This window comes from Brassica rapa, chromosome A09, assembly GCF_000309985.2.
Source record: "Brassica rapa cultivar Chiifu-401-42 chromosome A09, CAAS_Brap_v3.01, whole genome shotgun sequence".
In the NCBI taxonomy this organism is placed as follows: domain Eukaryota; kingdom Viridiplantae; phylum Streptophyta; class Magnoliopsida; order Brassicales; family Brassicaceae; genus Brassica; species Brassica rapa.
Window position 1 is genome coordinate 9,635,191 of NC_024803.2, and position 120,652 is coordinate 9,755,842.

The following is a 120,652-nucleotide window of genomic DNA, read 5'->3' on the forward strand; positions in this document are numbered from 1 at the left end:
AAATGTTACTGATAAAAATTATATCCTATTTTATCAATTTTATAATAATATCTATCATTTTAAAATAAAAACGTTATATTGAACAAAATATGATAAAATTATTTTAAATTGATAAGTTAACATATTTTATTTTCATAAATATAAAATATTTATTCTAAAAATATAATATGTTGGTAGAACGGGTTAATATTAGTAAACTATATAATACATGTATAAAAATTTAACTTATCTTAAACTTTTTTAATATACAGTAATTTATTATATAAAATTAATAAACATTAAAAAATTACTAAAAAAAACTAGCGATTTGAATTACGGATCATGATTATAATAAATTAAATACAAAATTGTTTTCATATATGTTGTTTCATGCATTAAAAAATTTAGTTTAGTAATCAAACGCAAATTCAATAGGACAAATATATATTAAGCAACATATATATGTGATGATTTTAATTTACACCATGAAAACTATAAAATTATTATATTTGGCATAATTATACAAACATTTTAATATGTGAGTAACATTAAAAATATATAATAATTATGTAAAACAAATATCTATATATATAAATGTGAAAATATATACCCGCACGATTGTGCGGGTGGAAATCTAGTTTATAGATTAAATTTTATTATGAAGTGAGATATGAAGTTGGGTTAGAACATTTCTTATTTATATTCAGTTTTAAACCATTTTAGAGGAAAAATACGGAGTATGGACGGAGATGCCCTAAGACCATCTGAAATGGTGCTTCATTTTCTACTTTTTACTTTATTTTTAAGAAAATTATGTTTTTCAATGATACTTCATTTTTTGCTTCAAAATGAAGCCATGAACAAGGTTACTTCAAATTTGAAAATATACTATTCACATCTTCATTTTTTGAAGATAAACTTTTAAAATTATAAATTAGTCATCAACTTTTACTTGTTCATACTTTTTGATAAAATAAACTATGTCTGTTAATATGACCCAATTAATTTTTAATATTCATTTATTATTTTGATTAAATTAATTACAATATTAGATATACAAAAATATATGGTAAAAGAAAGATAGTATTATATAACTAATATAGTAAATTGAAATACATGATTATAACACCAAATTAAACATTAAAATCTTAATACAACATAAGTAACATTTAGTAATCTGGTAAATCATTTCCAGATGCATTAAGATCATTAAAAAACTGCCCAAATGGAGTTGATGTTTGATGAGGTTGCTGAGCTTGTTCTTCACTCCTTTCCAATAAAATCCGATTTTGTTCAGATTGAATGTATACTCGAACTTTAGGATTTTGTATGGAGTTCACATCACAAAATAAATAGTTATGTGTGCTAATTTTATTTTATGATAATATTTGATTAAAATAATTAGTTATTGTGTTGGATTAATATTAAAACAAATAGTTGGACAACATTACCAAATATGAAAAAATATAAGGTATTTTTAATAATTAATGATAAACTAGAAAAAACATATAATTGGAATATTTCTTTTGGAAGAAAGAAATGAAAGTAAACTGTTGGAAGAAATGTTGTTTCATTTTTTTTTCATTTTGAAAATAAAAAAATATTTAAAGATAAAAATGAAGCCAACAATTGTAGATGCTCTTAGGTCGGAATGAATAAATGAATCAAGCATTGCAGTCTTTTATAACTCGATTGCTCATATAGTTTTTAACCTGTAACAAGAATAAAACACACAAAATACTCACACATTTTTGGATGAACTTGTGGATGTAGTAGGTTAAAGACTAAAAATTTGCAGAATTGAAAACAGTAAAAAAGAACACCGAAAGAATTAGAAGACATGTACAAACAATTTCTAAGAAAAAGTTTATCTAAAGTGGTTATGTTTCCGGGGCCTATCAAAAAAATAATCCACTATACATTTACAATATTATCTATTAAAGTAGAAGTCACAACTTATATTCATGTTATTTATGTGTGATTTTTTAAGTTGGACTATTCATTAGAAAATTTATTTAATAATTTTTGTTTTTTGATATCTTTGTAATCTTTCATTTGTAAATTATAAGATTCTCCATATATTTAGAAAATATTAAAGGTTAAAATATATCTTTTACTAAGTAATATCTTAACAAATCTAATATAATAGGTATTATTTGTTTCCTATTTTGAAGTTCTTACATATCCATTGATCAACTTATATTCAACATATTTTCCATTTCAATCACACTTTATTTAATATGTTTATTATATATTTACTTTATTAACTAATCTTTTCAAAACATTATTTTTCCAAAAATGTTTGTATACGTGTTAATTGTTATTTTATCATGCATGTTTACCAATGTTATGACATGTTTTTCAATGTCATGTTTGAGAAATCTATATTATTAAATCTGAATTATCTTTTGAAAAAAACTCATTTATTTCATCTTATAAATTACAATTTCTACCACTGTATTTAAGCCATTTTTAATAATATCAATCTAAGGTAAATCAAATCGTTTGTATCTAAACATATATTTTTTAGAAAATATGCTATCAATTTACTGGCAGTAATTAACATTATTCACTCTTCCAATCTAAACATACTCGCGGACTGAATACTATATATATATATATATATATATATCAATATGCTTACGATTTTGTTTATTTTAAAAAAATAAAATATGATCTTATATTTATTATGGTATTGCAAGAATATCTACAATTTTAATCTATTTTTAACGACTCATCTATATTTTTCATCCGTTCAGTTATTCATGATTTATCTGTAATTCATATAAAATGTGTCTAATCCAAAAAGTATATATCTTTTTAATTAACCACGAATTCTTCATTTTGCTAGAATGTTCTCTAACCAAACTTACAATTATTCTCTAACTGGATTATTTTCTAACCAATTTTTACGATAACCATTAATTTATCATAAATGTTATATATTACAAATAGAACAAACATCAATGTACGTGTTTACAATCATTACATGATTGTATTGTAAAAAATTTCATACATTTATTCTATAAAAATAACATCTGGATGTACAGATCAAGCTCTCGTAAAAATTAAAACACTTGTTTACTCAAAATTATAATTTGGCATACTTATATAAGAGAGAAGAGAATATATACGAGTTCCTATCTCCTAGACTATATTTGCGAAGTGATTTGCCACATATCCTTCCTACAATCAATTTCACAAAAAAATATGAATAGTTACTAAAATTGATGACATGTCTTATAGCTTAATATGACATGGATAATTGTATTTAATGTTAATTTATATTTTTGGTAAACTTTTTAAAATATGGTAATAACTCATATATTACATTTAATGTCAAATTATATTTTTGGAATTTGTTTTTAGAATATGAGAATAACTCATCATTAAAATAAATATATTCAAATATGGTATTATAAATTGCGAAATGTAATTTAATTATATATTTTTCAATTATACAATTTTATTACTAAAATTTTCAAAGTTGTTTAATCGTAAATCAGTATTTTCTTATATATCTACAAAGTTTATAAATAATGTGTAATTTTAATTTTTGGTAATTATGCAAATTTTACAAATTTATTTAATATATTTAATTAAAATAAATAGATAGAAAAATCTATATAAGATTATAATTTCAAATATATACATGCATATTCTTAAATATAACTCTTATGTTAATTAAATCAAATTTATATTAAAATATTGATACGAAAAAGAAAATTTACAATATTAATAAAATTTTATTTTAAAATATAATTTATATTTATCTGTTAAAAAATATCTTAAATTTTTTTATTGCACATGATGCAGAAAGACACCTAGTTATATATATATATATATAGAGAGAGAGAGTCAATTACATTAACTTACTTGCACTAGAGTTTCTCACACATTTCCATAAAAAAATGAAGAATATGTTCAAAATACATTCAAAACTTCCATAACCGATGAAAGTAATATTTGTTTTTCCTAATATAACTTTTGTATCTTAATTTAAGCTATTTGGTATTTTTTATCTCTATCACCAAATCATGACGAAATCTTTAAATAATCCTAACAAACTCCACTTTGATAATTAATATGAAACACTATATCTCGACCCGTGCAACCGCACGGATGTTTATTTTCATTTATTTTTATAGAAATATTTTATTTTTAATGCTACATTTGTATATATTAGTATAATATATATGAGTATATCTCTTTTTAAAACATAATAATTTTATTGTATATTTTTTTTTATTGAATTGGTTGTTTTCAGATCACGTTTTTGGCTTAGAAAAGATTGATAATTATTTATTTCCTATAATGTAGTAGAAATATTATTTAGTTCCTATAATCTAGAAAGTGAGTTATTTAAATCTATAATAATGATAAGATTATAAATTAAATGTAACATGATTTTTTAGTAATAGGTCCTTTATGTCAATTTTTTAAAAAAATCACACATAAGTTAAGGTTGTGACTTATCTTTTAATATATAAGATATATTAATACTTAGGTCATGAAAACCCACACTTTATTAGACGACACCAATGCTACTTAGTTATCGGCCATACCGAAGAAATCCACTGCTTCTTCAAACTTCTTGGCTCCGAATGGTGACTACGGGTTGAGCGGTGCGGGACAAGCGGTTTAATTATGGTGCGGTTTTAACAGTTATAAAATATATATAGATATAGTATATATATAGAGATTTTTGTTACTGTTAACTGCGGGGCAAAACAGGAAGTTGGTTACCATTCAAAGCTTTAATATGATTCTTTCAAACATATATCTTCTTCACACTTACGTCGGTGGATTTCTTATTAATATTGATAGCTATTAATAAAGGCAATTCCTACTGACGTGGTTAGTCCACTCTTGATAAACATTGGGGGTGATTGGTTGGGTTGTAACTGTAGAAAATTTACTTTAGCATTTTGTCTGTAGGATTTTTGATTTAGCTTTATGTGATGTAGCTTTAAAATTTCCTACAGCTAAAAAAATAGAGCTTTAGAAAATAATATATTTACAGCCATTTTTTGTGTGTTTTTGCTGTAACTTTAATTTTTTGGTTGTAGATTTAAAAACCAAGATAAAGCATAATTGGTAGTATTTAAGGTTGTAGATGAAAATTAAAGCTAAAGTCAGTTCTTACAGCCCAACCAATCACCCCCATTGAGTATCAAACAATATATTAATTGTGTCTTACTTGAATGCAAACTCTTCCCCTTGATCACATTCTTTATTTTACAGCTTCATCCAATACCATATACTCTACTATAGACATTGACGGATCCACTACACTTTATAGATTTGATCTCCAGCTTATTGTATTACCACCAGTCATAAAAAAAATTAAATATCAACTTTTTCATGTCCAAATCTGAATCAAAATCTGAATCACAAAATGCTTCAACTTTAAACGCTTGATTTTTCATTATTATCTCACTTTGTTTGTAAACATGGTTGAATCCTCTCAGTAGTGAAATTTATGTACTATCAAATTGATTAATGATAAGTTGTTGTTTAAGCCAAAAAATTAAAGATAATTTGTGTGCGTAATTCGTCGTTAAATCTTGATGCAACTAGTTTCAAGCCTAATAGGAATAATACGACATTAGTTTTATGGCTCGACGTCTTGATACAAGAGAATAATTTCTCGATGGGATAAAAAAAGAGAAAATGTACAGAAAAATACATTTAACTTTTAATATTTTTGTTAAATATCAATAGCTTACAAGAGTAGAGTGTAGACTAATAGAGAGTGACTAGCCCTACTGTTTTAGAGAGAGAAGACATTCGGACTGTCTCTACTTGCTTTTTGAGCTTTTCTGTAGAATAGGATTATAACTATATAATATTATATAGTTATAGTTTAGATTTACATTCTTACGATAACTAAAATAAGGAACAAACTTTTTTATTCAATGCAAGCTTATATGCTCTGACTTGGACTAAATAAAACTTGCAAGTAACAGTTTCCACTTTCCAGTCCTTTTGTTTTAAACTTTTTTTTTTATAACTTTCAAATGCTTTCCCTACGACTAAAGATTGATTCTTCAAAATCATGTGTACTCCATTAGTTATCTCCTCTATTCGACTATTATATATCGAGTTTGACATGAAACTATTCAGAACAGCTTGAGGCAGTCGGTTGAATACATTAATTATATTATAGTAAGTTTTGGATGAATATTTACAGATATTCTTTTAAACCACTTTTGCGAGAATAATAATCATTAAATATTTAAAATGGCACTAAAACTTACAGTAAACTAGAAAATGGCAAATACATGTGCCCTATTGATTTGTTCTAGTAATGCAGTATATTGTTGAAATGTTTATCATGTTTTTACTTGCTGTTTATCATATTTATAAAATGTTTATCATGTTTTAAATTTTGGTTTTATCATGTTATAAAATAACTATATATAGAGAACGTATAAATTAATCAAATTATAAGGTTTAACAATTTTAAAAATTAACAAATTTACTCTATATAATTGGTATAACCAATAACAAAAAATTCTTTGAATGTTAGTATTATTGAGTGCAGAAAATAATAAAAACATTTTGTGTTTTTTGGCCACACATCATCCTCAGATGTAAAAATCATTTATAATATCATCGAGGATAGATCATCGATAATATGTTTTAATGTATAACTGGTCTATGAATTTTTATTTTGTGGGTTAACACATTAGTTTTGTTGAAAATTGATCTTGCATGACCCAAATCTACAATAAGATGTGGCAAAAAGTTATATCCAGGCTTAACCCATAGAATAAATTATATGCAGAAAAACGACCATCTGCAGCACAAGACGACCGGAGTGTCGACGGGACCGTCTCGATACCGAAAAACCTATCATATAGTCTGGTTCGACTATTAACATTTAACTAATGATAAAAATAATCTTTTCACTAATGATAAGTGAATAAACGAATTAATTTTTTTTTATAGAGAAAATAGTTAGCTTATCCTTATATAAGCATAAGAGAGAATGGGAGCACAATTCTCCGAGAACTCGAATGAAGTCAATTTGATGAAACCTTGTGTTGAATCTTAGGATCTATTTAGCTTTTTTCAAAGAATAACTGATTGAATCTTGCTTTCTTGAGCAGCTTTGATTTAAGTTCAACTGTATGGCCTCGCTGAAATGAAATGAGTTCACATTCTAACACAAAAAAAAAACTCCCCGAGAAGAAAATAAAAAGAATCCAACCGAACTCCCAGAGGAGTCAAGTACCACTTCTCCTCCGTAATCGTTTCCAAATATCCAATACACAATCTAAAAAATGAGAGTTCTAGCGTATCTTTAGACACCATTATGCAATAGTAACGACCACAAATTTACAATAAATAAGACTTCGAATCTCTAGACTAGATTCCTCATGTAATCCATTCGCACTTTCTATATGCCGCCTCTAGTAGAAAACGTTAATTATATGTTGTAGTTTTCTAATGTTAGTAATTAGCTTCGTTTAGTAGTACTTACAAGTTACAACAATTGTGCAAGTATTTGAAGAATATTAGCATCACCTTGCGAGTGATACATCCAAAATCGCTTTTTGGTAATGATGTCTTTTCACTCTCCTTCCAATATCTACCACTGTCGGATTATTTGTCCTATTATATAAAAGAAAATATACCCTCGTCAATAATGTAAGTAGTAGTAGTCGTCTTAAATATACGAGTATGAATTATGATCAAAATTTGAAGGGTATGTCAACAGTAAACAATAGCGTGAATACAAATAGATACTATATAACATGAACACGGTTCTTTTACACAAAAATGAAAACATGAACACGGTTAAAATATAATAATTCATCTTGGAGGTGAAAGACAAAGATTCCAACTATTGTATTACTACTCCGATTATGGTTCGACTAGTGAAAATTTTAAATGATCAAAGTCTTCACAATCCACCATAGGAACTAGTCTAAATTTCAGCTCTAAATCTATAGGTTATAAAAAGCGCTTAAATAACGTAATTTTTGATAAACAAAGAATAAAAGAAAAATTCATATAGAAACCCTGATTAGTATTCGCTATTTAAGATATTCACGTGATCAATAATAATTAAACTTACAGTAGAAAGATTACGAACTATTATCTTTCAGCTACTCTTTAGCTACTAGAATATTGTAAATGCACTCAATAAAAGTTAATACATATTGTAAGTTTTTATACAAAAAAAATGTACTCAATAAAAACTTACAGTATATAGTAACTTTTAAAAGGTTACATCTGAAGTTAATATATAAACATTCTGCATTGTTGAAATCTCTCATAATGAAAATATTATAATGAGATAGGGAATTGTTGACACAGACGCATAAATTTGCAGTTAGAGTATGTTTTTTTTTAGGTCTAGTGACTAATCATCATGAGGTCTGTAAGATCTGTGTTTTTTTACCACTTAAAGTGTTTTGGATGGTTAAAGAGAATCGAACCTAAGATAGTACTTACAGCTGTGAATCCTTTATCATTATGTTAAAACCACTTGGTTAATTATGTTAGGTTGTTAAGGTTCGATTTTAAAATAACACGTTCAGACGCCTACACTAGAGAGCGAACATATATATTTTTCTTCTTTTATATATATATATATATATTTGTCATAACAGATTTTATTGTGTGTGTGTATAAACTGAAAGATTAAAATGAGATGGACTTGGCAAATATAAATATGATGTGATGGGTTCCTTGTAATCTCTCGCTCTATCTAATAGTTTCTCAGTTATCTTTTCTTTGCCAGAAATGGCAGTGAAGGGCAGTGGCAGTAAGAGCAAACAAGAAAACTGAGGAGAGAGTTTGTTTTCTTTCATGGGGAAAGTAAAACTTTGCCTTGAAGATTTCACTCTTCACTTTTTTGTATCTAAGACTTTTGATTTCAACGAATCACTGTCCTTAACCTAAAAGCAAGAAGATAAGCTTTTTCATACTCGTCTTATGTTTTCCCTTTAAAATATATTCTATATTAATTACTTATGGACATAGCCATAAGAGTATGGGAGTATACTCATTTTCAAAATAATTACTAATCCCAAACATCCCCCAGGAGATGGATTTTAATATATTTTTTTCCCTGAACTCTACTATGATCACCTCTTCCCCAGTATATAGTGACTCTCCTTTTCGTGCTATATTAAGGGATATGTATTCCTAGAAGCCCAAGTCCCTTATATATTACCTGACTCTGATACCATGTTAAGCTAGATGAGCTTCCAACCTAAAACCAATTGGTGCTAAGTGGAGTGGTCCATCCATCTTATATATTGCTAAGGATCCCTTCCAATATCTGATGTGAAACATTTATCCCTAATACCCCTCCTCGAGATGATGGCTCTTATCGGCCAGAAATCTCGGAAATTTTTTAAAACAGTTATACTCGGTCGAGCGAGTTAATTACAACCTATATACCCGGTCGGGTAGAGTTAATATTAATTAGGGATTTAACTTATTAGGATCTAGACTCTGATACCATGTAAAATATAATAGAATATGATATATTATTGTGTTGTGTTTAATAAGAGAATACAATATGCATATATATAGTGGTAACATTAACATAATGTTAACACTAGATAATGCTAACTTTCCTAAACACTTAATGAAAATATGCTAAAATATCTTAAGAGTAACTTGTTCTTCAAGTCTTTCCTTTTAGTTTTGAGGATCTTCATGGATTTCACAGGCTTCACAATCTAGGTCCGTAAGATACATATCTTCCGGCCCAACATATCTCTAATATGCTAGCAAATATGTTCCAATATCTTAGGCTACTCAACACATACTTTTGTCAGTTAATTATTGAGAATCTAGGAAACTTTGTTTGTACAATGGTGAGTATCTTCGCATGATATATACATACCCTCCTTATATTTTAATTCAAAAATGCATATACATAATACAGAGTAGGTATATTATGACATCGTTGTTCAAAAAAAAAAAAAAGGTATATTATGACATCATAAACCGAGACTTTTGGCAAATCAGTGGTTAATGAAAATCAAACCAAATGTTTCTTGTTACACCTGGGCTTTCTGAAGAACATTCCGGTTTTCTCCATTTCAAGCAATTGTCACTATTGATTTCGATCCGGTTTATTACCTCGCAAACGATGAAAATGAGAAATCATATTTTAGTAGCTGAACATAAAAGAGTTAAGAACCCGCAGATCACACAATCTTTGTCCACGTCTGATGTTTCCTCTTTTAAAATACAAATTTCTCAGGTTTAGAAAAAAGAAAATAAATAAATGTCTCGATTTATTTTGTAAGAAAAATTCAGTAGATTTATCTTTCTGGTGACTCGTCTGCTGTTTCCCTATCCCCCATAACTACCACTATTTATAAAAGAAATTAATGTGAAAAAGGAAGCTGATTGTTGACGCATAAATCCCGGGAGACCACTTTTGCATTTTTAATAATTAAACCAACTCTTGTATATACATATATATATATATATATATCCTTACTCTTTTAGGGTTTTCCATTGAATTTATAGTACTTTATTGTGTTTCATAATATTGGTGATAAATGCTAGCTGTATTTAAAATGCTCTTCTTCTTCCTTTTTCTTTTTATTATCAATATTATTATTTGCTCCTTACCTTTTTGTTATTATTATTATTTCTTTTTCTTTCTTTCTCGTAGCTATATAGCAAGCCAAAGTGAATAATAATACTAGTGAGAGAAAGTGAAGATGGAGAGTGGTTCCAACAGCACTTCTTGTCCAATGGCTTTTGCCGGGGATAATAGTGATGGTCCGATGTGTCCTATGATGATGATGATGATGCCCGTCATAACATCACATCAACAACATCATGGTCATGATCAACAACATCAACATCAACAACAACATGATGGTTATGCATATCAGTCACACCACCAACAAAGTAGCTCCCTTTTTCTTCAATCACTAACTCCTCCGTCTCAAGAAGCGAAGAACAAAGTTACATCTTCTTGTTCTCCTTCCTCTGGTGCTCCTGCTTATTCTTTCATGGAGATCAATCACCAAAACGAACTCCTCGCAGGAGGACTCAATCCCTGTTCTTCAGCCTCTGTCAAGGCCAAAATCATGGGTCATCCTCACTACCACCGCCTCTTACTCGCCTATGTCAATTGCCAGAAGGTGATGGTCAAAGAAAACCCTTTTTACAAGAATTATACTATGAATGATTTCTTAACTAATGATCCTTGTTTAATTGTCTACACAAAGAAGCAGAAGATTCTAGAAACCCTAGTTACGAAACTTTACCCTTTTTTTTACTTTTTTTCATAACCCTTTCATTACTTTGATGCTTTAGTTTGATTTTGATGTCTCCTTTTTGTTTATTTCTTACTTAATCCAACAATATACCTAAACATGAAATGAAATAAGTTTTCCTTAGTTGAGAAAGTTTCAAGAAGCTTGGAACAAATAAAAAACAGTTAAATTCAAGAACCCTATTTTCAAGAAGTGATCCAAAATATTATTGCGGGCTTTAAGATTATATCATATATTTTCTTTGCTTGATCTCTATCTATGCTCATATATGTCATACCCACAAGAAACTTGACGATCCTTGCTTTTACATTTTAACTAAAGCGCTTTATGTCTATTATTTAATTACAAAATTATCCAGGTGGGAGCTCCACCGGAAGTGCAGGCGAGGCTGGAAGAAACATGCTCGTCTGCGGCGGCAGCCGCAGCGTCGATGGGACCCACAGGTTCTTTAGGTGAAGATCCAGGGCTTGATCAGTTCATGGAAGCGTACTGTGAAATGCTCGTTAAGTACGAGCAAGAACTCTCTAAACCTTTTAAAGAAGCTATGGTCTTCCTTCAACACGTCGAGTGTCAATTCAAATCCCTCTCTCTCTCCTCGCCTTCCTCCTTCTCTGGTTACTCTCTCTCTCTCTAAATCTCTGTATTTTCTTTAAGATATTGATTTATTCTTATAATGGCGTCATATTAAACGTAAGATGAGAAAAGTGTTGCTTTTTTCCCTTTGTGGGCTTTAAGAAAGATTTTTCCTTTTTCTTGTGTTAGTGCCCTTAATGCTTGTTGCTAGGGTTAGTGTCATTGTGTCAGATTGTAATATGTAGCTTCTAGGTTTACGTGTACAATCGATCTATACATGTGTGTATGTCCATGTTTTACTGAAAGACAAGCTTAAAAACAATATTTGAAGTTTCTTTTTCTGAAGTGAATTTATTTTGCTTGGTACAACAACATTCACTGTTCTTGTCTCTTTCGTCGCCGTTAGATTTATTAAATTTATTGCGTCAAAAAGAATATCTGGATCTAGAATTTGTTCATCCATAGATCTATTGCTCAATATAGACATACACATGTAAAAAACGTATTATCTCATATACATATGCACTAGTGTCATATCACTAGTGTCTTGTCTTCACGAGTGTGGTTAAGCTTGTCTACACACACACCTACTTGCTCAACTTATTTCTTTGAATTGTTTGGATCACTAGCTCATTATACTTGATTCCACTTAGCCGGTTTTGGTGATAACTTTGTCTTGCTTTCGTTTTGTTTTGTTTTGGCATGATGTATCGAAGTAGGTTATGGAGAGGCAGCTATTGAGAGAAACAACAATGGGTCATCTGAGGAAGAAGTCGATATGAACAATGAATTTGTAGATCCGCAGGCAGAAGATAGGGAGCTTAAAGGACAGCTCTTGCGCAAGTACAGTGGTTACTTAGGCAGTCTGAAGCAAGAGTTCATGAAGAAGAGGAAGAAAGGAAAGCTTCCTAAGGAAGCTCGCCAGCAACTACTTGACTGGTGGAGCCGACACTACAAATGGCCTTACCCTTCGGTAAACTCTTTTCTCTTATTGGCTATTATGTTCTTAAATGCATTGCATAAATTGCTTTTACATGATCGCAAATCCCTAGTCAAAGACGAATCAATTGAACATTTTGAGTCAATTTATGTTGTTTTTGTTTATCGGCTCATGCTTCCGATGATTCTTGCGTTGCATAAATTGCATTTGCATAATTAGAAATACTAACCAAGATGAATGAATTGAACTCATTAATGTAGTCATCCATTCTTACTTCCATACGAAATGGTCCGAATAACATACACGTCTTATGGCCATACTCGTACATCAAGCAATCTCATTGTCGAGTAGTGTGCCTGAAATGCAACTCCCAGTTGGCCCCAATGGAATAGTGGCTTAATACATATATATGGTTGATCCTCGTTTGGTATATTTTCGAATGATCTAATTTAGAAATCCAAATTTATATAGCAACGTTACTTATGCTTTGCACTGATTATTCTCAAATAGTTGATGCATCAGAACATATACAACATTGAGAATGTTGATAAGAAAACTTAATGATTGATGCCAACTTTTGGATATGAAATGGCAGGAGCAGCAAAAGCTAGCACTAGCGGAATCAACTGGGCTGGACCAGAAACAGATAAACAATTGGTTCATAAACCAGAGGAAAAGGCACTGGAAACCGTCGGAGGATATGCAGTTTGTAGTAATGGACGCAACACATCCTCACCATTACTTTATGGACAATGTCATGGGAAATCCTTTCCCCATTGATCACATCTCCTCGACCATGCTTTGATCGATCCTTTGGAAAAACTCTATTTCATAATATTTAATCATTAAAAGCTTTGCAATATGTATAATGTATGGTTTCTTGGAATACTTAGGAACGTTGCACGTTCCGATTGATGAACAAGCTTTTGATGTATCCCTTAATTATATATGGGTTGTGTTGTGTGACCTTTTATATTGTTGTTTGTGACTAATGATCTCAACAATGACGCATAAAATCTAGAGGGGTGCATAGTTTTGAATGGAGTTAGAAGAGGGGAAGACGAACTATTTCTCCACGAGAAGTATAGTATAGCATCATATGTTTTTCAAAACTATGTTTTGTTCTATATATCTCTGAGAATAATGTTCGGAATCTATTTCCCCATCAAAGTGACGATGAACACTTCAACCTCCTTGATATGAATGATCGAAACCTATATTCCCATAAAATTCAATTAGTCGGTTAACTGTATTGAATTAAAACCAGAAGCTTAATAAAACCCGCAGTAGACTAATTGATGACCCGATTATCTCTTCTAAACCAGTAATTGGAAACCCAGAACTAGTTAACCTTTTAACCCGAGATCCTAATACCCGAAAGACTTAACTTTTTCATAACTATTGAAATTAGAAATTTTAATTCTCCAAATCTCAATTGAGAAGAGAGTAAGGAAATTGAGAAGGAAGATTGAAGAAGAGGCAGAGTTCGATGGCTTTAGTAGTTGATGCAGATGCTGGAGGTGGTGAAACCTTTGACGAAGAAGCAGAAGAAGGAGATCAGGTTGAAATTGAGCAGCTGGTCGGAGAGTTCGTCGACGAAGCCCCTGCCATTTTCTTCTCTGCAGCTTCAATCAAGAGCAAAATTTCAGGGTTCTTGATTGAAATCGATTTGGGGATTCTATTTTCTTGGGTGTATTTAAGTTGAGTAAGAAATGTCGGGTCGGTTTAAGTTCGTTAGATCAGGTTTTATTTCATTTTGGTTTAGTTTTGTAAGGTTTATTATAAGACAACCCAAATTTCATATTGGGTTTACAAAACCCGTGAAAAAACTAACATTGATGGGGAAATAAATTTCGAACTTTATTCTCGGGGATATATAGAACGAGGCATAGTTTTGGGAGATATGGTACTATGCGATACTTCTCGTGGGAAATAACTCGTCTTCCCAAGAATTTGAGATTAAAAGAAGTTCCATGTTTTCAACTTTTCATATAGTATTTGTAGAAAACACGTTAGGAAACCACCTTAGAGTGCTCGATTTTTGAATCTACAATTGTATTTTTATTGGTTGTTTTGTTCACTTATGGTTTCCAAAGTTCGGTAATAAATAATTTTTTGAAGTAAAAACATCTTTTGCATTGTTATAATTTGGCCTGGGCATAATATCTGAATAAAAAAACTGAACTGAATTAAAATCAGAAAATCTGATTCGAGATTTAAAAATCTCGAAGGAATCTTGTAGGGTATTATAAAATATATTCAAAATGTAATTAATCGAACCAAATAAGTAACCTAAAAAAATTTGAATTTGAAGTTTTTTTATAACCCAAATAAAACCCAAATGTTATTACTCTTTTTTGTCTATGACCCAAATAAAACCCAAATGTTATTACTCTTTTTTGTTTCAATTTTTTTTCAAAGAAATAACAAGTCCACTTTATGTATCTATCTATATAAGGTAATATTTATTGTCTACAAATATTATTTGTTTTAATTGGAACACTATCATGTGACAAACATCTTGTACATTTTGTTTTGTTGTTACTTTATTTCACATTAGTAAGTTTAATGGTCAAGATGTTTGTCACATGCTAATATTCCTATGAATAAACCCACCAAATATCTATTTTTAAAATTATTTTCCTTTACTCCCTTCTTAATAGATGATGTTTTGAAGATTCTTTTTTTTTCTTTCAAATTATATGACATTTTCAATTTTCAATTTTAAATTTATTGATTCTTTATGCTATATAATTTTTAATATTCTAAAAATTATTTTCTATTAATCAAATAAAAAGAAATAGAAGGAATAGTATTGTAATGTGTGAACTTTACAATGTTATTTTTGTAAATATTTATATGTGCATGAACACAAGTCACCTAGTATTAAATAAGTTGGGTTCAAAGTTCCTTTTCCCTAATATCTTTGAGAGTTCCAAACTCGGATCCAACTGTAAATCACTAAATCCTGATTATTTCATTTTCTTTTTCAGTAGAAACTTTCATTAATAACCAATAAGAGCCATGGATTATGTAGTGGAAGATGTATCAGGAGCATCCATGGATTATGATCTGGAAGATGCATTAGAAGAGACGTCTGAATGGTATGGTCAGATAAATGTGCTCCGTTTTGGTCCTTAACCCGGAACGGTTTGGAGTTTAGTTTTAAGAAATCTAAAGAGGTGTCTGCTGAGGAGGAGAAGGACGAGGCTGCTGACTGAGACTAGGAGTTGAAAGATTTGGGAAAGAATTGCACCGAACTCGAGAAAGAGAAGGCAAAGCTGTTGGCTGCAGAAAATCAGATTGAGAAGCTCTTGTCTTGTTTTTTTTAGCTCTTATCTTGTTCCGATGATGATGATGATGATATTTATTGTTCTTGAGCTCTTTGTACGCCTCTTTGTGTTCTATGGTTTGTTCGTTTGCATATTCCGGTAGTAAGACTGACTTTTTCATTTCTCAAATCTTAATGCTTTTTTCTCCATATATTATCTTCAGTTCTCTCAGTTTGAGATCACTATCTGTTCTTGCTTCTTCATCTCACAAATCCTCGGGAAGATCGTACACAGCTGTTACAGGGAAAAGCTCCAAGAAATCCTCTTTCACCTTCTCTCTCCACTCAGGATAACAAACGAGTTATTAGCGATGAACCTAACTCACACCCAAAAACTAACTCATGAGTGGAGGATTATCCATACACTTATATATTGCGCAAAGATCATATCATTAAACGATGTGGAACTTAATATACCCCATCGAGATGTAGATGGAAAACGGTCCATTGAAAAAAGTCCAAACCCAACATTTCAAAATTACCACAATAATATAGGCCATTTTTACAGCTACATAAGTAGGAAATTGTTTATATGGAAAATCATATGATAGACTAAACCATGGATTCTGATACCATTTTAGTGATGAACCTAACTCACACCCAAAAGCTAACTCATGAGTGGATGATTGCTCATACACTTATATATTGTTCAAAGATCATATTATTAAACGATGTGACTTAATACAACTCGGATAAGACATATAGAGGCGGATCAGGAGATCCCTTGGACAATCTCATTGCTCCCACAGGAAGTTCATTTTCTTAGAACTCAAGGACAAGGTCTTCAAATGTATGCTATTCAAACAATACTTCTCTCTAAATTTTGACATACTTTCTTTGGTTTCATCCACTTTCCTGATTTTTGCAAGCGATCATAAGAATGTCTATGTAAAAGCCTAAAAGGTGTAGAATAATATATCTTCATCGAAAAAGTAAGAACATATCTGGTCAATACCATATTTGTTCTCACAATTTCATAGAGCTAAAAAAAGAAATATACGAGCAGATTTGGGCTGCAAGAATCTTTTAATTAGCTTTTGATTACTTTTCTTAAAATAATTACAATTTGAACTTGTTTACATTTTGTTTTAAAATTTCTTTTTATAAACAATCTATATTATTAAAACTGAAATACCTTTTAGTACTGTTTGGAAACAAGGATAAAACATAAATGAGAATTGTTTGGAAACAAGGATAAAACATAAATGAGAATTGTTTGGAAACATGGATAGCAGATTAATTACTTTCTTTTATTTACACATTTAGTCATTGCATTTATTATAAATTATATATTTCCTTTTTGTATTTTTTATTTATAGATTCTGCCACCACATTTTAAATTAATTAATTACAATGGTTGTTGTTTCTTTATAGTGAAAAAAAAACTAAAATATATAGTATATCTTATATAAAAGAATTTTAAATATAGTATTACTTTATTTAGTTTAGTCAAATATAAAAATTTCGAGAGTTCAATTTTCAAGAAAATAAAATATCATAAAATTAATAATAATTCATAGAAAACTAATGCAAAAATTAAATTTTAAGCATGTTTTCCTTAACAGAAAAACAACAGGTCAATATATGAATTATACAATTACATCAAATTACATTAAGTTATAAAAAAATATAATATTATGTACAAATAAAAAAAATTATTATCAAACATCTATATTATAAAATAATATATGTTATTCTTTTTTTTAACGCTGATTTATTATGATATTACAATTATGATATGAGAAAGATTACATAGACGATTCTATTCTATATGTACATTACAAAACATAAAAATATATATATGGAATTTTTTAATCAAACCAGCAGTTTATGATTTTATGTTAAACACAAATTAAATCAAACACCCGCACGGTGGTACGGGTCAAGTTCTAGTTAATTTTAAAGACAAAGTTGTTGTACAAATAGGTATCCATGTCAGCAAAATTATATAATATATTAATTTTTAAAGACAGTATATGTACAAATGGATATCCACATCAGCAAAATTATGTAATATGACATTTACGTTATCAAAATTAGCTTATGTAACATTAACGTTAGATAATTAGTTGATGTATGATTTGAAATTTTTCGAAATGTGAGTATTTATTTGCATGATATTTGATCTATAAATTGAACATGTCACTATACTTTGTGCATGATTTTGTTGTTTTATGTGAAATTTAGGTGGTTTTCATCTGATAGACTCTCTTCAATCTTATAGAATATCACATAGGTATGTTACATAAAAAAAGAAAGGATACCATAAAAATTGCATTCATATGAAATCTTCCAAGAGCAGTCATGACAGCTATTATGGTGGTTGTGTGGCCCAAATGGCTTTGAAACCCATGTAGCTCCGGGGGTGGATGTGGTGGGTGAAGTCCCGAGCGATTGTGTTCCAAAAAAAAAAAGAAGTCCCGAGGGATGATGAAGTGGTCTTGTTGGTGGTTGATGAATAGGAGGAGGATGAAGCATTTTGATTTTGAAATTTGTTATTGCGATGTGTTGTATACTTTGTTTATATACCATCAAGGTTAAAAATCATTGTTACCTACAAGTCTTTGTAATCTTGGCGAATCTAATTAGTAAGTTGTTTAGTAGAACGAAATTGTAGTTATCTTTAGAGAGAGATTGCACACTTATGCTGTTATGCATGTAGAGAGAGAGAGATTTATAAATGCATGTATTTGCTTCAATAGCTAACTTTATTGTGGAAGAATTACAAGTTATGCATGCATAGAGAGAGATTTGTGATCTACATTTGCTTGAATAGTTGTCTTTTTGTTAGGCAATACTGTTGTTTAAAGAACTAAAACTGGGGGCTCTCGAACTAAAATGTCATATAAATAATTGGTTCAACCATTTTCAGAAACCGAACCGAACCACAATGTAAGAACAAAGAATCAATCTTCATTACACATACATTCTTTACATCTTGGATAACGGTAAACGCTGCGTCCCGTTGGTCTAACCAATACATGTTTGGTTTGCCTAACGTTCTTTCTCACTCTCTGCTCGAACACTTTCCACTCTATAGTATTGTTCTTCAACAGTATGTCCGAGAATCTCCTTTTGTTCGGTCTGATCGTCGGCATCTTCCCTGCTCCGTAATAAATCCTATAACCCGACACCAAAGACGACAACTGACTCCCTGAATCCGTCATTGCAAAGGCGTCCGACGCAGCACAGGCAATGAAATCAAGAACCGCTAGCTACATAACCAGAAATAACCAAAGAAAAAAAATCAATAACCGGGAAATTACCGATAAACCGAAAGTAGTTTACTCTGTTTTTTTTTTTCCATTTTCACCTGAGAAGAGTGGTTCTTGAAAGGCTCTAGCTCTGTTTCCGAGAGTACATTCTCTTTGGTGACAAGGTTCGGGTAAAGACTCGTTAAAGCTGCTAACCGTTTCGCCCCACCGTATATATTCGCGCCAGCCACGAACACACGAGTCTTGCGGTTGAAACCGAGACCCGCAAGCATGAGCACAGCTTCTTCAGGTGATAACGGGCAAAGCCCTTCCATCCTCAAATCTTCAGGAGACGGCATTCTACAAAAAAAAAACACACCGTAAGAAACCAAACTCGCTATGGTTAAGACAAGAAGTAAGAGAAAAGAGACAAACGTTTTGGTCTTTGTAAGATTTGCAAGCGTAGGGAAATGCTTTTCTCGGTAAGCTGATAGTTCTGCCTTCTCAGCATCGCCTCCACCGAAGTAACAAAGAGAATGAGCCACCATATCGATTTCGAACCGGAGATGGACTGCTAGATACTTTGAAGCCTTATGGAGAGGACCGGCCTTCTTGTCCAATATGAAAGATGCATATTTTGGACCGACAAGATACGGGTCAACGGGTGCTAGGTGTGATCCGCTGTCACGTAACCTCCTTACAAGAATGGCGCCAGTTTCTTGTATCTTTGGAACGAAGTTTAGCGCATGAAAGTTACATCTACACCGCAGCCTCTACAAACAAAAAAAATTTGATAATTAATGCATCAAAGATCGATGAGGAACAAAGAAAGTCTTGTTACCTACCTGTAACTGAAATGGTATAGGGTCAAAGGCCAAACGGTTTCCGAATCCAAAGAAGTGCACGACTCTGTTCTTCAGAAGAAGAGGGAGAATGTGCTTCATATAGAATCCTGGTTTGGCTTCTTTCATGATATCTATATCCGTGACCTTAGAAGGTGACAAAAGGAAGTATATAAACAAAAGACTAAAATGAAAACGCTTTTTCGGTATAAAGAACTCACGAGGCTGCCAATGGCCTCAAGGTCTAGGGACTGAAGCTCTTTTGGTAGGTTCTTTACTATCCGTATATCGGGAGAGAGATACTTTATGAAATGTTCCACCTGGTAGATATCTTCAAACTGACTATAAAAGAATATGCACCAATCAAGAATGTCAAAAAGAAAGATAGAGAGCGAGAGAGATTAGAGGGAGCTTATAATAGTTACCTTGAATCGGTCCAGACATCGCTGAACATAAACTTGGGAACAACGAGTGTGGCGTTGAGTAACCGAGCAAGAACAACAATGTTACAAACCTGTTTATAAATCCAAAGGTTAGTAAAAATATTTTTATAAGGAATGTGTGACGCAATCACAACAACTTACAGCAACTCTCTGTTGATTGATCCCACCATTTGCAGTTACCATTATATATCCATTCTTCCCATCTAAATATCAAAATCAAGAAAACCTTTAAAAACAAATTTAGAAAAGAAAGTGGAGACTAGGGAGAAAGAGTGAGAGAGACCGTTGGGCTTCCAAGAACGTTGATCAGCGCAAGGCTTCCAAGCCAAAGTTTGGTCCTTTGGTTCTCGCCACAACTCTTTTGGCTCTATTTTGTTTTGTCCCTAACAAGCACAAATGTGATGGTTCAACGTCAAAATGTGAATAAGCAACAGTTTGAAAAATATTATTATAAATAAAAAAATACCTCAGCTAAAGCATGAGCAGCATAAGCCAACAATCTACCATATGTTCCATTGTATTGCTTCTTTGGTTTCCCCATCTTTTTCTTAGCTACATGCTATCATCAATCACAGTCACATCAACAAGAAACAAGCTTACATCACATGAAACTTACATAAACATCAATCCAAAAATACGAATCATATAACATAAGTATTACCATTTGAAATAACCAAATATCTAGAAATGCAATTTTTAATTCGAATATTTATATCAGAAAATATCCAAAACTATCGGGAAAAAAAAAACTGAATCACTCAAAAAACCAAATTATCCAACATTACCGAATATTATTCCAATTATTTTATCCACATTATCTATATTTAACAACCCAAAAACGGAGCTAAACCGAACCGAATAAAGCTTGAATTTTTTGGTATTGAACCGAAAATCAAAAGAACCGAACCGAAATCAGCCCATATTTTATAAATATACTAAAACCGAAATGTAGCCAATTGAAGAACCGAATGCCCAGGTGCAATGTAATATTGACAGTTAAAAACTAGAGAGTAACAGTTACTAATCAAAATTACAATTGAACTAATTTACCTGTACCGACGCCGACACTTTAACAGATACCCGTTTTGCACTTGGGCTCAGATCCGGGTTTGGTTTCGGATTCGGTTTAGGATTCCGATTCTTTGCGAATCCTCTTCGAAGCCAAGCTCGACCTTCATGGAGCTGAGAGAGCATAAACCAATTAACAAAAATGAAGAAGCCAACAAGCGCAATTACTCCCACGGCGGTTTTCGCCGTTCTGATTCTCTTCCTCTTCCCTCTCTTAACCGGATTTTTCAGATTCCGGTTCGGGTCGCCGTTGATCCAAGACCAAATCGATCCGATGAAATCCGACCCGGTATTCCGGAGCTTCTCCCCGGTTATTTCAGAGAACCGGGTTGGGCCGAGTCGGGTCGGTGATTGAACCGGAGTAGCTGCTCCTTGGATTCGATCTTGGACTCGAACATCGCAAGTCTCTGGTTTTTCTTCGTCAGGTCTCTCTTGAGACATAGTGAAGAACACAGAGCTCACTCTTTCTATCTAACGAAGGGGAAAGATCTAAGTCGAATCTAACGGAGCTTAAGTGAAGAAAGAGAGAGAGTGTTTGTTTGAATTTCAGTGAGGATCATTATTGGCTTTTGTCCGAACGTAATATTGTAATAATGGTTCTAACCTTTGAGATTGACGCTGGTATTAATTAATTTAAGGTCCCTGTGCTTTTAAATGACTTTATATTTACCCTTATTATTTATTTGATACGCACAACAACCTTATGTATTATGTCCTTTGTGTTTCTAATTTTGTTAAAAATTGACCCGTTGTTATTCATTTTCAAAAACAGTTATTGAAGTCTAATTTATCTTGATTATTAATTATCAACAAAATATATTGCGTGATGTAAAGTTGGATTAGCTCCTACCAACTAGGTATATAATAAGTTTTCTTTATTATATACAACTTGATGAAAGTTATATCAGTTTAACCAGCTAGATATATAATAATAATAATTTCATTTTTGTTATCTAGATCTACTATTCTATATAGATAGTTCCATTTTCAGGAGGATGCACTCCTATCGACTCTTTGTGATTTATGTTTTTAAATTTATGTTCACATTTTTAGTAAAAAAAAATTAACATACACATTCAAATTACACATAAACAAAGATAAAAGGTTGTAAATAAGTTTCACAGCAAACAAAATTAGTCTAAATACCTCTTTATATATTTTAGCAATCTCTTCAAAATAAATACAATGTTTATGATAGAAAAACACACTTTTTACATTTATTTAGAAAAACACACTATTTCACATTTATTTGAATTCCTATTATTAATAGATATGTTTGCTCTATAGGTGTTCATGCTTATATACACTATGTAACCCAACAGATTTCCTACAAAAAGTAGAAAACATGATGAAGGTAATCTCTTATCAAAATGCTCTAACAACTAAGATCAAACTGATTAAATACCAGAGCACTGTCAGATGAATGTTTAGCAAGTTAAGGATCCATGAAAGATATCTTTTAACTGCTCTTACAACTTATTTTCCATTTCTTCTATTTTTTTATTGTTTTGAACAGGTTCCTTCAAAAGAATTGATTTGTTTGAAGTATTAGCTGGTGAACATAGTAGAAATCCTCCAAAAAAAAGGGTGGCTGTGCGTTTCTCCCTAGAGAAACCTCAGCAACAAGCTTCATCAGACGACGCATAAAGATGGTGGCAGGTCTAGCAAATGCTGGTCCAATATCTCCGCTTCGATGCACGATGATCCTATCAAATGCGAGCATTAAGGATTTTGCAGTGAGTTAATACGTTCATCTTGGTTCAGAAAAGCTGCATCCAATATGATGTGGAAGAAAGCGGAAATCTCTACTGCTAGCTTCCATTTGACACAACTTCAATGGAATTGCAGTCAAATCGATGAATCTTCTTAAATTTCATATCGTAAATGAAATCAATAACTTCAGTGAATCAGATTAGAGTTTTCGAGAATTCATCATGTAGTTTGCTTTAATGACCATAATTTTTAAAATATGTAGATTACCCATAGCTTGCATTGTATCGTTATAGCATATTTGATTAATTTCTATGAATATTTTAATTGTAGTTGACTAACATAATGTGTTAAAACATAAGATAATAGTGTTGATTAAAATCTTATTTTTTTAATGAGTAAGAAAATTCATTAATATCTTCTGATTAATTAAGAAACTTTTTCAAACTCAAATTATTTTGATAATACGATATTTTACACAAGTGAATTACTATTACCAGCAGTTATTTCAAAATAAAACTTTTTTTGATAAAAATGAAGTGGCTCAGCAGAAAGAAAAGAATTGCAATCAACCAATATTTTAGTTTGTTAATTAAAAATATATGTTTTCTGTCTATACCAATGTTTCAGAAATAAAATAATGTTTTTTACTATTTTTTTTGCTATTTTCTTTTATTTTTATTAGGTTAGCAATTTATATTAATTAATAATATATTTTATTTTAATATATATACATATATCTCTAAATTTTGACACACTCTTGAAAATAATTCTTTTATCATTTTATTTAATGTTAATTTCCAAAGAGTTACCATAAGTATCAATTTAACTCCATTTTAATGGCTACATAATATTATTTTTCATTTTATTTTGAAAGATTTTTCAGAAAAATTAAATATTATAAGAATAATAAATTAAGATGATGGTTTGTATATTTTATTTATATTTTAAATTATGTGAAGATTTCAATATTATGTAGCTTCAGCTTTTAAAATCATATGTGATTTAAATACTTATAGATTTGATTCTTCAATAGAAATTAACGTAAACTTTAAAATCATGTGTTTTAAATTTATATAGTTATAACTTTTTGATAGTTTTGCATTTTTAAATAAATTATTATTTTTGGTAGTCATTTTTATGTTAATTTTTGAAAATCTGTTATATATTAAGGCTCTAACTGGTGAGCATTAAAATAAGAATATAAATTAGTAGGAAATAAATGAATATGAAAAAAAATAAAAAGAATGAAAATGAATATTTATTTCTTTTGTTTCATACCAATTTTGATAATGAATGTTTTTCTTCTATAGTTCCTCAAAATTCAAGGAATGATAAATAATCAAACGCAACAAAAATTCTCCATAAATGATGTAATTTTTAAGGAATGAGTAGGAATTGACTATTCTCCTTAATTCTTTATGTTACCATTTGGATCCTAAATTAACTTACATATGATGTTTTTTTACTTTGTAAGTTTACCATGTTTGATATCTATCTATACTAATAAAGTTGCTCAGAAACTCTCCTCAGGCTTCCACCTCACCCTTCCATATCTTAAAACCCGCCACGTGTCGTCTCCTTTTCTTCTGCTCCGTGTTTTTTAAAAAACAACACTCTCTCCCGTGTTTTTTCTTTAAAAAGCGGAGCTCTTCTTTTTGGGCTTGCAAGTATTTGTGTTTGGGCTTCTCTAAAATTGGCCCATCTTTTTAGGGTTTCACTGTGGGCCGTAGAAGTCGTTCCTTGCTGTCCTTCGATTCTTCGCTGTTCTTCCGTTCTGTAACGGCGAGCGTTTCTGTTTCTCATTTCTTTAATCACAGCATTAACCCCAGCCCCACTACTCTCCTCACTCTCTGTAAATTAAACACCATAATTATCATGAAATGACGATGAAGGAGGATGTGACAACAGATAGCAGAGGCAATTGCTTTTTGAGTTGATTGTTATCCTCTGAGATATGGAGCAAGTATTCGTCGGGTCAAGGGTTTACCATTATCGGCTTTACTCATTCCAAGAAGCGCTTTCATGGCCGTTTCTTAATGTTTGTTTGCTCTTACTCGAGACTGTGAGATGCAGTGGGTTACCAGGTATTTGGGAGTCAGTACTGTGACTTCGACAAAGGCACTCTCCGCTGCGATATTAATATCTCAGTCCGTCCTATTACACAAGCGAAGTTTGGCAGCAAGGTCAACAAGTTTCTATCCTTCTTTGTCGTTTATATATTCTGAGCTAACCAATAAAGTAGTATGTTCAACTCATTCTGTTTTCATTCTACTGTATTTGGATGATTATTCGTGTTTCTGTTGGTTCACAGGTGGAAATGAAGAATTTGAAGGAGTTTTCACCAATTGACAGGGCCAAGCCAACCAGCTTATGGGGAGAGAAGTAACTCAGGTAGCAAGCTAAATAATCTTCCACTACATTGCAATATCTCTGTTTTTCATTGAACATAGCCACCATCGACTAGCTTGAGTATATATGTTCAGACAGGAACAATAATGAATACATGAATATTGACGGAGAGGTGAGAAAGCTGACTAATGCCCTGCAGAAGATGTTGCACAACTTCTGGTAAGCCAAAAGCAAAGCAAACTACAATTACTATGTTTATGGTGCTTCATACTCTGTCCCACTGAATACATGAATGACAATATTTTGCAGGAGGAGTGAAGACCCGGACCGTAGACCCCTGCCACAGTGCATACATGACTTAGTTGGGAGCACTTCTACTTATTGAAGCTTTCCCATTCAACTGCTCCTCCAAGCATCAGCCGTTCACCATATCTCGAATCTTTGACCGCGACCAGTGTTCACCACTGCCAAACTTTGCTGTAAATGTTGGTCAAACCATTAGCTAATCTATCTTATAATTTGTTGGTTTTGGTGGTGACACTCTTATATGATTCATTAACAGGGAGCGATAACAACCCCGGAGATGATATCTCTGGAACAGTAAGCAGTAGCAGTTACAACTTACCTTTACTGGTGAGTGTGTGACTAGGGGAGCCCCTGCTACAAATGCTTGTGGGGTTATGGAGGGAGCTTCTGCTGCTGCAGGTGTTTCGCATGATGAACCTGTCCATGGTGTAATAACTGCTGATGGTCCACCACTCCGGAGGCTGATCCAGCAAAGCTGAAGTTCCCAGCATCGTGTGTCGCCAACTCAAGCGTCCACCACTGCTTGGATTTTTGTCTTCATTTGAGTAAAAATAAATTGTTTAAGATCACGATACTTATTTCAATGCTTTTGTTGTTGGTTTTTTTTTTTTACTTTTTCTTAGCATTGTCATCACAAAAACTTTGTATCAGCAGTGGTTTTAAAAAAAATATTTATTGCTCTTCAACAAACTACATTCCTGTTTGTTTAAAAAGAAGCTATATTCCTGTTGCTATTTGAGAGCTGGTCCTACCGCTTAAATAAACATAGTAGGTAGCTCCTCCTGATTTTGCTTCCATATTTTACAGAAGTTGATTTAGCAAACAAACCTTGACGAAATGAAATAAATATATTGATTGCCTCCATGAGTTCTGGGTGATTTAAACTGAGTTCTTCCGTACACATTTAGACACTGGCATAATGCAGCGCTATGGATAAAATCATTTAACGTTCAAGGGTGTTGTCCTTACAGAACGTCACCGGCAAATACTGTATCAGCAGCAGCATTGGTGATTAGGAGGTTACGACCACTGACTCCCATGCTCTATAAAACTGAGCTTCGTTAGTTGCGTTTCCTGTTTTCCCACTGTAGGAACGTACATCTGCATTAGCAAGTTTGTGAAGGATAAGAAGATGATGGCTCCCGACTGTCAGGTCCCAAAGATGATGGCTTCTTTGCGTCAAGTTTATGTTAAAAACTTAAAAATATAAATAACACGAATATACAAAAGTAGTTTGGTGCAAAATCGAAAGATCATAAATAAAGTATCTTCTGCTATTTGTCCAAGTAATGCAAAGAAGATATATTTTTTCCTTTTGTGTTGAGAGAACATTTGACCTCAAAACGTTTATAGCTTATCGGATTTTAACTGCGTCTACAGTTTATAGAGAGTACGAGAAGTCACAGTCCTATTCTATGTTAGCCTCAACCGCATTGTTTCACGGAATCTCGAGTGGTGTCGCTGACCAAGAATGACATCACGCATACAACGATCAATGGACTTGAAAATCTGGGCAGTGGTGGATGTCTCGAGTTCATGAATTTGTTTTTTTTTTGGCTAAATAGTTCGTTCATGAATTCTTCACAAGCGAGATATTATATAACTATTGCCTGAACTGCCAAGCGTTTAAGGATGAGAAACAATGAAAAGACTTTGATCTATATCAAACATACAACTACACGGTTCACAAAAAGTAACCCCTCTGTTCAAACTCGCAAAACCCTACAAGTATAGAACTACATAGACCCATACATACTGACGCACAGAAAGCAATAACAGATCCATATAATGTGATTTCACATTTCATCAAACTCACACCAACGTAAATAAAAATAGGGTAAATCTCACGAAATATTTACTAGATCAGGGAACTAAATTTACAATAAAATGATGGACAACCACAACCAAAAATTAATACATAATAGAATTTAAAATATAATAATTTTTATAAGAAAAATGTAAATAAAAGAAATATTAAAATTAAAAATTTAGTTACAATACATAATATAAGTTGAATAACATAAAAAAAACTTTTTGAATAAGGTGAAAAAACTTAGTAACAAAAAAAAAATAGTTTAAAATACATCATATAACTCAATAATTCATTTTATGAATAAATATAAATTTAATAAAAGAAAATGAGAAAGAAAATATACTTATTATGTTGCTTTTTCAGATTTCATAAATATAACAAGATAAATAAAAAGTGAATTTAATGAAACTTTTTTTTCTTCATTTTGGTCATAATATTAATACATAGAAAACTTGAAATAATTAAGGAAAACAATCAAATATTAATAGATAATCAAAACACAGATGAATAAAAGTTAGGAACTAATTTACGATATTGTGTTTTCAAATTTCATCAAACCAAAATTAACAAAAATAAATAATTTTGACAGATTTTTTTTTGCTTTCTGATCACTAAACTCAAACCATCAAAAATAAACAAGAAATTGATAAAAAAATAACTTAACAAAAAATACATAATCAAAAATAATATTTAGAAAACAATCAAAAACTTAAAGTAAACCTATAGCAAATACACAATAAACAAATGAACATTTTTAAAAAAAATATTGTTCCATTATATAAAGAACAGATTAAAGTAATTGTATTCGAATAAATATGTAAAATAAAAAAAATATTTCTTGAATTCTAAAAACCTTATCCTAACAAATCAAATACTGATATGGTAATTATATATAAATATAGTGCAAGCAAGAAATACAATGTAAAATAATGGGAGAAGCATATTAAGATTATAAATAAAACTATGTCAACCATGGTCTAAAATAAAACAAATAAATCAAATAAATTACATTGCTAAAATAAAAATATCTTCACTAAAACTCTTTAAATTATGAAGTTTGGTTAACCTAAACTAGAATGAAGCTAACTATCATAACATCAAATAACTTCAACCTAAAAGATGATAAAAATAAAATAAAAATGAATCAAAAAGTATACACAATATATAATTAAATAGTAAAAATATAAATAGCTAACAAATAAATATTTTTTAAAGTCAAATTCCCTCGCGAAGCGCGGGCCAACCACTAGTTGATTTATATTTTATTTTGAAATAAATGATTTTGGTAATATTGTCATTTACAAAAATAATATATTAGAAAATAATTTTTCATAATATTATCAGTGGTTTTGAATCTTATTGGACATCAATGGCTTATACCTCAATTTTCATATAATATATGTTTTTAAAAATAAAAAATAAAATCGTGATTTACCATATTCTTGATGCTTTATGATAATATATGGATATTATAAACCATGTGTTTAAATTTATATAGTTATAATTTTTGATAGTTTTGCATTTTAAAATAAATTATTATTTTGTTAGTTATTTTATGTTAATTTTTCGTAAATCTGTTATATATTAAGTTAACTTATAGATAATGTTTTTACTTTTGCAAATTTATCATATTTGATATTGATTTATATTTTACTTTGAAATAAACTATTTTGGTGATATTGACATTTTTGAAAATAGCAATTTGATTTGTTATAATATTATTGGTAGTCATGGACGGAAAGATATACGTATTCGGAGGTTGCGAGATGAAAGCCTTGGATTGGGTCGAAGTGTTTGATCCAAAGGAGGAGATTTGGATACCACAACCCGAAGAGCATCATTGGGACTTACCTTATGCAAGTGGAGAGTTTACGTCGTATGAGAAGATTCATATGTCGGCTAGTGGACAAGTTTTTAACTGTGTTTTTTCCTTTTGAATCTTATCAAATGCAAAATCGAGAAAGTCGTTTGTGAAAACCAAAGTTTGACGAGAATCTCGGAATAAAATCTTAGAAGACTTACACGTAAGTCGTCTGTCGGAAGACTTATATGTAAGTCGTCCGGGTAAAATTAAATATTTAAGTTTTATTTTCTAATTGCAAAAATAACTCGAGACGGTTTACATAGAAGTTGTCTAACAAAATTAAATATTGAAGTTTTATTTTTTTATAGACGACTTCCCTGTAAATCGTCTAGGGAAAGACAAATTTCTGACAATATCTGGTTAAATACAAAATTAACATGTTTATCCTAGACAACTTACATGGAAGTCGTCTCTGAGATTTTTGATTTTTTTTTTTAAAACAAAGATAACCGGAAGACTTCCAGATAAGTCGTCTCAAAAAAATACACATAAAGTTAATTGTAAAACTAACACTTGCATTGACACAAAGACTTTTGTGTAAGTCTTCTACATCGAGAAGACTTAACTTAAGTATTTTAACATATTTATTTGGAAAAAAAATGATTTCATACTTTAAATTCGTGAGATAACTTTCTTAGCATAGAAAAGTCTTCTCCAAGCACCAAAAACCTCAAACGAAAGCGACACACCAAGAATCGTGAGCTTGAATGGGTCTATGAACCTTAAAAAAAATTAGAATAAAAATATTGGTTTTTTTGATGAATATATAGAGAAAGTGAAAGATATGTTGTTTTTAGTTCATAAGAAATGAGATAGAAGGAGACAAAATTGATTTTTAGTGCATTAAGAGCTTCAAATTGGTTGTTCATGGTGGTTGGTGTATTGATGGCAATATCAATATTATAAATACTTGGTGAAGATGAAGATGGTAGAGTAAAATGCTCATTTTTGGGAAAAAAAAAATAATGTCATTTTCGTGAATATTTCAAACTTTTGGAGTGAATGGGCAAGTCAAAAGTCCAAAAAAAAAAACATGGGTTAGTTTTGTGTTTGACTTTGAGTTTTGAGTCATATTTGCAAAAATTCCAATATTAATATCATAAAAGACAAGATTCGAAAATATTTTCAATACAACTTAAACAAAGAAATTCAATTTTTTGAGTAGAGAATAAAAGTCTTAAAGACTAATAAAACTAATTTAAAGGTTATACCCTTTTAAATAGTAAATTTTTACTGGTTATTGGTTCCAGGTTAAACTCAAAATACACACTTTTTCACAACATTGGCTAATAGAACTAATTTAAATGTTGTTGAGGATGAATCTAAACTGCCGTTCTTGATCAAAGACGCCAAAACAAATGTAGGTTTATGATGCCATATGTGTGGATAAGGAAAGCGCAAATTTATATCATGACCGAACTGTATATTGTCTTCTTCGATCCATAATGCAAACCACTTCATCCTTTCTCGTCTGACAAGTTGAAGAAGTTGATGATCTTCCTCTGTTAGAAATTGTTGAATCAATGGATAATTCCAAGATCTTCCTCCTCCGTTATGATGTAATAGTAAGTCACATACACCCAAAGGCGCAGTTCCTGGGATTTGGGATGCTTTCTGTAGAGAAAAAGTTGGAGCCACATATCCTCGTATAAATCTATTGATTCGCCATCCCCAATTATGTGTTACAACCTTGCTTAAGTAAGTTTAAAACCCAGTAAAATAGAAGACCAACCATATGACTGATTCGTTTTTGGAATTGCTTTCAAAACTGATGAATTTTTGAATACCGAGCCTTGATTTTTTTTGGACAAAGAGTGTATGGGAGTTTTTAGTATTCTCCTAGCTTGACGAGCTAGAAGTGCATCATCAAACTTATCAAGATCCCTAAAACCGAGTCCACCATATCACTTTGGATTTTGCATCCGGTTACATGCCACAGACGGTGTGCCTTAAGAACTTTCAGATTGTTGCCACCAAAATCTCATAAGAATACTAGTAATGTCCAAAACTGTTTGAAAGGTTATGTAAAATATAACATTGAGAAGACTGACATAGCCATTGCCACTGATTTTATTAGTATTTCGTTACTCGCAGCCGACAAAAACTTGTTTTCATGTCGACAAATTTTTTAATTTAGTTTAGGGAATTTATAATTTATTTAATTTTTTAGTTATTATTTAAGGATTTTTTTTTCAAATTCTATTGCTTACAATCTTCCTACAATATTTTAAGTAATTTAATATTTTGAATAAAGGTTATCTGTCTTTAATAAGAATTTATTACTAGGATATTATAAGTAAATAAAAGCATACATTTAAAGAAGGGCTTTTTGCAAAATTGACCTACAACTTAAAGTCAAACACAAAACTAACCTCCCTTTTTTTTATTAAATTAGTTTTGCCCTATTCACTCCACAAGTTCATATAATTTACAAAAATGCCATCAATTTTTTTTTTTTTTTTCGAAAATGACATCTTTATTCTCTCACCCTCATCATCTACAAGTAATTACAAGATTACCATTGTCATCAATACCACAACCACCATGAACAACCAATTTGAAGCTCTTAATGCTCCCAAAATCGATTTACCCTTCTTCTTTTTCCATTCTTGTGAACTAAACACAACATATCTCTCACTTTCTCTCCACAATGAGCTACCCAAGATTTTGATTCTAAATTTTTTATGGTTCATAGAGTCATAGAAGCTAACGATTCTGGGTGGGTGACTTTCGTTTGTGATTCTGTGTGCTTGGAGAAGCCTTATGTATGCTACGGAACTTATCTCACCAATTTAAGGTATGACATCGAGTTTTTTTCTAGATCTGTTCGTCAGACGACTTACTTGGAAAGTCGTCTGGCTGTAGACGACTTACCTGGAAGTCGTCTGGCTGTAGACGACTTACCTGGAAGTCGTCTGGTCAACGCAGAGGTTATTTTTGCAATTGACTTTGAAATTTGTAATCTGAGACGACTGAAAGTTAAGTCGTCTACTATTGTTTGGTTTCAAAAAAAATTCCAAAGAACCTAGACGACTTACATTTCAGTCGTCATAGGTTAGTTTTGCATTTGACAGGATAATTTCAGAAGTTTGACTTCCCCAGACGACTTACATTTCAGTCGTCTGGCGAAAATTAAAATAATAATATTTTTTAAAAGTAAACGACTTACAATTAAGTAGTCATAGGTTAGTTTTGCAATTGAAAAAAAAAACTTCAAGATTTAATTATACACAGACGACTTATAATTCAGTCGTCCACCAGACGACTTATAATTAAGTCGTCCACCAGACGACTTATAATTCAGTCGTCCACCAGACGACTTATAATTCAGTCGTCCACCAGACGACTTAATTGTAAGTCGTCCAGGATTTTTTTCCGAGATTCTGGTCAAACCTGGTAAATCCTGGACGACTTACATTTCAGTCGTCTCGTGGACGACTGAATTATAAGTCGTCTTTATATAATTAAATCTTGAAGTTTTTTTTTTTCAATTGCAAAACTAACCTATGACGACTTAACTGTAAGTCGTCTACTTTTAAAAAAATATTATTATTTTAATTTTTACTAGACGACTGAAATGTAAGTCGTCCAAAAAGTCAAACTTCTGAAATAATCCAGTCAAATGCAAAACTAACCTCTGACGACTGAAATGTAAGTCGTCTAGCTTTTTTGGAGTTTTTTTTTAACCAAACAATAGTAGACGACTTAACTTTCAGTCGTCCGAAATAACAGATTTCAAAGTCAATTGCAAAAATAACCTCTGCATTGACCAGACGACGTATAGTTTAGTCGTCTAGACAACTTAGATTGAAGTCGTCCGTGTCTTCTCCGCTAGTTTTTAAGTCTTCTACGTTAGTTTTTGAATAACTTGTATTTTTAAGAGTGATAAGTAACTTCAAGATATGTAAAACTCATATTTACAAAATATGTTCTCTCCCTTAGTTTTACTAAATTTGACTAAGTTTTTCAATACAAACTTATAAAAAAATATGATATGCTTTGACTAGTTACTATTGTTTGTTTCCATCTCTTAAGTATTATTGTTATAGACAATAATGATGACTATTGTTATGAGTTGGAAGAAGGGTTAAATGCTTCTTAAAATGTTGTACCAATATGAAGTTACCAACATTCTTGTTTATTAAGATGAGAAAAAGGCCATTGGAGTTTATTATTGCATATGAGAGATCCAAAGATAAGAAAAAGGCTACTGAAGTCTATTATTTCATTGATTTGTAAATGTGTAAACACATTGTTAGCACATTTAATACATCTTGGAAAACATTATTACTGATTTTACAAAAAATTCACAACTAAAAGAGTAGACATGCAATTCACAAAACATACCACAAACAAAACTATTATAGATCATTCCTCTACAAAGACAAGCTTGGATTCCACTTGAGTAGACAAGACCAGACGACTTTTAAGAAGTCCAGACGACTTCTAAGAAGTCCAGACGACTTCCAGGAAGTTCAGACGACTTTGTCAGAAGACTTTTAGGAAGTTCAGACGACTTCCAGACGACTTTACAGGAAGTCCAGACGACTTTTAGGAAGTCCAGACGACTTCCAGACGACTTCCAGACGACTAACAGGTAAGTCGTCCCAGAAGTCTTCCAGATCTGAAAAACCTGCATATTAAATCCAGATCTGAAAAACCTGCATATTCAAAAACGTTCAAATGGCTTAAAAACAGAAAAAATGAGTGGAAGATTAGATAAATCTACCTTTACAGAACACACAAAAATACATATCTAAAAATAATAGATCTACCTTTAAATTAGTGGAAGATGAGTACCATCTAATTAAAAACCTGCAAAAAAGATAGATTAGTAAGAAAGACATGAGACAAAACTGAAAAATTCATATAAAGTTTGATGTTTTCAAGTCAAAGAGATTAGAGTGGGTTTGGAGAGTTTTAGTTTGGGAAAAAAGTAAGAACTTTATACAACAAGAAGTTACCAAATGAAGAAAAATCAGACATAAGAACTTACCAAAATGCTCAGAAAAATCCAGACGACTTCCTGGAAGTCCAGACGACTTCCTGGAAGTCCAGACGACTTTGTCAGAAGACTTCCAAGAAGTCCAGACGACTTCCAGACGACTAACAGGTAAGTCGTCCCAGAAGTCTTCCAGATCTGAAAAACCTGCATATCAAATCCAGATCTGAAAAACCTGTATAACCAAAAACGTTAAAATGACTTAAAAATAGAGAAAATGAGTGGAAGATTAGATAATTCTACATTTATAGAACACACAAAAATACATATCTAAAATTAATAGATCTACCTTTAAATTAGTGGAAGATGAGTATCATTTGATTAAAAACCTGCAAAAGAGATAGATTAGTAAGAAATACATGAGACAAAACTGAAAAATTCATATAAAGTTTGGTGTTTTCAAGTCAAAGAGATTAGAGAGAGGTTGGAGAGTTTTAGAATGATGAACATTACATTTTGTTGCAGCCATTTGAGAGGAGGAGAGAGAATGTGTAAGTTTTTCTTTATATAGGGAGACAAAAAATCCAATTAGGTTAAATATTTTTGACTCAGACGACTTTCTGGACGACTTACATTTAAGTCGTCTGGTGAAGAAATTAAAACAGACGACTTACATGTAAGTCGTCCAGAAGAGTTTAATATTTTTAGCGGGAAATTAAATATTTTTAGCGGGAAACTAAAATAGAAGACTTTCCAGACGACTTACAAGTAAGTCGTCTGGTTTAAATTATTTAAGCGGGAAAATAATTTTTGTAAAAACTTTTAGGCGGGAATATTTGGACGACTTAAATGTAAGTCGTCTGTTTTAATTTCTTCACCAGACGACTGAAATGTAAGTCGTCTGAGTAAAATGATCCGGTTAGGTTAAAACGTACAGTGGTAAAATTAAAGGTTCGGTACGATGTGGACGACTGAAATATACGTCGTTCGGGTAAATTATTCAACAGACGACTGAAATATAAGTCGTCCACACCCTAAACATAACCCCTAAACTTAATTATCTAATTAAACACTTCATAAAACCAAATCAAACTTGAAAAGTGTTTACTATACACAGAAATAAACACATATTGGTGAAAACTAATTTTTGAAAAAACATTTTAGTTTTCCAAAATCTAACCCTAACAATACATACAATACTACAACATATGTTTGCCAAACTCCTAAACCAAAGTATTTCATGATTCACTACCTCCACTCATCTATCTTCAAAACAAATCAATTTTATCATATCTTAATTTATATCACTTAAAACTGTTTATAATTACTTGATTTTTATTTTTCACGCATCAAAATATTTTTTTACAAGATTTATAAATTATTTTTAAAATAAACTGGTACCAGACGACTTACACTTCAGTCGTCCAGACGACTTCCAACATCTCAGACGACTCAGACGATTTACTGGGGCTATATTCGTAAAAATGGCTTCTGTTTTTTTGTTTGGTCACAAGGGACTGAGCTGTAATTTCACTAGGCTTTTAGGTTAGTTTTGCATTTGATTCAAGTTTGGGTATAGGTTTGGGATTAAAATCAAGTTGTGGGTTAGTTTTGGCAAAAATCCCTTTAAAGAATAGCCCAAATAAAATAAACAAGATTCCTTTTTGAGCACCATGAAATAAATCTGGAATTAAATCATACACACATATGCCTCATCCCAAAAACAGAATCCCCAACCAGTGCCAAAGACTTTTGGCCCATCAGCCTTTGCAATGTTGCTTATAAACTCATATCTACGATGCTAGCTGATCGCCTTAAACCATGGCTCAAGTTTATTATTTCAGACAATCAAAAAGCTTTTGTCCCCAATAGATTAATCACAGATAATATACTTATAGCTCACGAACTTCTCCACTCTTTAAACACCAAAAACCTTTCACAACCATACATGGCTCTAAAGCTGGACATTAGTAAAGCTTTTGATAAAGTAGAGTGGAGATTTGTAGAGGCTATTATGAAGAAACTAGGCTTTGCAGATAAATGGTGCAAGTGGATAATGAAATGTATATAGCTAGTGTCTCTTATTCGATTTTGATAAACGGGAATCCAGTAGGACCCATCCATCCAAAGAAAGGCATTAGACAAGGTGATCCTATATCACCATATATATATATCTTTTGTGTACTGAAGGATTGTCTGATCTCATTCAAAATAGTATAAAAACAGGAAAACTTCATAGTTTTAAGGCTAGTAGAAATGGACCATAAATCTCTCACTTGTTGTTTGTAGATGATTCTCTTCTATTCTGTAAAGCTACTGAAGATGAATGCGAGGAGATAATCCAAATCCTGAAGATATATGAAAAAGCTACATGTCAGACTGTTAATCTTAACAAATCAGAAGTAATTTTTGGAAAGCGATTAGCTTCTGATGTAAAAGAAAATATCTGCAATCGCTTGGGAATTATTCAAAATACAGGATTTGATAGATATCTAGTCTTGCCTGAGTTTATAGGAAGAATTAAATTCAATGCTTCCTCCTATATAACTCAAAAATTGGAGAATAAAGTGTTTAGCTGGTACTCTAAATTATTGTCTCCTTCAGGCAAAGAAACTCTCTTCAAAGCAATCGCAACAGCCATCCAGGCCTATAGCATGTCATGCTTTTTTCCTCCCCAAAAGAGTGATTGATCAAATGACCAGAGCCATGAGAAGATTCTGGTGGTCCAGTACAAAGGAAAAACATGGAATCTCTTGGATTGCTTGGCGCAAAATAACAAACTAAAAAAAACAAGGAGGATTAGGTATAAGAGATTTGAGAGACTTCAATATTCCCCTAGTGGCAAAGCAAAGCTGGAGAATAGTCCAAAATCCACAATCCTTTCTGGCAAGAGTTTTCAAAACCAAGTACTTCCCCAAAACTGAGCTGCTTTAAGCCAAAGCAAGGGCCAACTCTAGCCATGCGTGGAGAGAACAACATAAATTGGAACACCAAAGTGGCTGAATTTATTGATCATGTTACTAAAAGGTGGGATATTAACAAACTTAATGCTTTTGTAGTTAGTGAAGATCTTGAGATTATCCAGACAGTGTGCGTCCAGCAGTGACGAACACAAGAGACTTCGCCACATGGATCCATACAAAGGACGGATATTACTCAGTAAAATCAGGTTACAACCTTCTCAGAAACTCTTTCATACAAAATAACTCAAATCCACAGGGTAACGAGAATTGTAACCAGCAAGAAGAAACATTAAAAAACATGTGGAAATTAAATGCCCCTCCAAAAATAAAAAAACACTTTTGGTGGAGAGTTATACACAATGCTCTCCCTGTTGCAGGAAATTTGTGCAGAAGGAAATACAGATTGAGGACACCTGCCAAAGCTGCGGAGTGAAATCAGAAACAGTTAACTATATGCTCTTCCATTTTCGCATCAGTAAAGAGATATGGAACCTTGCTCCTACACCAGTGAACTCAGGTCCGTTCTCTCCTCAAAACTCACCACTAGAAAACATAAATATTCTCCAGAACATTGGAAAAATCCAGGGAGAGGATGTAAGTTTTTTCCCTTTCCTTGGTTGGAGGATATGGAAAATGAAAAATGACATAGTATTCAATAAAAAGAAATAAGCTATCCCAGACACCATTGGTAGAGCTTTGATAGGCAAAAATCTTTGGATGGAAGCTAACAATGCAGAAACAGAAGACCCAGACCCTCCTACAAACACGCCAAACCACACCACCCATGAAAATCCATTAGAAAAAGCCAAGGACTCTACTGAAGTGATACGTAATATTGATGGCTTTTGTTGTTTTGTAGACGCATCATGGACTTCCTCAGAAGAAAATGCAGAAATAGGATCGGCACTGTACAACAAAGAAGCAAAACTGGTGTTTTTTTTTTTTTTTTTTTTTTTTTTTTTGAATATAATGTTAAATTTATTCAAAGAAAATGCTTTTGTACATCATGTGTTACATGGCAAGGCAGCTATTGAACCGATTGGCTCACCACTTGGGCAGAAGCCGAAGCATTACGTATGGCCATCTCCCAAATCAAAAGACTAGACTTCAATCCAGTAACATTATGTGGTGATTCAGCCGTGTTCTACAAGCAATTTCCACAGCATAAAGAACTTCCTATGGTTCAAAAACCAATGAGTCTATCATGCCCAACATACATCGAAGATATTGGTAACCTTATCAACGAAGAAAAAGCTAGCTTCAGCTTTCAAAAAATCCCTAAATCTTGTAATACTCAAGCTGATAATTTAGCTAAAGAAGGTAGAATGAAAAACTTAAACTACGTGGTTTGTTGGAATCTTGTATAAAACTTTTTGATATTATGAATATAAATTAAATGGTTGACAAAAAAAAAAAGATTTAAACAATAGTTAATTTGATAAAATGGTTTGAATAGATTACCTTTATAAACAAAAGTCTTTGAAATTAATATTTATAGTTTGACATATTCTGAATTTCATATTTGTCTAATTATGTATTGTTCTATGATAAATACACAGACAGGTGGTCACAAAAATGATTTGGATGCAAGGAAACATTATTCATATAATCATATATTATGAGTAAAATAAAATAAGTCATACTAGAACATATGATTAAAATAGAGTTCAACGATCGAGGTAGTGTATAGGATTGCACTCTTCTCTGGTCCCCATTTGCGTCTCTGATCGAGGTAAAGTTTCAAGCTTTGGTGGCTCCCCTGTGTTGTAGTGGCTGTCTTCAGCCTGTTTCGAGTGGTGTTGCTGACAGTTTGAAAGGGTTTGAATCCAATTATCTTCTCTGGGTTGTAAAGTGTGGCTTAGTTGGTCTTTGATTTACAGCGTGTTAGCAGTAACGTAGTCGTGTGTGATGAGCAGTTGAAGATTCTAGTCTTTGTGATGAAGTTGGGTTCAGGTTTCCTTTTCATCTCTTGGTTTGCAAGTGGTTCTCTTTTTGGCCTTTTAATAAGTGTTGTTCCTGGTATGCTTTTTCTCTCTGTTTGCCCTCAGTGGTTTCCTGTAGTGAAGCAATATAATGAGGCTGAGGCGCTAAAGCTTCCAGATGAAGGTGCATTTGAGTAGGGGCTTTCTTCTATTGATGTTTCTTCATGGTTTCTGCCGTGGTACATGCGGTGTGGTTCGTTGGTTGTTATCGTGAACATGACGTTCAGATAAGATTGTTGTAGTTTGGGTGTTGTCATTGTGAACTTGTATTTAGATGAGTTCTTGGCTCTTCACGAAGAAGTCTTCTACGTTACTTGCTCTCTTGCTTAGTTCATCGCAAGGCTTCCAGCTAGTCATCGTCTTTTTAAGTTTTTACTCTTGTATTTTAGAGTGTTTAGTTCTGAGTTCTTTTAAGGAGTGTTAGGATTTGTTATATGTTTCTTTGTTGTTATGTAGCCCGTGTACGTTTTGGGTTCCTGGTCCTCCTGGTAGGCAGAAGACGGAAGCCAAACAAGCTGGTGCTTCCGGCCGCAAAAGATTAAGTATTTTAGCGGCTATTTTTTGACAGAAATTCTTAGTAGTTGTAGTGGTCTGGATATATCATTCAAAGGCTACAGTTCACAATTCTTAGTAGTTGTAGTGGTCTGGATATATCAATTCCCTCTGAAAAAGTTTTCAAAAAAAAATTAATTATAAGCCACATTTTTTATGTTTGCTTGTAGCCAAATAATTATTAGGATCGGCTCTTCTGGTAGGTTTAGTTTTCAGGAAAGTGTATGTGTTCTGCCGCTTTAGTGCGTCAACTTTGTATCCTTCCATCTTCCATTGATATCAATGAAAATTAGATGGAAAGAAAAAAAAGAGTTCAACGTTATGGCACGCTATTTCGTGAAAGCGCGAATGAGACCGACGTTTTACTAAACGACGTCAAAATCATGATATCACGTTTTATCTGTTTCATTGGATCGTAGTAACCACGCTCCCATTTAAGCGCGTAGATTCACGACATAAACAAGAAGACCGTGTAATTACCACGTGGCTGGCATATGTCGCAAGCTTGCCGATTTAGGACAGGATCAAAATTCTCCAGTTGGTTGTCCAATCTGAAAATATTTATACTTCATATCGGTTCCTAAGCTTTTTGTTTTTACTAGGCTTTACCCAGTTCTTTCCACAAAATTAGAACTTTCATCTTTTAAAAATTTACATATGAAATTAACTTAACACAAGACTACTGAATTATTGTTTAAAAAAAAAAAACTTAACACAAGACTTACATTCAAATTCATCAGATGACTACAACATACTACTATTAGCATTTTGACTTAAAATAAGTACATGATAATTTATTAGTCAACTATAAAATCGTTATCTTATTTAGGCAATTGAGTTATTGTTTAATCTATTTAATCTAACTTTATCTATAGTATAAACATAAATACAGATATGTAACCAATCAGAGGATAAATATATCACATTTGGTTAAATAGTTCCAAAATTAAATATTTATATATAGAAATAGTTATATCTTACAAAAAATAGTTATATATGAATAAATTAAATATCTCTAAATACAGACAGACACACACACACATATATATATATATATATATATATATATATATATATATATATATATATATATATATGGTTCAAATAGTATACAATATATTTTATGGTTATTAAAAATATAAAACAATTTTTATAGAAATATTTCCATGAACAATGTTTGTGAAAAATCAAACATTGAATCATAAACATTGAAATTTAGCAAGTCTTTTGTTGATTAATAATTTTTGAATAGTAAGACCCTCAAAATTATAGACATTTTTTCGATTCCATTCCCAATTTCCCATTACATCGTTGAAACTAGAAGGCAATTGTGTAACAAAAAAACTTAGAGGATGTTTAAGTAAATTTAGGATAAACGGAATGAGACATTTTTCAACTTTAAAGAGAGAGTCTACGAATAGACGCCGGCCGGACTTTAGCACAAACCAAGAGACATCCTTCAATATTTTTATCTTTCTCCGTGTAGTTTCAGCGTTATGTATTTGGCAAAAACGGCACGACGTCTCTTTTTTTCTCTTCCAAATTTGTGTGCTGTTAAACATAACCGATCTCTCTGTTTCTATACTCTGTTTTTTTCCTATTTCTCTCTCTCTCTCTCTCTCATTCTGCTGCTTTTTCCCTTATCTATTTCTGTTTCTGTTTCATCTTTAGTTTTGTGTCAGAGAAAGCAGAAGAGAAAGCTAAATACTTGCTTGGATTTGCGCAATGCTTTTCCTTGGATAAAACTCGGAGGAATAGTATTCCTTCATGACTATCCAAACATGCTCCAATTATTTTTCTGGGTTCTTGTCTTTATTTGGCATCATTCTTTAACCTGATCGCAATGTTGCTTCTTGAAAAAGGGTTGACTTTGTTTTTGGTCAACGAAAGCTAAAAGATTCTAAAGGTACGGTTTTTGATTCAATGGGTTCTGTAAAATGTCAAATTCTTTGATATTGTACAAAAATCTGATACTTGATGTTGATTCTGTTGTCTAAACTCTCATGTCATGTCATTGTTTTATTGATTTACATCCACATTTTGAAAATAATTTTACTTCGGGTTCTGAAATGTTTTTGCAGGTGAAAGAAATTTAAAGGGTTTGGTGTTCAAAAAAAAAAGAAGTTTTTTTGAGGGTTTTATATAGTTGAGATGGCGACTTTATCAGATATTGGAGTAGCGGCTGCAATAAACATTCTAAGTGCTTTGATATTCCTTTTGCTATTTGCAATCTTGAGGATCCAACCAATCAACGATAGGGTTTATTTCCCTAAATGGTACTTAAAAGGTCTTCGGAGCAGCCCGGTTACTTCGGGTGCTTTTGTAACCAAAATTGCGAATTTTGATTTCGGATCTTACCTACGGTTCTTAAACTGGATCCCCGCGGCGCTAAAGATGCCAGAAGCTGAACTTATTGATCATGCTGGTTTGGATTCTGCTGTCTACTTGAGGATTTACTTGATTGGGTAATCAAAATGTTCAGTCCCTCTAGATTATTGGATAATCAAAATGTTTAACCCCCTTTTATTATTGCATACAATGTTGCCTTAAGAACTTGATCTTCGTATGATCATTGATCGTGAGATAAGGAAGAGAATGATTGATAACATGGGAGAATAATCCCGAAAATATTTTAATAGTTCACTAATATGAAATTATTAGATATTAAATATAATATTTATTAAAATTAAAATAACATCATATAAATAAATTTTATGTTTATTTATTGCTTAGTCGGTTTATTACTTTATTTGTACAGAATTTTTAATAAAATAAATTAGACAAAGATCTTCGTTCCGACCATTTATTTGTTGTGTGTTTTTACTATTTTACAGACTTAAGATCTTTGTTCCGATCGCATTACTTTCATGGTCAGTTCTGGTACCTGTCAACTGGACTAGTGATGGACTGCAGCTAGCACAACTACGTAATGTAACATCGAGCGATATCGATAAGCTTTCGATATCAAATGTCGAATATGGATCAGACAGGTTCGTTACAGAAATAATATATTGAGTTGGCAATTTCATTTTATTTCTAACTCTAATGATTAAAATATCTGTTAATATTGGTAAAGGTTTTGGGCGCATCTTGTGATGGAATACGCATTCACATTCTGGACTTGTTATGTTCTTATGAATGAATATGAGAAAATAGCTTCAATGCGGTTAGCATTTCTCCAATCCGAAAAGCGACGTGCTGATCAATTCACCGTACAATGCTTCATTTCATTTATCTATAATCTGATATTTTGGTCTAACACTATCTATGAAATAGCTTATAATGTTTTAACTTTGACAGGTTCTTGTTAGGAACGTACCACCAGACTCACACGAGTCAATTAGCGAAAATGTGGAGCATTTCTTTATGGTTAACCACCCGGATCATTATCTTACAAATCAGGTTAGCACATAGTCCTAAAGGAACTATTCTTGGTTCTGTTTATCGATGTTTTCTTGTATAGTCAAGTCTTTAAGGAACTAATCTTGATTATGTTTATCGATGTTTTCTTGGTTAAGTCTAATTGATTTTATAAATAGGTGGTTTACAATGCAAATGAATTGGCTGGCTTAGTAGAAGAGAAGAAGAAAATGCAAAACTGGTTTGATTACTACCAACTGAAGTATACAAGAAACAAGGAACACAGGCCAAGAGTAAAGGTAAATACTTGAAGAAAAGCTAAATTACATTCTTAGAGAGAAGCTTTCATCTGATTCTGTCTCATCTCGCAGTTGGGGTTTCTTGGTCTATGGGGAAAAAAAGTAGATGCAATGGATCATTACACAGCTGAGATCGAGAAGCTAAGCGAGCAAGTAAGTATTGTTTCTTCTAAATGTGCATTCTTTTGCTTTCTTAGGGCTAATTTGATATTCACAGATAATGGCAGAAAGGAAGAGAGTAAAGAAAGACAAAAATGGTGTAATTCCAGCAGCTTTTGTCTCTTTTAAAACACGTTGGGGCGCTGCAGTTTGCGCACAGACCCAGCAGACAAAGAATCCAACCGAGTGGTTAACCGAATGGGCTCCCGAGGCAAGAGAAGTGTACTGGCCAAACCTTGCCACGCCTTACGTGTCTCTCACGGTGAGGAGATTTGTAATGCACGTTGCCTTCTTCTTCCTCACTTTCTTCTTCATCATTCCAATCGCATTTGTGCAATCCCTTGCGAGTATAGAAGGTATCCAAAAATCCGCTCCGTTCCTCGATACCATCATAGAAAAGTACGTTCACGTTTTCTCTAGTTTCTCTAGATACATTGAGAATCAAATCTTGACCAATCTTGCGTGTGCAGGAAGTTTATTAAATCGGTGATCCAAGGGTTTCTTCCCGGTATTGTCTTGAAGCTCTTTTTGATATTTCTGCCGATGATCTTGATGATCATGTCGAAATTTGAAGGGTTTGTTTCAATATCATCATTAGAGAGAAGAGCCGCTTTCAGATATTATCTATTCAACCTTGTGAATGTTTTCCTCGGTAGCATAATCACCGGATCTGCATTTGAACAGCTAGATTCTTTCCTTAAACAATCCGCTGATCAGTAAGCATGACCTCTCTCGCTAGCCTCAACTTCATATTTCTATTAGAAAACTTTTGTTTCTCAACTTTCTTACCTTCTTGCTATTAGGATTCCACGGACGGTTGGGGTAGCCATTCCAATAAAGGCAACGTTCTTTATAACATATATAATGGTTGATGGTTGGGCGGGTGTGGCTGGAGAGATTCTTAGGTTGAAACCGTTTGTCATTTTCCATTTGAAGAACTTCTTCTTGGTGAAAACTGAAAAAGATAGAGAAGAAGCAATGGATCCGGGACAGATTGATTTTTATGCAACGGAGCCTCGGATTCAACTCTACTTCCTCCTTGGCCTTGTCTATGCTCCGGTCACACCCGTTCTACTTCCGTTCATCATCTTCTTCTTTGGTTTTGCTTACCTCATCTTCCGTCATCAGGTGAATAGCCAACTCTTTCTTATTTATGCTAACTTGACAATTTCATCTAGTTACTTTACTTCAGTTTTGATTTCTTGTTCTTTAGTAAAATGACAATTAATGATTTTTTAACTGATACATTTTCAGTTTTCAAATAATTTTTTTTCTGGTTCATGTTTGTATTAAAAATCATTTGGAAATCAAAATGTGTTTCTTGCCAAGATTTTACTCCCCAAGATTTTTTTTCAAATTGTTTTCCCCCCTGGATATCTAGAGAATAACAACATTCTAATCAACTTGGTCTATCCAGATATCTAGTTTCAAGATTCTTGAAGCCTGTCGATTTTGTTTTAGCTAAACAAGATTTCTTTGCAGATCATAAATGTGTATAATCAAGAGTATGAGAGCGCGGCTGCGTACTGGCCGGACGTTCATGGACGTATAATATCAGCATTGATCATCTCTCAAATCCTTTTGATTGGATTAATGAGCACAAAAGGAAAAGCTCAGTCCACGCCTTTTCTTGTCATTCTACCCATTCTCACCATCGGTTTTCACCGGTTCTGCAAAGGCCGGTATGAATCTGCATTCGTCGTTAACCCTTTGCAGGTTAGTATAATAACATTTCAGCTCACTTTCCTTATACCAAAATTGAAAAAAAAAAATCTTTACATCAGCCTACCGGTTATGTTAACCGATGGTAGCTTTAGCTTAATTTTCGTTAGATTCAGTATGTGGTATTTAATCTTTTAGTATTGTGGTACAGGAAGCTATGATTAAGGATACACTGGAACGTGCAAGAGAGCCCAACTTGAATCTTAAAGGGTTTCTTCAAAACGCATATATTCATCCAGTTTTTAAAGATGAAGAATGCGAAGATGACGAGTATGAGGAACTTATCGAGGATTCGGATGACGAAAATTGTGTAGTTGTACCTACCAAGCGTCAGTCTCGAAGAACCACCGCTACCAGCAGCAATCCGAACGGTGGTTCGTCACAACCCCTGTCTTGTAATCAACCTGACACTGGTAAAGGAAAACCGGAGCCTTGATGTTCAATGAGTAAATCACTATAACGTTTTGGTTGTATATTCAGTATTAAAAGAAACATAACTGATGCATATATATCATTTTGTTTGGATTTTTGTGGACGGTTTTGTATATTTCTATGCTTGTCATTGTGTTATATGAGTTTGTTGTCACTATTCGATTATGCGATTGTATAAAAAAAAATTCAACGAACAATTTTGTAAAAAAAGAACAACTCTTTGCATGGTTGGTAACATTGTAATTAGGGGTGGAAAAAAACGAACCGAAATTAACCGAACCGACTCTGCTGAACTCGATCCAAACCAAATTTTATGCTCTTACTATTTGGTTAAATTTTTTTTATCAATCTAACTGGTTCAGTTAAAATTCGATTTTAAACTGGAACAAACCAAAAACACTGAAGTATTTTTTTGATTAGATTAATTACATATATTAAAAGTATTAAGATTTAAGATATTTAACAATATGGCATAAATAAGTAAACATAATTTTATACATTTTACTTCTAAAATAATATATATATATATATATGAATATCTATTAATGAGACTTCATATTCATACGATTTATATCATTTGTATTTTGCTTTAACAAAAAAAAAATTAAACTATTGATCCCAAAAATTTTAATATGGGATTTTTACCATTTTTAGTAATTTATAGTCATTTTAAAAAATTCAAAATATAACATACTAGAAAAAATCTAATTTTTAATTATATACTTAATGTGATTGTTAAAAATTAAACAGAAAATAGGATACACAAATTGTTATCAAATATTTATTATTCATAATCATTAATTGTCATATATATGTCAACTAGGTGTTTTGCCCGCACTTGCGGGCTTAATAATTTTATAAAATTTTGTAAAGAAATATATTATCAATTCAAAAAAAATTGAGTAAGTTATTTTCATGCTTTTTAAATATTTAATAATTAATTTAATATTAAATTTTCTATATACGCTAAAGTTTTTTATTTTAATAAAATATCTATTATTATGTAAGATAATCCTAAAAACATTTATATATACATAAAAATATACATAAAACTATATACATGAATTTATATTTATTTTAATATAATATAGTAAAAGATAGAAGATTTATGGGGTTTTAACGTTAAAACCCCTCAACTAAATTGTTTTTATATTGACATGTAATAAAAATTATCTAAAATTATTTATTAAAATTAATATTTGAGTATAAAATATGATTAATATTTTTTTGAATAATATTAAGTTATATGTTTTCTGTGTGTTTTTAGTTATAAATTTTTAGTATTTAAATTTTTTATTAAAATATGTTTTCGGATAACAACACAAAATATATTGGAATTATCTTTTATTTTAAAATATATCTTTCTGATTTTGGATAAGTTGTTTTATTATTAATAATAACTTATCTAACCAAATAATTTTAAATTCGTTTTTATGTTTTAGTTAATTTATAGATTTAATTCATAAGGGTATAAACGATATTAACCACTCTAACTTTTAACGTGAGAGCTCGATTCCAAAAATTTACTTCGCAAATAATAGTATAGATTATATTAAGTAATCCGTTACTTTTATTTAGGGAAAGAAATGAGAATATTATTTATACACTACTAATCAATTTGATAGTTAATTTAATAAAAAATATAATATATATTTGTATTGATCAGCTTATTTTTCTAAAGATTCTAAAATATTTATTATTCATAATCATCTCTTATATAGAGAATTAATATATAAGAGATGGGATATGACAATCGAGATAATGTTAGATTTTAGACTTCAACAACAATCGTTTGACCAAAAAGCTAACTTTCCCGACGTCCTATAAGGGAAGTGAATGAAAGTAGGTGAAATCTCTTCTATTCTAGAACTTATCAACAATTTTAAAATCAGGTGGGAAATCAGCCTGGCCTAATGTATTATTGTACTACTAAACGTAAGCATGAATGACGTAAGTCTCTACTTGGTCGAAAATGTTAAAAGTCATCGCTTAAGTCGCATCATTGGTTTGATAAAAAAAAAAAAAGTCGCATCATTGGTTTGGTCGACATCTTTTCCCCTAAATTCTAATGCATCGTTGATTTGGTCAAGAATCGAGATCATTCTCATGAAAATAATGTACAGAGTATTGCATTATGTATTAATTTCTTTTTTGAAACTGGCATTATGTGTTAATGATATCGTCATATCTTTGATATTAAACCACGTTCAGAATTACGATAGGCGTAAGTTGATCGGGTTGACGGTCTAAACCTATCGAATTAATTATAAATTATAAATAATCGAATATTAACTTCTGAAATATTTTCCGTGTATGTGCATATAAATATATACCAAATGTATCACATGTACAACAGAACTCACATATAAATAAATAAACAAAAACTCACATATAAATACAGTAAGAACTCTATAAATTAATAATGTTGAGATTATGATATTTTATTAATTTATAGAGTTATTAATTTACAAAAGTTTCTTTTATAGATTTATTTGTTTTAAAATATATTTTTCTAAAATAAGAAAATATTTTTTAGTGTATATACATTAACTAAATTTTTGAAGACATTCATATTTTTTTGTTATATTATTGGGTGTATAGAAAATATGTTTCATAGAATTTAAATGTGGTTTTAGAAATAATTTTAATATAACTCATAAAATTATATTAAAATTTTAAAGTATGAAGATAATTTTATTGTAAATATCAAATAAACAATATAATGATTTGTTGTACTTATATATAAAATGTATATATATATAAGTTATTAATTTATAATTTTAATGAAACCATATAATTACATAGAATTTTCTGAAAAATTTATCTTTTTTATCTTATTTTGTGTGATATTTTGAACTGATCCCATTATTAATTTGTGGTGTTTATTATTTTATCGATTATTAATTTATAAAGTTTATACTGTAGATCTAAATGATCCAACCAACTATCCATGGTGGTGATCTGCCATATGATTTATCGTCGGTTAGGCGTTCGCCTCACCTGATTTTTCGAGCATGGATATTAGTGAAATGTTATTTCCTCTTTAAGGCAATTTTAAAACATTATGTAGGGATATCAAGTGGGCTTTCGCAGTTTAGCTTGGTACAAAACCTACAAAACTCGTAAATATTTGAGTTATGTCTGGCTTGGCTTTAAAATATTTTAGACCTATATTTTAAAGCTCGACCCGGTGCATTGTACGACTTCTCAGGATTCTCGAAATAATTTATTAAATTTTATTCTAATATAAAATCATTTCAAACTTTTCTGTAACAAGAGCGTTTTTCATATGCTTAAATCATATTATCAGAAAAAATTAGTGAGTTTTGAATATTCAAATGTAAATTAACACTAAGTACATAAGAAAATAAATTATGATTTTGTATTCTAGAGAAAAATAATGTTCTCCACGAAGAAGAATGCACATTTGTCAAATTTATGATGTCTCTTATAATAATGATCATATATTAAAGTATATTCACAGTTTTGATATTTGGTTTACTAGAATTTGGATAAGAAATTTGTAATTATTAAGAACGGCTCTTTCCGAATGCTACTAATTTCCGGACCGACCCTAAGGGCATCTCCATCCCTACTCTATTTTTTCTTCTAAAATGGAGTAAAAGTGAATATGGAGTAAAGAATTCTAGCTCCAACCCAACTTCATATCTCACTCCATAATGAAATTTACTCCATAAATGGAGTAATCTCTTTTTTTTTTGTTCATCACTCCATTATGGAGTGGGAAATGAAGTAAGATTGGAGCAATTTACTCTATTTTCACTTTTACTCCATTTTGAAAGAAAAAATGAAATTTTACATTGGAGATGCTCTAACTCAAGCTGACTTAAACCCAAAATATCTCATCCACGATGTATCCGTCCAAGATGAACAATCCATGGCTCCATGCCGAGCTCATATGTAAGAATCGGATTGCGTCCAAATCGGCTCTGCTCACTTAGAACCAGCCCTTCAAGACATCTTACGTGCCGATTTAGTCCATGATCCGGTGATGCCCTCCACCCTAATTCCGCCTTATGGGCCATTGTGTAGATTGTTGATCCAAAGTGCCTTATGTTCTCATAGATAAGAAAGTTACACTGTTGACGTATTATTTCTATAATTCCTATTTTTGATTAGTTCCTTCTCCACCGAATGCCTGGTCATTGCTATTTGTATTTGCTAGTGTGTTCTTAAATGTAGCGTGCATAGTTTATTCCTTTCCAATTACCCTGTTGACGTATTAATCTAAGAACTTACGAAACATTCCATCAATCTCATAACTAGCTGTTTCAAGTAGAACAAGTTTTTATATTGTCCACTGTCTCTTATTATTTTCACATATTTTTCATTTAAATTCTGCAAAGTCTTGTTCTCCTTTCCGATAACATTATTGAGTACATGTTTTCTTAGCAACGAGACTTCTTCTCGAAGTATTTTGTGATACAATGGTTCTGAAGATGAGTTCAAGAATTCAAGTCTGCATGCTCCTGATTTTGACTTTTTGCCAAATTTGTTCTGTTTCAGCGCTAACAAATGGTTTAGACGGTAAGTATACTAAGATGATGATCCGAGTTATTCAGATATAGGAATATTTATTTCTTTTAAAAATTGGCGCAGCTTCTGCTTTACAAGCCTTGAAGAGTGAATGGACCAGGTTTCCTGAGAATTGGAAAGGCTCTGATCCTTGTGGAACCAATTGGGTTGGAATTACATGTAACAATAACAACCACGTTATTTCAATGTAACAGTTATGCCTTTCCTTTTTGCTGTTTGTTTCTAATAATTCTACGCAGATGCTAACGTTGCGTTGTTGCTTGTTGAAGATCATTAGGCAACCTTAACTTGGAAGGAAAGCTTTCTGCCGATATTTCTTCGTTGGCTGAACTGCAGATCTTGTAGGTCTTCCTTCTTTATTTTGGTGCATAAAATGGATTTTTTTCTCAACTTATAATCCAATACTTTTTCTCAAAAAAAAAAAACTTGTAATCCAATATTTTTACAGGGATTTGACATCTAATTCTAAATTGTCTGGATCGCTTCCATCAAATATTGGTAACCTCAGGAAGTTGACTACCTTGTAAGAAATGAAGATGACCGTACTTATTTGTCTTATAACTTTTTTTATCTTGTCTTACTATTTATTTTGAGTATTTCTTTCTTTTTCTTCTGTCTCCAGGAACCTTATGGAATGCGGTTTCAGTGGTGAAATCCCCGAGTCCATAGGATCTCTAGAACAACTTATAACTCTGTAAGATTCTGATTGAAGCAAGTCTCTTTTTTTTATTCCACTATATAAATCCATTAGTATTAATGTTTGTGTTTTCTCCGTACAGATCCCTGAACTCAAATAAATTTAGTGGAACAATTCCAGCTTCCATTGGACGATTATCTAAACTAAATTGGTTTGATATAGCTGACAATCAGATCGAAGGAACTATTCCAGTTTCTAATGGGACTTCTTCACCAGGACTGGACATGCTTCTTGAAACTAAGCATTTGTATGTATATAATACCAAATTTTCGCATTTCTCTTTGTATTTATAATCACACTCCTTTTTAGTTTACTTTACTCCTTTTTACCTCTTCTTGCAGTCACTTTGGAAATAACAAGCTTTCTGGGGATATCCCAGAAAAGCTCTTCTCCTCAAACATGACTTTAATACATGTGTAAGTTTCAATAATACACGTCGAATAAAAAGGTTACAAGAAACAAAAAAGCGAGAGAGAGAGACTAGTAACTAAATAAGTGGGTAAATATTATTTGTTATTTTATCGTTAGGCTATTCGATGAAACCAGTTCACAGGAAAAATCCCGAACAGCCTCGGCCTCGTTAAAACGTTGACAGTGTTGTAAGTAGTAAAAAAAGATTTTTATTTTATAAAATTTCAAGTTTCCATTTATTTAATTATGCTATTTCTTTAATCTCAATGCTGTTATATTTGTTACAGACGCCTTGATAGGAATAAACTAACAGGAGATATTCCTTCAAGTCTAAATAATCTCACAGATCTGAATGAACTGTAAGTGAGCAACTAAAGTCTTGCTTTGCGTTTGTTGATGTAAATGAAAAGATGTGAAAGAGTTTGTAGTTCATTTCATATCAGGTACTTGGCTGACAACAGACTTACAGGTAGCCTTCCAAATTTAACAAGCTTGGCCAGTCTCTACACATTGTAAGTTTCTATATTTGTCTTCCTCTATTGCTGCTGCTTAATTAACCCTCTAACTTCTTTATCAATCTACTTACATGGTGTAATGTGTTTATAACAGAGATGTGAGCAATAACCAATTAACATTCTCACTCATTCCATCATGGATCTCTACATTAGGCTCCCTGTCAACATTGTATGAATCTATCTTTCCTTTTCCTTCAATATATATTCTTGTGTATGCTTACAAAGAAAAAAATGGTCTTCTACTTGGTAGAAGGATGGAAGGGATCCAACTCGAAGGTCCAATACCAATCTTGCTCTTTGCCCCTACTCTATTGCAGACTGTGTGAGTAAAACTAAACATGAAACTTTCATTTGAGAAGCCAACTCACACTTGTATTAACTGGGTTGTTTTTTTAAATTGACTTTGCAGTGTATTAAAGCGCAATCAGTTAAATGCAACATTGGATTTTGGTACCAACTATAGCAAACAATTAGAGCTTGTGGATTTACAAAACAATGAAATAACTATTTATAAACCAGCAGCTAATAAAGGCATCCAAGTAATGTATGTATCACTTCACAAATATTTTTATTTTTTTTCCAGTCAACTACTTATGATGTGTGTTAGTATTTTCACAGATTGGCAGATAATCCAGTGTGCCAAGAAGCAGGGAACCAACAGAGTGACTTCTGCAGAACAATCCAACATAATACTGATTTTTCTGTTCCACAAATAAACTGTTCACCATGTGGTCAAGGCAGGGAACCGAGTCCAGCGTGCCGCTGTGTGTATCCAATCACAGGAAAACTCATCTTCAGGTCTCCTTCCTTCTCAGGTTTTTCCAATAACACCAACTTCATAATGCTCCATCAGGGGATAGCAGATTTCTTTAGGGACCCCAGTTATCAAGTGGACTCCGTCGCCATCAGAAACTTTAGAGAAACTGCAACTGGTCATCAGCTTCTAGTAGACCTCTTGTTATTTCCATTGAACAAGGAGAGTTTTAATCAGACAGAAATGAATAGTGCTATTTCTGCGTTTAGCACTCATACATATGACCCTCCTGCAATATTTGGGCCTTACATTTTCAGAGCTGATCAGTACCGTCCGTTTTCTGGTATTATTGAAAAAGACAACACCACACAATCTAACCGGATCTAAAACTGGTTAACTCATCTACTCTGTATTTTTGACCCACGTGTAGGAGGTTCCATTTCAACAAACACTGGCATTATCATCGGAGCAGTAGTTGGTGCCGTGGTTCTTGTAATGTTGTTAACTATAGCTGGGATTTACGGTCTTAGGCAGAAGAAGAGAGCAGAGAAAGCCACTGGTCAAAATAATCCTTTTGGTAAGAATAAATGATTTTACTTTTACATAAGACTTTTCTTTGATTAGTGAAAATAATGACAATGTTTCTTGCAGCCAAATGGAATAAGAGTACAAGCAGTGTTGATGCTCCGCAGCTAATGGGAGCAAAAGCATTTACTTTTGAAGAGTTGAGGAAATGCACGGACAATTTCTCACCGGCAAATGATGTTGGAGGTGGAGGTTATGGCAAGGTTTGTATCTTTAATTACAATGGCCTCAGTTGAAACAAGAAATGGTATTAGTTTAAATCAAATCCCAATATGATGGTGAAACAGGTGTACAAAGGGATTCTTCCCTCTGGAAAACTCCTAGCAATCAAAAGAGCGCAACAAGGATCTTCACAAGGGGAGTTAGAATTTAAAACTGAGATTGAGCTTCTTTCAAGGGTCCATCATAAGAATGTTGTCAAGCTCTTAGGCTTTTGTTTTGATCGAAATGAACAAATGCTTGTATACGAGTACATTCCAAATGGCTCTCTTACAGACAGTCTATCAGGTAGTAAGAGCATATCCAATCACCTCGTATATATATTTACCTCTATAATAACATTTAGAGTCAAATCGATTCCAACTCAACTCTATTTCATCCTCTAAAATATAGATTACTATTTTTCTTCTATATTTCTATTTTTTACTCTATAATTAGAAATCGATATTTTAGAATAATATATTGGAGTAAACTTCACCTATATTATAGAATTTCTCTATTTTAGAAGTAAATATAACAAAATACATTTGAGATGATCTAAGAATCCCTCTTCTTTTGTATATTAACCTCATTAGCTTTTATTAATTTTGATGATAATGCAGGCAAGAATGGTATTAGACTTGACTGGACAAGAAGGCTCAAAATAGCACTTGGGTCTAGCAGGGGTTTGGCTTATCTTCATGAGCTTGCTGATCCACCAATTATACACAGAGACATCAAATCAAATAATATACTACTTGATGAAAGTCTAAATGCAAAGGTTGCCGACTTTGGCCTCTCAAAACTTGTGGGAGACCCTGAGAAAAATCATGTGACAACACAAGTGAAAGGAACTATGGTGAGTAGAGAATCATTTATCCCTCTTTCTCACATACATTTAAACTCATGTTATTGTTTGTGTTATGGCTATCTAGATCAGATGCCCCCTACTAATATTTTTTTGCTACTAATAATATTGTTTCTCCAATAAAAAATGTTTCTAGATCTGCTCCTGAACTCACGTTATAACTTGTGTTAGGGCTATCTGGATCCTGAGTACTACATGACGAATCAATTGACTGAGAAGACCGATGTGTATGGGTTTGGTGTGGTGATGCTTGAGCTATTAACTGGTAAAAGTCCGATCGTGGGCGGCAAATACGTGGTGAAAGAGGTGAAGGCAAAGATGGATAAATCAAGGAACTTGTATGACCTGCAAGAATTGGTGGACACGACTATCATTCCAAACAGTGGAAATCTAAACGGGTTTGAGAAGTATGTGGATCTTGCTTTGAGATGTGTGGATGAAGAAGGAGTGAAGAGACCATCCATGGGTGAGGTTGTCAAAGAGATTGAGAACATTATGCAGCTTGCGGGATTAAACCCGAATATTGATTCAGCGACTAATTCGAGAACGTACGAGGAAGCAAGCAAAGGATCTGGTGATCCTTATGGCAATGAAATCCAATGATTGAATTTTCTTTTGTGTGAACTCATAAATGCTTTCTTTCTTGATACTTTGATTTGTATTCAGTTTTATGATTGGATTAATCTATACTATTATTTATGAAGTGATTTAGCTTATTTGTCATGATTTCCATAATTTTAGATAGTTTTGTTTATTTGTCATGTTTTAATTAAGTTTAAACTGAGTTATTAATTTATTAATAGTTTTTATTTGACTTCATAATTTATTAATTTAAATTATATAACTATAAAATATGTAATTAATGAAGTGATTTACCTTATTTGTCATGATTTCCATGATTTTGTAATTTTGTTTATTTATTATGTTTTAATTAGGTTTAAGCTGAGTTATTAATTTATTAACAGTTTTTTATTTGAGTCCATAATTTATTAATTTAAATAATATAATTATAAAATATGTAATTAGGTATATAATTATTTTGATTTTGCTTATTTGTCATGTTTTCTCTGATTTTAGTCAATTTTGCTTATTTGTCATTTTTTATTAGGTTTTAGCTTAGTCATTGATATATTAACAATTTTTAGTTGAATTACTAATTTATTAATTTTAAAAAAATATCCGTAGTGAATTTTATATATAATTAAAAACGAATTTTGATTTAATAATATTTAAATCTATATGTTATATTAAAAATTTTATTTTCTTATTTGTCATATTTTATTAGGTTTTAAGCCTTTATATAGGTCATTGATTTATTATTATTTTTTGACTGAGTATTTATTAATTTTCACAAAATCCGAAATGAATTTTACATATAATAAAACACGAATTTTATTTTAATAATATTAAATTTACATATTATATTAAATAATTAATTATAAACTAAGATAATAAAATTGTGAAATTATATTTAAAAATTAAGAGATTCTTATATATATTGTATTACTATATGAAAACAATATTTTTATATTATAAAGTTAAAAAACTAAGATATAAAACAGGTTATAATTCAATATTAGTCAAACAAAAATATTTATATAAAGGTATTTTCTAAACTATTTCTATATATGAGTGTTTTAAAACTTTTAACACAATAATGAGTACATAGTTTGATGAAAGTTTTTTTGACATATATAAATAATTTGATGTTTCATTTAACTATTTAAAATCATAAATAATAACTTAACTTTTGGTTGAGTTTAAAACAAATTTTCTTGTCTTTACTTTAAACCAGTTTAGGTTTAATCCGTGAAACACTATAGGTTTAGTTGGTGACCACTAGAAGAATGAAAAAAATGAACAAAATAAAAAATAAAATTTTATTTTAGGAATTGAAAAAATAAAAAAACATATGAATTTTTGTTCAATTTATTCCTTATCAAAATTGCATAGGGAAATTTTTTTCTTATAAATTCATCCCTCCATGGAAAATTTAGAAGAAAAAAATGGGATATATCTTTCATTAATTTGACTAAAATTTCAACATAAATGATATAAATTTTGAGGAACAAAGAATTCACCATAATATTTTTCCTTCAACATGTTCACCAATTAGAATATAATGCATATTTTTGGATTAATAAGACATAAAATAATTATTCGTAAGATGATTATGCCCGCATGTGCAGGCAAAACACCTAGTAAAAGTTAAAAAAAAAATATTTTTTATTTTGGTAGATTTATATGGATCTCAACGAATTTAATAAAATATTGTTATCAGGTTTTCAAAAACTAAATAAGATCTTTGTGTAAGTGGAGCTTCCCCTAAATCAACATTCTACAAGTTCACCTATGATTCATTTGTCTGCCTGATCCTTCTCTTTTTATTTTATTGTAACTGTCCATATTTTAAACCAAGTTTAGGTGGATAAAAATGATTCAGAAGACCATCTTATGTGTGTGATTCCTTATACTCTTCTTATCAATTAGTCTTCTGAGTGTAGGCTATTATTATTTGTTTGGTTTCATGTTATATGAGTTTTAGATAGTCATTATGTCAAACCAATAGTTTTATATTATAATTTCTAAACGCGTGCAAAATTAAATCAAATTTAGATAATAGTTAAAGAAAAAGAAAAAAAATTATCTAGACAAATCATTTCTCCACAATTTGGTCGACGGTGAAAGAAAATATTAAAAACAAAATTCCAATTTCAACTATTATTGAGTAAAAAAGAGGTATGGAATTGGAATTTTTTTGAATTCCAATTCTTTTTCTTTAACTATTATCTAAATTTGATTCCAATTCAAAAAAATTCCAATTCCAAAAAGAGGTAAAAAAAAATCATAATAGTTAAAGACAAAAAAAATTCCAATTCCAGTTCCAATCTCTACAATTTTGCATGCGTTTTGAAAACCAAGTAAATTATGAAGACAAATCATTTCTCGCAATAATATCCAAACGTTTTTTACTTGGTTTTGTAATCCTGTTCATTATTTACCTTGATTCCGATTTTTCCTTGTAATTAGTTTTTTTTTCTGTTCTTTTGTGGCCGACTAGTTCGGAGTTTGTGTCCGGTACTCAATCCGGTTTTGTTCATCCGTCTAGTGCGGATCTTAGCTCCGACATAGTTCGGGTTTTCTCTTTAACATCGGTCAACTAATCTCAATCTTGGCAAGCTTCTCACATCCCTTTTGATCCGTTTCTGTAAGGGACCATCCCCATTAGGTTGAAATGGTTTTGGCTTTCACCGAAGCTTGTGTCTTCTCTCATGTGACAGTAAATCCTCACTTTTCTGCCATGGCTAATTGGAGTGAAGGTCATCCATGCGTGAAGATCCAAGGTGATGCGGTTTGTACTTAAAGCTCTGGTCGTATTTTGACGGGGATTTAAGGATACTTAGCATCAATAGTGATGGAATTCTTAGACTAAGTCTCTCAATATCTATCTATCTATCTATATATATAAAAAAATGTTTGTCTCCCTCCTGTTACGCCACCTCAGCGCCAGGTCAGAAAATCGAATTCTTACAGTGCGACACGTGTCCACTTAAATGAAGCTGTGCGTTTTATTAAATCATGTCTATTATTCGATGGACCTTTGATGTTGAACGGATGCTCGACTTTGTAAACAATAAAAATATTTATTTCGTTTGGGCTTTCTGTGTACTAAGATACTTATTGATAATACCCAAAGTCCAAATTACCTTCATTATATGTGTGACCCCATAATATGTAGCCATTATAAGGAAATTAAAAAATAATATTTTAAATCATTCAATTATTACGAAAAAAATAAAAAAATGGTTAAAAAAAAAGAAATGAAAACCTAACGGTGGAAGGAGCTACAATTATAATGGCGGTGGTTGACAAAACGTGACGGAGGTTGCAGTGGTTGACAAAACGCGATAGTTGTTGCGGTGGTTGAGAAAACGCGACAGTAGTGGCGGTGGTAGACAAAACGCGACAGTGGTGGCTCTTCGATGTTGTTACTAGACTTGGAGAAGCTGCCGGCCACGATGGCTGTGTAATCAACATCGGATCTTCTTCAAACATGCCAGATCTGGAAAAACAATTATCAAAATAAAGAGATAATGGGAGAAGAAGAGAACAAGGAGATGAGACGAAAATGAGAGAGAGAGAAGATTGACCCGACTAGATAGAAAAATGTTAAGATATTATGCCAAGACATTATGAAGAAGATAAAAAAGGAAGGCGGAGATTGCAAAGCTTAAAAAAGAAAATTTTGATTTTAAAGGAAAGTTATCATAATGAACTTTTAAAAAACGTATATTCTGAGTGTAGAATAAGTAAAAGATAAGGATATACCTTAATTGTGAAACATCTTTTTTGTGGGCTACGTGATGTTTATGTTTGGGCCTGAAGTGAAAATTATTGGGCTCCGCATCTATCGGCGTCATCCTTTCTTCCTCCTCTTGAATCCTCAGCCGAAACTTCTCCATTCTAAAGTTATAGTAAAAAATTGTTCCAACATGATATATATGTATAAAAATAAATTATATTTTCGATAGTTGATAGTCTAATCAATCAGACAAAAATATCTAATAAAAATACGGTAACTTTCTCTAAAAATATAATAGATTACTTATATATAAAGAAGCCACTATTAAAAACTATTCTAAAATTTAACAAGTGAATTTTATTTTAGAAAAACTAATAAGTTATTGGATAATATTGTTTATTTAGTCTTTAAATATAGTATACACAATATTAAGTCATATATTTATTTAAGTATTTATAATTAATATTATGTTCTGATTCTGTTCTTTAACAAATAATTTCCTATTATAGTGAATTATATATTCATGTTAAATTATTTAAATTTAATTTTAAAATAAAATGTGTTAAATAAAAAAAATACATTCAATATATATAAAATATATAATAACCAATATTTGAGTATTAAACCTAACAACAACAATAAAACTTAAATCTATTTGCTATATATAAAAACGTTTGAGCAAACATTTAAGAAAATGTATACCATTTCAATCATGAAAATCATGTCAGCCAATACAAACTTATAATCTCCAACAAGACTAATAAAAATAAGAAATAAAGAAGTTTAGTTAGACATATGTGAAGATTATATAAAAATGTGTGTTCATTATAAGAAATATAACAAAAAAGAAAGATAATAACAAAATAGTATAATGTCAGAAAATGTAGTTGAAAACAAATAAAAAACAAAAACAAGTTAGAAAAACAAACGAACATATCAAACATTAAGTAAAATGAATGTAATATATTTTATCATTTAAAATTTTCTAAATGAGAAAAATTATTATTATATACATCAATTGCAAATGCAAATCTAAAACATAAACCATAAAATCATACAATAAACAAAAATCTAAATCACAAATAAAAATATATCCCGCCCGTAGGGCGGACCTACCCTAGTATAATAGTATTCTGAAGTAAAACAGTTAAACTAACTAAAATTGATGTCATAAAATTTATGGTGCAGACACGTGTAGAATTAATTTTTACTAACAAGCTCAAAGTTTCTTTATGTAGGGATGTACCTCTATTTTTCTTCTTTTTCTTTCTTGCTTTTAGTTTTTATACTAATTTGTCTGCTGAGAGAACCAATGCGCATGCTCTTAGACGCTGGCTAACCGAGGTTTAACTCTATGGGTGATGGAGTTAAGATCCTTTCAATCTTTGGGCTATATTTACTGCAAAGGCCTTAAAGTGATGCAAATAAGAACAGGCAGGAGCAAGAGATCGTTGTGATGATAGCTTTTGGTACGAAGTGAGAAGATGATGAACAGTTGCGATGCTACGTCATGATGTGGAGTGCTGATGTCATACGATTGCTCTGGAAGTTCTTTACACACGCGTATTCCACTATAATTTGATAAGCTTGCTGTGTAATCTTTCATTTGGGCATCGTAAAACTTTTAGGAAAATTGGGTGAGATAACCAAAAAAAACCATAATTCCCTATCTAACTAAAATTTCATCCTCTTTCTTCTTTCCTTTTCCTATCTTTCTCTCTACTTTTTTTCTACAGACTAATTTCCTTTTTAGATGGAGACATCACCAGCGAGAATGGACAAGAGTCGACAGAGTCATCAACCAATACTAAGGAGATCGGACAGACAGACTTCTAAACCAAAGTACTTGGATGATTATGTTTTGATCATCCACGTACACAGCAACAACTAGAAAATATCCATTCTAGGACTTTCGATAGACATATGGTTCTTTCAAACATCTCTCGAACTTCAGCTCTAATAAGCACTTGTTCAACTTGTGATTCCATGCTCTAGGTGCATGTTTAATACCATACAACGCCTTTTACAACTTATAAACTTTGTTCTCACTACCTTTCATCGCTGAATACGAAGGAGAGCAGTTGCTATTGACCTTAAACGATGAGCCACGTTGCTTTGAAGAAGGGAAGGAACTAAGGGAATGGATTCTTGCGTGTGAATATGAAATACGATCTATCACCAAGCTCGACGGCTGGAGTCTTGTCGTTCTACCACATGGAGTTAAACCTATCGGTCTTAAGTAAATATTCAAGATCAAACATAACGCAGATGGAAGCATAGTCAAATACAAAGCTCGACTAGTTGCCAAAGGATATATACAAGAGTATGGTATAGATTTTGAAGAAGTGTTTGTACCAGTGGCGCGAATCGAGACCATACGCCTACTAGTTAATCTTGTTGCCGCAAACGGATGGGAGATTCACCATCTTGATGTCAAAACCGCGTTTCTACATAGAGAAGACAATGTATGTTTCTCAAGGCTTCGTGGTGAAAGGTAGTGAGAACAAAGTTTATAAGTTGAAAAAAGGTGTTGTATGGTCTTAAACAGGCACCTAGAGCATGAAATCACAAGTTCAACAAGTGGTTATTAGAGCTGAAGTTTGAGAGATGTTTGAAAGAACCATATGTCTATCGAAAGTCCGAGAATAGAGATCTTCTAATTGTTAATTGTTGATGTGTACGTGGATGATCTGTTTGTTACTGGAACGAGTATGAGGATGATTGAAGAGTTTAAAGGAGAGATGGCCAAGAGATTTGAGATGAGTGATTTAGGAAGGCTTACATACTATCTTGGTATTGAGGTAAAGCAACATGAAGAGTGTATAACCTTGAGTCAAATTCATTATGCTCTAAAGATACTTGAGGAAGCTGGAATGAGAGATTGCAACTCTGTTCACATACTTATGGAACCAGGGCTCAAGTTAGCCAAGTCTGAGACAAAGAGAGACATTGATGCGACTAACTACAAGAAGGTTATGGTGCTTTCTCTATATATTGCACACTAGACCAGACTTGTCTTATTGTATTGGAGTGCTGAGCAGAGAATCACATGGAGTAGCAATAAAACAATGCTTACACTATCTACAAGGTACTACTACGTTCGGCTTGACTTTTGGCCAATCAAAGGATACAACGAAGCTGGTTGGTTATAGTGATAGTAGCTATAATACGGATCCAGATGATGATAGAAGTACTACTGGTCACATCTTCTACCTCGGAAGGAGTCTAATAAGCTGGTGCAGTCAAAAACAGGATACACGGTGGCACTGTCGTCGTGTGAGGCTGAATTCATGGCTGGGACTGAAGCGGCCAGACAAGCGATTTTGTTGCAAGATTTTCTTGGTGAGATCATTGGAATCTCATACGAAGGTACTTTCATACAGATTGATAACAGGTCGGCGATTTCACTCACAAAGAACCTCGTGTTTCATGGACGAAGTAAACACATGCATTCAAGGTATCATTTTATAAGAGAATATGTTGAAAAGAAACTACTTGAAGTTGAGCATGTACCGAGAAGTGAACAAAAGGCAGATATCTTAACAAAGGCATTGGGGAGAATCAAGTATAAAGAGATGAGAGAGTTGATCGGAGTTCAAGATTTGAAAGACATGAAATTCAAGCTTAAGGGGAGAAATGTTGTAAGTTTGAAGGAAGCTTGAGTGTCAAGCAACCCTAATCCTAATGAATTTATGATCTTTAGAGATAATGATCAAAGTTATATTTAGGAGTTATCTAAATATAAGTGTGGTCTTAAAAATAGCAATGTCGAGTTGTGGCATTGTCTAAGTGTGTGAGTTTAGAGAGCTTAAGTTTTGTGTGAATTTCTTAAGCACTAAGAAGAGTGAGTTCTTATTATCTTTGAGTTCATGTATTCGAGTTTGATAGACACTAATTACTGCCGAGAGCGGCGAGTTTGAACCGTGACTGCATAGATCACGACATGTGTTAATACGACGACCTCAACATCAAATTGGTTTGAAGTTTCGAGGATAATTCAGACATGTTGATCAAGTCCGAGAGTGCCGAGACCTAATCGTGTGATAAGACGATGAACTCCATATGATGATCAGATATTCATGGCAAGCTCAATCAAGACGATGGTCCTGATTGGGCTTTTGGCTTCTGATGATATAATTAGGCTTTGGGCGCAAATTGATTTCCCTGAAGCAAACCCAATGCAATGCTCTCCGTTTTTGACCTTTTCTTTTGCTCACATTTTTAAAAAGAAACCAATTGCATGGCACTTGTAGAAACTTTAAACAATTATGATGGCCAAGGTAAAGTCAAAACCTAATTAACAATTGCTAAGCAATATATATTCTAATTTACAGCAGTTCACATGTATAGTCGGATGACTTTTTGTTGGAAACCACTTGAACATGTTGAGCAACGTGACAATCCCATTACAGCATCTCCAACCTATTGATATTTTTGACTTTATTTTCTATAGAGTAAAATCTACTCTAATCCACCTTTATATCTTCTTATTAAATAGAGATTACTACTATTTTTGCTTTATATATAGCAGGAAAATAGCATTCCTCTATAACAGAAACATAATTTTTATTTACAAAATAGTTTTTTTTTTTTAAGTTTTTGTGATTATAACTAAAATACATATTTATAGAAAAATGCAATTTTCTTACATATAAAAAAAAACAATCGGCTCAATAGTGTCATCAGCCCTAGGGCAAAAAAATAAATTTAAATCTTCAAATTAATATTTTTAAAACAAATTACCAGACTTATTTTTTAAAAAAATACACTGTTAGTAAAAATAAAAACGTTCATATAAAAAAATTTGGATCCCTTTTCTTATTTTCATATAAAAATACACGTATTTTTTTTATAAAATTGTACTCTCATTTATTAAGAAATAGAGAGACAAATGATTGGACTAAAGGCGGTCGCACTGCTTGTCCCCCTAACTAAGCCGACACAGTATAAGACACACAGCTTTTTGTTTACATAATAATTCTTAATTTTTATAATGATAAATAAAATATAAAATATTACTTTATTCGAAAGTCAAACTTTTTATTTAATAAATATTATTTCAATTTTAAAATTATTAATTATCATGTAATTATTAAAAGGGGGAAATTGCCAAAAATGACTCAAAACTTGATTTTGAATACAAAAGTGTGCCCCAAATTCAAACAAATGCAAAAGTAACCCAAAATACTAGTGAAATTACTACAACCTCCTTATGACTAAACAAAAAACATGTATTGAGTTTTACCATTATAACCTTCCGCGTGAGAAGAAATACAGAGAAGACTTCTTTATAAGTCTTCTCGTTCAGTAGATCTTAAAAATAATTTAAATTTTTTATAAAAACTATTTTGATGGAAAAGATATTGAAATCATGTAATAATAAACATTTCTAAATGATGTAAATTTATTTTTACTAAAATTGAATTATTTTCAACATAGATGAGTGAAAGTAGATTAACTCATGATAGTCTTTGGTTTAGGGTTTGGTTACATATATTATAATATTGTTGTAATATTTAGGGTTAGATTTTGAAATCTTATCTTTTGTTTTTTAATTTTTTTTTACCTATATGTGTTTAGTGATTATCTAATAACTTGATTTAAACACTTTCTAAGTATCTTAAAAGTTTAAGGAAGTGTTTTTTTTTTTTTTAGTTATTTGATTATTGGGCCTGGAAGACTCACAGAAGACTTCCCAAGAAGTCTTCTAACGTATCCCACCTAAATTTTAGTATAATTTAGGTTTTCCACCTAAATCGAAGTCTTCCAGAAGTTTTCTAGGAGAAGTCTTCTCATGTATTGGATCTTAAAAGTAATTAATAAATTTTATAAAAAATATTTTGAAAAAAAAGAAAAAATAAAAATCATGTATTAATAAACATTACTAAATGATGGAAATTTTGTTTTACTAAAATTAAATTATTTTTAACATAGATGAATGGATGTAGATTGAGTCATGATAGTCTTCGGTTTAGGGTTTGGTAACATTTGTTATAGTATTGTTGATATTTTTAGGGTTAGATTTTGAAATATTATCTTTTTAATGTTTTTTACTTTGACATGTATGTATTTAGTGACTATCTAATTACTTGATTAAACACTTTCTAAGTTTCTTTTAAGTTTAAGGAAGTGTTTTTGCTTACTTATTTGATTATAGGGTCTGGAAGACTCCAAGAAGACTTTGGTTTAGGGTTTAGTAACATATGTTATAGTAATATTTGTATTTAGGGTTTAATTTTAGAATCTTAACTTTTTTTAAAAAAAGTTGATCTACATGTGTTTAGTTTTGTGTATATTAAACGCTTTATAAGTTGATTTTAAGTTTAATGAATTATTTTTTGCTATCTAGTTAGTTATTGTTTTAGGTTATGGTTTGAAAAACTTCTTGAAGACTTCCAAAAGACTTCTTAAGAAGTTTTCTAACGTTTTTCTGCCTAAATTTTAGTAGAATTTAGGTTTCCCGCCAAAAACGAAGTCTTCCAGAAGTCTTCTCATGTATTTGATTTCAGGGTCTAGAAGACTTCACAAGAAGTTTTCTCTTATAAGACTTCACAAGAAGTCTTCTCTTAGAAAATATTTAGCCTAATTGAAATTATTGTCTCCATATATAAAGAAAATTCACACATTCTCTTTCTTCCTCTCAAATGGCTGCAAAAAAGGTAATGTTTCTCACTCTAAAACTCTCCAACCTCTCTCTAATCTCTTTGAACATCAAAACACCAAACTTTAAATTCATTTCTCTTTTTTTTCTTATGTCTTCTCACTAATTTATCTTCTTTTTGCAGATTTTTCATTACATGGTTCTCATCTTTCACTTATTCACAAGTAGATCTATAAATTTTGGATATGTATTATTGTGTGTTTTATATATAAGATTCTAAAATGCTATAGATTCAACTTAATGTGACTGTTTTGTTTATTATTTAAGCATAAAATTATATTTTTGAAGTTTTTTTCTGTTTTGAAGTCATTTGAAGAGTGGCATACGTTATTTCCCTGCTCTTTTACAGAGTATCTGGGGATGGTGGCTTCTGATCATCGGCCAGTGGTGGCTTATCTAGAGGATAAAGTTCACCGAAGGAAAGGACAATTTCGGTTTGATAAGAGATGGATTGGACAGGCGGGTCTCCTGGATTCGATTACAATGGGTTGGGCAGAATCCGACGATGGAAGGATAGACGGGAATACGGTGGGTATTGTGGAAAAAATTAGTAATTGTCGCCATGAGATTGCTAAATGGCGGAAGAATAATCCACCTTATGGAAAAGATAAAATAAATGAGTTGCAACAAGCACTGGAAGAAGTACAAACAGACAATACCAGATCACAAGAGGATATTATGGAGGTGTCCCGGAAATTACATGATGCATATAAGGATGAAGAAGATTATTGGCACCAGAAAAGCAGGAACATGTGGTACTCATCTGGGGATCTTAACACAAAATTTTATCACGCTTTAACTAAGCAAAGACGGGTTCGAAATAGAATTGTTGGCTTACATGATGTTGATGGGAATTGGATTACAGAGGATAATGGTGTGGAAAAGGTGGCTATAAATTATTTTGAAGATCTTTTTAGTACGACCTCTCCATCGGAGTTTGATAGTTTTTTGGCAGAGGTTACACCGGGAATTACTCCTCAGATGAATCAACGTTTGTTGAGGCTCGCGACGGAGGAGGAGGTTAGAGAGGCGTTGTTTATGATGCATCCAGAGAAGGCACCAGGACCGGACGGCATGACCGCCCTCTTTTTCCAACACTCTTGGCATATAATTAAGAATGATTTGGTGGAAATGGTTAACAATTTTTTGGTTTCGGGGGAAATGGATGCAAAATTAAATATTACTAATATTTGTCTGATTCCAAAAACGGAGAGACCGACAAGGATGACGGAATTGAGACCAATCAGCCTATGTAATGTGGGATATAAAATTATTTCGAAGGTTTTGTGCCAGCGATTGAAAATTTATCTTCCCTTACTTATATCCGAAACTCAGCCGGCATTTGTGGCAGGAAGGTTAATATCGGATAATATTCTCATTGCTCAGGAAATATTTCATGGACTGAGGACTAATAAGGCATGTCAAGGAAAGTATATGGCAATTAAAACGGATATGAGCAAAGCATATGATAGAGTGGAATGGGACTTTATTAAGGCTTTATTAGTGAAAATGGGATTTGATATACATTGGATCAAATTGATGATGGAATGTATTTCCTCGGTCCAATATAGGGTTCTTATAAATGGTCAACCACGTGGCCTTATTGTTCCAAATAGGGGCTTACGTCAAGGTGATCCTTTATCACCATATTTATTTATTCTCTGCATTGAGGCTTTGATTGCAAATATAAAAAAGGCAGAGAGGGGGAAACAACTGACGGGAATGAAAGTGGCTAGAGCTTGCCCATCGATATCTCATTTGCTTTTTGTGGATGATAGTCTCTTCTTTTGTAAAGCTCAAACTGAAGAGTGTCAAAGTATTCTTAGGATTTTGAAGGAATATGAAGCAGTTTCTGGACAGCTAATAAATTTTGAGAAGTCTTCAATTCAATTTGGACATAAAATTGAGGAATCCGTTAGACAGGAATTAAGGGATATTTTGGGTATTCAGAATCATGGAGGAATGGGATCCTATCTGGGTCTACCAGAAAATTTGGGAGGATCAAAGATCCAAGTTTTTAGCTTTGTCCAAGATCGTTTAAATAAAAGAGTTAATGGGTGGACTTTCAAGTTTTTTACAAAAGGCGGAAAGGAAGTGATTATTAAATCAGTGATTACGGCATTACCAAATCATACTATGTCTTGCTATCGTTTACCTAAGGCAACTGTGAAAAAATTGACGAGTGCGGTATCACAATTCTGGTGGAGTCCAGGGGGAAGTACACGAGGCATGCACTGGAAATCATGGGACAAAGTATGTGTGGCTAAGGATGAAGGAGGTTTGGGGTTCAAAGACATCACTGATTTCAACACAGCGATGCTTGGTAAACAATTATGGCGTCTGATAGAGAGGCCAGACACTTTATTCTCTCGTGTCTTCAAAGGTCGGTATTTCAGAAATGCTTCACCTTTGGAACCGATTCGTTCATACTCTTCGTCATATGGCTGGCGGAGTATTGTCTCAGCTAGATCTCTGGTAAGCAAAGGACTAATCAAACGGGTGGGATCTGGTTCTTCTATTTCAGTATGGAATGATCCATGGCTCCCAACCACTCGCCCGAGACCAGCAAACAAAAATCAACACAATTTATATTTGGACCTTACAGTGGAGTCTCTCATTGACTCTAACTCACACACTTGGAATTCACAGGCAATTCGGGCTTTGGTAGATCCACAGGATGCGAAACTTATAGAAAGTATACCACTAAGCAGGATTCAGAGGATAGACAGGGACGGATGGCATTTCACAAAGTCTGGAAAATATACGGTCAAATCAGGATACCAAGTAGAACGGCTCTATCCAGATAGGGAAAGACCACCATTATTAATTGGACCCACAGTGGATGCTCTGAAGGCTAACTGCTGGAAAATACGTTGTCCACCAAAGTTAAAACATTTTCTATGGCAACTAGTGACAGGATGTATAGCAGTAACGAAAAATTTACATGCACGGGGAATACAAGGGGATATTTCGTGTGGAAGATGTGGAGCTCAGGAAGAGTCTATTAACCATGTGTTCTTTGAGTGTCCTCCAGCAATGCAGGTTTGGGCTCTTTCGAAGATACCATCAAATCCAGCTATCTTTCCGACAAGTGCTCTCTTCACAAACATCGATCATCTGTTCTGGAGAGTGGTTCCGCAAATGGAAGATCATCAGTTTGCATGGATACTATGGTATATTTGGAAAGCTAGGAATAATAAAGTTTTCAGTGATCTGGATATTGATTCTTTGGATACACTTAAACTGGCAGAAACAGAATCAACTTTATGGGCTGAGGCACAAATATTGAATGAGCAGAGGGCTACCCCACCAATAGTAGCCACGATTATGCCGTCAATCCCAGGAAGATGGTGTTTTACGGATGACTCATGGAAAGAGGGGGATTCTTTTTCAGGTCAAGGTTGGTATAGTACTTTAGAAGGATTTGATGGTTTGTTGGGGGCAAGGAATGTTAGGGCTAGTCTCTCTCCTCTTCATGCGGAGATGGAAGCGCTACTCTGGGCAATGGTATGTATGAGGAATTTACGTCAATTTCAGGTTACGTTTGCAACGGATTGTTCTCAATTGGTGAAGATGGTTTCAACACCAGAGGAATGGCCTGCTTTTGCAAATTATTTGGATGATATCAAGATCCTGCAAGAGAGTTTTACCCGATCAGAGATTATCTATGTACCCCGAACGCAAAATACAAAGGCGGATAGACTAGCACGTAGTGTTAGGAAGCAGCCGTCTTTCGTCGTTCACATGGATGCGGATCACCCAGTTTGGTTTACAGAGTCAGTATGAGTCTGTAAAAGTCGATGACAAAAAAAAAAAAAAAAAGTCATTTGAATGTTTTTGAATTTGCAGGTTTTTCAGCTGAGACAAACTTTGAGAGACTTCACAGAAGACTTTCGAAAGACTTCTCAGAAGACTTTCGAAAGACTTCTCAGAATACATTAGGCAAGTCTTCTAATGCATTTTATGCTAGAAGACTTCCCACGAAATCTTCAGGAAGTCTTCCGAAGTCTTATGTCCAAAGCGGTACAAATTTTGGATATGTTATTTGTGTGTGTTTATATATTAGATTCTAAAAATTTATAGATTCAACCTAATTTGATTGTTTTGTTTATTATTTAAGCATAAAAAAATATTTTTGAAGCTTTCTTTGTTTTGAAGTCATTTGAATGTTTTTTAATATGCAGATTTTTAGATCTGAGTCAGACTTTGAAAAACTTCTTAGAAGACTCTTGGAAAACTCTCGGAAGACTTCTTGGAAAGTTTTCTAACGTATTTTTAGGCTAGACGACTTTCCGCGAAGTCTTCGGGAAGTCTTCCGAAGTCTTCTGTCCAAGGTGATACAAAGGAATGATGTCAAGTGGAGTCCAAGCTTATATATGTGGAGGAATTATATCTAGCTCCATGTGTAATATTTTTGTTTATGGTCTATTTTAAGATTTGTATGTGTATTTTTTTAGTTGTGAATTCTTTTGTAAACTTGAAAAGATGTTAATCAAAAGAATTTGGTATATATTTTTATGTTTTTTCCAAAGTACTTGACATTATTGAAGTTATTGATACAACATACCAAGAAATTTTTTAAACCATTCTACCCGCTTATAACAAAACATAATAACACAAAAACTTAGTCAATTTTACTAAACCTAAGAGAGAAGACTTCACAATAAAGCTTAGTCAAATTCACAAAAAAATCAAAATTGAATTTTAAGTAAAGTTGAAATTTTAAATCTCATGTAAGTTTAAAATTATACCTTATAATCTAAAGAGACACATTAACATGATTCGATAATTTTGAAGTTACTTAACACTTTTGAAAGTTAAAAGCATACCTTGAAGTTATTTAACACTCTTGAAATATTTTACATAAATGACTTCTCCAGAAGTCATCTAGAGAAGACTTCTCCAGAAGTCATCTAGAGAAGACTTCTCCAGAAGTCATCTAGAGAAGACTTCTTAAGAAGTCTTCTCGGATTAGCTAGAAATATTAGTAAACATAAATATTTAAAATCCTATAATTATCACCAAATAAGTTATGAATTTTATCAAAGAGTCTCAATATTGACTAATACACATGAATTAATAAGAAAATATTAAAGTAATTTTAATTGTAGAGAAAATGAAAGTTTATTAAACATTAACATAGAAGACATCTTGGGAAGTCTTCCTTTGTAAATATTGGCTTAATTTTGAATTTGAAAAATTCTCAAAAATGCCATAGAAGACTTCTCGAGAAGTCTTCTCGGATAAATATGTTAGTTTTGCAATTGACTGAAGTTTGTTAAAAACTTGACTTTTTGTAGAAGACTTCTCGGGAAGTCTTCTCGGAGAAGACTTTTATAGAAGTCTTTTGAAAGTCTTCTCAGTGTCGCAAGAAGTGTACCTCGAATACTTTTGCAATTGACTATATCTGATTTTTTCAGAGAAGACTTCTCTATAGAAATCTTCCGTCGGAAGACTTCTACAGAAGTCTTTTCTCGTTACCAAAAGTTTGACCAAAACCCGGAATAAAATTAAAGAAGTTTTCTCATTAATAGTAAATGTTTCACTATTATTTTTCAATTGCAAAAGTAACCCACACAGACTTCTTGCGACAATGAGAAGACTTCGGAAAAACTTTTAGAAGACTTTTATATAAGTTTTTTCTTATAAAAAGTTAACTTTCTGACAAACTTCGTTCAATTGCAAAACTAACATATTTATCCGAGAAGACTTCTCGAGAAGTCTTTTCTGGGATTTTTGGGTTTTTTTCTTAATAAAGGAAAGTTAGAAGACTTCCCTAGAAGTCTTCTTGCTGGAGAATACATCTAGCGAAGTCTTCTGAAAGTCTTCCCGAAGTCTTATGAAAGTCTTCCCGAAGTCTTCTGAAAGTCTTCGCGAACAGATCAGAGAAAAAAAAATGATTTCATATCTTGAGCTTGTGAGATTACTTGTTTTGCTTTTCCAAGTACCTAGAACTTCACTACAAAAGCTACCAAGTCGTTAATAACCACGAATCATGAGCTTCAATGTCTCTATGAACCTTACAAAGTTTGGAATCAAAACCTTAGTTTTTTTGGATGAATTTGAAAAGAGAGTGAAAGAGATGTGATTTGTGTGCATAAGTAATGAGATATGAAGAGTAAAAATCGAAACTTTGGTGCATTAAGAGCTCCAAATTGGTTGTTCATGGTGGTTAGTGTATTGATGACAATGACAATATTGTAAATACTTCATGAAGATGAGGATGATAAGGTAAAAGAATCATTTTCAAAAAAAAGAAAAAAAAATGTAATGGCATTTTCGAGAATAACTCAAACTTTTAGGGTGAATAGGGAAAAAAAGTTTCAAAAAAAACATGAGTTATTTTTGTGTTTGACTTGAAATTTTAGATCATATTTGAAAAAAAAAACTATTAAAAGTCTTACATAGATTTTACATATTGATACTAGACTGAACTTAAATATTAATTAATATAACATATTATAATAGCTTAATACTTTGGTAAACTATTTTGTGGATCTGTAAAAATCGTTAAAATATTATCCAAACTAGGTGGATGGAAGAGGAGCTTGTTGATATTATTGTTGGTGACTTTGCTTCTGTAAAATAAAGCACGGAATATTCACGAACATTTGAATCTTCTATGAAATTTGTCATAAAATAAAATTTTGTTTTCTGCTTTCATCTATTTCAAAGCATAGTGTTACCTTTGAATCTCCAACTTATCTTGTCTTTATTCACTTGACTTCTTTACTTGCTCCAAAAAGTGTTTATTTTCTTTTTCTAACGTATTGATAACCGAAGTGCTTTGATCAACAATATTTCGCTTCATTTTGGATTTCTCGACTCCAAGTAGTTGTGAACTGGGAGCTCCACTAATATTCTCACTATCAATTTATCATCATTTAAGTTTAGTGAAGAAGAAGATAAATTTGGTGATGCTTGAGTTGGAGAATCAAGATTAAGATTATCTGATTCTAAAGATGTTTACTCAACACCACATGGGTTAGAGAAACGTTTGGCATGAGCAACACTGTCTTGAAATTTTTCAATTTTTTAAATAATCCCTCAAACATGCTCAAATTTCTAAGCTCCTCTAAACATTTGATCTTCTCTTAACATTGCTATGGCTTGGTTAATCTGCATAAATTTAAAACAAAAATTATTCAGATATACATGGCAAAATATAACTATGTCTATGATGATATGGCTTGGTTACTATGGCTTGATGATATTAATACTGTGATGCGAATATTAATACTGTGTCTATGATGATATTTATAGAAAAACAGAACACATTTTATGGGTTACACAAAATATTTACACCAATGCATGTTTGTTTTAGTTTTATCTTGTCATACTTCTTTGATTGCACCAATGCATGTTTGAGCTAGTGTTAGGGAAATAAACATATTTAAAATCTATATAACCAACGTTTATTTTTGTGCATTGTTTGACCAAAAACTCTAGATTCTTTTAAGCAGTTCCACTCATAAATTTTTAAACGTTGTAGTTGGCAAGTTGTGTGCATTGTTTGACTTAACCGTGTCAGTGCTTTATTTAACTTAACTATGCTAGCTAGTACTTTAAATAATGTAGCAATAAAAGCTAGTGCAATAGATTAACCAAATGTGTTTGCTAATCGTGTGAATCAATATATATATATATATAACCTTCTTATGAGTGAGTGGGTTATGGATGTATATAGAATATGAATACTCACGTTTAGACTAATTTGGTTAGCACAATTTTACCAGAATTTTGATGTGTGTTGATAATGATATTTAACCGGAAGAAACTATAGTTAAAAATATTGTCTGGTTTAAAATATAAAGGAAAACACCAAGACAAAATTTTGATGTGTGTTGATAATGATATTTAACCGGAAGAAACTATAGTTAAAATATATGGTCTGGTTTAAAATAAAAAGGAAAACACCAAGACAAAATCAATGGTCAATTATCAGATGAAATTCAAATATAAATTTATAAAGTTTTCAAGAGGTTCACAATTTGCTTAACACAAGCAATCATGGTCCACAAATATACATATTGATATGGCCTTGACCTTTGATCGGAGGTCAAGAGCCGTGGTCCGGCGGTATCTTGTTTCCTTCTAAGAATCAAATCATAGTTCAAATAAATTAAGAGGAAGATTGTATCGATGAGTGTGATTATAGTTATAGTTATAGTTATAGTGTCGGGAGTGTTTATCTTGGTAATGTTTGTGCTTTTGCTTAAATATCTTGCTAATGTTAATACTTAATTCTATGGCTCATCCATTTTCTCTCCCAAAATGGTAAAGTTATGTAAATATTATTCCTTTAAGTTTTGTTTGTATGATAAATTCAATGTGTTTTGATAAAGAAAGTTGATAATGAAAGAAAAAAAAGCTAGGAAAGTAAACTTTGGTTTTTTCAAAAAAAAAAAAAAAAGAGAGAGAGAGTTAAGAAAGTGAAAGTGCTTAGTGCATTATGAGAAGTAGGACGTGAGACAGCTACCGGGAAATAGCTTATTAATTACAAAAATAGAAATAATTTAAATAACAATTATGTCACCATATTTCTATAAATAGATTCCATTATTTTGTTTTAGTCAACACACTTGAATTGCATATTCATCTATATTATTAAAATTGATATACATTTTGGTACTGTTTAGAAATATAGATGATAGTATAAATAAGAATTGTTTGGAAATATAGATATAAATGAGAATTGTAAAAGATGTCAAAAAAAGATAGAAATGTAAAAAAAAAGAAAGTATAGTGTCATTTTAGTAATTTTATTAATATAATTTCTTTTCATATTTCATTAAGTTTAATAATTTTATTTATTATATTACCTTAACAATACATCACATCATTAATTATATCATAATAATAATAATAATAGTGCATATTTTAATTTATTAGTTAATCAACATTAACTTTGTGGCAATTAATAAAAATGTAAGATAACTAGATTTTTCATATGGAAAACGTTCGGTTTAGTTTGTTTTACTAAAAGAAATTATTTTAGTTTCAAACGTTGGAAAATTACATAGTCAGAAACATAATTCAAAGACATGTTTTGTGAATAAAATAATAACTTAAATCAAAATAATAAAAATGTATTACATTTATTTTTACTTAATTTTTTACTCCATATAATTATTTGACTAAATAAAAAACTCTTTCTATTTCACTTAATTTAGCCAAACACATAAAAATTATTCTTTTTATTAGTTTATAAAATCAGTTAGGCATGAACATTGGCTTTAGGTATGAGTTATTCTTTTCGGGTATCGTTTTTTGGTTTTGAAATTAGGCCCTACTTGAATATTATAAATTTATGTGTGAGTTTTGAGTTGGATCCTTATGTGTCTGGATGAGTTCGATTTTGATGTATAGAAACCTAAAAGTATCTAAATAAAAAATGTATCTGAAATGAATTCGGATATTTGTACCAAAAATAACCATATCACCTGATTTGGTTCAGGTCTTTTGAATACAATTAGTTATATTATGACCCATCTAAAATATATAACACTAATTATGAAAAACAAATATCAATGTATAAAAATATAAGAACACGCGGTTACGCAGATCATTCTCTAGTATCTTTTACTTTACAAAATCTCTACCAAATGTGAATTTCAATTTTATTTTGCCAAATTTTCATCATTCATCATCCTTGACGATGATGAAAATATGGAAAGCTTAATCTTGACCATGAAAAGAAAAGATTTGCTTAAAAAAAATTCTTTTTAGAAGATAAAATAGAAGAATACATTGAAGAAAAACTTATCTCTATTATAGGGTTCATATATTACAGACGAAATAAAATAATACACTAGATTTTGACCCGCCCTTTAAAAGGGCGGGTATATTTTTGTTTTAATTTTTATATTTGTGTTTTTTTTTTGTAATTATATTTGTGTTTTTTTTTTGTAATCATATTTGTGTATAAATCTTAATTAAAATTAATTTTATAAAGTAACAGAAATTTAAAAGTTGATCCGGCATCGCTCAGTTTTTTGTAATCATATGTCCGTATACCCGTTTTTTTTAAATTATATTTGTCTGTTTTAGATCTTGATCCGCATGTATAGTATTGGTTTGTAATTTTTTGGTTTTTTATGTTACTGTAAATATGTAACATTTTCTGTAATTTTTTCATATTTGATTTTTATTTTATTTTAATATCAATATATTTATAATTATATTAAAATTAATTAAACTACTAACCATAGTTCTCCACGGTCAATCCAATAACTCATTGACCGAAAAGTAGTCCGGTTCAAAGTAAAATTATGTTTAAAAAGTTAATTAAATTACTGACCATATATTGTTCATTTCCATTAATTTGTAGTGAAAATAATATTATTGAAAGTATAGTATCAATATTATTGTTTTCAAACGACATAATTTCTATTTAGTGGACTTCGCACGTTTTGTAACTAAAGGCAAAAGTAGTCGACAGTTTTTTATATATTGAAAGTAGTGGATTCCTAATATTTTGGAATTAAAGGGTGACGTTACAAAATATGCATACAGCTTAGAAGTAGTTTTTCTTTAGTTACGGTTATGAAATTTGATTTATTTTAAAATAGGTCCAGTGACTCCTTAAAAAAAAGATAAAATAGATGGACTAAACTATATCAATAGGTCATGTTTCTAATTTAATAGTATTGATTAGAAATAGTCTAAAATGATAAGTATGATAATATAATCAAAGCGAATCATAAATGAATACTTATCTTTATTTTTTTGTAGATGCCCGTAAATTCATGATCAATGTTAAAATGTATGTTAATACGCAAATAATTAGTTAGCTGTTACAATAATCTGTATTGATGCTTTATTGAAATATAACAATTCATTTGGTACCCTTAAACATTTATGTTAGGCGAGATTGTTTTAATTATCTACGAGGTTTTGTATATTGTAAAGAATTACATTAACTTCACTTCTGGCTTCAGGTATGTTGGGGTAAATCAAATATTTGGTTAGGACTAAATATTGTTATCCACGCTATCACGATTTCTTATATGCTACATTTTCATAAACTAGTATGTTACTTAAGATATTGTATTAAACAGTAATATCCGACATTTATTTGTTAGCGATATCATATATGTTACATGACACTGAATTGGTTAACATTTAAATTTTAATCAGTTCAACATTTATTGTAGTCCGAAATGTTTTGGTTATCCACATTTTGAATCTTTACGTTTTCCATTGTGGATATTTATATTGCACTATTTCTGTTGAAAATATGACAACACCATTACTAACGAGCTGTCACATATGGAGTTATCGCCGGTGGAGCCATTTCTTGGGTGAACCGATTTAAGATCGAAGTACTTGTGGCAGCAAGCAAATGCGAGATGGAGCAGAGATTGAAACTTCGTTTCTTGTTGGAGGAGCAAAGGAGACTCCGAGTAGATGAACTCTGTCTACAAGAACAAAAAATGTAAATCCACAACAACAAAATTGAGTGTTACGGATATTGAAAGTACATTATGGATTGAGGCACAACTTAAAGATTTATACACTACATAGAAAAAGTCCCCTGTCCATTTGAGCCAACAACTGGAAGATATCAGATGGTGCTATATTGATGAGTTTGGAGAGAACGAGATCTTTTGGTATTGCAGCATTGTAGCCCCAGACGATCACATAATTGGAGGCCATGAATATTCATACCTTTATATGCAGAATGCGAAGCGTTAATTTGGGATATAGAATGCATGAAGATTCTACAAATCTCAGATACGGTGTTCACAATAGATATTCTCAATTGGTGAACATGGTGTATACACCGATAGAATGTCCGACTTTTGCTGCCTACTCAAATGAATTTCGATGATGTAAAGAGTTCTTTCCTCACTTTACAGTTTAGCATATACCAAAGGCAAAAAATATAACGGCGAACAAGTTAGCATATCAGAGTTCTTCTTCTGCTATGGTGTATATTAATTATATACCACTGGTTTAGTTCTTCAAATCAATGTCTCTTCTAAACTAGGATAGCTATTGTTAGCAAAAATTAATTAATTAACTGTTGCTAATAAAGTATTTAAGAAAATAATTAGAAGCCGCAAATGTTATTAAAATACTTATTCCTCAAAATTTCATATAAAGTTTTTCGTATCATTAATCTTGTAAATATTTTCAAATTCAAAAGTATTTTTATAACTGGAGATCGTCTAGCATATCTATATTATTAAAATAGAAATATGGTGTTGGACCTTACCTTTATTTTGTAAGGTTTTAAATTAAACACACAATTTCTACTTTATAGTTAAACCTATATTAAATCACTAATATTTTTTTTTATACTACTATCAATGATTCCAAACAATATACTTCTTTCTTTATACTACTATATGTGTTTCCAAACAGCACTATAATTAATCTTGTGTCTAAACAATATAAAATATTAGAACTCATCTTTTTAATAATTTATAACAATTGTTTTTTAAAATTATTTAGATAAATTAAATAATTGAAAAAAATTAGATAGTTTATAAAAAAACGAAAATAAATAGAACTTACTTTTACAAGTTTAAATAATACAAAAAATAAATCAATAATAAATTAATTAAATCAACATATTATTTTATTTATATGTACAAAATAATGGTTATATCATTTATTTAAGTAACATAATAATTCAATAACAGCCACTACATAAATATATATATATATATATATATATAAACATTATAAATTGTACAATAAATATAATAGCAAAAATAATTATTAAAAATGTTCAAAATATATGTTATCTAAAGAAAATGCTAAACACTAATTGTTAACAAAAAATTATATATATTATAATATAAATTATTAACAAGACAAATTACAAAACAAATTATAATAAAATTAATTAAGCTATATAAAAGGGGTAATTATTTTATATCTATCATTTTATCTATCAAAATTTTGTAGAAACTTTATAATTTCATAAAATTGCAAAACAATGAACTTTAAAATTTGGATTAAAAGGTGATAAATTATGGAACTATAACAATTTAAACCAAATTGGAACATATATGTCATCCATTGGTTAAATCTGTTAGTCTCAGGTTTAAGTGATTTTTTAAATATGGATATTTTTTAAAACCTAAATCGAATTGTCGGATCACCGGATTAACCGCTTTGACCAAGGCCGGTTCGGGTCAAATTTAAAACCATTGATTTAAATGCAAAAATATTTTAAGTACACAAAATTCTTAATAATTAACAAAATATTTGTTAAGTTATTAGTGAAATTTTTTGTCATAAAATAATCTGCGCTTACAATGTGTGGGGCAAGATCTAGTATATATATATATAATTCTTATTTTGATTAGTTCAACCCATGTCTGGTCATTGTTATTTGCTAGTGTGTTCTTAGATGTAGTGTGCATAGTTTATTCCTTTCCATTACCATGTTGACGTATTAATCTAACAGTTTTTATATTGTCCACTGCCTATTTCTCTTACATATTTTTCATTTAAATTCTTCAGTCTTTGTCTCCTTTCCGATAACATTATTGTGTACATGTTTTCTTAGCATCGAGGCTTCTTCTCGTAGGATTTTGTGATACAATGGTTCTGAAGATGAGTTCAAGAACTGAAGTCTGCATGCTCCTGATTTTGGCTTTTTGCCAAATTTGTTATGTTTCAGCGCTAACAAATGGTTTAGACGGTAAGTATATTAAGATTATGATCCGACTTATTCGGATATAGGAATATTTATTTCGTTTAAAAATTGGCGCAGCTTCTGCTTTACAAGCCTTGAAGAGTGAATGGACAAGGTTTCCTGAGAATTGGAAAGGCTCTGATCCTTGTGGAACCAATTGGGTTGGAATTACATGTAACAATAACAACCACGTTATTTCAATGTAACAGTTATGCCTTTTCTTTTTGCTGTTTGTTTCTAATAATTCTACGCAGATGCTAACGTTGCGTTGTTGCTTGTTGAAGATCATTAGGCAACCTTAACTTGGAAGGAAAGCTTTCTGCCGATATTTCTTCTTTAGCTGAACTGCAGATCTTGTAGGTCTTCCTTCTTTATTTTGGTGCATAAAATGGATTTTTTTCTCAACTTATAATCCAATACTTTTTCTCAAAAAGAAAAAACTTGTAATCCAATATTTTTACAGGGATTTGACATCTAATTCTAAATTGTCTGGATCGCTTCCATCAAATATTGGTAACCTCAGGAAGTTGACTACCTTGTAAGAAATGAAGATGACCGTACTCATTTGTCTTATAATTTTTTTTATCTTGTCTTACAATTTCTTTCTTTTTCTTCTGTCTCCAGGAACCTTATGGAATGCGGTTTCAGTGGTGAAATCCCTGAGTCCATAGGATCTCTAGATCAACTTATAACTCTGTAAGATTCTGATTGAAGCAAGTCTCTTTTTTTTTTATTCCACTATATAAATCCATTAGTATTAATGTTTGTGTTTTCTCCGTACAGATCCCTGAACTCAAATAAATTTAGTGGAACAATTCCAGCTTCCATTGGACGATTATCTAAACTAAATTGGTTTGATATAGCTGACAATCAGATCGAAGGAACCATTCCAGTTTCTAATGGGACTTCTTCACCAGGACTGGACATGCTTCTTGAAACTAAGCATTTGTATGTATATAATACCAAATTTTCGCATTTCTCTTTGTATTTATAATCACACTCCTTTTTAGTTTACTTTACTCATTTTTAACTCCTCTTGCAGTCACTTTGGAAATAACAAGCTTTCTGGGGATATCCCAGAAAAGCTCTTCTCCTCAAACATGACTTTAATACATGTGTAAGTTTCATATTACACGTAAGAAAAAAAATGAAGGTAGTGACTAAATAAGTGGTTGAATATTATTTGTTACTTTATCGTTAGGCTATTCGATGGAAACCAGTTCACAGGCGAAATTCCGAACAGCCTCAGCCTCCTTACAAATTTGACAGTGTTGTAAGTAGTAAAAGATTATTCTTACAAAATTTCAAGTTTCTATTTATTTAATTATGCTACTTCCTTAATCTCATATGCTCTTATCTTTCTTACAGACGTCTTGATAGGAATAAACTAACGGGAGATATTCCTTCAAGTCTTAATAATCTCACACGTCTGAAAGAACTGTAAGTGAGCAACTAAAGTTTTGCTTTTTGTTTGTTGATGTAAATGAAAAGATGTGAAGAGCTTGTAGTTGATTTCATATCAGGTACTTGGCTGACAACAGACTTACAGGTAGCCTTCCAAATTTATCAAGCTTGAAAAGTCTCTACACATTGTAAGTTTTCTATTTGTCTTCCTCTATTATTGTTGCTTATTTTACCCTTCTCAAACTTCTTTGTGAATCTACTTACATGAAGTAATGTGTTTATAACAGAGATGTGAGCAATAACCAATTAACATTCTCACTCATACCATCATGGATCTCTACATTAGGCTCCCTGTCAACATTGTATGAACCTATCTTTCCTTTTCCTTCAATATATATGTGTATATATATATATATATATATATTCTTGTGTACGCTTACAAAGAAAAAAATGGTCCTCTACTTGATAGAAGGATGGAAGGGATCCAACTCGAAGGTCCAATACCAATCTTCCTCTTTACCCCTACTCTATTGCAGACTGTGTGAGTAAAACTAAACATGAAACTTTCATTTGGAAGTCAACTCACACTTGTATTAACTGGGTTGTTTTGTTTAAATTGACTTTGCAGTGTACTAAAGCGCAATCAGTTAGATGCAACATTGGATTTTGGTACTAACTATAGCAACCAATTAGAGTCTGTGGATTTACAAGACAATGAAATAACTAATTACAAACTAGCAGCTAATAAAGGCATCCAAGTAATGTAGGTATCACTTCGTAAATATTTATTTTTAGTTTTTCCAGTCAACTACTTATGATCTGTGTTACTATTTTCACAGATTGGCAGATAATCCAGTGTGCCGAGAAGCAGGGAACCAACAGAGTGACTTCTGCAAAGAAATCCAACCTAGTACTGATTTTTCTGTTCCACAAATAAACTGTTCACCATGTGGTCAAGGCAGGGAACCGAGTCCAGCGTGCCGCTGTGTGTATCCAATCACAGGAAAATTCATCTTCAGGTCTCCTTCTTTCTCCGGGTTTTCCAATAACACCAACTTCATAATGCTCCAGCAGAGGATAGAAGATTTCTTTAGGAACCTCAGTTATCAAATGGAATCCGTCGCCATCAGAAACTTTAAAGAGACTGCAACTGGTCATCAGCTTCTAGTAGACCTCTTGTTATTTCCATTGGACAAGGAGAGCTTTAATCAGACAGAAATGAATATTGCTATTTCTGCGTTTAGCACTCATACTTATAACCCTCCTCCAATATTTGGGCCTTACATTTTCCGAGCTGATCAGTACCGTCCGTTTTCTGGTAATTATGTAAAAAGACAACACACACACAATCTAACCGGATCTAAATCTGGTTTACTCATCTACTCTGATTTTTGACCCACATGCAGGAGGTTCCATTTCCATAAACATTGGCATTGTCATCGGAGCAGTAGTTGGTGCCGTGGTTCTTGTAATGTTGTTAACTATAGCTGGGATTTACGGTCTTAGGCAGAAGAAGAGAGCAGAGAAAGCCACTGGTCAAAATAATCCTTTTGGTAAGAATAAATGGTTTTACTTTTACAAAACACTTTTCTACGATTGGTGAAAATAATGACACTGTTTCTTGCAGCCAAATGGAATCAGAGTACAAGCAGTGTCGAGGCTCCGCAGCTAACGGGAGCAAAAGCATTTACTTTTGAAGAGTTGAGGAAATGCACAGACAACTTCTCAGAGGCAAATGATGTTGGAGGTGGAGGTTATGGCAAGGTTTGTGTCTTTACAATGGCCTCAGTTGAAACAAGAAATGGTATTAGTTTTATTCAAATTAATCCCAATATGATGGTGAAATAGGTGTACAAAGGTATTCTTCCCTCTGGGAAACTGCTAGCCATCAAAAGAGCGCAACAAGGATCTTCTCAAGGGGAGTTGGAGTTTAAAACTGAGATTGAGCTTCTTTCAAGGGTCCATCATAAGAATGTCGTCAAACTCTTAGGCTTTTGTTTTGATCGAAGTGAACAAATGCTTGTATACGAGTACATTCCAAATGGCTCTCTTACAGACGGTCTATCAGGTATCTTTTTATTTTAGTTTATTTTAACCTCATTAGCTCTTATTAATTTTGATGATAATGCAGGTAAGAATGGTATTAGACTTGATTGGACTAGAAGGCTCAAAATAGCACTTGGGTCCAGCAAGGGTTTGGCTTATCTTCATGAGCTTGCTGATCCACCAATTATACACAGAGACATCAAATCAAATAATATACTACTTGATGAAAATTTAAACGCAAAGGTTGCCGACTTTGGCCTCTCAAAACTTGTGGGAGACCCTGAGAAAAATCATGTGACAACACAAGTGAAAGGAACTATGGTGAGTAGAGAATTATACCTCTTTCTCTCATTCTTATATATATTTTAAACTCAAGCAGGGACGTACAACAATACGGGCTCACATGCCCCCTATTAATTTTTCATTTTTTGAAAATAACTTAAGTTAATTTGACCAAATGTCTTAAGTTTAATGAAGAAAAATGAAAAAGTGCTTCCATCAGAAATTTTTTTTTGCTACTTTTAATATTGTTTCCCCAATTTTTTTTGGACAACATATTGTTTCTCCAATAAAAAATGTTTCTAGATCTGCTCCTGAACTCACGTTATAACTTGTGTTAGGGCTATCTGGATCCTGAGTACTACATGACGAATCAATTGACTGAGAAGACCGATGTGTATGGGTTTGGTGTGGTGATGCTTGAGCTATTAACCGGTAAAAGTCCGATCGTGGGCGGCAAATACGTGGTGAAAGAGGTGAAGGCAAAGATGGATAAATCAAGGAACTTGTATGACCTGCAAGAATTGGTGGCCACGACTATTATTGCAAACAGTGAAAATCTGAACGGGTTTGAGAAGTATGTGGATCTTGCTTTGAGATGTGTGGATGGGGAAGGAGTGAAGAGACCATCCATGGGTGAGGTTGTCAAAGAGATTGAGAACATTATGCAGCTTGCGGGATTAAACCCTTATATTGATTCAGCGACTAATTCGAGAACGTACGAGGAAGCAAGCAAAGGATCTGGTGATCCTTATGGCTAGGAAATCCAGTGATTGAATTTTTTTTTTGTGAAACTCATAAATGATTTCTTTCTTGATGCTTCGTGATTGTGGACTCGTAAATGAATTTGTTTTGGTTTATTATGTTTCTTCTGTTTTATCTTTTCTTCACCTTCTACAGTTTTATTTGACTCTCATGTGTTTAGGGAGTTGTCAAGTATTAGGATTTTGTGGACCTATAATTCATTTGTTTGCTTGATAATTTTTGTTGAAAATGGCTTTCGTCCCTCAACAATGCCTATTAAACAATGAACTCGCCCCATTAACATAATGGGAAATCTTATATTTCATCTTTGTATATATATACAGACACTTAGTCTAAGAGAGATATCCAAATAAACACAGAGAACCATACAAATAATCTCTCTGAGGCATTGCTTCTCAAGGCATGATCACCTCTCAATTAAAGCGCGCTCGCCTCTTTTTAAATACATGCTTTCATCTAGGCACATGTGGAGTTGTGCACCTTGGAATCAACTACGATTGACTTAATCTCTATTCAAGGGTACGTATGCAATTTTTAATCGGCTTTAGCTATAATCAACAAACCTTCTTTTATGTTCTTCGCTGAGCTCGGTCTCGGTATGAAAACCTTTGATTAAACAAGCGAAGCCGTCTGTGGATAATGAAGAAATATCTTCAAAGAAGATCAAATTCGATTCAATAGGAGACAAGCAGTCACTTTAGCAACCCTAATTTTTTTTTAAAAAAAATCAAAGGCTAAATGGTATCTGAACACAACCCGCAAATGCATGAATAAAATTGAAATCTTTAGTTTCAAAAATTAAAAACTCGAATAGATCCAAACCAAATTCTAATGGATATGAGAATACCCATCCTTAATTCTTCTCTTACCAATGTGGTGGAAACTGGAAACTCATATAGACATAATCCACGCGTACAGCCCCTAGTATTATAAACAGAAAGAAGAAGCGAGCGAATCGGTGGGTTAATCACCTGCCACGCGTCCAATTAATAGTGTGCGCTCGAAGGGCAACATTATTGGTGGGACAAAAAACAAGTCCTTATGATATTTTATTAATATTTTTAAGTTAGGAACAAAGTTTAAGGACATTTGTAATTTTGTAGATTATTGGTAAAACTTGTCTTGTATCTTAGTAAATAAAATATTTATTTTAATGTGTAATGAGATATAAAGGATAACTTTTTAATAAAACATATAAAAGAGAAGTTTAACATTAAAATTGAAAACATATGAAAATTACAAAGTTAAAAAAATAACAAATAATAAATAAAAGGAAACAAACATTTTATTCAATTTATATAAACTTATAAATTATATGTTATTTGGAAGATGTCCAAATTTAGCTCATATATTTTCAATCAAATCGTTTTTTAAATTCTGATGGGCTTGTCTATTCCGAACGCTTGTTCGACGATCAATCGAATTGCCGAGATTTGAAGCCATATTGATGGAAATGTATCCACCTCTTCTCTTTCTTGAAATTCATCGACCGTATACTGAGTGGATGATGATCGTTCATCCTCGACAATCATATTATGGAGGACGATACATGCTCTCATAATATTTCCAATTTTGTCCTTATCCCATAAATTCGAGGGATTTCTGACAAACGCAAATCTAGCTTGCAGCACTCCAAAGGCACGCTCCACATCTTTTCGCACAGATTTTTGGGTTTTAGCAAATAATGAATGCTTCTCATGATGAACACTTTCGTGTTGACTGTGAAGAAGGCCAATATAACCAGCAGACTGGCTGTACGGAATCCTTGGATCCATAGGATTAAGAAGAGAGAAGTGATAAGAGAATAGAAACCGAAATCTGTGAGATTTATACCAGAGAAGAGAGAAAGAAGATGATGGAGATTAAATCGTTCAGTGGAAGGATGGTTTAATAGGTGAAACTTTAATTAACACTATCATAATGACCTAACTACAAAAGTACATCTCAGTTATTACACATTACACAACCATAATAACCTAACTACCAAGTGCATTAACTACCAAACAAACCACCCTTGCAAACAAACTAGACTATCAATTCAGTATACAAACAAGAATACTTCATAACGGAAACAAGAGTTCAAGTCTACACGCTTTGGTTGCAATCAAACTAGATATTTATTTCAGTATAGAAACTAGATTCTGTCACGACTATTCATCACACAAATAAACTCTCCACCATTCGTCACAGAAACAATAGTTCATGCCTACACGAGTTAATATACCAACTAGATTACTTGGGAGGTGAAGAGAAAGTTAATTACCTTGAGCTGTGGACGAAATGGTTGTTTCTCTTAGAGCTGTTTACTAATAGAAACCGGGTTATTGTAGTTGAACCTCACCTCACCTATTAACCTCGGAATCAAAAGAACACACATATAAGTATCATGAAATAACCACACTCTGTCAAAGACTCTAGAGACGAAAAATTACTATCAGATTAATAACAGAAACGAAAAAAAAAATAGCAAAGCAAAGCAATCAAAGCAATGAACGAGTAAAAATTAGCCAATATCCCTAAATCGATTTTTGAAAGCCCTATAATAGATATATAGCAACGCAATCAAAGCAATGAACGAGTACAAATTACTATCAGATTAATAACACAAACGAAAAAAAAATATACATGCAAATCCCAACAAAGTAGATCAAAAACGAGAACCAAATACATGCAAATCATACGGAGGAGTAACACCTACCCTTTCACCTTCGAATCACGGAATACGATGTTGATGAGAGAGGAGAACCGTCGACAGAACCGTCAACAGATCCGTCGAGAGAACCGTCGAGAGATTCAGAGTCGGGAGGAGATGTCTCGGGAGGAGATCCGCCGGGAGGAGAACCGTCAGAGAGGAGATGCGTCGTTGAGACAAAATCCCCTTTTCAATCGCCGTGAGAGAGAACAGAAGAGATGAGGAAAGTGAAACTCGATCCAAAATCGATTTTGCCCTTACGAATTTTCATCCGCCATTCCCACGACGCCACATATCTCCTAAGGACGAGATAAAAGACTTCTTAGTTAAGCTTGTGATATTGGCTAATTTATATTTAAATTAAATACGATTAATGCTAAGATATGTCATTAGCATCACCGATAATGTTGCCCTAAGGACAAATCCCGTGGGCTGCTTTTAACGGTGAGATTACGAACGATGCTCTATTGCTCTTCCCCTCTTTCTTTCTTTTTTTTTTTCTTTTCCTTTTTTTCTTTTAGTCAGCTAAATAGCGAAATTGAGAATCGTTAGCTGCGTGCGTCTAGGGTTTAGATTTATCAAGAGAATCATCGTCTCTTCGAATCCACGATTCGTAGAATCTCTGCCTCCGTTCTCGTTCACTGATCTGATCTTGCAGCTAAAATGGAGTCCGATGATGGAGTTGATTTCAAGGCTTATAGTCCGATCGAGAGCTCTCTGTTTTCCTTTCAATGTGTTTGGTCCACGAAGAAGAAGAGAAGTTTGAAATTAGTCAAGTCCAAAGAGCTTAGCAGGAAAGAGGAGAGAGAGAGAGAGGGAGGCATGAGGCCGCGTCCTGTGATATTCAGAGTCTATAGTAGGAAAAGGAATCGGCTTTCGCGTGTGGATAATGTCTCAGCAGCTGGAGTTGAAGTTATTCTTAAAGAAGCACCATCTCATGAGAAACTGCAACACTCTGATCATGATGATCATGATGGTATGTTATTAGGTGATTGGATTAAACAAAAGAGGAAAGAATCCGAGGTGACGACTGTGTCTGTAACGAAACTGGAACCTTTAGAAGATACAATATTACCTAGTTGGAGTCGTAGGAAGAACAGACGCAGAGTAGGAGTTGAGGTTAAATCTGATATGAAGTCAACGGCTGTTATGAAAGTGGAACCTTGTGAAGATCATGGAAGATCCACTGGTAGAAAGAGAGACAGACGCCAAGTGGAACATGAAGAAGATGTGGCTTGGGAAGAAGAACTTCAAATGATTTCTAAGATCCAGGCAACAAAGCGAAGAAGAAGAAGAAGAGGTTCCCACAGTCCAGGTTCACGTTCACGTTCGCCAGATTCAGAGGTGTCAGATTCCCTTCTGAAAAATGGGTGTTCTGATGACCCTGAAAGCATGAAAACTTCTTCAAAGGTAAAGCTATTTTGGTTTCAGTCAACGAACGTGTTCATGTACTGAGCTTTTCCGAATAATCTTTTGGCATTGGCAGGAATCTAAGGAACGCATTGCCATTTGCCATCAGTGTTTGAAGGGGGAAAGGATAACACTTCTCGTTTGCAGTGAATGTGAAGAGACAATGTATTGTCTTCAATGTATAAGGAAATGGTTAGTTTCTTTCTTGTCTTAACTTTACTCTATTTCTCTGTCCTTACTTCATTCGTCGTTTCTTGCAGGTATCCACATCTATCTGAGGATGATATCGTTGATAAATGTCCTTTCTGCCACAAAAATTGTAATTGCAACAGATGCTTGCATTTGAATGGTTTAATCGAGGTATAAGATTATTTCTAGCATCCATCCGCAGAAGAAGTCGTTTTAACACAAGATGTTTCTTTGTTAACTCGTATCTCTGCTCTTGAATTGACAGACAACGAAGAGGGACCTCGCGAATTCTGAAAGACGCCATCATCTCCAATACTTAATTGCTTTGATGCTTCCATTTTTGAATATGTTATCCCAGTCCCAGAATCAAGAGATTGAAACTGAGGCAAACGCTCAAGGTATGAATCTTACGCTGCTAATAAATGGCTTATGTTGCTATATGCGTTTTTCTGCTCACTTATGAATTGTTTCTGCAGGATTACAGCCCTTTGAAGTTGACGTAACTAGCGCAGTGAGCTACTGTGATGAACGTGTATACTGGTAAAGCACACTTATGTTATCTAATACACAGTTGGGATCTTTTTTTTTAAAGTTCAACTTAGTTCTAGAGGCTCTTGCTGAGTTCATTTGTGTTGCAGTGATCATTGTGCAACTTCAATTGTTGACTTGCACCGGAGCTGCCCAAAGTGCTCTTTCGAGCTTTGTTTGAACTGTTGTCAAGAGATTCGCGAAGGTTCTATGTCCCAACGCCCTGAAACGAAGCTGCAGTATGTTAATAAAGGATACAAGTACATGCATGGTTTAGAAATGGAACCTAGCTCCTCTTCTGTTTCCGAGGAGGATGAAGAAGCTAACACATCCGCAAAGTGGAATGCTGGTTCCGATGGAAGCATCCCTTGTGCACCAAAAGAGCTAGGTGGTTGTGGTGATTGTATGTTGGAGCTTAAGCGAATCCTACCACAGGACCGGATCTCAGACTTGGAACAAAAGGCAGAGGCTTTCTTGGCATCATACGATAACAGCCCTCGAGTGTCGAAATGTAAATGTTCTGCCTTGGAGACAGATATGACAAGGAAAACAGCTTCTAGGAATGGATCAACCGACAACTACTTGTTCTGTCCACGATCTCTTGATGTTTTGAAGGAAGAAGGGCTTCTGCATTTTCAAGAGCATTGGAAAAAGGGTGAACCGGTAATCGTTGGGAACGCTCTTGATAACACACATGGTTTAAGCTGGGAGCCGATGGTTATGTGGAGGGCGTTATGCGAAAATTTGGATTCAACAGCAAGTTCTAAGATGTCTGAAGTGAAAGCTATTGATTGTTTAGCTAATTGTGAGGTATAATATTTCATTCCGTATTATAATACTTCACTTTCTGAAATGATTGATAGGTTCTAATCTCTTTTTTTTTTTTTAATAATCAATAAAATATTCAGGTGGAGATCAATACTCGTCATTTCTTTGAAGGTTATAGCAAAGGAAGAACGTACGGAAACTTCTGGCCTGAGATGTTAAAGCTAAAGGACTGGCCTCCTTCTGATAAGTTCGAAGATCTTTTACCTCGTCACTGTGACGAGTTCATATCCGCATTGCCTTTTCAAGAATATAGCGATCCTAGAACCGGTATTCTGAACATTGCAGCAAAGCTTCCTGAAGGTCTTATCAAACCAGATTTGGGTCCGAAAACGTACATTGCCTACGGGATTCCAGATGAGCTTGGTAGAGGTGACTCCGTGACTAAGCTTCACTGCGATATGTCAGACGCGGTAAAACTTTCATTAGTTTGTTTGTACACTTTTGGTCTTTTTTCAATGGCTAACACTAACTACTTTTTTGTAGGTTAATATTCTGACGCATACAACTGAAGTAACATTAAGTCAAGAACAGATATCTGCAGTCAAAGACCTGAAGCAGAAACACAAGGAACAGAACAAGCTAGAGGAACAGGGCAGTGGAGACAAAGACATTGCCTGCGGCCGTGAGGAAGAAGGAATGGACATGCCAGAGATTATGAGCTATGAAAAACAGCAGAATCATGACGAAACAGGAAGTGCTCTTTGGGACATTTTTAGGAGAGAAGATGTTCCAAAGTTAGAAGAGTATCTAAGAAAGCATTGCAAAGAATTTAGACACACTTTTTGTTGTCCGGTTACAAAGGTAAACAACACCCACTGCATGACAACATGTTTACTTTTCAGATACACTGACAAATGTTTTGACATGTTCTTCATTCAGGTTTATCACCCGATACACGACCAATCATGCTATTTAACCGTAGAGCATAAAAGAAAACTCAAGGCGGAGTTTGGTATGTTAAATTGCTCTCTTTCGGGTCTCTGTATCGACAAACTAAATGGTTTATCTGAAATTGTAGGGATCGAACCATGGACATTTGTGCAAAAGCTAGGAGAAGCTGTGTTTATTCCTGCGGGTTGCCCTCATCAAGTCCGGAATCTAAAGGTAAAACACACATGGTTTCTGATCTTCCTCCACTTTAATTTTGTTCCCTTACCCAATTTGCGATGTAATTGAAAATTTAATTGAGAGAATTTATCTTTGTGATGTGTATGTTGGGACAGTCGTGCACCAAAGTTGCAGTTGACTTTGTGTCACCAGAGAACATCCATGAGTGTCTACGTCTCACCGAAGAGTTTCGTCAACTTCCCAAGAACCACAAGGCCAGAGAGGACAAACTTGAGGTAAGTCTTTTCTCTCTTTATATTCTTTTTCTTGTTTACGTGTTTTTGTGAGCTTATTTATTGTATATTTTTAGTCTGATATCTGGATCAAGTTAGGAGGGATGGGCATTTGAACCAAACCAATTTACTTGAAACACAAAATTATTTTAGAATGGACCCCAAATCAATTTGAACCGTAATCTAACAAAAATGACCAAATTTTTGTTTTCAAAATTAATTAATTAATTTGTATTTGAAATATACTTGAATGAATTTTTTGGAACACCAATTACTTGTATCAATTTTAAACGTCCAATGGACATAGACGGAGAGAACCTCGGCAAAGTGATAAACGAAGACAACTAAATCGGTTAGTTCCGTCGGCTTTGGAGAAGCGATGAGGCCTTGGGAAGGCGGTGAAGGAGGAAGTCGGCTCTTAGGGTTTTAGAGGAGCCAGATCTAGTTTTTCCCTTTTTAGATCTTCTGCGACTCTGGCTTCGGCGACGATGTACTGAGACGTCTTCTCAAGCTTGGATCTTCGTCCCCCGGGGTGGTGAGACAACCAGAGAAGATTTGGTCGGACTGTGAACAGAAGCTATGTCTCCCGGTTCTCGCGGATATCATGTATTGAGGTAAGCACCGAGGGAGTTGTCAACCGTAGGTGCTCGCCTCTCGATGGTACATGGCGGAGCTGCTACATCCCAGCGTCAGAGGAGGTCGGTTGTGGTCTCTGGCGGTATTAGCTCTGCACTTCTGGAGATGAACTGTTGAACCGTCACAGTGTTTGTCGCTGAGTCCCGCTTTTCAGTCCGGATCTCTGTGTCCGATTTATGGCTGAGGACTGAACATTGACCAACCGAGGTATGTGGCTATATTGAGAACGCGCCTTTTGGTGAAGATGCATTTGGGTCACAATCATCACGCCTATCTTTTGGTACCACTTGCTAGATTAAGAATTGGATTCTCGTATTCAGTCATGTATCTCGGCTGTTAGTAGATGTTGCCATGTCTCGAAGTCGAATTTAGGAGGTTGAAGAGATGAATCACTTCCGGTTTTGGGGTGATTTCATTCTCACAGTGGTCCAATATACAATGGGGGTTTCAATTAGGTAGGATTGAGTCCAACTTAGTGACTAAATTCGGTACTAGATTGCCTCATTGTATCAATGGTATAAACACTTGTGGTCAAGTACTTGTATCTAGATTATTGGTGAAATGAATGTTGTTGATGAGTCGAAAAAAAAGACAACTAAATCATAAAAAAAGATAGATGCGATAAATGAAGAAGAGACCCGTAGAGAAACTTCACTTTGTATCATAAAGCCGTCGACGTTCGAATTAGCAGAATAGAGTAAGAAAACAAAACTGACGTTGAAGTATCCAACTAATGGGGTTTGAGATCGGTGGTAGACCGTCTCAAATATGGTGCTAGGATCTCTGAAGAGAGAGAGAGAGAGAGAGAGAGGTGGTGGATGATTCTCCATAAATTTTCCTTGGTAAAAAAGATGGAGCACGAAACTCCGTTTCTAAAGAACTCAGCAGGGGAGTAGCAAATGTAGCGCGACAAAGGAGATGATGGACGTAAATCGTAGCAGCTAAAAGTAGAATCATGAACTTTGGCTCTAAAGAGCTCGTCGGGAAAGACATTGAACTTGACAAGGAGCCTCATCGTAACAGTTCTAGACTTGATATTGATGTGTGGCTGCAAAGAAGCCGGTTAAGCTGCAAGGTTTGGGGGTTGATAGTGCAAGGAGAGGGTCGGAATAGTTTGTGCACAGATATAGCTCTTTCAATACAAGTATTCTTAATGGGCCTTGTTGTGTAAGTAGGCTTTGAAGATGGGCTGTGATAGACCCAACCATGAGCCAAGCCCACACACGTATGAAAGAGAGTGAATCTCGAGAAGGAGTCAGGCTGAAGCACAGTGGATGTGAGAAGGTAGGAGAAGAGCAGAGCAAATCCAAACCGTGATGAAAGCATAGCGCCAAGGACTGTCGCAGTCTGAGACAATGTGAATGGTGGAGGCGCAGCAGAATATAGAAAACAAGATCTGGTGAGTGAGACCATGAGCTAAGTAGATCCAGCGTTTCCACTTGAACTGAGAGGAGCGGTGATGAGGAGTGAAGTAGGAGTAGCGGCAATGACAAGATGAGCCGGAGAGACAGTAATGACGAGGGAAGCAAGAAATGTGGCGATGAAGTGAGAAACGTGAAGCAATGAGAGGAACAGTTGTGGCAGCGGTGACTACGAGATGGACAAGGGAGTCAGTTACAATGAGGGGAGCGAGTTGGAGCGACAGAGAGAAATGACAACATGAAGTAAAGCTGGTGGTGGTGGTGGTGGAGGACTGGCTGGAGAATAGAAGAGAGAACATAGTAGAGCTCGATGCCATCGAGCTAAATCAATGTCGAGTAAAAGCAGTTGATGGCGCCTCGGAGAACATTCCCGAGAGAGAAGTTCTAGCTAGATACATGACACTAGACCTTGATTTATTAATTCAAAAGTTGAATATATTGCAACAAGGGTGTTGAATTTTTGAAAGAAATACATGATTAGACAAGTTGAAACTTTTTGGGGCCCTTTTGCCATATGTCAGCTTTTCATTGGTTGTCCAAATTCATTTTTTCTTATAATCTATAAATAGAAACTAATCTCGTTATATTTGGATACTGAAAACACCATTTTCAGATTTTTGTAATTTTATTTGTTTTAATAATGATTTTTTTTATTTCTCGCCTTTAATACTTGTTTTTATTAAAATTATAGAACAAAAAAAATAACAAAAATTATTTAAAACACTTGTTTAACTTTTAACTGTTGTAATTTAATTTTAATCAATAATTGTTAATATGTTATCACAAAAAACATATAAGAAAACAAAATTGTAAAAGAAAAAAATTGTAAGGTAGGGTGTTAGAAATTTTTTCAACAAACTATTGTAGAATATAAAACTATCAAACAATGGTTTCAACATTCAAGACCCTCCACATCACCTGTTTGATCTGAATGTTTAGCCCCTCAAAGAGACCAGTGTAGATGAGGCGTCGGTCGGTCTTAGAAACAGCAACAACAGTGTAAGGTGTTATCAACTTGAGGTGTGGCAACCTAGGGATCACCAGGTAGCTCTTGCGCATCACATGGCTGACCAACTTGATCTTTGTGGGAACCACATGTCCAAACAGGAACAGAAAAGCAAGCAAAAGGGGCCTAATCAAAGATGGTATTGTTTTTCTACAAAAATGTAAACGCTCTCAATGGCTAGGCAACATTCTCTTCGACATTCTCTTTCTGAGTTAGTTGGTGATCTTTCATTAGTGGGCATTATCTTACATCCAATTAAATAAGGTTCACAATGCATCTTTTGAATTACTAACTCTTGGTTTACTACCAATACCTAAATCGCTGCATCCTTGAAATGGTATGATCTTTGATCATGTTTATCCGACGAATCATACATGGGTTCTAAATACTGCTAGGCGTACAAAAACAAGATGCTCCGAACTAGCCTTGCCTTTGCGGACTAAGGCGTTTTCCTCTGCGCCATAGCGACAAAAATGATTGACGTTTAGGCCAATGATTGGAGCATTATACTGGGTGGGTTGTCGGTACGTGCAAGGCAAGCGAATCTGATTTCTTCTCACGTTCTAAAGAAGTAATAAATCGACTACAACAATGTGTGATAATGGAAGAGCCTTCAAGTTCATTTCTAGGGATCATCCTCCATGTGTGAAAAGAAAAGTTTGTTAATGTTTTCTGTGTGTTTGCCTGCTTTGCTTGCTGAACACGTCTTTATATCCACTAGTATTTTGAGTGGTTCACAAAGTACAGCTTTTGATTAACATAAAAAAAATATTGGGTCCAATGATCTTTTAGATCTTCTATGATGCCAAATATTCAAATATCTAAATGATATAATTACCTCATTATATTTGGGCAAGTGATCTTAGATCTTGAATGATGGTTGATATCCTGACTTCATGTATATGTTTTCACAACAATGTGGCTTCAATTGGTGGAAATTGTCAGAAATACATTAGTATCTGCATATGCGTTTGTTTCTAACCGTTGTAGTAGTCGTATGAAGTGCTTAATAATGTTTGAAATTGTGACCATTTTTCGTTTAAACCAGTCAAACCTTGAAAGCATAGGTTCTTTACCGCCAACCTCACATGATTTGGGACCTAACTAACATATGCAATGGATTCACTAAAAATTCTCTATCAGTCAATGAATCCTAAAGACAAATAGAGAAATCATTTCCTATATCCAAGAAATGCTCGCCTTTTGGATTCCGCTTTACTCAAAAGTGAGTGACTGCTCATCGGAACTGTTATAGTCAGAATATCGAGAATTCAAGTTTTTTTTGTATATGCCATTATTTTGATCCTATGTAGAAACTACCCGTAAGAACAAACTTGCAAAATGGATTCGTTGTTGTTCCTGATCCTGCTTCACTTTAATTGTTATTTGAACGCTTGGGGATATGGACGTCTAAACTTCAGACGATTTTATCGTTGGCTTTTTTTTTTTTTTGCTATGTTCGCCTGAAACGTGTTTTAAACATGTCACAGCCAAGTCACACAATCTAAATTCTAAAGCTTAAATTACAAGTGTTATTACGGATAAAAATAGTAACAATAACAATAGAAAAACATATGCTCTTGTCAACTTTTCGTTATTGTAATATTGGTTAGTATTCAGATAGGATAATATTCTGCACATTTCTTAGTTAGTACATGTATTTGATGAAGGATGCTATATATTCATTCCATTCTTCTTTAATATATATTTACTGGGCATGCCATTTAATGTTTTTATTTGTATTATTTGTGTAACAGATAAAGAAGATGGTGATCTATGCGATCGAGCAAACTCTCAAAGAATTTGAGATGTTATCGTAAGAGTCCAAACCAATGCTCCAATAGTTGAAGACTGCTTTTTGGAGAGTGCGGTCTGGCCAAGAATGCATAGCTATATAAGCTAAAATTTATTGTGCCTTAGCTGTGTAGGGAGGGACTTGGATTCTGTATACATATTAAAAGAAAAAAGATGTAAGCTCTATGATAAGATAAGCAAAACAACATTGTTAGTTTGTCATCTTATATATAATTTGAGATTTTTTATCCCTTCTTAGTTTGTCCACCTAAACAAACTATAAACACTTCCACTTAAGTTTATTAAAAATAATCATGTAATACATAAATATGATTAGAATTAATAAAGATGAAATATGTAGTGAATATAAAAATAAATTCTCATTGATGTCGAAAATATAACAATAATAAATAAAATCCCATTAAAACATATATTACAATTTTAAAATAATACAAAAATTTTATAGTTCACTAATAGTATTAAACACAATAACAGGACATGATTTATTTGTAATAATAGTATTTTAGTTTTCAACCATAATAATAGACAAAAATCACAGTATTTAAAATGTTAGATAATTTATGAATTTCAAATATAATATATAGTATATTTAAACAAAATAGAGCATGCTTTCACATTAAGTATTAACATATTCACTATTTTATAAAATTTGAGCGGTTGATTAATTCTAAACTACTACTATTATTAAATGTAAGATAAAATATAATTTACAAAGCACATCAATTAATAAAATAATCATGAATAATGTGATAATAACTATGGATGACTATTTAAAATGTTAAGTAATTTATTAATTTTCAAATTTAGTATATGTTAATTACTGTAAATGGAATAATTACATAAATGTATTTATATATTTAAAGAAAATAAATTTTATTTTACATAAATACTAAAATATGCAATATCTAATAAAATTTAAGTGATTATAATATTTATTCATAAAGTTGCTTTGATTAATTAGAACAAAATATCATGTAGGGGAATTACCCAAAATATAAAAGATAATTTGTATATATATTGTGTTATTATCTGAAATTAAAAAAATTAAAAATAGAAAATACATAACTAAATATTAATCAAGTAAAATTCTTAATTTTATAATTGAAAATAGAATATTGAGTGATTTTTATTTATTTCTATATAATGAATATAGTATACAAATAAATTAAAAATTTATAATATATAAGAATTTTCAAATGAAAACATAAATAATAATTTATCATTAATCTTTAAATTAGTAACGCATAAATTAATAAATAATTATAAAATGTGTATGCCCGTATGCATGGAGTACACACTTAATTTTTGTAATAGTCGTTTTATAGAAAGAGTCTCAGGGATTAAAATTTTGATTTTTCTAATTCAAAACGGCGTCATTTTGATTAAAGAATCAAACGACTAATTTTCATCCATTGATTGTCACATATTATGCTACATGGAAGTTGGTTCACCCTTATTTAATCTTTGATTTGGTAGGGTAATATCTTGCTCTTACCATTTGTTTGGATCCGAGAGGACGTGATCAAATTTGTATGGATCAAAATAGGCCATTTTCTCGACCCATATGGTCACATTAGAAATCATTAAGCTATCCTGAATAAAGTATTAAGACAAAACAAACAAATCATAAACAGTGGCGGAGGCAGCTAAGAATCATGTGGGTCATTTGACCCATATCAATATTAAGAATTAATTAAATTTTAGGAGAAATTTGTAGTATATCTTGATTAATTGGTTAAGTTTCAGTAGTTTGACCACTTCAGTATCTATCCAATTTCATATATATATATACTTTTGATCCCATTGGTTTATTTTCCTAACTCCGCCACTGATCATAAATATGCATACATATATAGTATTGAACCAAACAAATAAAAGCATACATATATAGTATATGAACATGGTAAAATATGCATTGCCCCTCCTTTTAACAGCAGAATTTAGACCACAATAATCAAAAAGGTGTAGCTTAAAGTATTGTCTTTTATTGACTCTTATCATTAGACAAAAGAATAGATTCCCATGGAGTTGTAATGGTTCATGCACACTTGGACTATTGTGAGAAATGTTTCTCTAAAAGCACATGCTAATTAATTACTTACTAAATTTATTTTCTGGTCTTGCAATGTTTGGTGAGATTTAGAATAAAGTTACAAGGAAAAGATAAATAGAAATAAGTTATGAGACTTATGTTTGAATAATAATTATTCACCTTTTTCACAGAGAAAAATAAAATTGTATTTTATTGAGAAAAATGAACTACGTAAAAGTTTTCTTATAAATTTCTAGATGAAGAGTAATCATGTACAATAAAAATATGAGTAGCATAATATGTAGGGCAATTCTCCTGAATAACCTTTTTAATTTTGAAAATATTATTTTTAATTTTTTAATTTTTAAAATTTAAAATTATATTCTCAAAATCTCATCTCTTAATTTTAAACTTTAAGTCTAGTTAACCCTAGTGTATAAATATATTTTTATCTTTTAATAAAATTTATTTTAATCATTTTCTTGATTGATGACTATTTTGGGAAATTTCTCAAAGTATTGGCATATTTTCTTTTAGTTAGCTTTCTCCAACTACAAATAAAGTCTACAAACTTGTCGTCTGTATGCGACCAAGTTGTTTTATTATTCTCGTTTACTTTTCTTAGTATGATATATGTATGAGAAGATATATCCATGAGAGAGAGAGAAAACTTAAAAAAAGAAAAAGAAAAAAAAAGCTAAAGACACGGATCTTTCGCCATTTTCGTAAATGGGAGTCACAAGAGAGTCGTAAATGGCAGAACAAATCCCTTACATTCACTTTTGTTGCTCTAAAACTTAATATTACTTCTTATCTCTTTCTTTTTATTTTTTATATATTCTGTTTAAAGATGGCAGACATAATACGGAACCAATGATTCTTTTCGTCAAACCCCAATGCTTTTTCTATCCTTGATGTTTTGAAGGCAATGAAACTGAATCAATTGATTATGACTTTCGAGAAGCAAGTAAATAATTATAAATAATCTAGACTTCTTGTTTGAACAAAAATAATATAAAATTTTTATTATTATTTTTAAGCTTCGAATGTTTTCTACCGCACCACAGTACACCGCAATTAATAATTACAAAAAATCTTTACAAGTATCTATTGATCTGTGTTTTTATCATTATTAAGATTATTCTGCAGTTGTCTTGCATATTTTTATTTGAAACCTAAATTCTTTTCCACGATTGCTTAAATGGAATATTGATAAAAGAGAGATGTGATAAAATTCAGGGTGAGTATTATTTACAGGTATAAAAATCAACAGGTAACTGACTGCTGGTAATATTAATACTCGGTTGTATATTAATATAATTATGGGGTCATTGCAAGATTTTTATAGAAGATTATGTATTGAAACGTAACTTGCAAGTGAATGTTAATAATAGAAGGTACTTTAAAGTATCCACTTTGTAATTCCAAATAATTCAGAAGAGTTTTAGAACAACAAACTCATTTGTCACATTTATCTTCGTTATGGAATTCTACTCATATAAACTGATTCAGATTGAAATGAAAGTAAACAAATACTAAAGTACGATCTAATATATCCGGTCATTTCATTTCACTCCGCTAAATTCAGTATCCACCATTCCAATGTATAGTAACTGCATGGAAATAGTTGAAACTGAGGCAATCCTTCTTGAGTTTAATCCACTTTGTTCCCATCAAATTTGCAATAAAATAATTTAGAAGTTTTTTCGGAAATTAAACAATTTAGGCAAGATCGGACCATTAATCATATTTGTGGTGTCAAATTTATGCATAGCGAATATTCTTGACCTAAACGAACACACATCATTCAGTTTCAATCACACGAGGTGTAAGTTAGTCAAAATTTATATTGATAAGAAGGTGTTATCACTCTGTAACCTTCTTCTTCCGTCGTTGATTTTTTTGTCCTCATTGCCCCCTACAAGTCGTATATATACTATAGACCTGTATGACTTATCCACTCTTTAAATTTTCTGTTTAATCTTGTATAGCCGTTATATTCAACGACTTGATGTTCCCAAAAAAATAAGAAAGAGCGTAGTTGATTGGTCAGTTTGTTAAATCCTTTTGTCACCCAAAAAATAATGCGTTCTAAATCTTCGGGTAAATTAAAATGATACGTAAATAACTAAGAAAACATCAATAAAACAAGAAAATAGGATTTTGGATGTTTTCGCATTTTATTAGTTTTTTTTAAAACTTTGAAAAGAAAACGTGACCCAAACCACAAGGTTTCTTATTATCTTCTGCTCTTCTTCTCTTGTTGGCCTTATCACTAAACAAGCAACCAATGCAGTCAATAAACTTGTTCATACACGAGACAGTGTTCTAAGAGATGTTGGTTTCTAGTTGGAAGGAAAATCAAGTTTATTGATAAACTGAAAATAAAAAAAAATTAATTGGTAACTATTTCATAATATTCGGCTAATTATTATTAGATTAACATATTGTGATGAAAAGTTCACCTAACAATTTTAAACAAACTAGTAAGTTAACATCTAGAGTCTAGCAAGTCGTAGACTAAACTAGATGACTATATTTTGTACGCCAATAAAACTATGATCAAATTCTATACTTTATAAACTATTTTGTACGCCAATAAAATTATGATCAAATTCTATAATTTATAAACTATTTTTTGTTAAAAGTCTTACATCTGAACATTTACTTGATATAAAAGAAACTGTTTTAAGTTTTCAATCTACTCTATAACATCCTAAATCTTTATTTCTTACAGATTGTTATTATTTTTTTTCAATTCGTAAGCCCTATCCTTATTTTTAAGATATTCATATAAAATGGTTTTATCCTTATTGATGATAAGTACTATAATATTTTATGAGATTTGAAATATTTATTAACAACTTTTCCATATTTTACTTTCATTTGTATGAAATCAAATTTTATATATAATATAATCCATCTTTAACTTATTATAATCATACTTTTAACATTTAACTTTAAAATTCTCTTTAGAAAAATAATAAAAAGAGTAAGTTATCATCATTATATTCAAATAATTAAGCATATTACATATAGCTTACTATCAATTAATTTTAGACCCGTATAGCTTACAGATTTATTTTTAGTAACCATATAAAGAAAAAAAAAACTTCTCTCTCTTCTCTCCTCAAAATCTTTCAGAGAGAGAAAGTTTGTCGATTTGGTTTCTACGGCGACCTTTTTGGTGTTTGATACTCCGTCGCTCTAGACCTTCCGGTGACGGTTCTATCCGACCGGACTTCAGACTCCGGCGTCGCACCTATCTTCGGTGGACGGTCGGCTTTTGCCTCCGGTGTCCTTACCTTTCACTCCGGTGATGGACGGCCGCCTTTCGACTCTGCGTCACACTTTTCGTTTGTGTTGATGGCGGCTTATCATCGGGATCTTCCCGATTATGTTCGATTTATGGTTCTCGTGTCTCCTCTGTCCAATTGATTCTCGTTCCTCCATCCTTCAGCTGTTTCTCTTTCCTTCCCTCTGATGAGGTTGCTTCATCTTCGAGCGTTTCTTTATCATCAAAGATGTCTGATCTTATTCTGGAAAGACGAAGGTTAAAGGATCGATTGATGTCGATTGTGCTCCTTCATGAATCGTAGATCTGGTGGCTGTTTAGGGTTTCTTCTCCGATCACGGCAGAGTTCCCTCTCGCCTCCTCTCTGCTTCCGGTGGACGAAAGTGACCATCATCTTGACGCGTGTACATGCATCGCTGGGCGACCGTACGCGTGGTGGACGACGTGTCATTCTCTTCCTCGACGGGTTTCTTCTATGGGCCTGTTGGGCCTCTAGTTGTGTTGGTTTAGTTTGCCTCTCTTTTGGGCCGTTTGTTTGTAATGTTGTGGGCTTTGTCCTTTTGGACTTTGTTCTATTAATAAACTTTCAGAGGAAAAAAAAAAAAAAAAAAAATTTAGAACTAAAAGGCTAATAGTTGTGAATGGATTTTTTTTACGGCAAACGAAGACACTGCTGTTTCATTAGTCAAATTTGAAATAGTTTGGGAAATCAGACCGGACTAGAACACCGGTAAACATGAGTTTTTTTAGGGGTGGGTGTTCGGGTACTCGTTCGGGTTTGGATCGGGTATTTCAGATTTTCGAGTATTTCGGTATAGAGGTGTAGAACCCGTTCGGGTATTTCTGTAATTCGGGTCAGATTCGGGTATTTTTAGTTCGAATTCGTGTATTTCAGATCGGGTTCGGATATTTAGATTTTGAAAAAAAAAAATTAAAATTTTTTATTTCTCAAATTTCTTGTATTTAAAAATATAACTTTCACTTAACTATTTTTTTATTTTTAATAGATTGAATGGTTAATGGATTTGGACATAACATTTTAAAACTAAAAAAACGTTAATTTGATCATTGTTTTTAAATTTTGGATGTTACTTTTTGTTAATTCTTGAAATAAAAAGTTTGACATGCATTTTAAGTGAGTAGCAAATCATTTTCTCTGTAAGTGTATGTATATCATACGAACTTAAAGTATGTGTAGTATCAATATAAATATTTTATATAAAATGAGATATGTAAACTAGAAATATAAGGTTAATTATATATATGTTCGGTTATATTCGGATATCTATTCAGGTTCGGATATTATCCTTTCAGGTTCGAATTTCCAATCTCTCCTAATTTAATACCCGTTCGGATATTTTGCTACTTTGATTCAGATTTCGGTTAGGGTTTTTCAAATCGGGTTCAGGTGTGGCGTCGGATATCGGGTAAAGTGCCCACCCCTAAGTTCTCTATGAAAGGATCTTGCGATTCTAGCTAAAAAATAATCAGAAAACTCATTGTCTTCGAGGAATATGACAAATCTTGAAATTTTGGAATCTTGATTGAAGGTTATGTATATCTTCCGGATCTGTTGAGAGGTTTGGTCACTCCAGGTTCTCTGATCATATTAATCAGGTCCATACAATATGTTCTAAGATTATGACATGTAGAAATGTTTAGCATATTTTCTATGATAGAAAATATTACACTCAAAAGCAGTTTCAAGTTATTTATAACACAATAAGGCAGATTATGCTATATACACACTTTTTTTCTAACTTCATCACAAATCGTTCAGTTTTTCAAGTTAAAACTAAACTGTATTGTAATTAGTAGGACCCATTTTCATCTCTTTTTTTTATCTTATTTTCTCTGAAACTTTCGCATCTTCTTCATTTTAAAATCTTTGATTTCCAATTTTTTTTTTCAAAAGATTATATTTACAAACTCTAGATTAAGCCACAAATTCAGTTCATAGTGACTGATTTACCGTCACAGACCATAGATATAATGATTGATCTAAGTTGACAAGTTTTCCACCGCAATTCACAGGTACGACGAGCTCCACTACCATCTCTTTTCTTCTACAAAGATCTTCTTTTCTGCAGTATCTCAAGTTCGATGGGAAATCTCAACGTTGTGCCCTCAGCCTCTCTTCCATGGTGTCCCAAGAAGTCTTCGTGGTGATTTCAGCCTCTCTTCGTGCCTCTGGTGGACCGTAAAGGGAAGTTGTTGCTGCATCCGAGATTAGATCGCCATTGTTAAACCTTGAAATTAAATTTTCTTAATTTTCATATGTGGTCCTTGTAATTTTAAATATTTTTACTATTGTCTTAAAAATTTCAGATTTGCAAATAAGTCCTCTTCTGCTAACCTAAAACTTCTAACTTTTTATTTTAGACCCTATTGAATGAAATGAAGAAATAAATATACCATAAACCTCTAAATACTTCTTTGTAGCAACTATACTCAAAATCATTAAAATTGTTAAAATATCATAATTTGAGAAATGTTGATATACCATGGATTCTAATCATTTTCAGCCATGATATATAAGTGTTTTAAGATATAATTGTTATGTTTTGGAGTCTTTTTAAAGTATTTTACAGGTTCATGTACGTTCTGGAGAAATATGGTGATTTTGGAGCCTTTTGAGTGTTGAGCTGCACATATGCGTCAGATGTTTAGCTATGGATGGAGACCTTCCCGCCTTATATTGAGCCCATATTTTGACACAAGATAGAGCTTTCAGTTAGCTTTCCAATCCCGCCGGTTTGAGTAGCAAAAATTATGTCCGTTTTACTGAAGAGTGGTCAGTCTGCCTCGCGATAGGAAGCTGTCGAGGAGATGCATGACTGTCGATCGATGAAACAGCATTGCCATCGATCGACAGTGATGCCAGAACGTGGGCCAAGCATATTTCAAGACCGATTGAATCCCAGAAGCCACACAAAGTTACCAAAATACCCATGGAGGACCAAAAACCCTATTTATGTATTTCTAAGCCATTGTTGACGGCAACAATCTTTCTATTATCCTATTATATTGTTTTCTCTTAGGTTCGGAGAGAAAATCAATTCTCTTTCAGAGATTGATTGGAACTCCATTGGTTTTATCATTGATTTCTTATCTATTATATTTTTCAGACTATGATTAATTTGAGTTACTGCTTGCATGTCTGAGTAATTCATTCTGTTAAATTTAGGGATATCATGAGCTTAATGTCATATTGATAGTCTGTTAGGATTGCTAGGGTTGTTTACTGATTTCTACACCAGGGTAGCTTGTAATACTAGGATCTGAAATAGTTAGAAAAACACGACAGTGTGACTGATTGTTTGAGCCTAGAATCATAGGATAATTGAGAGGCACGAAAGTGCAATTGATTAACAGAACCCGAACCCTGAGTGGATTAGTTATCTAGGCGCATACAAGAGTTGGTTTAGATCTAATTGAACATTATTGATCTGTGCGATAACACTTGCCTGAAGAAGCATCAATCGACACTTTGACCATAGTATCGATCGACGCTCGCTTCTGGTTCGCAGCGAAAGAAGGAACACATGACTTGGACAGCTGATTAGCAATTGCATGCGAAAGCTGAATTGCTACTTATTAAAATATAGTTTTAGAATTGAATCTATAAGACCCTTGGTATCCTTGATTGTAGTATTGAATCTCTTGATTGATAAATCTCTAATTCTAGCTATTTCTCCTAATTGTTTACAACATCAATCAACCAATCGAACAACTACTTTCTTCACCTTGCGTTCATTTATCTACTGTTTATTAAACTGTTTGCCTAGCTTAAACTTGATTTCTATAGTCTATTGTGTGCCCTAGCTCTCTGTGGATTCGATCCCTAAGTACTACAGTTGAACCTCTTATTTAAGAGAGTAAAATAACTCATTAGGGTAATTTGAGTGATATCAAATGTACAAATGAAACTGTGTACAAGTATCATTTCGTATAAAATTGTACACATAGACAGTAAAATATATGTGCACACGTTGATGATATTTGACATACCGAGTACCTTTCAATTATCATTCAAAATGTGATTTTGAATTTTTAACTAGACAATGTGATTTACGGTTTTAGTGAAAAAACATGATATCTAATTATGATCTAACCAGATAATTTTGTTTTAATTGTGATCTTGTATGCAATTGTAGTGCAGTTTGTTTATATATAAAGAACATATGTAGTGTACATATGTACACTTTGAAGTTGATGTACGTATACAATATGAGCACGTAGATGTTACTATTACATTTTAATTTGGTAATTTAGATTATTTAAATAGTATTTAATTGTTAATATGTGTACATGTACCAGGTCTAGAATGCATACATGTGTAAATTTGTACATGTTTATATGTGTACATTTGTACATGTGTACATATTTATATGTGTACATATGCTACCATATCCAATGTACAGTACAATCATGTTTTTCACTAAAACCGCAAAACACATTGTCTGGTTAAAAACCCAAAACCCAAAATCACAATTTTGAATGATGCTTGAAAACTACTCAGTGTATCAAATATCATCAATGCGTACACATGTATTCTAGTGTCCACATGTACAATATTATACCCAAAGGTACATGTACCCTGATTCATTCGTATATTTTTTAAATTATGATATTTAATAATTTTATGTACATAAATGTTATGTTACATTTTAAATTTATATTTACATATTATAGGGAGTGGATTGAACAATTAAAAGTTTTTGCAAAATTAAAAGAGATGTATTTAAAATTTGATAGTTTGGACCAAATTGATAATAACCTAACAAATAAAGGACCAAATGTAAAAATGTGAGAAAAATTCTATTGTTGCTGAGCTTCACCGTGCGATACCGCAGTGGATTCCCACATCACACCAACCATGACATATTGTAACAGTGCAAGGCGGATGAGTTGCGGAGTACGACGTGAAGGAAGAAGCATAGTCATGTTGATTTATGGCGAATGAGAAGACGAACCGTCATCGAACTGAGGTTCATCAGAGTCACGGATGAGAATTAGGAAGCACGGCGAAGAGGAGATGTAAAAGAAGAGAAAATGAGATTGTGTTTTTGTTTATGAACTGAAAAAAAAATTTGAAAAAATAAAGAAAATAAAAAAGATGAAAAATTAGTGAGTCTTACAGATTATGTTCTAGTTATACTTTAATTAGTAATGAATTGAATATGTTAGTAAAAGTTAAGAGAAAGTGTCATAGGAGCGGAAACTTAAAACTGCCTTTTAACGTTAATAATTCTTTTTTATCACATAAGTAAGTGCTTCGAGTTCTGAATGTAGTTCTGAGTGTATAGTTGATTATGTTCATATATGTGTGATAGGCATCGATATTAAAGGTAAAATACTTTTTTTTTTTGGTAAAAAAAAGGTAAAATACTTGTAAAGCCAAAACTATTATCCACAAGATTTCTACGTCTTTTAGCAAGAAAAATAAAATTCTACGTCATGCTAACTCGGCCACGTGGGATAGTATCGTGTTGGTCAACTCATATCTCAGACAGCTCTGCAGATTTCCTTCTCCTTTTTTCTAAGAGATTTTCTTCTTCTTTTCAGTAATCTCTTTTAGAAAAAAAAATCAGTGGGGCCACTTTTGACATATTACACGGTTTCTTGGCTCCTTCCTCCGTCTTAAATGTGAAATTAGTAAAATACTTCATCTTACAATTTAATAGCGGCTTAAAATTAATAAAAATATGCATCGCATTATATGATATTTTTTGGCAATAAGGTTTATCTGTACACTTTGTTAGAGAGTTCTCGATCACGAAGAAACCTTTTAAATATATCTACTAAAACAAACGTCTAACTGAAGAAATAATTGACCTAAATATTTTTATATAGAAAATTTTAAAATACAAGTAACTATTCGATTTCACACATAGCAATATAAATAAATTATTAAATTGATATAAATTATTCAATAGACTATATACTTTTAGTTTATCAAGCCTGGTTTTGGATAAAAGCTAGGTAAGCATGAATTTAGAGTCTTCGAAAATCTATTTATTCAAGAGCTAATATTAGCAAACAAAATATCAATAATAGTAAGAGCATCTTCAATCCAAAATTTTATTTTTTAAAAAAAAAGAAAAACTAAATGAGGATTGGAGTGCTGATTGTTCTAACCATAAATCATCAAAAAAATTATTAAAAGTTTATTTATTTATATTATATTTTTTGGCATAAAAAAAGTTACTAATTGATAAAACTTCACAGATACATATAAAACATGCATTAAATACATTATATAATACACATTATTATAATATTATCTAATATATTTTTATTCTATGTGAACTTTATTTGATGTATTTTTATTTTGTGCGAGTTATATTTTAATGTTATGTAGTATTTATCCTATTTTATTTTATTTGTGTATTTAAGTTATTATAACTTAAGTTTAGTATATGTATTTGTGAAAAATACTAACTATAAGGATTCAAAAAAATAAAAGATAGTTTTGAAGTTTTAAATAATAAAATTTGAAGATTTGAAATTGACTTGTAATGATACAAAACCTCAAAATTTGAGGTTTGAGGTTGGATTGAAGTCTTGGAGATGCTCTAACACGTCTTTAAAAAATGATTGAAGAAGTTAATTATCTCCGAGTTTAGTTATGTCTATTTATTCATATTTTATATTGTTGACAATGAAGAGTTGACATAATTGTAAAAAAATTCAAATTATTTAATATATATTTAAGGTGTCATAGATTCAATTTTATTTGGAAAGGATCTGTTCCTGTAAGAAAAATTAATTTAATATAGTTTAAACATGGCTCTAGAAAATGTATGTGATTTCGAGCTCAAAGTATTTAGATATTTAAAAAATGATAAACCAAGAACTATTATCCAAAATCGTTTTGTGGTTTATGTTTTATAACCTAATTTAGAAAAAAAAATTAATAAATGTAATCCAAAAAAAGTTTAGAAATATATAAATAAATGCGTCGTGAATATCCGCGCGTTCTTATTTTCAGAAAAGCAAAATAATTTTGCTTAAATATGAGAAAATACACTAATGACACATATTGTTGCCTCTATTATGTATTTATTTTTGAGCAACGGTTGCCCTTTATTAGAGGTAATATTGACACGAGAGACGGAGAAAAATGCCATAAAGATCAGAAGAAAATAAAGATGATTTTATATCGGGACCTTTTATATATCTTTGAGTTAAAAATAAATGTGATTAGATTGAGAATAAAAAGGCATACAAGTCAAAGCTAATGACTCGGTCGTTCCGATACACAGTCATGTAAACCAAAAACTTCAGATCCACGTCTCTTTTGTCAATACGTGGGAGCCCTTAAAGGCTCATGATTCGGGTTCAAATTATAAAAAAAAAGATCTCTCTGTCTTTCTTCGTGTGTGGACTCAAACTAAATTAAGATTTTATTACCTTCTTAAAATTATAAATAAAAATGTCATGTCAGATATGGTGACACGTTTGTTCACCATCTAGTTTTAAATTGATTTTATGTCTTTCATGGCGTACATTTATTTAAAAAATTTAATAATTTTTTTTATCGTCTATTTAATTATGCTATTACAATTATGAGAATATTACATAGATAATTTTACAGTCGATAATTCTACCATTTTGTGAAAATACACGTCTAACTGCATTACTCCGAACCGTCTTATGAGATACATGTTCGATGGTACGCCATACACCAAACTCAAGATCTCTTGTAACATATTTCTCCATAATCTTCATAATTTTTATTTTTCTGAGATTTGAATCCCAGACTTTCGAGTGCAGAAACATTAAAAAACTCTTAATCAAACCACTAGACCAAAAAAACTTTCACAATGGTTGGTGATTTATGTTGTAATAATTCTGATTATTTAATCATATAAGAATTAGCATTAAGAACACATGGGAACTCTCTCTAGAAAAAGCTCTTCTCTCTCTAACTTATCTCTTCTCTGACCTCTCTCTAAAAGCAGCTCCCTTGCCTCCGGCGTGTGGCTACCTCTCCGCCGCTGCCGGAGGGCTCCCTCCTCTCCTTAGCTTTTTTTTCCTTTTCTTTTGCTCCTTCGTCTAACCTCTCCTCTCCCTCCGATATGTGGGTCTCTCTCGAGGAAGAGCTCCTCCGATGATGGTAACGCGGCCAGACTCGGTAGTTGCTCGGGTCTCCGGCGTGACTACGAGGTTGGACAGGCGACGGCGCGTCAAGGGGTCGGCTTTTTAGGGTTTCTCGAGTGGGTTCAAGTTTTCTCATGCTTTTCGAACTCACTTTCACAAGACGGTGGCGCGTGTGGAGGTTTCAGCGGCTCCTCCCCCAGATCCAGGCATCAATCTTCTAGATCTGCCTCTTGTGGTCTGGGTTTGAGGCGCGGTGTCGGATTTTCAGCTTGGTGGGCTTTCCTCGGCGTCTTGGTCAGCCTCTGCTTTCAATCCCGGTGTCATGACTGCTCCGGAGTATCCTTTTTCTCGGAGGCGCGTTACACCTTGTGGCTTCTAGTGCGTACTAGAGCTTCTCTGGTAGGCGTGTGGAGGTTCGATGGGCTGTTCTCCGGCTTGGTCGTCTATGGCCACGTCGTCACGGTCCCGGAGATCTCTCTCTCATCTGCGGTGTCTCTATTCGGTGTTCGTCTCCAGTCCGCCTTTGAAGCTACCGGAAAGCTTCTTTGGCGATTGCTCCCAGATGTTTTCAGTTGGGTCGTATCTTGGTCATCAATGCGACAATGTGATAGTGTTAAGTTAGCCGCGTTCCGGTTCTCGGAAACGGCAAGCAATGAGGCAGTCGTGCAGCTTGGGTGGTCTCCGGCTCATGTTTCTTCCTCGATGGCTTTGCTTGTTGAAATCAGCATATCCCAGTGCTGGTGGTGGTTCATCATCAGCAATGTTTGGTTTCTTCTAGCTTTTTTCAGGTCTTTGGGAGTCATCTGGTCACGGCGCAGCTACCTTCTTTGACCCGACTTCTTGCTTCCGGTTGAGGTTTTTCCTTTGCCGTTTATTTTCCGTTTCGTATATATCGGATTGCGCTTCATTTCATAGGAATGAGACTCTAGTTAGTGTGTTTGGATTGGACCTTTGTGATTCTCCGCGGTGCGAGGGCGTGGTTCAGGTGGGATGCACCTTATCGGTTTTGAGCTTAGGAGATTGAAATGACCAGTTAGGGATGGCGGTAACCCCAAACAGTGTGGTCTGTTTTGATTTCCTGAGTTTTGGTCGGTCGGTTGAAGAAGGAAGTGTCTAGTAAAACTCGATTCTGTGTGTTGGCGTCATCTTTTGAAAAGAAAATGGAGAGGCAGTGGTCGGCTTGACTTCGGTTAAGTCGGCGTTGTTGGCCGCGTATCTCTGGCGATGATTGGTGACCGGTTCCTTGAGCCGAGATTCTTTCCCTCCTACTATTTTTTCGTTTATTTTTCCATGTATTTAGTGATAAGCCTAGTCTATTATCGAGTTTTACTGTTTATCCAATGGCTAACCGGAGGTTTGTTCCGGTATGCCTTTTATGGGTTGATTTTAATATATATATATTTATTTTAAAAAAAAAAAAAAAAAAAAAAGCATTAAGAACACATGGCAGCAAAATGGTAAAACCTAGAACAACAAAAAAATCAATGGTAATATAACCATGTTGCCAATATTTTTAAAGATGGTATGTCTTTGAGGGTGATTGGTGAAAACTTTGGTTAATTTTTTTAATCTCACAATCATATCTACTTTTTTATTTTATAGCTGTGGAGAGCTAATTTTCTAACACTCAAAAAACAAATTCTATAAACAGACGTACACCTCCTTTAATCTACAGTAATATATTTCACTAATATAATATAATAATGTATATCTTATGTATGTAATCCAGAAATATGTTACAAGTACTATTTACGAATATGAATACATATATATGGTATATAAATAAAAAAGTTTCATCATACATATATAAATAAAAAGTACATATTTTTATATCATAAGCATTTTATAATTTCTACAATAATCAATCAACTTCTAAATTTTAATTTTAAAATATTATTATTTCAATTTTAGTATTAATATAATAAAATTTAATCTCAATATAAATGTATAATGTTAATACTAACCAATCATGCTTTGTTTTAAAACTCACAGCTAAAATGTTACGGCTACAGCACAAAATCCTACATCATATATTCTGTAGCAAAAATATAAATCCACAGCCGTTGTCAATCAAACACAATTTTTTTATCAAATTATTAATTAAACTTACTTTTCCCTAAATAATGACTTTGACTAATAGTATAAAGGTTGCTCTGGTTTATTTTGGACCTGCATATAGATATTATTATTTTAATCATATTTTTATTTTTAGAAGGAAAACTAATATAAGCAAAAAATACTCCATATTTTTTTTATTTTGAAACATAAACTTTCATTAAATTTGGATTTAAGATCCAACATACAAGTTGTTCAAACAGGCTTTGGTTAGGACATCAACTGGCCCATTAAAATTCCTAAAGACAAAATATAAAAGGCAGATGACAAAAGAAGAAGAGAGATCGATGATGTCCATGGGATTCCATGGAGCTCCGATGGTCCTCGTTTCGATCGATTGCTCTGACGAGCACTTGAGAGTTTGAGCATATTCAGATGTCAGTGATGTTGAGAGAGATCGCATGTAAAAGCGCTTCCCTGACAGCTAGAGATTCGGCAAGCAGAGAAGAAGAGACATGCAACTGGATCATGGATCCCTGATTGAGTTCGGAGGAGGAAGGAGAGGTGAAAACCCAACTGATACTCGCTGTAGAAGAGTCTGACCTCTAAGCGGCTCCCGTATTGTAACATATTGAGATCGTCATTTCCGAAGGGAGCAAAGGTAGGATCTGATAACTGGTTGATCTCCCGGCGCTTGAAAATTGAGCTTTTTTCATTCCCTGACCAAGAGTATAGCTTTATTGAAGGTATGTCGATCTGTTTAGGAAGAGGAGTTAGTTACGAGAACACCAGATTAACTAACACAGCCAAGGAAGTAAGTTGATGGAGATCCCATAAGGTTAGAGATTCTTCCTTGATTGTAATCTTACAATGAGAGCTTTAATTGAATCGACAAGATTAGGGTCAAAAGGATTGTTCCATGGTCCAAGCTTCCACACATCTTGAGCGTAGCGGCAATGTGCTAGAGATAACTCCCCTCCTTTGGAGATTTTCACCTGTGGCAAGGCGCTCTTGGACCGCTTTCCAGAAAAACATCTTGAGCTTAAGAGACGGAGGTATAGACCAAATATTCTTTTTCCAGTCGAATATTTTCATAGTTGTGATATGATTATCAGCATTTATAATCACATTGTTGTTTAAATTAATGTTCAGATCAGTGGTTGAGCTCGAGAGTAATAGAGAGTCGATCGAGATGAGGAGTTATGCATAGAGTAGTAATTGGATTGGACTGAGTAGAAGATACCTGACTTATCTGCACTCCAAATGTAAGAATCCTGAGCTTTTAGGACGCTGGGTTGGGAGACTGAGTAGATACCTGACTTATCTTTTCTCCCGTTCTCTCTCTCATTATAGCTATGTAAAGCTAAATACAAACTTCTAAATTACCATTTCTTTTATTATGGAAAAATATCAACTATCTTTTGTTTGCTATGTCAATCTAAACACATGTACGTTGTCATCAAGTCTCCAATATATTACTCCATTTTTTTACTTCAAAATGAAGTTGAGTTTTACTCCAATGTATTACTTCGTTTTTTACTCGAAAAAAATATTCCCAAATGATTATTTTTTATTTAGTTAATATTTTTTAGTAATACCTTCAATTTATAAAAATTTAATAACTAACCCAACTTTTTTATGTTTTGCTCATTAATAAAACAACATATGGTATCTTATATATTTTAATGAGTTATTGTAATTTTTAATAATAAAATTTATTATTAACTAATGAAATCTTCCCACATATGATCAACTAATGTATTTAGTAATGAACAATGAGTTTCTTTGTCTTTGATTTTCCTAAATCAAACAAGAAACTTCTGAAATCCGACTTTTTCATCCTCTGTAATTTCAATATTTTTGGGTAGAGTTTCTCTTCCAACTTCAATTGGTGCAATTTTTTTCTAATTCAAAAGCAAAATTATGCATTAAAAGAACATACATAAGAAAATAAAGTTTTGTTTTGTTATTTGAATTTCGTATAGGATCCAAATGTTTGTGCATATATCAAGCTCAACAAATACACACGTTATCAAAATCGAAATGTTGACCTACAAGATAAACAAACTCATCTATTCCGTTTGAATAATATTTCACTGATCTTTGTAGTTCCGAAAGCAATTTACTAGATTATTAAATCACTTTTTTTTTTTTTTTTTTCACAGAATATAATTTTATTAATGATCGAAGTAATCGTTTGACATAGCATCCCTTATAGATTCGGGAACATAGCTGTAATAATGATAGGATGATCGGTATGGTATAACTTGTTTTGCAAGTATGTCTGCACAAAGATTAGAATTTCTGTTTGTCCAACAGAACTTGATCTCCTCAAACTTTGCTGCCCATCTCCAGATATCGCGAATCCAGTTCGTCACATCTATGTTTGTAGACTCTCCATTGGCCAGTTTCATAACATTAATGTTATCTCCTTCAAATATAACATGTTTGTATCCTTTGCTCCAGCAATTCATCATTGCAAGTAGTAAGGCTTGTAGTTCTCCTTCCAAGGCTGTTGTTGGTTGTTGATTTGAGGCATGAGCCGCTCCTTTGAATCTTCCCATATCATCCCTAATTATCCATCCCGCTTTTGTCTCTATTTGAATGTTGTTAAAGGCTCCATCGTAGTTGCATTTCACAAATCCGGTTGGCGGTTTAGTCCATTTGTTCCGTTGGTGTTCCATATCTCTTCTCAGCCCTTGTCTATCCTCATCCTTATCTACAGATTGGTAGGCTTCCAACCATTCTTTTGTATCAAAATAGGCTGATTGCAAGGTTGTACGCCAGTGTATTGATGTTTGTTGGAAGATCATCTTGTTTCTGCATTTCCATATTCTCCAAAGAATCCACCAAGGAAGATGTCGGAGATGGTCCGGGAGATTTGGGATTTTTTGTAGAAGTGCCATGAGCTTATCTTCTAATGTAGATTGTGCCTGATAGAAGATGTTGTGTGGCAAACCTGATGCCCTCCAGATGCGTTGTGCATAGAAACATTCAAAAAACAAATGTTCAGTTGTTTCTTCTTGTTGACAATGGGGACATTTGACTGAGGTAGTCACGTGTCGACGTTGTAAGTTACTCCCCAATGGTAAGGAGCTTGTAACCATTTTCCATAGGAAATGTTGAAGTTTTGGGGCCGTTGGCAGCTTCCATATCATATTTTTAAGAATGATACTTCCCGGAGGTGGTTCTATTGGTAGATCTTGAGGATCATGTGTAGCCAACCAGTAACCCGACTTGACTGAGTATTCCCCAGACTTATTATAATGCCAGACTAGAGGGTCTGTATCCGCATAGGCGCATAGTTTCATCGATAAGATTTCTTCTGCATCAGCTTCAACTATTGTATGTCTTATGAGCTCCTCATTCCATCCCGTTTGGTTTTGCTTCATGAGCTCTGAGACCTTAGTCATTGGGTTACTCTGATCTTTAGGTATAGGGGCTCGTGGTGGCGAAGTAGGAAGCCATGGATCTGCCCATAGTGATACAGATTCACCATTGCCAATGATAAAACGCAAACCTCTTTTGAGTAAGGCTTGACCGTGCAATAAGGAATTCCATATATAGGAACTTTGCTTCTTTGTGCCTGCTTTGAGGATGTTGGAATTAGGGAAGTACTTCCCTTTGAGAACTCGTGCCATCAAGCTATTAGGTTTGATAAGTATTCTCCAGACTTGTTTCGCAAGTAATGCATCATTGAATTTTTCGAAATCACGGAATCCCATTCCTCCTTCTTTTTTTGGTAGACTCATTCTTTGCCAGGCAAACCAGTGCATTCCTTTTGAACCATCACTTTTACCCCACCAGAACTGAGCCAGAGTGTTATTAATATCATCACAAACCTTCTTTGGCATTTTGAAGACATTCATCGGATATACTGGCGTTGCTGAAGCTATAGATTTTGTGAGGACTTCTTTGCCTCCTGGGGATAAGAAACGATGATGCCAACCATTAGTCTTTGCTTTAACTGTCGCTACTACATACTCTAGGTTCTCTGTCTTCTTTCTTCCAAACTGTTCAGGAATGCCCAGATATTTACCGCCTCCTCCCTCATTGTGTATTCCGAGTATATTTCTCATTTGTGTCTTAACCTGATCCTTGACTCGACTTCCAAAAGTAATAGAAGACTTGCTTAGATTAACAGCTTGTCCAGATATTCTTTCATACTGACTCAGTATCCTTTTGATGGCACGTCCATTTTTCGGATTGGCTAGGGTGAAGAATAAGGAGTCATCAGCAAATAGTAGATGGTTGACTGCGGGGCTTTGAGTGCTTATCTTCATACCTTGTATTTTCCTATCAGCTGCCGCTTTAGTCATCAAGTGAGAGAGAACATTTGCACATAGGATGAATAGGTATGGCGATAGAGGGTCTCCCTGCCGAATCCCTCTACCTGGTTGAATGTAGCCTCTTGGTGACCCATTGATTAAAACTGAAAAGGAGACAGTCTTCACACAGATCATGATGAGGTTTATCCATTTTTCACAGAACCCCATTCGCCTCATGGTTTCCTCCAAAAAATTCCATTCTAAGCGGTCATATGCCTTTGTGATATCAGTCTTTAAGGCCATATAAGATTTTGATTGTCTCTTACTGACCTTAAGCGCATGGTAAGCCTCGTGTGCTATGATGACGTTCTCTGAGATGATACGTCCTGGCGTGAATGCAGTTTGGTTCTCAGAAATAATCCCAGGGAGGTGGGCTTTGAGACGCTTAACCAAAATCTTTGAGATGATTTTATAACTCACATTGCATAGAGCAATAGGTCTGAACTCAGTCATCTTGGTAGCTGGTCTCACTTTTGGGATGAGGCAAATATTGGTGTGGTTGTGGTTTTGATCAAGGAACTCGCCTTCAAAGAATTGCATAACTTCTTCTACAATGCTCGGTCCAATATCTTCCCAAAAGGTATGATAAAAAGCGCCAGTAAAACCATCAGGCCCAGGAGCCTTATGAGCACCAATGGCATAGGTAGCTTCCTTGATCTCTTCTATAGTAACTGGTCTTGTGAGATCTGCATTAATCTCTGGAGTAACACTAGCAGTAAAGCCATGGAAAGCGTCCTCAAAATCCATGGGTGTCATCTGTTGGGAACTGAATTGAGCTTTAAAAAATTCTTCAGCAGTGTGGGCAATCTCTCTGTCACCGTGGATAGTGTTTCCGTTTGTATCCGTAAGAACACTTATTCTGTTTCTGATTCTCCTTGATTTCGTGACAGAATGAAAGAACTTCGTATTACGGTCTCCTGCTCGAAGCCATGGGTTTCTACTTTTTCTTTTCCAGTAGTTTTCTTCATCATAGTAGGCTTGTTGTAGCTCTGTATGGAGTTGTTTTTTCACAGGAACAGGATGTCCATCCGTGCAAGCTATGTCTAATTGATGACGTAGAGTAGATATCCTCTCTTTAGCATTAAAGCAATGCATGCGCTTCCATCTGGATATATGAGATCTACTCTTCTGAAGTTTATGGGCAAGGCTGATGTTCCCATTTCTATCATATTGTTTCCACTGAGTTGTAACTGATTGTTTGAAACCTTCTTGTTGGCGAAGTCTGTCATCATACATAAATTTGTGCCTCCGGTCTTCGCTATGACCATCAAAAAAAGAAATCAATGGTCTATGATCTGATTCACCCAGTTCGAGAAAATGTGTTTCTGCAGAAGGAAATTGTTGGTGCCAGTCCATATTTCCCATAGCTCGATCCAGACAGCAGGACACGTTGTGAATTCCTCTCTTCCCCGTCCAAGAAAATCTGTTGCCTACTGGTTTAAGGTCAGTGAAGTTACAAACCCGAATCATTTGTCTGAATTCGTTGAAGCTGATGTCTGATCGCGCATTGCCTCCTACCTTCTCATTGTGATTTAGAATTTCGTTGAAATCACCCGTTATAAACCAACGTCCTTGTCTGTTTACTGCTATGCGTTCCAGTCTTTCCCATAGCAGGTGTCTGTGTTGACGTTCAGGGTATCCATAGACAAAAGACAAGTAGAAACTGATTCCATTGAAGATAACTTTACAATCAATAAGATGAGCAGACTGATACAACACTGTTACATCTACTTCTTGCTTCCAAAAGATGGATAGACCACCACTTAAGCCTATAGGAGGAACAGATACATAGTTAGGGAATTCGAGATCGCAGCTTAAGTCTCTGATGTAGTTGTCTTGTTGCTTTGTTTCTGACAGGCAGATGATGTCCAAGAGATACTTGTGATGTATCTCTTTTAGGCGTCGAACCGTCGAGTCTTTACCTATCCCTCGACAGTTCCAAGCGGCTACTCTCATGGAGGCAATGGTGGTTCCGGGCCCACCGCGCCTCTCCACATGTTGGATGGACCTTCACTCGTTCCAGCCCCTTTCATCTCCTCTGGTACAATCTTCTTCTTTCTCTTGTCGCCATCCTGATTGCTCTGTTCCCCTCTTATCTCTTCAGAAAACTTCATTTTGTTGTCTGTAGTTTCACTCATCCAGATTTTGCGTTTGAGAGCTTGACTACCATCATGCCTTGGAACAAATGGTTTGCTTGCATACATCTCTTCCATGTTCAAATCACCAGAGTAAATAGTACCCATAGATTCACCAGACCAGAATTCATCTTCCTTCTCAACCGTTTCTTCTACTTGCTGTTCAGGCATCTCTGCTTCCTGCATCACTGGCTCTTCTGGATTGTCATCCTGAGCGCCCATGTTTGCACCTTCATCATTGATCTCCTCAATGTAAACTCCCATATCATGGTGGGGTTGATCATCTTGTTCTTGGTTGTTGTCATCATCATTATCTTCATCAGGATCCTCTTCTGGGCCTCCGTTTTGGATCAAGCACCGGCCAGAGTCGTGAGTCATCATACCACATGTCTCACAGAAACCACGAAGTCTTTCGTAGTGTAGTTTGAGTAAGGTGTTGATTCCAGGAGTGAATTGGAAGTTACGCTGAAGTCATCATTCACATTGCAAGGGCCCTTGGTGAATACATCCAAATTGACTATAATGAAGAAGTGGGGGGAAGAATGGAATTTGTGCGCATCCGGTTGAACTGGAAAATCACTTATTTTATATTAATTTATTTTTTCAGTTTTGATTTTTATTAGTTTATGCCTCTTTTATGTAAAATTATTAAATAATTTTTGTGGAATATCATATTTCTTTTCATATTAGTTTATCATTTTAAATATTATTTAAGTATAAAATAAAAACATTTAAAATTAAAAGGACTATATCATTAATAAAAAATTTAATTGTAAAATGAAGTAATGAGTAAAGATTATTCGATAAATGGAGTAGTCCCAGCGATTATCCTATTTTAGAGTTAAATATAGAATGAGGTTTAAGAATAGGCCTATTTAGCTCAATATCAAAATTCGGCGTGGTAATTGTAGATCTATGGAAACTTTTTAATAATTTGAGAACCTTTTCATTTAACGCATCTCTTTCCGATTATGTCCTCGAAACTATACGTGATTAAATAATACAAGTAACCTGCAACCGGCAGTTATGACCATTTTTCAGTTTTATTTTTGAACCTATTGAAAAAGTAAACAAGTGTACAAAATGGATTATATTTTTCCAAATTGGTGAGAGAAGAGTTGTAAGATTTTTTCAGAGAGTAGAAGTGAAGAGAAGAGGAGAAGATATTTTCGGCGAGGATAAGATATTTTCGAAGAAGAGAAGGGAAGATTTGTTGCAACTATGATTCGTGTCACTGTTCATAACGTATCTGATCACACCTTCATACCGAATAAGTTTCTTCATTCACATGGGCGTCCGAAACTTGGAGGTCAAAATATGTAAACATCATAAACCGGGTACAAGGTAAAGAAACCGTAGTTGTCTATACATAAAAACAGGGTACAACTTATAGAAACCGGATTTGAGTATATACATAAAAACCGCGTACAAAGTATAGAAACCGGATTCGAGTATAATTGTCTGAATACTATTTTTGTCGACTTACAGGAACTTCGTTAGGTGATCCCGGCGGAGATGAGTAATGGCTGAGATTTGCCAACATTTTTTCTCTTATCTTATGATTCTCGTACTCACCTACTCCTGTAGGTTGTTTGGAGGAACCGGGAATTGAATCTGAAACTTTTTTTTCGTTGGGAGAAAAAAAATCAAAAGCAAAAGTGAAAGAAAAGAAACGAACTTTGCTTGAAGAAAACATAAGAAACAGGGGACATGTTCGGTATTACACACATAAAAGAAACGACAAAGGTTGTTGTAATAAGGAGAGAAAAGAGACCAATTTTAATGGCGGTGACTCGGAATCCACATGATTTGAGGATGAGACCGATGCTACTTGCCGTACTCGTACTCACCTACTCCCGTAGGTTGTTTGGAAGAACCGAGAATTGGGACCGATTCGGGGAATAATATTATTACAGATCCCTTTGGTTTTTTAGCATAAAAGAGAAAGAAAGTCTTGATTCTTTGCATTATTGACACATTTTGTGTGCAACCGCCTGTTTTAAGTAATCACGTCTGACGTGTAATAGGTACTATGCTTTGCTTTTCGTATGGAAATAAGAACAGTCTTGGTATTACCTAAAAAAGTACAGTGTCTTACCCATCTGCTTAATTATCTCCTATATTTTTGATATCTAGTGCAAATCCCCTTAAAAATATTTTACTTCAAAATAAAATTTAAATAAAAAATGGAGTAGAGTTGGAGATGCCTTAAAAACTTATTTTTTTCATATTTCGTTATGGAAGGATTCTTTAATAGTTTTCAAAATACAGACTCTTTCAAATCACATGTGGTAACCCATGATTAACAAAAACAAGTCGGTGGTAGGCAAAAAACATAACAATTTGACTTTAGAGAACGAGTTCTTAATCTAAAAATAAGAAAGTAATTAAGGACATACTCGTATGTCATAATATAGAAAATTCGTCGGTTGATCCAAAAAGAAAATTGTCAAAAAAAAATTGTACTGTATGTGTTTCTTCTATATAACATGGATGGGACCCAGCCGCACACGGAAGTAAGACCTACGGACCGGCATACCCGGTCTCCAGTCAGATCATAACAAGCCGGGCCGTCAAAGTCGTTGACTCAGTGAGCCTCTCTCTTTTTCTGATTTTATCGTCCAATTTTCTTATATTTTGAATATAATAATTAATAAATGGGAAAGGAAAAAGAGATAATCACATGGAACGCGCCGTAGTAAACGGGGCGGTGGATCAAACTTTTCGTCCTTGTACTTTCTTGATCAAAGGAACTAGTCAATGTACTTTCTTGATCTTTTAAAATATGAAGACCATTGTGCCACGCCGCCACATAACCATTTTCTCGTGATTTTGACATTACAAATAAATTTGATAATATCGGGTCATACCACTCGACCTGGATCTTATATATGGCGCATACAAATTTGGATTTAAATAAGTTTTGGAGTAATTCCAAACAACTATAATATATCTTACAGATCAAAGAAATACAAATGAAAAATAGACAAAATATTAATACTATTCATATTAAACAACATGTAAACTCTTACAAAATTTTCCTTCA

General features: G+C 32.9%; 6 protein-coding genes and 2 long non-coding RNA genes across 15 annotated transcripts; 5 read left to right on the forward strand and 3 right to left on the reverse strand.

Annotated features, from left to right (window-relative positions):
* Positions 1 to 10,682: 10,682 nt before the first annotated feature.
* Positions 10,683 to 13,564, forward strand: STM (homeobox protein SHOOT MERISTEMLESS). The gene is given in 4 exon segments (NM_001302020.1): positions 10,683 to 11,111; positions 11,605 to 11,860; positions 12,539 to 12,792; positions 13,355 to 13,564. Coding segments are annotated over 4 exon segments (1,149 nt in total).
* Positions 13,565 to 18,909: 5,345 nt separating this feature from the next.
* On the reverse strand, positions 18,910 to 22,224 carry LOC103838401 (O-fucosyltransferase 15). The gene is made up of 10 exons (XM_009114837.3): positions 21,620 to 22,224; positions 21,036 to 21,128; positions 20,853 to 20,952; positions 20,711 to 20,772; positions 20,552 to 20,640; positions 20,348 to 20,468; positions 20,130 to 20,273; positions 19,720 to 20,057; positions 19,404 to 19,644; positions 18,910 to 19,305 (listed from the first exon to the last, which is right to left on the reverse strand). The coding sequence occupies exons 1-10, from the start codon at positions 22,076 to 22,078 to the stop codon at positions 18,997 to 18,999; spliced, it is 1,956 nt and encodes a 651-aa protein (XP_009113085.1). The 5' UTR covers positions 22,079 to 22,224; the 3' UTR covers positions 18,910 to 18,996.
* A 233-nt stretch (positions 22,225 to 22,457) lies between these two features.
* On the forward strand, positions 22,458 to 46,287 carry LOC103838404 (CSC1-like protein At1g62320). Its single transcript, XM_033279701.1, has 19 exons — positions 22,458 to 25,533; positions 25,662 to 25,741; positions 25,834 to 25,918; positions 26,009 to 26,184; positions 26,262 to 30,856; positions 34,579 to 34,586; positions 36,352 to 40,041; positions 40,325 to 42,027; positions 42,203 to 42,586; positions 42,956 to 43,111; positions 43,198 to 43,333; positions 43,422 to 43,523; positions 43,661 to 43,780; positions 43,853 to 43,933; positions 43,998 to 44,338; positions 44,410 to 44,655; positions 44,743 to 45,067; positions 45,422 to 45,655; positions 45,813 to 46,287. The coding sequence occupies exons 9-19, from the start codon at positions 42,273 to 42,275 to the stop codon at positions 46,095 to 46,097; spliced, it is 2,340 nt and encodes a 779-aa protein (XP_033135592.1). The 5' UTR covers positions 22,458 to 25,533; positions 25,662 to 25,741; positions 25,834 to 25,918; positions 26,009 to 26,184; positions 26,262 to 30,856; positions 34,579 to 34,586; positions 36,352 to 40,041; positions 40,325 to 42,027; positions 42,203 to 42,272; the 3' UTR covers positions 46,098 to 46,287.
* Positions 46,288 to 50,184: 3,897 nt separating this feature from the next.
* LOC103838405 (probable leucine-rich repeat receptor-like protein kinase At5g49770) lies at positions 50,185 to 55,394 on the forward strand. Its single transcript, XM_033280421.1, is given in 21 exon segments — positions 50,185 to 50,201; positions 50,507 to 50,641; positions 50,714 to 50,837; positions 50,920 to 50,991; positions 51,099 to 51,173; positions 51,273 to 51,344; positions 51,430 to 51,594; positions 51,689 to 51,763; positions 51,876 to 51,883; positions 51,886 to 51,946; positions 52,046 to 52,117; positions 52,202 to 52,270; positions 52,368 to 52,442; positions 52,524 to 52,595; positions 52,683 to 52,817; positions 52,892 to 53,370; positions 53,458 to 53,604; positions 53,679 to 53,815; positions 53,900 to 54,119; positions 54,434 to 54,669; positions 54,850 to 55,394. Coding segments are annotated over 20 exon segments (2,826 nt in total). The 5' UTR covers positions 50,185 to 50,201; positions 50,507 to 50,541; the 3' UTR covers positions 55,282 to 55,394.
* Positions 55,395 to 58,341: 2,947 nt separating this feature from the next.
* On the reverse strand, positions 58,342 to 60,309 carry LOC117128272. The gene is made up of 2 exons (XR_004451541.1): positions 58,830 to 60,309; positions 58,342 to 58,741 (listed from the first exon to the last, which is right to left on the reverse strand). It is a non-coding gene; the product is annotated as an uncharacterized LOC117128272 (long non-coding RNA).
* Positions 60,310 to 78,434: 18,125 nt separating this feature from the next.
* LOC103838407 (probable leucine-rich repeat receptor-like protein kinase At5g49770) lies at positions 78,435 to 84,006 on the forward strand. Its single transcript, XM_009114839.3, has 19 exons — positions 78,435 to 79,302; positions 79,375 to 79,498; positions 79,581 to 79,652; positions 79,760 to 79,834; positions 79,921 to 79,992; positions 80,080 to 80,244; positions 80,339 to 80,413; positions 80,498 to 80,569; positions 80,665 to 80,736; positions 80,820 to 80,888; positions 80,988 to 81,062; positions 81,170 to 81,241; positions 81,329 to 81,463; positions 81,540 to 82,018; positions 82,107 to 82,253; positions 82,328 to 82,464; positions 82,549 to 82,768; positions 82,832 to 83,067; positions 83,367 to 84,006. Exons 1-19 carry the CDS (start codon positions 79,203 to 79,205, stop codon positions 83,784 to 83,786), a joined length of 2,817 nt encoding a protein of 938 aa, XP_009113087.3. The 5' UTR covers positions 78,435 to 79,202; the 3' UTR covers positions 83,787 to 84,006.
* A 436-nt stretch (positions 84,007 to 84,442) lies between these two features.
* Positions 84,443 to 86,879, reverse strand: LOC103838406. Of its 3 annotated transcripts, none has more exons than XR_004450784.1 (3): positions 86,489 to 86,879; positions 86,054 to 86,136; positions 84,443 to 85,608 (listed from the first exon to the last, which is right to left on the reverse strand). It is a non-coding gene; the product is annotated as an uncharacterized LOC103838406 (long non-coding RNA). The 3 variants fall into 3 exon arrangements; XR_004450785.1 differs by having other exon boundaries at positions 84,443 to 85,554; positions 86,489 to 86,871; XR_627120.2 differs by having other exon boundaries at positions 84,443 to 84,711; positions 86,489 to 86,862.
* A 26-nt stretch (positions 86,880 to 86,905) lies between these two features.
* Positions 86,906 to 95,994, forward strand: LOC103838408 (lysine-specific demethylase JMJ25). Of its 6 annotated transcripts, none has more exons than XM_033278690.1 (13): positions 86,906 to 87,892; positions 87,969 to 88,084; positions 88,153 to 88,252; positions 88,347 to 88,479; positions 88,558 to 88,621; positions 88,720 to 89,419; positions 89,518 to 89,847; positions 89,921 to 90,238; positions 90,317 to 90,389; positions 90,456 to 90,541; positions 90,661 to 90,780; positions 93,774 to 93,979; positions 94,236 to 94,682. In XM_033278690.1, the coding sequence occupies exons 1-13, from the start codon at positions 87,146 to 87,148 to the stop codon at positions 94,303 to 94,305; spliced, it is 3,063 nt and encodes a 1,020-aa protein (XP_033134581.1). In that variant the 5' UTR covers positions 86,906 to 87,145; the 3' UTR covers positions 94,306 to 94,682. The 6 variants fall into 6 exon arrangements, with proteins under 6 accessions (XP_033134581.1, XP_033134582.1, XP_009113090.1 ...); XM_033278691.1 differs by lacking the exon at positions 94,236 to 94,682 and adding an exon at positions 95,598 to 95,994 and having other exon boundaries at positions 86,907 to 87,892; XM_009114842.3 differs by lacking the exons at positions 93,774 to 93,979; positions 94,236 to 94,682 and adding an exon at positions 94,889 to 95,463 and having other exon boundaries at positions 86,913 to 87,892.
* The last annotated feature ends 24,658 nt before the right edge of the window (positions 95,995 to 120,652 follow it).

Bases quoted from the DNA above. Each gene is read 5' to 3' on its own strand.
- LOC103838401 (XM_009114837.3), bottom strand. From the start codon at position 22,078: ATGTCTCAAGAGAGACCTGACGAAGAAAAACCAGAGACTTGCGATGTT. The intron at 20,773-20,852 runs GTCTCTCTCACT...TTTGATATTTAG, and splicing joins ACGTTCTTGGAAGCCCAACG to ATGGGAAGAATGGATATATA. The intron at 20,274-20,347 runs GTGAGTTCTTTA...TCACCTTCTAAG, and splicing joins TTGAGGCCATTGGCAGCCTC to GTCACGGATATAGATATCAT.
- LOC103838404 (XM_033279701.1), top strand. From the start codon at position 42,273: ATGGCGACTTTATCAGATATTGGAGTAGCGGCTGCAATAAACATTCTA. The intron at 43,781-43,852 runs GTAAATACTTGA...CTCATCTCGCAG, and splicing joins AACACAGGCCAAGAGTAAAG to TTGGGGTTTCTTGGTCTATG. The intron at 44,339-44,409 runs GTACGTTCACGT...TTGCGTGTGCAG, and splicing joins CTCGATACCATCATAGAAAA to GAAGTTTATTAAATCGGTGA.
- LOC103838407 (XM_009114839.3), top strand. From the start codon at position 79,203: ATGGTTCTGAAGATGAGTTCAAGAACTGAAGTCTGCATGCTCCTGATT. The intron at 79,303-79,374 runs GTAAGTATATTA...AAATTGGCGCAG, and splicing joins GCTAACAAATGGTTTAGACG to CTTCTGCTTTACAAGCCTTG. The intron at 80,245-80,338 runs GTATGTATATAA...CTCCTCTTGCAG, and splicing joins CTTCTTGAAACTAAGCATTT to TCACTTTGGAAATAACAAGC.
- LOC103838408 (XM_033278690.1), top strand. From the start codon at position 87,146: ATGGAGTCCGATGATGGAGTTGATTTCAAGGCTTATAGTCCGATCGAG. The intron at 88,622-88,719 runs GTAAAGCACACT...TTTGTGTTGCAG, and splicing joins TGTGATGAACGTGTATACTG to TGATCATTGTGCAACTTCAA. The intron at 93,980-94,235 runs GTATTGTTTTTC...AAATACTGCTAG, and splicing joins AAGGGGCCTAATCAAAGATG to GCGTACAAAAACAAGATGCT.